Source organism: Argentina anserina, chromosome 3, assembly GCF_933775445.1.
Source record: "Argentina anserina chromosome 3, drPotAnse1.1, whole genome shotgun sequence".
Taxonomy (NCBI): Eukaryota; Viridiplantae; Streptophyta; class Magnoliopsida; order Rosales; family Rosaceae; genus Argentina; species Argentina anserina.
Genome location: NC_065874.1, coordinates 14,510,488 through 14,622,639, shown reverse-complemented (window position 1 = coordinate 14,622,639; position 112,152 = coordinate 14,510,488). Strand labels below are relative to the sequence as shown.

Below are 112,152 nucleotides of genomic sequence, written 5' to 3'. Positions count from 1 at the left end.
TTCGTGACTGACATCTCTAACGCTATTGGTAACAGAGTGGTAGGGCGTATGATACGTCCATAAAGTGGTAATACAATTATTGAATTGAGATTCACATTTTGTCGACGTGACATTCCAAACTTGTTTTGGTTCGGCTATAGACAATTGATGTTACGCATTGTTCTTGGCTGAGCAAGAAATATAAGGTGATGGAGAAATCTCAATGTGGTGATATGAATTAATTATTTGCTAGATGAGCATTTAAATAAGAACGCTGATCTTTCAGGATTAAATTATTTTGGTGTTGGGGATTGGAACTTCACAATGCCACAGGTCCAAATGAGACGCAATGGCGGTGAAGTGACTCTATTGAAGGTAAGGTATGAAATGACCTTAGCTTAGTGGTGTTTTGATGAATTTTTCGTGACAAGCACCTTCCAACCGGTAAAGAAATGGTTGAGAATCAGATTTTCTTTTCAAGTGCAAGTGGTGTTAGTATTCGAGACTTAGATGCTCTTTTTCCCTCTATGCATCAAATTATTATTGTTGGATAAGGAGATGTTGACTCAAGTGTTCAACAAGGGATAAATTTTACGATAAGAGAGTGATCAATTATATTGCTGCTTGCATAGGAGTTATTTTGGCCGAATGCGTTGGCCATGAGAGTCATGATAAAAGTAAAGAAACAACTGTTAGAGTGGTAGTGCGGCAACAATCTTGGGTTAGTCTGGAGGAGATGGTGGACCCAATATCAGGATTCAGTTGTTGAATTGTTTACTGAATTTATTGTATTACGACTGTGGGAAAAATCAATACGATAGATGATGCCACTGGGGCGTTGTGTGGGACCATGTGTCATACATTTGAGGTATGCATGAACCAAGGGGTATGGTATATCTCAGTTGTGGTTGTGTTTATTTTGCACTGTAATTCCACCTAATTTTCATGTTCCACTATCGGGAGATAAATATTTTCTTTACCTGTCCTGCGACTTGAAGCAGGTAGTTGTAACTTCTTTTCCGACGGTAAGCTTTGGTGAAGGTGGTAGGATGCGTGATGCATCTCTCTTGTGGTGGTAGTAGAATTTTCTACAGCCTTTTGCGTATATTAGTCGATTCTCTGGTGAACTGTTTGAGAGTAATTCTTAATCCAAGGTGGTGTTCTGTGGTGGTTGTGAACTCAATGAGTTAAGATTTCTTTATCGTGTTGCCGATACAAATATGGTACTTGAGTGGGTATCATGCACGACAACTTTTTATGGTTATAATAAGATGATCATGAAAGGGGATTATTTTGTTGATTGGAAGGAATGGTAGGTTCGTTATTCTAACGATGATTTGTGGTGAAGTCATGAAGGTATTGTCTTGATAAAGCACGTTTATTTGAAAACCACTATGTGTGATGTAAGTAGTAGGCATGTGTTAATCATTGATTTGACTCATGTTAGATGTTGAGAGTTTTGACCATGCTTAGTGGTATGAGCTAACTCATGACGTGAGGATAGTCTGTCAAATCGCAAGAGAGTGGTGAACTAGACAAAAGAGGGCGTAGACGCCTCCATGTTGAAAACATCATTATGTTTCGGGAGGATGATTATATTTTGAGTAGCTCACATGCGACTATTATTGTTAGGAGATGTGACAGATTGTCTGATGGAGGAAGTTTGAGGTAACGGAAGATAGGTTGAGAGCTTGTATGCTGGATTTTAAGGTAGATGTGAAATCATTTGAGATTGATTGAGTTCGCCTACAACGACAGTTACCATTCCAGCATCGGCATGGTACCCTATGAGGCACTTAAGGTAGACCATGTCGATCACCTATCTGTTGGGCCAAAGTTGGGTGTAGTGAGATTTGACAAGAAAGAAAAGTTGGCAGAGGTATGTTGGGCCTTTGAGATTCTCGAGAAGGTGGGAAAACTAGCCTTACCTACTAGCATGTCGGACGTTAACAATGTCTTCTACATTTCCATGTTTAGGAAGTTTGATCCTGATGTGTCGCATATGTGATTGATCATAACACCATTGAGGTAAAGGAAAATACCACTTTTGTTTTGAGCCGGTTTGTATTTTGAATAGATCCACAAAGAAGTTTTGGAGGAAGGAAGTGGAGCTAGTCAAGGTATTGTAGAGCCATCATGATGAAGGTGATGCATCATGGAAGCTAGGGTCGGATATGAAGACGAGATACCCACAGTTGTTTATTGAGTGAACTTGAATTTCGGGACGAAATTCCTTTTAAGGGGGGTAGAATGTAATAACCCGAATTTTTAGAAACTAAATATCGAGTATTTTCAAAGTGTTAAACTTGTGAAATTAATTCAAGACGACAATTGGAGGTTTGCGACATTTCGAAACGAAAACGGAAACGTTCTCAGATCGTTTAATTAGAAAACGTAACGTTACCGCAACGTATAGATCGACTTTTATTCCGTCGCTCGGTTGCGAAAACTTCCTTCACGAAAGTCGTAGAACTCATCGATACGAGTTCGTGGACACGTCACACGTTCGAATCGGACGTCGGACGCGAAAGTTATTAACGTCGGAAGTTCGTTTCCGATTTTGGAAATAGTATAAAAGGAAGGAAAAGAGATTAAAAATCAGATTTTTCTAAAAATCAGCTCGGGTTACTGTTCACCCGAGCTCGGTACTGTTCACCCGACCCAAAAAACTTCTCCGGCCGATTTCTCCACCATCCGACGTCGCCTCGTGTTGTGTCACCTATCAAACTGACGGGCTCGACGAGCTCCATCTTTTGGGCTATGCCTTGCACTCCGGCGACAACCACACACGGTGTAGCAACCGCCGGAAGTTACTGCTGTGGCGGCGCCGCCTCCTCCGGCCACCATGGCTCGAGATTCTTGGGGGGTTTTGCTTGTCTCAGTCCCAGCAACATTCCCACAAAAGGAATCGAGCCAAATCGAAGTGTAAGTACCCGAATCAAAATTTCAATTTCTAGGGTTTGTGAATAGTGCCGAATATATGTTCTTCGGTGTTTGGACTGTTTAGGCTCGGATTTAGAACTTTGTGTCAACTAGGAAGTTGTTGGAAATGTTGTTTAGGTTGTGCTGGTGAAATTTGGTGATGATTGGTGGCGGTCGGTGAACAGTAACGCCGCATGAATAGTGACTGTGAATAGTACCGGTGAATAGTACCGTCGCATGAATAGTAAACTGTAACAGAAATTTGAACAGTGACATGGTAAACAGTAACTGTGAACAGTGTTTAGGTAAAACAGTAACTTTGAACAGTGGTTTGTAGAAAACAATGATTAGTAACATGAACAGTGTTCCCGTGAACAATGTTTTATGAACAACACTTAGCTGTGCTGAACTCGTTACCTGATATTTTAAGTATCATTTTCTAAGCATTTATCGTGCTATTAGGTGACTGACGAAACGAGTGAGGAAATTACTTTCAGGGTCGTGGAAGTTGCACGCAGGAAAAAAGGTGAGTAAAATCTCACTTATTTACGAATCTACCCTTGCGGTGATTCCAAGATTTTTGCAAGAGTTTTTAATATTGAATTACGACACGTATACAATATAGTGGATTACGTATATATCGTATAAATGGTAATAAGTACATATATATATAGTTTGCTATATTATATACTGTTATGAATTCATTGGAATTGGTCATTTCGAATGACGAGAATTAAATGTTGAGCATGTGATGTGATTTTGTACAATATGAGGTGTGATTATTGTACGTGGTTTTAACATGAGTTTGTTAAAATGTTTTGTCTTCGGACGAGTTTTGTCTTCGGACGAGTTTTTGTCTTCGGACGTGTTTATGAAATATGACATGTATACGATATAATGGATTATATATATATTGTATAAATGGTAAATATGTACATATATATATAGTTTGCTATATAATATACTGTTATGATTTTATCGTGATTTATGTCATTTCGATGACGAGATTTAAATATCGAGCATGTGATTTTGATTTGTACAATATGATGTGAGATTATTGTACGTGATTTTAACATTGAGTTTGTTAAAATGTTGATTTGTCTTCGGACATGATTTTTGGTACAATATGATGTGAGATTATTGTACGTGATTTTAACATTGAGATTGTTAAATTGTTGATTTGTCTTCGGACATGATTTTTGGTACAATATGACGTGAGATTATAGTACGTGATTTTTAACATTGAGATTGTTAAAATGTTGATTTGTCTTCGGACGTGATTGGTACAATATGATGTGAGATTATTGTATGTGTGTGGCAAGTCGGAACCTAGCCTTTGGCCGGGCGAAAGTTACGATACAGTTAGAGCTCTAGTATGTCTGCCTTAGTACTGCATGTGAGGTAACGGGTGGTTATCTTCTCATGGGTACTCAGATTGTTTTGGATGTTGGGTAGCGGGTGGCTATCCAATATCGGCGGTGTATTACGAGAGGGGTAACAGATGTGTACCAGCGTTCTTGGTACCCGTATTATAAATGCATTTGGGTAACCAGAAGGGTTACTTAATTTCTCATGAGCGCTTCTTTTTCTTTGGAACAACCAGATGGGCCGTCCACTGACTCATGAGTGCATTTATATTTGTTTGATTTGTGGATTTTCGTATATATTGATATGCGAGTTATATATTTTCATTTTACTCATACGAGCTGTAAAGCTTACCGGGTCTGTGTTTACAATCCCGGTGCACCAATTCGATGGTGTAGTGGATAACTCCGCAGGTGTGGATTAGCGGGAATTGACGGACCGCTCAGAGGACTTGAAGTTATTTATCTCCAGCTTGCGTGAGGATTTGGTGTGACTATCTTGTGAGGATTATACATTTCCAATTGATATAATGTTGAATTATATGTTTGGTTTGTAATAATTGGTTTTCTGAGTTGTATTGAGAACTCAGTGATGATCCGCTGTGCACGTTAAATGATTTCGATTTCATTGAGATTGTTTTGGTGTTCTAACGACTTTGAAATTTTGAGTTTTTAGGCTTGAAATTTTAGGGTCGTTACACTGATCATAAAGCTAAGAATGCATTGTTCATTGCTTTATCTGAACATGAGCGCAGGAAGATACAACATTGCACAACAGCAAAAGAAGCTTGGGATAAGCTGTGTACACTTCATGAAGGAAATGAGAAAGTCAAAGAACAAAAGCTTCAAATGCTTGTCTCAGAATTTGAGGAACTACGTATGGGTGAGAATGAAACCATTGATGAATTTTATGCTAGATTAATTTTTATCTTTGGCTCCTCTCTCAGCTTAGGGAAGGAAATTGTGGAAAGCGATCTCGTAAAAAAAGTTTTGAGGTCACTACCGAGGAAGTTCAGGGAAAAGAAAACAGCCATTCAAGAATGTCAAAATCTGAACACTTACTCCATTGATGAGCTCATAGGTAATCTAAAAACGTTTGAGCATGAACTTGAACCTGTGAAAAGTACTAAAGATATTGCTTTACAAGTTTCTAAAAATTTTGATCAAGAAAAAGAAATTTCTGAGTTGTCTTTACTCACCAAAGAGTTTAAGAAACTGTTAAAAAATAAGAATCTTGCTTCTAGTGGTCATTCTTCTAATTCCAAAAGAAACATGGGTGGAAACACTCAAGAAAAAACTGGAAAAACTTCTTCTCATAAAAATTCTTCTTATAAACCTAAGTGTTATGACTGTGGTGGTTTATGCCATATTGCTGTTGATTGTGGTAACAGAAAAGATAGGTCAAATGATAACAGTGAGAAGAAAGCTTTAACAGCTACTTGGAGTGACTCTGAAGATGAGGATAATAACTGCTGAGGGAAAATTTTGGCTTAATTTCTTCTCTCAACTTTGACACTAATGAGGATTTTTATGAGGATGATCAGATTTTTGACCCCTTGGATGATGATCATTCAGAAAGTGATGTTGATGGTGAGGTTGAAGATATTGATGAAATAAAGTCAGATGCAGAAGACAAGTACATAAGAATGTACTTATCTGCTAAACAAATGGTCAGAGACAACAAGGTTCTTAATCATGAAAATGGAGAGCTACAAAGGCATGGAAGAACTAAGTCAAATCGCATTGATATGTTGTTGAAAGAGAAGTAGAAGGTTTTGGATGAGATTGCTTATCTGAGAAAAATCAACTCCCAGGAAGACTGGTATAAAGAGAGGGAGGAATTCAAAGATCAAATCAAGCTGTTAAAAGGTGAAATTTATAAACAGTCTGTGTGGATCAAGGAGTCATGTGGAGAAAACGCAAGACTGCAAAGAAAACTCATTCAAACACATGAGCTGTTTAAAAAATTTGATCTCAGCTCTCATATTGCTTCAAAACTTCAGAATTCTGGGAGGCTCTTCAAAGAGACTACTGGTTTGGGATATACGGGAGAAGGATCCTCAAACACCAAGTTTGTCAAAGGTTATTGTTATGATGATGAGTTGAAATCCAGTTTCTCAGTATCAACTCCTTGTGTTATGAGTCAGGTAAAACAAGTACAGTATACTCCTACTATAACCATGTTTGAACATAATGTCAAAAAGAATCTTACTTTTGTTGAAAAAGAAGAAAGAATGGTTGCAGATATTGAAAATTAAAAAAAGATATGAAAAGTCATTTATCTTTGATTCAAGAATTATCTGACAAGGTTGCAAAATTAAGTGTGCAGGAAAAATCTTTCAAACAAGTTAGAAATTGGGTCAAAAAATCTGGGGGAACTGATCAACAAGATGATTCTATATGCTTGATGGCAACTGTAAAAATTGATCCTAATGAAACTCACATTGAAGCTACATGTCTTGTGGCATTGACTGCTTTGTCAGCAAGGAAACAAGATGTGTGGTATATTGATAGTGGGTGCTCATGGCACATGTGTGGCAACAAAGAGTGGTTTACTGAACTAAATGCCGAAGGAATCACTGGCTCAGTCACTTTTGGTGACGCAAGAAAGGCAAAAATTATTGGCAAAGGCACTGTAAAATCTCCTGATCTTCCAAAACTTAAAAATGTTTTATTTGTTGAGGGTCTTTCTACTAATTTAATTAGTGTAAGTCAGTTGACAGATGAACACGATTATGTGTGGTTTAATAGGAAGAAATGTTTGGTCATTGATGATCAAGGGAAGTTTGTTATGGGAGGTAAACGTTCTACTGATATTTCTAAAATTGATATGCAGAATTGTTTCCGAGTGAGTTCAGTGGATGAAACATTTGACCTGTGGCATCGAAGACTTGGTCATGTCAATTTTCAGGATCTGTTGAAATTGTCTAATCAAAACCTTGTAAGGGGATTGCCTAAGCTTAATGGGAGAACAGACAAAGTGTGTCTAGATTGCAAAACTGGTAAGCAAACAAAGGCTTCACATAAAGTTGTGAACTCCACTGCTACTACTAAGTGTCTGGAACTTCTTTACATGGATCTCATGGGTCCATCTCAATATATCAGTTTGTCTGGTAAGTTCTATGTTCTTGTTGTAGTTGATGATTTTTCTAGGTTCACCTGGGTTGATTTTTTGACTACTAAAGGAGAAACTTTTGATGCTTTTCATGGTCTCAGTAAGCGTTTGTCAAAAGAAAAACAATATCAAAATTTGAGTATTTCAAGAATCAGGTCTGACAATGGGACTGAGTTTAGAAACTCAGCTTTTCATAAATTCTACCTTGATAATGGTATTACTCATGAATTCTCTGCTCCAATAACTCCTCAACAAAATGGTATTGTTGAAAGAAAGAACAGGTCTTTGCTTGATATGGGGAGGGTGTTTCTTCACACTGCTGGTGTTAGTGAAAGGTTTTGGGCTGAGGCACTTAACACAGCTTGCTATGTCATCAATCGTGTACATCTCAGGTCAGGTACTAATGACACTCCATATCAGGTATGGAAAGGTAAGAAACCAAGTGTAAAATATTTTCATGTCTTTGGCAGTCCTTGTGCAATATTGAAAGATTATGAAAACATTACAAAATTTGAGTCCAAAACTGATCCAAGTATTTTCATCGGGTATGCTACTGATAGTATGGCATACAGAATTTATAACAAAATTCTCAAACGAGTTGTGGTTACTATTAACGTTGAAATTGATGATTCTCCTGTGTTACAGACTCCAGCCATATCATATTCCTCATCAGGGACACAAGGTGATAATGTCTCCTCTGTAATAGAAGAACAAGATGAGAATTTGAATCCTTCCAAGTCTACAAGGCCAGGTTACAAACAGGTCAGCAAGGATCATGATTCTTCAGACATCATTGGACATCTCTCAGATGGGATTCAAACACGACGGTCGAACCGTGCAGATGATCAGTCTGATTGGACCAGTTCAGCAGGCATTGACAAAGCTCTTGTGTGTTTTGTGGACTCTCATACCCAAGAAACTAATGAAATTGAATGGTATGGATTTGTTTCCTTAATGGAACCAAAAAACATCAAAGAAGCTCTTACAGATGCTGACTGGATCATGGCTATGCAAGAAGAATTGGATCAGTTTGAGAAAAATAAAGTTTGGACATTGGTTCCTCGACCATCTGACAGCAATGTAGTGGGTACTAAGTGGATTTTTCGGAACAAAACTGATGAACATGGCACTGTTGTACGAAATAAAGCTAGATTGGTGGCTCAGGGTTACTCTTAAGTCGAAGGCCTTGATTATGATGAAACTTTTGCTCCAGTTGCAAGATTGGAATCAGTAAGACTTCTCATGGCTATTGTTTCTCATAAACATTTCAAACTATATCAGATGGATGTTAAAACTGCTTTTGTAAATGGTTTTCTTGATAAAGAGGTTTATGTGGAGCAACCTAAAGGTTTTCTTGATCCTTTTTATCCTGATCATGTTTTCAAGTTGCAGAAAGCTCTATATGGTTTGAAACAAGCTCCTAGAGCTTGGTATGAAAGACTATCTACTCATCTAGTAAGCCAGGGATACACAAGAGGGTCTATTGACAAGACTTTGTTTGTCAAAAATTCTGGCACAGATTTCATAATTGCTCAAGTTTATGTTGATGACATAGTCTTTGGCTCTACTTCTCAAAAACTTGTCACTGAATTCTCTAATGTTATGTCTAGTCCGTTTGAGATGAGTAATTTTGGAGAATTAACCTATTTTCTTGGTCTTCAGGTTAAACAGCTTTCCACTGGCATGTTTTTATGTCAATCTAAATATGCAGGCAATCTAGTGAAGAAAATCGGCATGACAAACAAAAAGGTGGTAAGCACTCCTATGAGTACCTCAGTGAAACTCACTGAAGACAAAGATGGCAAATCTGTTGAGCAATCGCTTTACAGAAGCATGATTGGCAGCTTGCTCTATCTCACTGCTAGCACACCGGACATCTCTTTTAGTGTAGGAGTGTGTGCTCGTTTTCAAGCAAATCCCAAAGAGTCTCATCTTGAGGCTGTTAAAATAATAATTTGCTATGTTGATGGAACACTTGATTGTGGTATTTTTTATCATCATGATTCCAATGTAGAAATTGCAGGGTACTCAGATGCTGATTGGAGAGGTAGTTTGAAGGATGGAAATAGTACTTCTGGAGGTTGTTTCTTTCTTGGCACCAATCGTGTTGCATGGCACAGCAAGAAATAGAATTGCATCTCTTTGTCCACTGCCGTGTCTGAATATGTTGCTGCTGGTAGTTGTTGTACTCAAATAGTGTGGATGAAACAAATGTTAATGGACTATGGTTTTTCTCAAGGTACACTCACCATTTTCTGTGACAATACCAGTGCAATCAACATTGCTAAGAATCTTGTACAACACTCCAGAACAAAACACATTGATCTCAGGTATCATTATATCCGAGATTTAGTTGAACGTCATATTCTTGAATTGTGTTTTGTCAATACTGAGAATCAGCTAGCAGACATCTTCACTAAACCACTGGACACTATTAGATTTGAGTGGTTATGAAATGCTCTTGGCATCTGTTATGAACCATGACTCTCTTCTTTCAACTTGCATCTCATTTCTTATCATTGCATTAGGTCTGAGATGTTTCTAGCACTGCTAGGGTTGTTTGGTTGGTCTTGCTAATTATGTGCCTATAGTCCTGGTCCTCTGTGCACATATTTGTTGTCTCAGCAGTATCAGATTTTGCACTTCACACCTTTCTTAGTGGTGGCTTTCTATCAACCATTGTGTTCTCTGTGATTTCTTGGTGTAATAAGGAGGGTATGCACAAGTGTTTGAGTGCTTTAAAAAAAAGGTCTCTTGGTGGCTGTAAATCCATGGTTAATTTTTTTAACCTTACAAACAGAAGATATGGATTATAAAAAGGTGCTTGCTTGTAATAAAGGGGGAGTCTTGGCAGCCTATGGCTAAGCCAGATCCCTATCTTACTTCACTAGCCACCTTCATCTTTGCTATGGAGGACAACATGCGTCGTTATGCAAATCGAATGGAGGACAAACTTGATACTGTGACTGAGGAGATGAAACGCTTGAAGAGGGTGGCTTACAATCACTTTCTTATTCCTCCTGGTGTTAAATTGTGTGTGCCACTCACTCCGGCTGAAATCCAAGCTCGCAACATTGTTGCCGCCCCTATTCCAATTGTCACAATTGATCATTCTCAACATGGCAATCCATGGGAACCTCAGTCGTATGATGGTGCCGCTTCTGAGGACAATCCGGGATGGAAGGCTTGGCCTTGAGTCATTTCAATCCAACAGGGGGAGAGAAAGAAGAAGCTAGTATTTTTTGTTTTGTTTTAGTTTGATGAACAATTATTTGTTTGCTTTATTAAAACCTTTGGTTTGCATCTGTGCTTATGCACTTGAGTGTTTAATTCTTGAAACTATGTTATTTGTTTTTGTCTGTTATGATGATTGTCTTTCGACCTAAAATTCTTTTGATGTGTTAGGAGAATTTAGACATGATGGAAACTGATCTTTATCATCCTAGTTCATCTTTAGTCTTGTTGCATTGAGATGGCTGTGTTCAGCAAAACTGCAGGTTTCTTGGTCTTCTTTCTGTGTTGGATGGAAATGTCACATAGGGGGAGATTGAAGGTATGTGACATTTCCTAGCTGCACTAAGCAACGTGTTCTAAAGAAGGAAAAAACATTCATCAAGGCTTCTTGCATCAGCAAAGACAAAATCTTGGAGTTGACATATCTTTAGTAAATGTATCTTTATTATGACTTATTGTCTGCGTAAAGAGTTGCTGAAATGTTGTACTTGGATTGATCTTATACTTTATTAAGGAAATTATATTTTGCTTATATTATGCAGTTGACTGTATAACTTTAGGAAAAATATAATTACTTGTTTAAGGCTATTAACTTTTCCTGATTTATTGTTATCTGTCAAGAGGGTTTGTAGGATTAAATTGATTCGTTTCGATTTATTGATTTGCTGATTGCATGCTGGTGTTGATCAGTATAAAAGGATAAGGTTATGCTCATGATACGCACTTCCGCACTCTGTAAGAAATAGACATATTGTGCTATCACTGTCATCTGTGTGTTATTGTGCAGGTGCTAGTGAGAAAAGCATAATACATTGGAGTCTATACTGTGTGAGAGTTGGAGAAGAAACATCAAGTTGAGTGAGAAGTTGTAGCTAGCTGTGTGAGAGTTAGCTGATACAAACTGTGTGAGAGTTTGTTAGAATAGGCTGAGTGAGAGCTTATTTGTGAAAACTGAGTGAGAGTTTTTTTTTTTAAACTTGATTGTGTGAGAATCAAGTAGCTAGAACTGTGTGAGAGTTCTAAAATACATGTTTGACTGAGTGAGAGTTAGACTATTGTATTTGTTTTTTTATTGAATAAGGAAATTCAATCACAGTGCTTTTTTCTTCAAATTGAGGTTTTTGCACTGTGATCTGTTGCTCATTATCTCTATCTGTTATCTTCATATATCTATGTACCGTACTAATGATTTTTGAGTAATCGATCATACTTGGGGATTGATTGTGCCAGTTGGGTTCTGTAGTGATAACATCTTTGATCTAAACTGGGCCTCATCAACGGGCTGGGTCTGGCCATGAGTAGCGGCCCAGGGCCTTAGTAAATTTAGATAAGTGACAGGCCGGGCCGGGTCTGGTATTTTCACAAATATGAAGATCCAAACCCGTCTATCTAAAGCGAGCATTACGGGTTTTTATGAGCCGGGCCTAGCGGGCTTGTATTAGAAAAAAAACAAATTACTTTTATCTAATGGTTTAAAACAATGAAATAATTCTTAGAGCACATTCCAAAAAAAAAGTCACCAATAAATTATAGTTTCGAAATATTATCAATTGACACCAGTAGATGTGATCGATATATATATTTAGGGATCATGTAAAAATTTCATCCGTTTTAGACATGGTTTGATTGTCCTTACCTATGGTCAACTAAAAAACATGTGTTTTGACATATTAAAACTCCATTAACCGGGGCTTTACCAAATGGGTTTCCTCAGTACAACCGTGCACAATCGGTGAAAAAGATTAGGAGATTTCAAATATGCAAGCGGCTTTCGGCATTCGCATCTTTGTAATGGGTTCTCCTTTAGGGCATACTAGTGGTGTGTTTGGTTTACCGGAAATTCTGACGGTCAAACTAAGTCCGAATTGGATGAAGTTTTTACATGATCACTAAATATATATACCGATCACATCGGCTGGTGTCGATCGATCTCAAAAATTTTTCTTCAGATAGTCGCTTCATAATGCGATAGTTTTATTCTAAACCTAATATAAAGGTTATGAAACATTAGTGGACACTTCAGCGATCAAGAACTCTAATTCGAAATATGGTTGATCGACACAAGCAGATGTGATCGGTATATATATTTAGAGATCCTGTAAAAATTTCGTTCGGTTTAGACATGGTTTGACCGTCTGTACCTACGGTCAATAAAAAAAGAAGATGTTTTGACATATTAAAACCCTCATTGACTGGGGCTTTGCCGAATGTGTTTCCTTGGTGCGACTGTGCATGATCGTTGACAAAAATTAGGTGATTTCATATATGCAAACTGGTTTCGGCTTTCGCATCTTGTTTTTTTTCTTGGTAATGAGTCATCTCTTGGCGCATATTAGTGGTGTTTTCGATTTACCGAAAATTCCGACGGTCAGACGAGATCCGAATTGGATGAAATTTTTACAGGGTCACTAAATATATATACCGATCATATCGGCTATTGTCGATTGATACCGATAAGTTTCCTTCATATAGTCGTTTCATAATGCGATAATTTTATTTTAAACCTAATAGAATATGTATGTATACTATTTTATTACTTGGGGGGCTTTTATAGGCTAGGCCTTACGACTTTTACGGGCCAGGCCTTGCGGGTTTTTGGCAGGCCACGTAAAAGCCTATCGGGCTTGCGGGCCTCTGTGGGCTTATCGGATCCGCGAGCTAAATGATGAGGCCTTTTAAATTATCATGTTACGACTCGAATCTTTTTGCCTTTTTCCCATGTTGAGAGACGTACCAAGTGTAGCGACTCTAAAAGTTGACTTGTCGATGCATACGTTTTTTGGAAAAACTTCATTCACTAAATTTGTAGGGCTCGTCGATACGAATTTGTGAACATGCGTCGACTCGAATCTTCCAAAGGATTTAACCCAAATCATTTTGTGCTAGGAGAATCGAAGAAAATAAATTCTAGGGTTTAAATTGGGGCTTTTCGGTTTTTGTTAAATTGAAGTGTTTAGACTCAGATTGTGGTGAACTAGAAAGTTGTTGGGAATGTCATTTATATTGTGGTGGTGAAATTTGGTGGTCATTGGTGGTGGTCGAAATACGGCCGGTCGGCCACCACTTCCGGGGGCGCTAGGGGTTGTTGCTGCCATGCTGGAGTTGTTTTCGACGGCTTTTTGAGTCGTTTGATGGATGTAGGTGGTGTTGGATTTTGTATAGAATTTTTGGATGAGTTTTGAGGTGGAATACGCGATTAATTGTTCGAATTAATCGTAAAAAGATGAGATCTCAATCATTAGAATTAAGCACTCTCGGTTTTATGATCCTAAAATATTTTGGGGAGTATATGGAAGTCGTTGGTGAAGTTGGAGAATTTTCGGTTGATATTTTAGAATTATAGAATTTAATTCTAAATGTGTCCTTTTACACAGTGCGGAGAGGATACTCGCTCTGAGGAGAGCTCGGAGCACCGGCAGGGATAAATAAACTGTGAATGGACATTTATTTTTAAATATATGCATGCATGACAATTGAGTTATTTATTCTCTTAGAATTATATTTTATTTTATGAATATTTATTTGAAAATGGGATCTCCATGAGATTGTGAAATAATTTTAGTAGTTCTTTCAGAAATGAGATTTATGGGAATTTACGATTTATTAATAAATTACCGAAAATGAGATTTTTGGAAAAGTATATAATTCTAATTATTATTTTTATTTTATTTTATTTTTATTCCTTTATTTTGTGACATGTGAGACATGTTGGGATATATATATATATATATATATATATATTCTATTTTGTTATAAACGGTTGGAAATCGTATGTGGTATTATTTTTGGTCATCTAAATGAGTTGAACTACGAGCGGCTTGATCCATTGTCAACAAGATACGTATGTAGTCTGACCAAGGTTTGGGTGTAGCCACCATTATTTAATTAAATATCGGTTAATTTTTCCTATGTTGATAATTGATATATTGGGGGTTTCTTTAATATTGGTTGCTACGTGTTTGTATCGATTGATGGTAGATATGATTTTTGAATACTTGTATTGGTTTTGGGGTTATAGTTGCATATTCATGTTAGGGTTGTGATATGAATTGACTCGAACGGTATATTAGTTATTTATTTGTTCTCGAGTAAGTCCTATCAACTCGGTCATTCGATTGGAATAAAGGAGGTATAGCAAGCCTTATCAACTTGGATGTTCCATTAGAATCAACGAGGTATAGACAATATATATATTTATTGTTGAATATAGGCCTTTTGAAAGATGATGATATGGTGATGATATGATATGATGATGATGATGATGATGATGCTAGCACTGTATATGTATATTCCACCTTATGGTGTCGGTGGATATCCCGAGTAGTGCACCCAATCCCTTTTCGCCTGGGAGGCGATGTGGTATGTCGGCAATGCCATGAAAGCCCGTTACCCTCTCCGTTAGCGCGAGGTGACGGTCAGGAGTTTGGGAGTACACATTTATTTTACCCGAAAGGGTATGTTAACGAGAGCTAGCAGAGTATTATGCAATCCTTTTCCGCCTAGGAGACGATGTGATATTCAGAAATATCACGAAAGCCCAATAATGGGAGTATGAGAACAATTTTGAGTTACCCGGGAGGGGGCATAGTGTATGACATATATGACATGATCACTTTACTAAGGCCAGCGGGGCTAGTTCATTTTCTATTATTGATATTTATTTTAGACTAGCAAAGACTAGTCGATATGTGTGAGATATGTTGTTGATTATTTTCGTGAGAATTAGATTCTAAGAAATTATTAAGATACTTTCATTGTTCGAGTAACTATTTGAGGGAATTTTATTTTACGGGTTGACTAATGACCCTTGTAGTCTTATAGTGGGTTGAGCGGTTGTGGTTTAAGACGAGCTAGGAGCTCTAGGGGTCCGATGATATTAAATAACGATTAATGAGTAATGATTATTGCATATTTTGTAAGGTACTCTGTGTTGTAGTTTGAATTGTATTTATGAGATGTGATTGTGGAGTTTGGAAATTTTGAGGAGCATGGTGGTTGTAGGTGTTGAGGTTGGATTTGTAATATTGGGAGTATCGTTTTGTGCAAGTATGGTTGGCTAATTTTAGGGGAGACTGTGCCGAAATTTTTGGTATGTCTCATTTGATAGTGGTCTCCACACTAGGGGTGGCACTTAAGACCGAAAAACCGAAAACCTAACCGAAAAAACCGGACCGAAACTGAAAAAAACCGAACCGAACACAAGAAAAACTGAACCAAACCGAATTAATTGGTTGGGTTTCAGTTTGGGCACATAAGAAACCGAACCGAAAAACTGAATTATTTATAAAATAATGTCATTTTACGTTTATCATACTGAATATTTGTTTTGATTACTGTGATTTTAGGTTTATATTATATATAATTATATGTTTCTCTTTTATAGTGTTATATATGTATATATAATCATCTATGTTTATATGTATGCCCATATATGTATGTTTCAAATAAGTTTGCTAAAACAAACACATATATATATACAAGCGGATGTGTAATTATTAAATCCGCCTCAATATGAAGCAACTATATGAAGGAAACTTCTCGAGATCGATCGACACCAGTCGATATGATTGATATGTATATATAGTCACCTTGTAAAAATTTCATCCAATTCCGACCTCATTTAACCGTCGAAATTTCCGGTAAACCGAAAACATTACTAATATGTCATAAGGGAAGACACATTACCAAAATGCGAATGAGAAAAGTTGTTTATATATTTGAAATCACATAATTTTGTCATCGATCGTGTGTGGTCGAAACAAGGAAACTCATTTGGCAAAGCCCCGGTTAATTGGGGTTTTATTATGTGAAAACGCATGTTTTTTGGTTGACCGTTGGTACGGACGGTCAAACCATGTTCAAAACGGACGAAATTTTTACAGGTTTCCTAAATATATATACCGATCACATATACTAGTGTCGATCGACCATATTTCAAACTGGAGTTGTCGATCGCCGAAGTGTTCACTAATGTATCATAACCTTTATATTAGGGTTATAATAAAACTATCACATTATGAAACGACTATATGAATGAAACTTATCGGAATTGATCGACACCATCCGATGTGATCAGTATATATATTTAGTGACCATTTTTAAATTTCATCCAATTCGGACCTCGTTTGATTGTCGGAATTTCCGCTAAACCAAAAACAACACTAGGGTATATTAAGAGAGGACCCATTACTAAGATGCAAATGAGAAAAGTTGTTTACATATTTAAAATTACATTATTTTTTTCATCGATTGTGCGTGGTCGAAACAAAGAAACTCATTTTGCAAAGTCCCGGTCAATGGGGTTTTATTATGTGAAAACGCATATTTTTTTGTTAATCGTTAGTATGGACGGTCAAACTATGTTCAAAATGGATGAAATTTTTACATGGTCTCTAAATATATATGTTGATCACATCTATTAGTGTCGATCGACAATATTTTGAAACTAGAATTTTTTAAAAATAAAAAAAATTTCAAAAAAAAAACCGAAAAAACCGAACCGAACCGAACCGTTCGGTTCGATTTTCAATTTGCCATATTAAAAAACCGTGAATCAAACCGAACCGAAGTTCAATTTCAGTTTGGTTTACGATTTGACCCCAAAACCGAACCGTTTAAACCAAATGCCACCCCTACTCCGCACGATCTGCCTCAATATTATGATAAATTTTGGGGCGGATCATGTCATATTACGTCACATTCTTCAAATGAGCTATTAGTTGGCTGGAATAATTAAGATTAGCTTCATATGTTCGCATGAATTCATTTTCACTATGAACTGTAAATATTTATATAAAAATAGGATAAAGTCTTTTCAATCTTTGCTATTAGCCTTTCTACTACATACCGATATCGATGTAAGTACGTGCAGGGTAGTAATCTACATTACAAATTCACGATCATCACATATGGCATGATACATCATCCATATACTGTAATGTGTTCCATATTGTACATTTGGACTACATGTTTCTATGTAGGACTCTAATATAAGATACGCGTATTGTCCTTACGTAAGTGATGAGCTTCTTTGGCCCACAATATTCCATGGTCACTAATTTTTGTTGAATCTACTGAAACTTCAAAGATTAGACATAAATCGAGGCCTAAAAAAATCAAATTAAGAAAGACGTAATAAAACCCTTATTTAGTGTTTGGATGAGGAAGTTATAAAATTATTAGGAGTTTATAAATATTGACATTTTAAAATTCATTAATCTGAAAATTCGTTAATTACGAACACAGTATATTTATGTGAAATTTAAAGTTTGTGATAGATTAAGAAAGTTTGAAATAAATCAAAGAGATGAAATATAAAGAGAGTATTTTTAAAAAAAAATAATAATTGAACAGTGGAAAATAATTTGCAAATGACATCTATTTTATGGAGAATTTAAGCAACGATTTCATTCTTTTTATTTTCCACATAAATTTAGAATTCCAATTTATAGTTACTAAATAAGAAAATTATCTTTTAAAATTATAAAATCTTCATTTTTAATTAAATTCTTTTTTTTCCTCGTCCAAATACATAATTAGCGATCACATGCCATAATGCATGGACCATGTTCTTCCCGTCCATATACTCATGTAGTTGATTCTTGATTCTTCTTATTGGGCCCCGCCTTCCTCCACCGAACCTACAACCAAATCCAGTTAGTACGGTGTGCGTTCAATCAACGCGTCCAGCTTTGATCTCCACCGTCCGCGTGCGTAACTTACCTGTTTGGTTTACTAACTATGATTAGTTGAACGTGTGGTTCAGACCGTACCGACAACCGCCCTCAACGCCTATATATAAACACCCCTGGGAGCTCCGGAGATTTCTCAACCAAATATCGTTGTTCCTGTATCGAATCTAGCTTGTTCTTGGGGTAAGGTTTCTGAAAGCAAAGCCTTAGCCACGTTTTTGAATCCCCATTCTTCGATCGAGGTACGTTAACTTTTCAGTTTCCTCGCTCGTTTCCTTTCTCTCTAGCGAGCTAGCTCTTCTTCCTTAATTGTTTGCCATTCATGTAACTTGATGGATATCAATACGTATTTCTTTCTCTTTGGGGTATACGGTCGATTATGTACTGTTTCTCTTTGGCATGCATGCTATGTTTGATTCCCCTTCTACCTTCGATCAGAAATGTTATGTTCGATCTGTAAATTTGTAATGAACTAATGATCGTTGAATTTGGTCACCGGTTGAGAGATGAACAATCTGAACATTAATACGAGCTCTCTACGTTATGTACGTGGTATGAGTTTTGTAGTTTGTTTGTTAGGTGGTAGGCCGAAAAGTATGGAACGTCTGAAGGAATGAATAAGCTAGATGACTGGTCTAGGACTCTTGATTCATATTTTGTGTATCTGATTTTATGTGGTCTAAGCAAGTTTTTCTTGAATTGCTTCTTGGTTTTTGAGTTGTGATGTGAATGGTCTCCAGATATATAGAACAATATTCATCAATGATGCGGCTTTGGCATGGATGTGAAAAATAAATTGATGTAGGATAGGACTGTTTATTTGTTGGTTGTTCAGAAATGTTATCAATTATTGGGATTGTTGGTAGGTATATATATTGAGTGATTTGTGATTTTGTGGCAATTTTTCAGCTTCCTTTGTTACGTTTAGAGATCCATCAAGCAAAGAACATATATATGGTTGAATTAGACGTTGTGATTCCAAGTGCTTTTGATCCATTTGCGGAAGCAAGAGACGCAGATGCCCCCGGGACCAAGGATTATGTGCATATCCGCGTGCAGCAAAGGAACGGTAAGAAGTGTCTGACAACTGTTCAGGGGCTGAAGAAGGACTTCAGCTACGAGAAGATACTCAAGGATCTCAAGAAAGAGTTCTGCTGCAACGGCAATGTGGTTCAGGATAAAGAACTCGGCAAGATAATCCAGCTACAAGGCGATCAGCGCAAGAACGTCCTCCAGTTTCTTGTTCAGGCAAGGATTGTTAAGAAGGAACAGATTAAAATTCATGGTTTTTAATCTATTCTTTGGGACTCGATCAGCTAGTTTGCTACTATTCCTGTACGTGTGGTGCTCCTAGTCCTTGATTTGTGAAGCTGCAGTGATACATATATTTATTTGTACGAATAACTGGATGGTTCGATCGTCTATAATAAACATGTATGTGGAATTTTACCAAATTTCATTAATTATGTGCCTGAGGCATCCTTTGGATGATAAATTGCTTCTCCCTCAATATCGTCTATAATATTCGATAATAATTAAGATGTTCAACACGATGCTGAAGAAGGAACAATTATGTAGAACAGAGATTACTTTAGGAAGGCCATAAACTCTCATCAACGAAATGACCAATCCAACTCTCCCAACTGGGTAACATAAATCAGGCAACAAGAACGTATGAGGCTTTACTGGTTAAACTGAATAATTAAAATGCCGAAAGAACAAGAGCCCCAGCCATAACCTGAAGGTATTCGGTGAAGTCACCGACTTGCCTTCATTGTCCCATGACATTACCATTTTAGACGACCGAACTCGGAGTGTAAAGATATTTCACCCATAAAAAACCTTCCTAGTAGAGGTGGCAAATGGGCCAAAAAACCCGAGCTCGTTATTTTAATGGGCCGGGCCGAGATATTTTAGTTATGAGTTCGGCCCAGCTCAAACCCGTTTTTAGTCTGGACACAATAAATTCATGAGCCGGTATGTTAGACATATAATTTTATATTATTTATATAAATATTTAAACAATTATCATTATTAGACTTGAATATTAGACTTTTTAAATTAAAATCTCTTGATTATTTATTTATTTTAATTACAATATTTCACAAATAAAATAAGGTATAAATGCCGATTTGCACCCTAAATTTGGCTGAAATTGTCAATTTGCACTCCGAATTTGCATTTGAGTCAATTTACCTCATAAACTTGGTAAAAATTGCCGATTTACACCCCGAACTTGTATTTGAGTCAATTTACCTCTTAAACTTGGTAAAAATTGCCGATTTGCACCCCATCCGTTAAATTTAACTGTTTCTATCCAATTTTGCGTCACATGTCATGCATTTAAGGGATAGTATTGTCATTATATATTTATTCATATTGAATAATGAAATAAATTAATAAAATTACTTAAGAGGAACACTTGCTACAATGTTTGTTTTTTCGAAACATATTATTGATTTATATATTTATTATTTTATGTGATATGGTATGTTAAAAGATATTAGAAAAAATATAAATAAATAAATACATTGAAAATTAAAAATAAATGTGTGTTCCGAGAGAATTACTATTCTACCATTGTGTGTGTCTTAGTCTTATTAGGTTTTCTATTAGAGATAAATTTGCATCTCTGTAATAGATTAGGACTCCGAATCCTACGGGATTGTGGTTATGTAATGCCTATATATTGGCCTCATTATCAATCAATAAACGGTTACGTTTTGTTCTATTACGTCGTTATTATTCTCGTTTTGTTCATCCTCCAACAATGTGTACATATAAAAATATATTTATACACAACACACTATATTTGAATGGGTGGGTATATTGAATATATAATTCAAAGTATGGTTAAGTAGGTAGAAAAAAAGATGTAAATAAATAATTTGATTAACAAAATAATCCTCATTTTAAAGAATATTTTTATTTGTTTTTAAGAAAAATATAAATAGAAAATGACAACATTACCCCTCATGTGCATGACATGTGACGCAAAATTGGATAAAACAGTTAAATTTAACGGATGTGGTGCAAATCGGCAATTTTTACCAAGTTTATGAGATAAATTGACTCATATACAAGTTCGGGGTGTAAATCGGCAATTTTTACCAAGTTTATGAGGTAAATTGACTCAAATGCAAGTTCATGGTGCAAATTGACAATTTCAACCAAGTTTGGGGTGCAAATCGGCATTTATGTCTTAAAATAATGAAGAAAACGTCATTATTTTGACATACCTAACGTTTTAGAAATAAGATTATGAAATATATTACACAATTTTGACCTACTTAAAATGAGTCAGGTCGGCCCGACCCGGCCCGTTTCCCACCTCTACTTCCTAGCTAGTGAGGGACGCTTATAACTATTTCGATCTCCTGTGTGTTCAAATAAACTTATTATCAAATTTTCATAATCACCTGAAGAATATGGCCAAGATCGAGGTCCCTAGACTGATCGTATTGGACGTGGTGGTGAATCCAATAATGCATATATTAAGGAAGTTACTTGGAAAAGATGTATTCCTCCCACGAACCTCCCAACGCTTTGTGATCATGGTTATCGCAGATATTCATTATATTTTGGCCGGCAGATTAGGAAGCAGAAATTGACAAATATATGTATACATAAACGTATAGACAAATTACATTTAACTTAATGAGCTACAGACTTACGGAGATGGAACGACACCCCAATTCTGAGGGCGGTTTCGATGTGTTTAGTTGGCTGTGGCTTGCGTTCAAGAAGCGCGGCTAGCAATATGGCTGGTAGAACCAATCAAGTACCCTCTTCTACTGCTGCTGGTTCTTCTCCTTCTTCTTCAGTCCCCTTTCCATACAAACACGACGAGTTTCTCAATTTTAGAGGTGAAGATACACGCTCTAATTTCACAAGCCATTTCACCCATTTGTACACAGCTTCGCGCAACAAAGGAATCAAGACCTTGATAGACGATGTGCTCAAAAGAGGAGAAGAAATATCTCGATCAGTTTTAAAAGCTATCAATGAGTCAAGGATGTCTGTCATCGTGTTCTCTGAAAACTATGCGGAATCACCATGGTGTTTGGATGAACTTGTTGAGATTCTTAGACGCAGAGAATCAAAAGGACAGATGGTTAGGCCAGTTTTCTACAAAGTGAAACCCTCTAATGTCCGACACCTGAGAGGTACTTTTGGTAAGGCACTTGCTCAACATGAACTCGAGTTTGAGCATGACAATATGATTGTGCGCCGATGGGGTGCAGCTCTTTCTGAAGCTGCCAATTTGTCCGGCTGGCCTTTCAAGGATCAACTTTCTTCATATATATATATATATATACGAGGGAAGAGGACGTCCACAGTGCGTGTGGACGTATATTGTTTTTGCCACGATTGGCCGCCGTTAATGGCCCTTCTCTTATCGAACACACTACATATACATCTGATAATATTTTTTGCCTTTTCAATTAGTTGCTTATTCATCAATATGCATATGCATGAAGCTACGTAAACACACTTGAATCGGAAGGTATGATGTGCTATATATATTGATCTAGTTCTAGAATGAGAATCTGAGAACAAATAACAATGCAATCATGTGTACAAATAAAATGTAATTTATTGATAATCAAGCGTGAGGTTACAATCTTTGTGAACTCCTCTAATTCTATCTCCGTATGTAACTTGGCTCAAGAGTTACGTGCACTTGATCTTGAGAATTTGAGTTTAGATTTGGATTTGATGAAGAACGAGTAATTTGATAGCTTAATGATTCTTCGTGGACTTGAGTTTAGATTTGGATTTGATGAAGAACGAGTAATTTGGTAGCTTGATGATTCTTCGTGGACTTGTGAGATTTCGAGATTTCTCGAGAGTGATCTTGCTCTCTCTTGTGTTGAAGTCAAAGTAGGGGTCCTTCTATTGAGCTCTATTACCCTTTTCATGCTCAAGTGATTTTCTCCTTTTTTCTCAAGTCTCTTTCCCTTCATGTTGGAAGTGGTATTTATAGTGTCAAGGCTTATATTTTATAGAATATTTTTTTAATGACACTAAAATAATAATATTTCTTTAATTGTATAATTAAATTAATATGTATTTTCTGATTAATTTAAAATTAGTTATTCTCATAATTAAATTAAATAGATTCAAATAATTGATTCAATTATAACCGTTAAGGAATATATTAATTTAATCAAATATCTAATTACCATTTCGAATCGTCAATAATATTCAATTTCCGATTTAAGTCGGAATCACGTAGCTTCGATTACGATCATCCATTTATGTGCTGACGCGAGTTTTATTCGGATCCGCACTAACTTTGTTGACTTTTGGGCCACGTGTGCAATTTTGTCGGTTTTTGTTCGATTTAATCATTTAATGAAGATGATTTACTTCATTAAATTTCATATGTCTACAAATGCCCCCACTTCAAGTCGTGATGCAGACATGTCGTCGTCACGTGCCGAAAGCACAGCTTGAAGTATGCACTTTAATTTAGAGAATTTGTGGAGCTAGCTTCCGAGGCTCCGCAAATTTTGTAGTAATCTTTCCTTATGACTTCTGGGATTTAGTTCGACACGAAGGGAAATTATTGACCTCTCCGTCGATTTATTTGATTTGGTATTGATTGGGTAGGTCACAATGCCCAAAAAAAATGTTTTCATCCCCTCTGCAATTGGTTCATGTTGAAGAATGGATCTTAGCATAATCTGATGTGATTGCTCAGTTTTACAGCTTGTTTACAGCTTAAGCATTTATTGATGATAATTGACGAAACTCTTCTCTAGCATTGATTGCTAAGTAGTTTTTGTTCTTTTCCTCTGTCTTCATTAACCAATGCAGCTGTCTCTTTTTACTTTGTACTACTTAGATGTTGACTAATGTCCAATATATATTAGTTTAGTTCATTAGATCATAGTCTGGTAAAGTTATATTTAATCTCTTGTAATCTTCTAGTTCAACACACATAAAAAACTCATTGCTGTTCATTTTTCATCTTCAACCTTAATTTCTTCAGTTCCCTCCTTCACCCTCTCTTCCATTTTGCGATCAATGAACCTTAGAATGGTTGATCGAGACTGCAAGGCTTTTCTGTAAGCTGTTACTGGTAAATTCAATGGAGCAGAAACCACACCCTTCATTAAAGTAACATACAACTTTTTAAGCTGCTCTGTCTCTGATTCTCCAGGATCCAAGCTCATGATGTGTTTGGCCATCAAATTGAAAGTGAACTGCAATAACTTTTTCATCAACCCAATTAACCCTTACCTTTTTCTCTTCAATTGCAAACATTCATTCATTAATTCAGAAAACTTTTTACTCACCATCTTAGCTTCAGAGCTGAAAACACTGAATTCTCATTCCAGCTTCCCAAAACTAGCAGAGTATGCTTCTGAACTTCTCTCAGCAAATGGGTTCTGAGTCTGGCATGGCTTAAGAAATTGAGGGATATTGTCCTCATATCTCTATGCATGTCACCCACTAAAACCAGCATAGACCAATTCCCAAGAATCCCTCCTATGCTTCTTGGGTAACTATATTCAAACAATCTGCCTTCATTTTGTAGTATGTATCTATTGAGCCATGCATCACCTGAAACCATAGTTGGCTCCCCAAACAAGCTGGACTTGTAAATTTTCCCATACTGGAGTTGACCCTCGGCCCACTGAAGGACTCGACGGTGCTGTTCAGGTTGCTGGAGGTCGGCCGACTGTCCTGGATCACATGGATCTTGGAGCAAATCGCGTCGTCGTTGAAATCGCTGCCGTTTGCAATGGTGACGGATATGAGAAGGGCGGCGAGATATTCGAGGACGGCGGCGAGGTAGACAGGGGCTCCTGCACCGACACACTCGGCGTACTTGCCGGATTTGAGGAAGCGAGCAATACGGCCGATGGGGAACTGGAGGCCGGCCTTGCTGCTGCGAGAGGTGGCCTTCTTGGCAGCACTTGAGACGAGAGATTTGCCTCTTCTGGCCATGGAGAGGTTTTTGAAGATTTGAAGAGAAAGAGAGTGAGGAAGTTTGGTGAGTTTTATTTGGCTTCTGTGAGAGACGGGTCTGAGATTTTTTTAAGAGTATTATGGTCTGATTTTAACCTTTTTATAATATTTTTTGTAGGATTTTGACAACTATTTGAGAGTCATGATCGATCTAGCCATTTGACTGCTTTCGAAACGCGTTGATTTCTGGCGGATTTGAAGAACGTAAACGACTTAATCTCTTGAGTGCTCTCATTTCATAGACTTGACAACACTCAATAAAAGCGGTTTAGGCTTTATGCATCACATTCACCACGGTGGCTTTCAAGAGTTTCAACAACGTAAAAGACCTAATCGCTTGACTGCTCTTAATTCATAGAATTGACATCACTCAATAAAAGCATTTTAGGCTTTACACATCACATTCAGCATGACGGTGTTGAAGATGAGCAACATGATGACACCACCAGCATTTCAAGGACGGGACGATCACTATCCTCGACGATGTTGAAGATGAGCAACATGACACCACCAGCATTTCTTTGTACGTCCAAGCAAAGACATCTTTGTACTCGAGCAACAAATCAAGACATTATTTTTCTTCTTCGGAACTTAAAGACACACTCACAAAAATAGGTCATGGGTCTTCTTATGTTCCCAAGTTAATCTCCTTAAGTTTGTCCATAATGGCTTGCCCCCTATCTTCAAGTTCTGGAGGAGCTTCATCTACTTCAATTTCAAAATCTTCATGATCGTCTTTTTCTACGGCATCTGCTTCCACCACCGTGATATGATAAGAGGTTTGGACAATGTTATCCTCATTGTCATTACCGGGGTTGTTATCTCCTTTTTGGCCAGTGAATATGATGGTATGTTGCTTCACTTTGAGTTGATATGTGGAATCCACTTCCAACACACAATGCCTCTTCATGCGTGACGGGATAAGACTTTGGATTTCTTCGCTCTCCGCTTAACTATAAGTCGTTTTCCTCTTGCTTATTTGTCGTTCCTTAGATGCTTGGATCCTTTCCAATGCAGGCTTTCGCGGAATGAGATTTGGCTCTTTCTTATTTTTGTTTGAATGTGACATCCTTTTGAATATGGAAGGCCGAGTGGTTGTACTACCGATGCGATTGAAGACTGAACCTCTACTCGCTGTCATGTTCACACAGTCAAAAACCGACACCCTTGTGATTGATCATTCAATACGTTCAGATGTTTCTCTTCGAGAACCTGGACGAATGCGATCAAACGACGAAATGCGAGGGTTTGACTGAACCTCTTGACTCTTCTATTCAATTACCTCGACACTGATATGTTGCACATTGGCTCGCTCTGCCATTCTTCTTCCTGAAATTCTGATTGGCTTGCTCGAAGTGAAACCGAGACCAGCTTGAGAAGAATTAACTGTGTCCCTTGCTCTCTTAACTTCTTTTGTGGCTCATTGAGCTCATGCGCCATCTTTACTGCAACTTGGTCGTCCTTTTTGCTTGATGAACCAAAGTCGTATACAACCTTTTCTAACAACTTGTATGCGTTAGGATCGAACCCTTCACTTGTTCTTTTGTTGGGTAGCAATCCATGTTCTGTCTTACCTTTAATTGGTTTGACAAACCCCTTTAGTGGCTGCTTTGTAGGATTTCAGTTGCTCATCTTTATTAATGGCAATGTTGACTCCTCCCTCAACAATTTCACATCATCCTCTTCTAATTTTCGTGGACACTCCTGTGACTTTGTCCCCACAAATGGAGACTCCCCATCCATTTGTCTAGACTTCGGAACATAGCGAAGGACCAGAAAGGCATGACTGGCTTTTCTTTCCGTAGACGCTGTTGCCGTTTCAGATGACACTTTTTGCGACACTTCACCATGAAGCTCAATGTCTTTTGATTTGGTATCATTCTCCATAACTTAAGCAGTTTTCCCCATAGAGGATACTCCAACCGGAAGGACTTTTTTCATTGATTCCTCATCTGTGTAGAATTTAGAATCCGCAAAGTATGATTCAGCTTCTGTGAATGGTTTGGTATCTCCTACCATGGTTTTCACACCTCCGCGATAGAACTTGAAGCATTGGTGTAAAGTGGATGACACGATGCCATTTTCATGTACCCATAGTCGTCCTAACAACAAGTTGTACGAGGTCTTCGCATTGATGACATGGAACAAGGTGTTTGATTTTAGCTCTCTGATATCCATGTCTAGTCTGATCATCCCTATCGCTCTTTGTCCTCCTTGGTTGAAACCTTGGATCATGAGATGAGTCCTTGATAACTCATCAATGTTGATGACGAGTTGAGACATGGTTGACTTGGGTATGATATTTACTGTTGACCCTCCGTCTATGAGCATGCGATTCAACTTCCGCTCTTGCATGTACCCTGTCACAAAAAGAGGCCGATTATGTGGCTTAGAGCCCAATTGAATGTCATCATTTGTGAAGTGAATGGCATCACAATATGCATCACACGCGCCACATTCCTTCATGCTTGTGAAGTGTTTTCCTACATCAATGAGCAACTCCACAAGTGCGCATCTCATTGATTTTGGCAATTGCATCAAGTCAGAGAGGCTAAGTTGGAAAGGTAGACTCTCCAATTGTTTCAAAAACACCTCATTTTTCTTTAACACTTGACTTGCACCTATTTCTCGTGCTTCCGACTTTTCATCTTCTTTGGATCTAACTTCACAACTTGTGGTCATTGAAGTGACCTTCGGTTGTTTTGTAGGCAATTGCTCTATTGGCAAGTTCTGGCGAAGAGTCTTCCACAAATATGGAACGACTTTCGTCTCCAAACATCCTTGTCCATTCTCCTCCTGTTGTGGAGGTGATTTCTTATGACTTGTTGGGAAATCAGTGAATTTGACATCATACATTTGCTAGTTCTTCTCCGGGTGACCAATATCCATCATTCATCATCGGTATTAGAGGTAACTTGGAGGATAGGCGTGAAAGTAGGACATTTTTTTAACTTCTTTGGTCTTCTTATGTTCGTGCGTCTCCTTTGTGAAATGGAACAGTGCTTTCATTGGGTGAAAAGGGAATGGAACTGGCTCGAACGACCCAAATGTTATGGTAGTGCAATTGGCTTCAGCAACGTCGTCAACGTCCAGCTCAATCTTCCCTTTCTTGGCGAGATTCATTATCAAATCCTTGAGAACAAAGCACTTCTCTATAAGGTGACCAATGAGGCGATGATATTTGCAATACTTCGGATCGTTGACACGATGCATTTCTTCTGGACGCTTGCACTCTGGAATATCTATTATCTTGTTTTCAAGCAGATCCTCTAACATGCCCGTCACATCAGAGTCTGAGAATGGGTACGTCTTTCGCTCCATATCCTTCAACGTGCGTTTACTCCTATCGTAGGTTCGAGGAGGTTCCACCTTATTGAACTCATTCTTATCCCACGTAGAGATCTTAACCGGTGCAGTATTGATGACCATTGATTCTTTGGAAGGCTTCTTCACAACCTTGTCAAATCTGCTTCCGAAGACTTTGTCTTTTCGTTGGTCAACCAGGAACTCATTCTTTCCCTTATGACTTGCCAAACATAGCTCCATGTCGTGGGCTCGAGTAGCCAACTCTTTGAAAGAACGGGGCTTGATTCCTTACAAATCAAAGTGCATGCCTTGGATGCACGTTTCAACAGCTGACACCTCTGATAGTCGGTCATTGCAATCAAGGCTAAGTAATCGCCATCTATTGATGTAGTCGACCACAGGTTCATCCTTCCATTGCTTCATGCTAGTTAGCTCCATCATGCTCATTATCCGCCTTGTACTATAGAATCGATTGAGGAACTCACGCTCCATCTGGTCGCAACTGTCAACATACTCCGGCTCTAGGTCTGTATACCACTCAAAGGCATTTCTCTTCAACGAGCGAACAAAATGCTTGACAAGGGGATCGCCTTCTGTCCCGCTGTTACTGCAAGTCTCCACAAAGTGGGCGACGTGTTGCTTTGGGTTTCCTTTACCTTCAAATTGTTGGAACTTTGGTGCCTGATACCCCAGCGGCATCCTTAAGTTGTCGATCCTTTTAGTGTAAGGTTTGGAGTAAGTGAGGGAGTCACGAGAAGGACCTCGATATTGAGCCCGAATTGAGTTGGTGATGATGTCCTGCAATTGTTGGAGTGACAAGGAACTAAGCGAGTCGTCAATGTTCTTAGACGTTTCTCCCTTTTCATTTACTTTGCTCCTGCCAGGTGACCCTTTGGTGGAGTTCTCATCATTGTGATCTTCCAACTTGCTATATAGCTCAGCGATTTACACGTCCTTTTATTCAACCGTTCAAGTGAGCTTTTCAACCATCTCCAACAGATTGGAAAGTTGCTCCTCGATTGTGGATGTCTCTGTCACCAAGACCTGCGAATTGTCAGAAGAGGACTCATGCGCCATAGTATGAAGGTTATCGCCATCTTCTTTGGGACTTCCATGGTATGATGATGTGCTCGATATGTCATCAGAGAAAATGTCCTCCAGGATAGGTGTAATAACCCGAATTTCGTTACTAATGTCTTATAATTTCATGAAGATTAATGAAATGATATTTTGGTTATATCCATATTCTACGTCTTTTAAATAACCCTCATTCGAATTAGAAAAATCGGTTTGAGAACCATTAAGTCGTTTTTCGATTTAATTCAGTTGACTCAAGAGTTGACTTTTGATCGGTCGCTCGTTTCCGAAAACTTCCTTCACAAAAATCGTAGAGCTCGTCAAAATGAGTTTGTAGACATGTGACACGTAGTAATAGGAAGTTGGAGGAGCGAGATTTTAATTATGGAAGTTGTTGTGGGAAGGGTAAAATGGGGAGAGGAAGTATTGGAAAATATCTATTTAGTTTCATCTTCTCCTTCTCTCTCTCCAGCCCGAGACTTTTCCATTTCTTTCTTTCCTCCTTTCTTTCTTCTGCTTCTTCCCACCGCTTCCCTCCTTTCCATTTCCAAAAAATCCATCTTCATCATCGAGCTCACCTTTCGGCTATGATTTCCTGTGTTGCTGGACTCCTTGTGACCGGGTAGCCTCTCTCTTCAACTGGGTAGTGGTGGTGTAACAACTTTGAAGCCCAGCTGCCACTGCAACACTTGGAGGAGTCAACAGAAACTTGCCACCGTCGTGTTAGGCGTCACCAGCAGGTTCTGGGCAAGGAGGTAGCTCCACCCGACAGTCCTAGCTACTTGGGCCACGCTGGAGCAAGCGGGAAGGAAGTTGAAGCTGGAACTTGGCTCCCCTGCAGCTGTTTCAGTGACTGAAAAGTCATAACTTCACTGCAGCAGCTCTCATATCCTTCCAACGTTTCTGTTAGGTGAGAACTCTATCCCAACACTTGAATTTACATTTGGAAAGTGTTGAGGTAGTTTGACTTAGGTTTGATCAGTTTGTTTGTGAGGTTGTTTTGTGTAGGTGTGAGGTTAATTTTTAGGATGTAAGAGTGTTTGGGTGTGTGTTTTTAAGGCTGGCAGCAGGGCTGCTGTGTTGTGGTAGAGGAAAGTTGAGTTAGTTGTTATCTTTGGTGATGTTTTGGTGGTTTCGAGAGTAAGGGGCTGTGTGTGTGTGTGTGTAGTGAAGTGTTGGGAAGTAGGTTGTGTTTTAGGACAATTGAGGGAGAGGGAGGCCGAGAGCTGTGTTGGAAGTGTGAAGTTGTTCCTTTGTGTTTTAAAGAGTGGCCGTGTCCTAGGGGCTGTTTTGGTAGAGTTAATTTTGTTGGACTCTACCACAACACAACAGCCCTGCTTTGGGACTGTTTTGGGCGATTGGTGTAGTGGTTTTGCGAGTTAGGATCTTATTGCTGTTTTGGGACAGTTGAGAGAAAGAGTGAGACAGAGAGAGTGGTGTTTGGGAAGTAAGAGGAGAAGAGGGTGAAGAGGTTGGAGTGGATGCCACTAGTGTGTGGCATGGGTGACCTTAGTAATTTCAGCATTCTTGCTGAAATTTATGAAGTGTTTATTATTTGGTTTGTTTTGGTTCCTTTTTTACTAAGGGGGGCTTTGTTTAACTTAGGTGCTTGAGTTGGAAACAAGTGTTCGACTTGTTGAGTTAGAAGTGGAAGCAAGCATTAAGGTGAGTAAACCTCACGTTGGTCTAGTTACCCTTGGTGGTAACTAGACGTGTGAACTTACATTTTATTAATTTTTACTTATTGTGTGATTGAATATAAATGTGTATATATTTGCTGATTTATATACGTATATCTAAATGGTAATATGATATGCATATATTTATCACTAAGTATATAAAGCTACTATATTTGTAAAATATAGTGTATTTTTAGTTGGTTTTCATTGAATTGTGGAGGATGGGACCGAGGGGGAATAAAATGTACCTCTCGGTAATTTGGAGGTTTTTGGATGAATTATTGTATAGTCGAAGTGCTTATATGTTGTGTGACCGGATGGGAAGAAAATGTACCTTCCGGCATTATTGTGTGGTGATTATTTTGTTGTTACCGGAATCTTCCGGTATGATTATTGCGTGTGTAGCTTTATGGGTTGTGGTGTTGTCTTTGTGGCGGTCTTATGAGGCAAAAGACTTTGTATGAGTTGTTCTGCCTTAGTGGCGGCCAGTTTGGCGAAAGAAAATGAATACATATGATTTAGCCTTAGCGACGGCCAAAGTGGCAAAATGTATTTCAATGTTTTGCCTGTGTGGCGGCCTTAGTGGCGTAGGCATATGTCAGAACCACTCCTTGGCCGGTTGTGGGGATGATCATCTAGAGCTCTAGTATTACTGCCAATCTTCTGGGTGCGACTTGAGGGTCGCATGAACCCTGAATGTTCATAAAGATTTTTTTGGGACCGTTATCTTTCTGAAATTTGGTCACCAATAATAGACACAACTTCCAACACATCTCCTGAAGAACTCATGATAATTCAAGAACTAGAAGATGACGAATTTAGTCGTCGAATTAGACTGACTACTAATCCAATTCCAGAAACGACAATTGCTGAGAGGGAGAAGAAAGAGGTCGGTTCCTCTTTTTAAACCATCAAGCATAGTAACCAACAAAAACCCAGAATACCAAATCCCTTAAATTTATTTAAGAATTTAGACTATAACCTGGACATGCAGAGCTCACCAAGATAATCATCTTGATTTTTGAGTTCAAGAATCGAGATCACCAACAACCACACAAAGATGACTGATATTGCAGATTCTTCCTAACTTTGATTCTCCTTCCCAAGACCCGTAATGGAAAATCATGACTATAGAAGTGTCTAATTGATGATACCAAGCCTTTCCCAACCGCTACGACATCGGAAAAGACAGAACGAGGGAAAAGTGCTCGAGCTCCACCAAGAACGCGATCCCGACCACTGGTTCGGTCTCCGTTCCCTCCTTTCCCTCAATCGGATCCCCTTTTCATGTATATCGTTTCCACCTCTTGAATCCAAGAGATGTGATTAAACGGTGAGATCTCAACGATCCAGATTACTCCAAGACCAAATTCTGATTTTTCTTTCCCAAGTTATTTCTTTATAATCCAAAACTTTGGAAAGACATGTATAACTCACAAATTTGTTTGTTACCAATATGCACCACGTACAAATATATTTCCAATCAATTTTACTTCATTCAAAATGCAAACAGTAACCATTACTTTACCCTTTAAATAACCAAGATATTACAAGTGGTAATATTGGTATGGCTTTGAAAGTTTATATCTTTGTTGGTTATGATACTTGGATTATTGATTCTGGTGCCTTCGATCATATGACTTATGATAAATCTTATTATATTACTGAGTTATCTCCTCCACTTGTGTCCTATGTCACTAATGCTAATGGTGAGGCTTTTTCTGTGTTAGGGAGATGGTCAGTTCGTATCACTCCTACTTTAGAACTTCATAATGTTATATTTGTACCTGATTTATCACATCACTTGTTATATGTCCCCCAGTTGAACATTGAGTCTCGATGTTTTATAACCTTTTTCCCCATGCATGTGATTTTTTAGGATCTTCTCACCAGAGAGATACTCGATCGAGGGGATTTGAGGGGTATATTATTTTACCTAGATCAGACATATGCAGAACATAAACCAAGAGCACAGCCACCCATCACTCTGACAGCAAGTTCTAATCAGCTAAGTGAAATTTGGTTGTGGTATCGTCGATTGAGACATTCATCTTTCCATGTTATGAAAAAAAAAATGCTTTCTTTATTTATTGGTGTGGATGAGTCATCTTTGCGTTGTGAAACATGTGTCATTGCTAGGAGTCATCGTTTTACCTATACTCTGAGCTTTTCAAAGAGTCATACTCCTTGTGAATTAATTCATTCTAATGTTTGGGGACCTTCCAATGAGCCTATAGTCACGGGTATGCGGTATTGTGTGTCATTTATTAATGATTGCACTAGGTCGTCATGGGTTGTTCTTCTTTAAACCAGTGATAAGGTTTTTCCTGTTTTTCAAGATTTTCACACTCATGTCCAAACACAGTATAATAGTACTATTAGGATTCTTCGTTCTAATAATGGGGGGGGTGAGTATGTCAGTCATGTTTTTCAACAGTTTTTGAAAGATCATGGGATTATTCACCAAACCACATGTCCACGAACACCAGAGCAAAATGGGGTGTTCGAAAGAAAAAAAAACCGTCATCTCTTTGATATGCTTGTTCCATTCTTTTTAGTACTCATATGCCTAAGTATATGTGGGGTGATGTTGTAGCAACTTCAGCCAATCTTATCAATCGTCTTCCATCTAGTGTCCTTTAGGGAAAAGTTCATCTTCAGGTTCTTGCATCTCATGTATCCATTGCCTCTTTTCGCAAAATACATGCCCGTATTTTTGGTTGTGTGGCTTTTGTTCATGTCCCTAAAAGTCATAGAAAGTCAAAGTTGGATTCCCAAGCGATCAAGTGTGTGTTTGTTGGATATGAAAGCCATCAGAAAGGTTATCATCCACCCACCAGAAAGTATTATGTCACTATGAATGTTACTTTCTTTGAGCACATGCGTTATTTTACCTCTTCTAATCCAGCCCTTCAGGTGAGAATATATTTTTTAAAGAGCTGTATCATGGCGAGTAGGAGAAATCTGAAAGAGTAATGTTGGAAATACTTTGAATCTAGTAGCAGAAACTCATTCTGAGGTGGAAACTTCAGATAATCAAGTACCAACAGTGGCATAAGCTCCACCAGATGTAGAAGGAGAACCAGGGTTGAGAAGGAGAACCAATAGTTGAGAGAGCAACTGCCCCTCCCGCCATCACTCATACCCCCGACCAACAACTTACTGGTGCAGAAGATCACACATCTAAGGTATGTCCATCCACTGGTACTAGTATTGAGTCTGATAATGGGCAATATGTGTTACCAAACAAATCTACTAGAGGTTAATCCCCTAAAAGATATGAACTTAGTTTACAGGCCAAATCAAAATATCTAGTAGCCAACTATATATCCTCTAGGAGATTATCAAAGTCATATGAATTATTTGTGAATCAAATATATGTTGTATCAGTACCTAATAAAGTGCATGATGCATTAGGGGGATCCAAAATGGAGGAAAGCAATGGAGGAAGAGATGGATGCATTGTAGAAAAATGATACTTGGGAACTTGTGCCTCCACCACATGGCAAGAAGGTCATAGGGTGTCATTGGGTATTCACTGTGAAGCATAATGCAGATGAATAAATAAGCATGTATAAAGCACGTCTTGTTGCAAAGGGGTTTAATCAGACATATGGTATTGATTATGATGAGACTTTTGCTTATGTTGCAAAGATGAACACTATCCGAGTTCTCCTTTCATTTGCTGCTAGTTTGAATTGGTCACTCCGACATTTTGATGTCAAGAATGCATTTCTTCATGGAGAGTTAGCTGAAGAGGTGTATATGAGTCTCCCTTCAAGGTACGTAACTACTTCTTGTGATTTTGTTTGCAAATTGAGAAAGTCTCTATATGGTCTCAAAAAGTCACCTTGTGCCTGGTTTGGGAGTTTCTCACAGTTTATGCAGAAGATTGGTTACAAATAGAGTAATTCAGATCATACCATGCTTCTTAAGCACTAGCAAGAGAATGTAGTGGCTTTGATTATATATGTTGATAATATGGTGATTACTGGCAATAATACTGTAGAGATGGATCGGCTACAGGGACAGTTGTCTTTTGAGTTTGAGATGAAGGACTTGGGTGATCTCAAGTATTTCTTAGGGATTAAGGTAGCAAGAGGGAGAGACGGGATCTACTTGTACCAGAGTAAGTACATACTTGATTTTTTGACAGAGATATGTATGTTAGATTGCACACCTATCGACACCCATATTGAGATAACCATCGTCTAGTAGAGTATCTAGACCAGACACTAACTGATCGAGCTTGTTATCAGAGGTTCGTTGGGCGCTTGATTTATTTGACCTATACTAGACCAAATATTGCTTATGCAGTGAGTATAGTGAACAAGTTCATGCATAATTCAAGTGAGAGTCATATGGATGTTGTTGTAAGAATTTTGAGGTACTTGAAGTCAGCTCCAGGGAGATGAGTAATGTTCTCTAAACACAACAACATTCTTAAGGTTAGTGGCTTTATAGATGCAGGCTGGGCTAGAAATATTACAGACATGAGGTCAACATCAGGTTACTTTACCTTTGTGGGAGGTAATTTGGTCACATAGATAAGTAAGAAGCATAAAATTGTGGCCAGATCGAGTGTTGAGGCTAAGTATAGAGGTATGACTCATGGAGTGTGTGAATTTTTGTGGTTGAGAAATCTACTATGTGATTTAGGTGTTAAGTTGAAAAATGCTATGTAATTGTATTGTGATAACAAAGCAGCAATTGATATATCACAAAATCCAGTATAACATGATCGTACTAAACATGTGAAAGTGGATTGTCATTTCATAAAAGCAAGATTATTAGCTTCATTTTTGTCCACATTGAAAAGTAGTTTGCAGATATACTCACTAAATGAGTTTCTAAGAAAGCGTTTTATGACTCACTTAGCAAATTTGACATGATTGATATGTATGCGTCAACTTGAGAAGGAGTATCAGCGTGAGTCATAGAATGTAATATAGGGATGTACATCATGCAGTTAGTACTTTCCTATTCAATATATGGTAGTACATAAGATTGTAGTACAATGAGGTTGTAGTACAATATAAACTCTATATGTAGCCTCTAGTGTGAGATGGATAAATATCAGAAAATTCATTCTCTAAATCTTGTCATACTTAGATATTGTAAGTAAGGGAGGTCTAGGTGTGGTTGCTCGAGATTCAAACGGACGTTTTGTGGCGGCAAAATGCCTTACTGTTGAATCGGAGGACGATGCGGTGGCAATGGCAGCACTAGAGGCTCTGTGCCTAGCTAAGGAACTTGGTTGGCCGCGGGTGACTCCGTACGTGTTGTGACTTGTGAATGCTCTACAAACGTATACAACTTCTGATGATTCTGACACTTCATTTCCTCCTCGTCCTCCTCCTCATTTGGTCAGATCATCGGTGAGATTCAATACATGTCACGCAGCTTTCACCAGTCCACATTTTCTGTTGTTCACCAGATGGCTAATATTGCTGCTGAGGTTCTTGCCACACATGGTTTATCAAACCCCGAAGACAAACATTGGCTTGATAAACCCCCTACTTTTATCGAGAGCTCTTTGTCGATTGACAAGTGCAATTCTTGCTATAGCCGTTGAGAATCTCGCAACACATTACACATGCTTTGTCAAACCCCAAAGACAAACATCGCTAGTTAAACCAACCTTGCTTTCATCGACTGCTGTTTGCATATTGAAAGATCTACTTCCTTATCTGGAAAATGGCCATCAACAGACTTGTTTCGTTTATAACGAAATATTGAAAATTAAGAATGATCCTTCATGTACTGCCAATTACGCTCCATCTTCAATTAGTATCATCTCGTGGAAGATTGAATGTTCTTTTACTTATAAGTGCATTCCCTAAGATTCCTGAAGGTTTAGGAGTCTTGAGCATCCAGGCTGATGGAAGTACCAAGCAGTGAAAGGACTGAAGGAAGACTTTAGCTACGAGAATTAAGAGTTCTGGTGCAACAGCGAAGTGACCAGCACAAAGAGCTCGGCCAATTTATTCAGCTCCAAGGCGATCAATGTGAGAACAGGCTTAAATTAGCTCTGTAATAGAACTCGAATATGATGATGCATAATGATGTCAAGGCATTGCTCTTGAATCTAGCAATGTTTCTCTTCGATTGGTATTTATCAGAGAGCAATAAGGCTCAAACTAGAAACAAATGAATCATATGCAAGCATCTTTTAGGACTGCTACGTTAAGAAAACACATGAAAGAAATGGAAGCGTTTACCAGAGAAAAACTTGCAAGCTAAAAAATTAGCCCTTTTTAATTATTCCTCAAAATACCAACGAACCAAGATGGAGTCAAAAATAAAGAAGATACAAACATGTAAGCTGATGACTTTGTGATGCACAACTGTCCCACTTGCAACTCAAAAGCAATGCGAAGTAAAATTTTATCATCACGGCAACTATCTATAACTGGTGGATTGTAATAAAAAAAAAAAAAAGCAAGCATCGCCTACTTGTATGGCTCAAAGTGCCTCTCAATCTAAGCATATAGCTCCTCAATTTACACATATATGCCTAGTGATGCAACTAAGAGTTAAAATAGCTTGCCCTGCTGTTGAGTTCCACTTCTCATCATTGTGGAGAACTCCTCGTAGTTGATTCTACCATCCTGTACGCCCAACAAAATCAAATACTAATCAGTATATGTCTATATGATAACACAAACAAATGAATGAATAATATGAATTGTTTGGAAAGAACCCGATCAGCTTACATTATCTGTATCTACTTCAGATATAATATCCCGAATTGTGGCTTCGTCACCCATTCCATACTCTTTCATAGCTTTTTCCAGCTCGTCTCTAGTAATGAACCTGTAAACAGGATAGAAGAATTAGCTAGTCAATTAATAGTCAGATACTTACGTCTGTCAAGCCGTATCTGATCATTTTGCAATGGAAATCTATCCCTCTATGTACTAGTGAAACTGAAACTAGTTCAGCTTGACTCTGTGCACCAAACTACTAGAGATGCATAGTTGTGCACATCAAATAGCATGCATTTATGTATGAGAATGTTAATTACTGTTTTGGATACAACAGACAATTCAGATTGACAAATGGATATAAGAAAACCCAGACCATAAGAGGAGAGTGAGATCAATGGTCTCACAAAATTGTTATTGCACGAGACAATAGAAACTTTCTGTCCTCGATATGAAGTTCAAATAATAGTTTTAACCCAAACAAAAAAAAGAGGAAGGTCGAAGAATTGTGGAATCTCTTGGATATTAGAAGAGCTTACCCACTGTTGTCCGTGTCAAAATATTGAAAGGCTTTATAAAGATGTTCGTCCCTTTCTAGCTTGTGTCTATGCATTGTGGCCGTAATGAATTCAATGTAGTCAATTGTTCCATTGCCATCTACATCAGCCTGAATGCAAATGACATAATATGACTTCGGTAGGAGGTGGCAGTGTGACAAAAGTTGGAGTATTTGGAATTCAATAATAGCTTACAGCTTCCATTAGCTGCTTGACTTCAGCCTCAGTCAGCTTAGAGCCAAGTCGAGCCAATCCTGACTTCAGTTCATCATAAGTGATGGTTCCACTCTTGTCAGTATCCATGTTTGCAAACATTGCCTTTAGCCCATGGATTTCTTCTTCAGAAAGATTTTCAGCAATAACCTATAGTATAATCAGATTCAAAATTTGTTAGTCAGATAACCAAATGATTCATTAGTAATTCAGATGCCTATGAACTAGATCATGGAAACAAAATCGAAATTACTCCACGAACGCGGCCGCTGGATAGACATACCTTTAATGCAAGTTTTTTGAGTTTGTTCATTGCTCTAAATTGCTTCATTCTCGAAAGCACTGCACTGTCAATAGGTTTGTCTGATGCTTCTTCTTTGATCCATGGGTGCTCTATGATAACATCCAAATACAACAATTCAGTTAGAAGAAGCGTGTACCCAACCTCTATTAAAAAAATAAAAATAAAAATAAAAGATTACCCAACATAAGAAATATTTTGAATACGGAAAGGAAATGATATTTGCAGGAACGACAATGTCTATCAGGACTAGTAAGAAGAGGAGCAAGGAGGTGCATTTATCAAAAAGATTGAACGAGCCAACACCAAGACAATACTCTACTATATCTTCACTTCTTGAAGATCCAGGTAAAATATGTTCTTACGTGATGATATGCCATGAATGAAATCTTAATGCAAAGTGCAAGGGAGAGCTAATTTTTTTCCCAGTACACGTGGAACCACCATTGATAACAAACTGTTAACATACATCAGAGATTACAATACGAGATAGCCAAGATGGACGATAACTGACCAAATAGGGTGTGTTAAACTGTCAGGTGTTCATATGCTGTAGTATAATTGGGTGACTAATTTGTATTTATCAGAACTAAAAACACCTTTAGTAATATACTTGGACCTTTCCTTATGAATTTGGTGGATCTGACACCTACATAGTTTCATATTTGATTGTGAAACCTCTCAGAAAGAACAAATCAATACTTATCTGCTAGTCATGCACAAGGGTATTTCTATATGAAAGGTCATTGCACGAAAGGAAAACTAAAAATAATTAAAACAATTGTGGATGCATGAGCTTTCCAGTACTTGGTCACAAATTCAGCTATTACTCGGAAGAATTATACCTAGAACTTGAGCTGAAGTAATTCGCTTTTTAGGGTCTTGTGTCAGCATCCTCTGGACCAGGTCCTTGGCGCTGTGTGATATTGACGGCCATGGTGCACTCTCAAAGTCGATCTCTCCTTCCAATATTGCATCAAATATTCCCTTCTCTGATTCTGAATCAGTCATTGCAAACTCTTAATCAAACTAAGTAAAAAGATATGGAACCTTAAAATAGGAATACATCATATCACATTTATCAACCAAAACTAGAAATGTGGTTTTACCAGCCCAAAATGGAGGTACTCCACTTAGTAAAATATATAGGATAACTCCTGCACTCCAGATATCTATTTCCTTGCCATATTTTCGCCGCAGTACTTCAGGAGCAACATAGTAAGCACTGCCAACTATATCACGATACACCTTTCCTGGCAATGGAAATACATAAATAACTAGTCGTTAACTAGAAGTACATGATTACGAATACATAAATCATGTAATGATAGGCCAATAGTTGTCAATTGTTAGACATTCTACATATAAAGGCAAGAAATTGCAATCCATTACGGATTCTACTCCATGGTAGTTAAGAGAAAAAAATTGAGGCAACGACCAGTTAAGAGTTGCCAATTAAAAGACAATTCAGTGATCCCAAGACATACATATTTCCATGGTGTTCTCTTATGGGATAACTATCAAATCCATGAAACTACAGAGTTTTATAAAAAGAGCAAACTGTATTCCACACTTGCAAAGTTTAAGTAACAAACTCAGCTCAACAAACAGTACAATATAAGTTCCAGATAAGGCTGCAAGCCTGCAACATTATTTGGCTTCAGTATCCAAACATCAAGCTCATAAGTTAAACAATCTTCGCTACCCTGCAATCTAAAGATGCTGCAACTAATACAACATCTAAATTGCATATTTTGACTCTTTCTTTCACCAATTTTCTTTCAGTGACATTAGTACTCTTCAATTGCCAGAAATGACGCGGGCCAAAATGGAAATATGACATTAGAAACTGTTTGGATTTATAAACTCTATGGAATACAATTCCAGTTTACCTCCCTGAAAGGTAAACTCAATATATGCCACTAATTTAAAGTGATAAATTCCATAGTGACCAGAAAGTATAACAATCGAGAAACCATCTGCCATTTGAATAGCCAGCTACACAATCCCCAGTCATCCTAAAGATTAGTAAAATTAAATTGGCTTGGTCTTCTGTCAAAGTTGATGATATCTTATGAGATCAAGCTAACTTGTGAATGGACCAGGCCATAGGTCTAGCATCAACCTATATTTAGCAAGACCTAGTTTTAGAGGAACAGAAAATGCACTAGTGTCCTAAATACTTTTCCTACAATATAAACCAATTAGTCTTCCTAGTCAAAAAAAGCCAAAAAGGCCAATTTAAACAAACAAAATAGCCCCGAAATCACCTTCTTCAATGAACACTGACAACCCGAAATCCGTAGCCTTGAGAAGGGCATTCTCATCCTTGCCAGACAGCAAGAAATTCTCAGGCTTGAGGTCTCTATGCATCACACCCATGAAATGACAGATATGCACAACACTCACAATTGACCTGCATATTGCAGAAGCTGCTCTCTCACTATAATGACCCTTTGCAATAATCCTATCAAAAAGCTCCCCACCTGCACAAAGCTCCATACAAACATGCACAGACTGCTTATCCTCATAAGACCCTTTAAACTCCACAATGTTAGGCTGCCCACTCAAATGCTGCATAATCTGAATCTCCCTCTTTATATCTTCCTTATCATTTTTAGTCACCAACTTCCTCTTTGAGATTGACTTACAAGCATATTTCCTCCCACTTGAATGCTCAGCACAAAGATAAGTAACCCCAAACTGCCCTCTACCCAACTCTTTTCCCAAGGTGTAGTGCAGCTTCACATCCTCATATGGCTTCCCTAGGATTGTGTCTGGTCTGTGAACTGGTTTGGGGTGTCTGGCAGGGACAGACGGCTTCCAAGCTGGTTGGGGTTCCTGATGGGCAGCCATGCCACGCTTCTCTGGTAACTGATGGTGTTGCTGAGCAGAGGCTTTTGGTTGGTGATGGGCAACTGGCTCATGGGGATTTTGGTAATGTGATCCAGCTCCTCCTCCTGATCTGTACCCATTGTGTTGTGGCTCTGGCTCTCTGCTTTTGCTTAGACACTTGCCCATTTGGCCTTATTCCCCGAAGAAAGACAAAATGGATTTGTATGCGAGCAAAGGTTGAATCTTTTCTGTAACCAAATATAAAAGATTGAATCTTTTCAAGGAAATGAGAAGACCCAAGTGGGGAATTCGCTCAATTGGTGAAGGATGAGCTGAAATAGACTGGATTTGAGAAAGAAAAAAAGGAAGAGACTTTGGATCAGAAATGATGAAATAATGAGGATTGGAGATAAGGGGTGAGAACCCAGATGAGGATCAGGGGAGAATATGCAGGGGATATGGTAAATATGGAAACTTGGGAAAAGGGTTTAATGGGAATGGATCAGAGTTTGTTGGGGCTTTTTGAAGGAGGAAAGTACCAAGTAGGGAGGAACACTAGGTCAACTGTTGTTATTTCAATCAATGGGAGGACTTGGTGAAAGTTTCAGTCTGGGATTCCTCAGAGGACTAATCAATGCCAATGAAGAGACAAAGACAGCAAGCAAGCCAGGGCTGGGCTAAGGGGAATCAAAGGTTGACTGGTTATTCAATCATATCTTGTATTTTCTTTCCTTATATACAAGTAATTTATAGAGGGCAGTCACAGAGAGATGATAGGCTGATATTTTGGCAGTGATGCAGATCTCTGTTATCTAGGATTTGTATCTGACACGTTTTTGGGTTTAATTTGTAGGGATCACAAACAATTAGGCCTAACTTTGTGCAGTGTCAGATTAATCTTTACAGCTAACTCACTAACTTCATTATCAATTATAAAAGCAATAACTAAGGATAGTATGTGATTTAGGCATCTATCTTCAGTATCGTGTCCTTGTTGTGTGGCTAATATTTAGAGTTCTTATTAAGAGTGATATTGCATTTGCAGCTGAGCATTCATAATAATAATTGAAACTCACAAATTCACAAAAGGAAAGGCCCTTTTGATAAAGTCACAAACTCCTTTTTTGTTTGGTTGACATACTGAAGATAGATATTTGGAAGTTTCAGATCCAGAAAAAGAGTACAATAGTGAGGACTTGGACACGCAGGTACATGGGAAAAGTGTCGTAGTTCCTAGACAAAGCTGGAAACATGAAAGGTGTCCAATCATGGGCCACCGTTAAAATCTGTTTAACAAACACTGGTAATGATCTGATCAGATCAGACCAATTAAACAAGACTCGTAATCGCAATTGCGGACCTTTGATTGCTTCTTGACACGCGGTTTGATTGGGATGATCTCCACAAGGTTAGAAGCAGTCTCCATATCATTGATACATAGTAAATACCGAGTAAAACAAGGTTGTCATGACCCATCAGTTTCGTTTTACTTAATTTACCAATAAGAGTTTCGAAACAAAAAATACTTCGTTATATATTACATATTCTGTTCTTCAAAACACATATTACACAAGTGTAAAATGAAATTGTTGAGCTTTATATATCATCTGTAATTTCATTAATTTGTTACTGGAAAGCAACAAACACTTGAGGTTGTTGTAGGGCTTGAAATATAAACGTGAGTGGCTGCTTTCTGATGTTGCTTTATTTCATCATCAATTCATCATTATGTTATCTTATTATATATAAATAACATCATACGGTGTGAATTGCATGTTATTTGTGCCTTATATATTTGGATATTTTTGGAGAAGGAATGATTTTGTCCTGGAATCTGAGTACAGCTGCAAATTGTATAATTTTGTTATCATGGATGTGTACCTAATTTAGTTAGGAAGGATATTCTGTGGTGCTCTTTGTTTGCAATTGTGTTCATCGTATCCCAAGCTACCTGGTTTGGCCGATTTCCTCCTGCAGTCCTGCTGCAATTCTGTCTGCGGTTGTGATCTTTCTGGGCTATTTCCGCATCTATTATAGTGTTTGTACGTTGGTGTTCTCTTAACGAAATGGTAATTCTTTTTGCCTAACAAAAAAGAAGTGTGTACCGAAGTTAAACATACGAATTTAAATGTTATACAAGTCCTCCGAAGAGTTGTTAATAACATTTAGGTAAAATTATCAAAATACACTTGGTTGAATTTGCATTTGAGTCAATTTACCTCCTGAACTTGATAAAAATTATCGATTTGCACCACATCCGTTAAATTTAACTGTTTCTATCCAATTTTGCGTCACATGTCATGCACATGAGGGGTAATATTATTATTTTTTATTTATATTTTTCTTAAAAACAAAATAAAAAATATTCTTTAAAATGAAGATTATTTTTTTAATCAAATTATTTATTTACATCTTTTTTTTTGCATACTTAACCCTACTTCGAATTATTTATTCAACATACCCACCCATTCAAATATAGTGTGAAGTGTATATATATATATATATATATATATTTATATGTACACATTTATTTTTAATTTTCTAGGTATTTATTTATATTTTTCTAATATCTTTTAACATATCATATCACGTAAAATAATAAATATATAAATTAATAACATATTTCGAAAAAATAAAAAAAACATAGAAGCAAGTGTTCCTCTTAAGTAATTTTATTATTTATTTCATTATTAAATTAAATATGAATAAATATATTATGTTATACTGTCTATCAAATGCATGACATGTGACTTAAAATTGGATGAAAAATATTAAATTTAATAGATTGAGTGCGAATCGGCAATTTTTAGTAAGTTTAGAAAGTAAATTGACTCAAATATAAGTTCGGGGTGCAAACTGACAATTATAACCAAATTTGAGGTGCAAATTGACATTTTTACCTAACATTTATAACGACAATCTTGATAATCTTGTGTATTGCTCAGATCAGCGCAGCCATCCTAACCTTTTGCTTTTCGTCTATTGATTATATCTAATTGCAAAAATTAAGAAGGGAAGCTTCATTCTCTTGAATCTCTTCAATATTGTACAACTTTACCAACTGATCCACTAAACAGCAATCATATATTAGGGACAAAAGCATCTGTTTTATTAATATTTATCAACTAATGGAGAGGGAATTCAACCTGGAATTCTGGCTGATTTCAACGAGGATGTACTTGCAAATGTACAGATTCTGTGCAACTTAAACCGTTATTTGCACGTTGCAAAAAAGAAACATTAAAAAAAACGAGCAATTTGATGACATTTTAGTTCCTACAAAGAAGATATTAGAGTTCATTCAATTTGATGACATAATACTTTTATACTGTATAATATATCCCATGATATATATGTGCCATAGGTGATTACTGTGAGTCAATGATTCTGGTGGACAGTATTAAGATCAGTAATTACAAGATTAACCAACCAAGACAGGTTCCAATCTCTAGCTGTGATGAGGTTGCCAATGCATGCTTCCTCAAGTTTTTGATTTTTCCACGAGAATAATCCGACCATTCCATTCAGTCTCATCTAGATCTCTGATCGCCGCATCAGCATTTTCATCACTATCCAAGGTCAAAAATCCAAATCCACGCGAATCTCCAGACCTTGCAAGAAAATTTAAGGTAAACCATCAAATTCAGAGAAAAATATAACTCGGTAGATGTTTCAATATCAAGTCATCATAGCTAAGCGAAATAGGTGTTTCACTATAATCCATGAAAACAAACCCACTGATTGCAGTTAAAAACAGCAGAATTACCTCTTGTCTCTAACAATACGAAGATCTTGTACCCGTCCATACCTAGAGAACTTCCTTTCCAAATCTCTCTCTGAAGTTACAAAGCTGAAACCTGCAACAAATAAATTTCTACCAGGTTTCCCTAATCCGGTTTTTCTATTAGAAGGTGGTGACCAAGGTGCCCTTCTAGAAGACCTGTGATGAGAATTATGATGTTCATGATGAGGGGATCTGTGCCTTGGAGATTGCCTTTGCCTACTGTAAATTGGATGAAGTATCAGGACAGCAGAACACATTAGATGTTATACATAATTCAATGGGGATAACCAATGATCCACCAGAATTATGAACTAAATGAAGTTTGAAAGTACTATCCCACTATCAAAAAATTTTGCAGATAAATTTTGTATCAAAAAAGCGGAAAACGCAATTGTCTCAAGTTTGTGAGGTCATCAGATAGACTAAAAGTGGGAGAGATTCACAGATAAACCAAATCTAACACTACCAAATAATTTTGCTGCCAGTCAACCTTGATGACAGACAAATGCCTCATAACAAAAGAAAGAGGGTATAGAGGTTAACCTTGTTGGTCCATGATGGTCTCTTGAATAAGGGGATCTTGGTCTATAATGGGCTCTTGAATAAGGGGACCTTGGTCCATGATACAATTTCGGATTCGGGGACCTTGATCGATTTCTATCACGATCATCTCTCTGGTAGGCATAAGAATCTCTAAGCCGAGTGGGGGAATGTCTATGCCGAGTGAGGGAACCTCTATGCCCAGGTGGTGAAACTCTATGTCGAATCAGTAAATGTCTACGCCGAGTGGATGAAACTCTGTGCTGACTGTGTGAAACTCTGTGCCGAGTGGGTGAACCTCTGTGCCGAGTGGGAGAATCTCTACGCCGAGAGGGTGATCGTGACTCTGACCTGTTCCTTTTCCGATGAACTGGAGACGAGTGATGGGACTTTAGGGATTCATTTCTAATGCCATGTGTAGAAGAAGTTGTCTTCCTCAATGGAGATAAATGGTCAAGGACAACTTCTGTATGCACATCAAACCTTTCAGGTGAAGAAATTCTCTCCCTATGAGATCGGGGTTCATATGATGGGTCTGGAAAACCTTGCTGAGAAGATCTTTGCTTATGGTCATGGAGAGAATGGAGCGGCAGTGGAGAACCTTCAGGTGAAACTGAAATTTGTATCCCAGTCATAGAAGATACTGATCCTCTGGCTGATCTTCCAAGAAACTGAAGGTCAGACTGGGGTACTCCTCGTAGTCTCTTCTCGCCTGGGGAGTCATCTTTGATAGGTTCAGTATCCAACCAGTGTGATTTGGGAGAAGATAATGACTGCTCTGTTTGCCGATCAGTAGCTTCCTTTTCTATTCCACAAATGGAAGACATAACTGAATCATCTTGTAACTTCTCTAAGCTGATAGTTCTAAATAAAGCAGAATCTCCAGCTCCCTGGTCCATACTTTCTGTCAGATGAGACTCCTGTGAATTGGGAGAATCTTCAGTTCCCATTTCATTCTCAAAAGTTTGCAACTGAGATTGAGAGGAGGTTTTAAAAGAATTACTGCCATGCAACTCTTCCATCTCACCTTGGTGATGACTTCTATCATTGTTTCTGGACTGATTCCTCTCTTGAAAATCAGGTTTTGCTTCTATAGCATTGTCATGATCATAATCAATGGGCACAGGAAAAGATTTTTCTGGAGATTCTAAAATTTGATCTCTGAAGTCTGCACATTGTGAGTGAGAAGTCTCTCGCTGATGTTGGTTGAGTTCCTCATAGGAATCATCCCTTCTACCCAAGCTTTTTTCATCCACAAAACCATGATCAACTTTATCAACTGCAAATTTTATGTCAGATTCTGTGGCCAGCATAGATTCATCATTTTCAAGACAATCATCCATATTTTCTATTGAGCTCACTTGTGAGACATTATCCATGCAATTTATTCAACCAAAACAAGTGACAACCCAACGCAGAACCATACAGACAACTGAATAATCATGTTAAAGTTCTACCACACTACACTATCATAGCCATAATTCCCATAAAGAATGCTTTTAATCTCTATGCAAGCAAATATGACTTTTATGAAATAAGTAATGCTTACAATTGGCGTGAACTGATGATAAGTGCACAACTTCAGTTCAAAAAATAAGAAAAGTTATTTCCATTATTCGTGAGTTTCACGCATATCTTTCACATGCATAATGTGCCAGAAATATTGGTTGCTCCAAACGATCGAACAACTAATCATGCTAATGACATTGATCTGCAACACATAACATTGATCATGCTAATGACATTGATCTGCAACACAACAAATTCAAGCCAAAAGTTCCTACAACTAAAAATCTACCAAAAAGCATTGGAACATGTTCTTTAGATCTTGCCTTTAGAACAATTGGAACATATTCAAACAGCAATAAAAGAACACAAGAAAATTCACACAAGCCGATGACTTCAGTCTTGATATGATATATCAATAATTCCGTTTTATGCTCCCAGAGAAATGGGTGAACAAACTTATTTGAGTTATTTCCCTTATTGTGTCTACAAGCCTACCCAGTAACAAGCAATACTTGCCAATCCAGCATATGGAGGACACTGAATGCACCTCCTCACTATCTCCATTGGCTCATATAACTTGTGTAATAGCTCAACTACCACTAAAGTCTCACAGAAATGACATCAAATCAAACACACATAAGCCTTTTGACCTCCAATGATTCTATAATATGACTTTGGGATGATACTATACACAACTCCTCAGTGAGATCATAATCTCCCCAGTAGCCACGCTTCATATCCGACACACCTTCCATAAGCATAACAATCCAGAAACAAATGCAATTCATAGAATTCCCCCCGGAAGACGAATCAATCTCAGTTACATCCACACGCCTAGTGCACACCTATTCGCCTAAAAACATACCCACATCGATCAAACTCCTCATAATTCTTCCAGAAGGTGAAAGTAGTCAAACCCCAAATCGTATACAAAACAACTTCTATGAGAACGCGACCAGGCCCAGAGAACACTCTGACCATATTACCAGCTGCAGTTTTGAACACTCTTTCGTAACAAATAAAAAATAGAAAATCAGAGCAATATATGCCATTCGGGACCCTAAAATGTAACTGAACGAAAAGCCTAAAGCTGATTTTCTTTTTTTGTTTCTGAATTTCACAATTGCTGGATCTATCCCCAAAATTGAAGAACTCTCATTCTTTACGCATGTAAATAAACCAAAGTTGAGACAACAAAAAAGATTGTGTGATTTCGCAAGAGAAACAGAGAGAGAGTACCTGTAATATTTGAGTGCATGTAAAATTTGGGTTGTGTGAAGAAATAGAGAGTCGGAGTGTGAGAAGGGATTGAGATTCTGGGTGATCAGAGAGAGAGATGAGAGAGTTGAAGTCGATGGAATAAGATCCCTATAAAACCTGATACTATGATCGAGTCCGTTCTGGGTTCACTGGAATATAGCCATATAGCCCAAAACAGAAGCCCGCCCCACCATCAGGATTGGCAGGTTGGGCCCCAACATACCATTTGGTTCGCAATTCTTTTTTCTGACTTTGTCAAATCAAGACGATATTTGCGTATGACAGTTTGATTTTAGGAGGAAGATAAATTAAAATATCTTTAAAAAATTGTTCAAATTGATTAGATTGAAATTTAATAACTCATATTTGTAATCTTAAATTCACTATGTATAGAGGGGAAGAAGATTAGAAAAGTTATACTTGAGCTTTTTGCAATCTTAAATTCACTAAATTTTGGTTTTATTATGTGGGTAAACATCTTTCCAGTCTGTTCAGTAAGATCATTTGTGTAGATTTTTGTTGATTATATTGAATAGTATTTTACTTTGCATCTATTTTGTTGGTTCATACCTTTCAGTTCTATTAAGTAGAAACTATTTTGTGGGGTTCTTTTGATTTAGATTGTATCGGTAGTTTAGTTCATTATCCTAATTGTTCTTTACGACCAAAATTAGACACCAAATTGGAAACTTCAAAGCATCTGAATGATTTGATTGTTTTGGTTAAGTGAATAATCAAAAATTCAAAATCACACCGATTTATATATTTTCTTATTATAATTATTTGACTCTTCATTGTCCTAGATTCTCTAATTTTTACATGTATGTTAGCTGTTACCTGTTAATTAAATTGAAAATTAGTCAAACTATATTTAAGGAGATGTGTTTTACTTTTATATCCAAAGGGTAAAAAAGTGAAATCAGAAAAATGAAAATTGATAATTATAGAAATAAAACCTAAAATGAAGTTTGATATATTTATTTTGGGTATAGATTAAAGAAAAATATGAGTACGGGTTTAATTTAAAAGGAATGTTCCAATAATGAGTTTTTATCTAATTTTCTCTTCTATCAGTTTGAGTTTTAGTAGTCCTTGATTACTGCATGACTTCTCATATAGGGAAACATGTTCTCCCTTCTTTCTCTTTTAATTAGTGCCAACCCTGAATCAATCATTAGTTGGCTTGAAAGAGAATTACTAAACTGAAATGAGACTTATTCACTAGAAAAAGACTTGACTAAGCATATTGTTTCATCAGACCTTCGTCTGGATCCTACCAAAGCATCTTCACATATGACTGTGAACTAATTGTTTTTTATTTGCTGGAAATGCCGGAAAAGATGAAGTACGGGTAAGACCATTTTTAGCACCTGAAGCAACAAATCAGTTTGAAAAAACAAAGAAGCATACATCGTTGAGTTTTGCGAGCACTACAAAAAAAGGGAGCAATATGTCACGTCCCTATTTTGGGAGTGTCGATCGTGGGCTACTGGTTGAAAGAACTTCATGCATATATGGGATTTGCTCCAAGATTCAATGTGTGGGAGATATATGGCTGCTCCTTCCGAGGGGTTCAAGCATGCCGACCCGGTTAAATTCGGAGAGCTTGTTGCTAGTCGAGGACTTAACGTCAAAGAGGCGAGTTGGCCGCCCTACACACAGGTAGGGGTCTGGAGCCGATCCCCTGATGAGCCCAAGGCAGGGCGAAACCAGTGTATTGCCGCGTTGGATAAGGCTGGCTCCATGGGGATGGAGCGCCGCATGGACCAAGTGTGGCAGCCGAATGGCTAGGTCCGTGACAAGTGGTATCAGAGCCACCTCAACATCGCTGTCGTTGTGTTCGCCAAGCGCTCATACGTGTCGCCGTGTCCCCAAGATACGGGGGACTCCGCGGGGGAGTCGAGTAGGCAGGGTCGCCTCCAGGGGGAGGACCGGACGAGAAGATCCGTGGCAATGTCCAGGACAAGAGAGATCCGGCGCGAAGTCATTGTTGGGTGGAAGATCTTTGGGAACTCCTTTTCGTCGCACTAGGCATCGCGGGCGCATAAGGGTTGCGCGGGCCGCAAGGGAGGATGCTGTGTACGAGGACGTACACCAAGTTTGGTGGGGGAGGATGTCACGTCCCTATTTTGGGAGTGTCGATCGTGGGCTACTGGTTGAAAGAACTTCATGCATATATGGGATTTGCTCCAAGATTCAATGTGTGGGAGATATATGGCTGCTCCTTCCGAGGGGTTCAAGCATGCCGACCCGGTTAAATTCGGAGAGCTTGTTGCTAGTCGAGGACTTAACGTCAAAGAGGCGAGTTGGCCGCCCTACACACAGGTAGGGGTCTGGAGCCGATCCCCTGATGAGCCCAAGGCAGGGCGAAACCAGTGTATTGCCGCGTTGGATAAGGCTGGATCCATGGGGATGGAGCGCCGCATGGACCAAGTGTGGCAGCCGAATGGCTAGGTCCGTGACAAATAGCTACGTCTTGGGCACAATTTCTATCGGATTCGTGGGATGTAGTTCTATTCTGCCCTGTAGAAACACTGCCCCCACCATAATGAAGTTTATATTGCCACATTTACTACAAAAGCGTGGGTATGTTATATACAATATTAATTTCTAAGTTTAAAGTGGGGTAATTCTTCCGACATCAACAAAATATAATTACATGATTTATAAATATTATCTTAAATAATTTAATTTTTTCACAAATTGTGAAGATTCGTGAGTAGGTTAAATACTACCTATTAAACTGAACTCAAATATAGATCAAGTCTATTTAACGCTCAACTCCTCAAGTCGGTTTAAACTGAATTGAAATATATTATACTAACTTTAAAATGGCTCTCTCTCTCTCTCTCTCTCTCTCTCTCTCTCCAAATTGAGAAACAATGCACGGAGGAATCTCATAATCGAGCGCCATTCTTCCATGTGAAATTGTAAGTTCCTCTGATTCTTTTTCCTTTTCTATTAGGCCATATCTTTTTTTTTCTGAAAAAGTTCCTAGTTTTAAATCAAAATTTGGTTCGACGGAAAGCGGGTGAGAAATGGGCTTCTTCATACGAGAAAGAATTTGATGTTCGACAGAGAACTAAAGAAATCAAGGTGCTTATTAGCTCACTTGGTCTTACGTTTTGGTGAGTGTTGGGATAATATGATCAATAAGAACTGTGTTAGTTGTTGTAATGCAAATTGGAACTGGGTTTTGTTTGCATAAGTAGGAGTTCTTATTTACTTAGTTTGCATCTATATAATCGCATCAAAGGGCTGCTTCTTAGTTACTATTTCCATATGAATGTGGTTATATAATGATGAACATAGAGTTGCGTTGATGTGCTTCGAGTAAGGAACTATTGACCACTGCAATCATGTTGGCGGATATATAGAAAAATGGGTCCAATTGGTAGGCACTGTAAATTTGATTATATGAATCCATATTCTACCGAAGAGGAATATGAACTATCAACTTTCATTTTTGTTGTTAAAATTGGAGGACACCAAATATGATTGCAATTAGTTGGTATTTAGTTTTTGAAATTTTGTATTTCTTCATTTCATATATTTCCTCAGTTGCTACATTGGAAAAAGACATGTACCACATAAATGAATTCTATTAGTTTAGACTGTTACAATAAAGCAAGAACTTGTTTTCAACGTTGAGTTTTGATCATATCAATCAAACACTGATTACATGTTATATAGTTATCAAAACTCATAGATGCTAGCACATAACTCTCAGTTTATTAGTTCTATCTGGGGAAAGCCTTAATTGTTTTGGTTATATGCTTCTCATACTTGCATAGTTTGTTTAAATTAACGTCATCATACAGATGTTATCGTCAGATTTTGTGTTGATAGTATAACATGCTAATCCTCTATCTAAATACACAGCCACTACTTTGACAAGCTGGCATCTTTTGGTCACAGTTTGCGCTCTTCACGTAGCATTATGGATGAAAATTTGAGCACATGTGATGAGAAAAATGGAATTTTAAATGGAACCTCTTTTGAACTTTTGAATCTCAGCTTGGGTTTTCAATTCAGTTGGTTTTTACCAGGTAAGTATCTAATATGTTTTCATGCTTCACTCAACTTATTCTCAATGTGATCCTTTTCACCTTTTAACCAAATGATATTAGTATTGCATGGTTTTTTTTTTGCTTCTAACTCTTACTTTTTTTATGTTAGATGACATAACTGGCAAGTATTCCTTACTGTCTTTTTGGAGACCCTTTCCTTTAAGAAGAAATTCAGTACGTACTTTTAGACTCCATTGCGTAGTGTGTGAAATTTAAAGTAGTATATGAGTTTTAAAACATATTTGCAAGAGTTTATGTTTTCTCTATTTTCATGTATCATTCTACATTGTTTTGGTGTACTAGGTAATCGATCTCAATTTGTTACAGTTGTATACAAGGGTTTGACACTCTTAAATCTTGTAGGCATGAAGACTTGTTTGATTTTGTAGCTGATTTTTGTTTAAAAATCAGTTGCTGCGAAGGGCCTTTATGCAAACAAAAAATCATCATGCATACTAACTACTCTGTTTACTCAAGTGAGACCTAGACAGGGAAAAGTTGTGGTGCTTGAGGCTCATTTCTGAGTACTCTTTTTTAATTTGTTTGTTGAGCAGTTTGTTTTATAGAAGTCAGTTGGAAGTACTATGATACTGATATCTTACAAGTAAAACGTAGATGATGTGAATCTTATAATTCAACTTACTGTCATATGATGAACAGAGGTTAGTATATGACTCTAGTTTCATTTGGATTTTAAAATGACAAAGTACTTTCTCTCATTTGCTAAATGCCTGAATGTGTAGTTGTCCTTTTTTTTTTAGTTAGGTGAGAATCATGGCAAACAGAAACTCTTATGAACCCTTTAGTGCTTTCATGTGCTCCATACTGTCGTGAGAAACTGTAAGTATTAGCTATTGTCACTTTGAAAGTAAAATAATTTTAGTATTTCTATTGTATTAATTTCTTGTTAATGTTAATATTAATGAGTGAATATATATGACAAAATGGAGAGTAATTATGTAATCCTCTTTTATAGTAGTTGTATGTGTATATCTGTTCATGCAAAGAAAATTGTATATATGTTATGGTGAAATTGATTGTGTTTTGTTATTACTTATTTTATCATACACTAGTACTGTTGATATTTATGTTTGCAGAGCTATTATGAACCTGTCGCCAAAGTACTTTGTAGATTAACTTGACAAGAATTGCTTTGCATGTATTACAGTATTAGATTACCGACTTCATTCCTTAAATATGAAATTTGAATTATTGATCTTGAATAACTTATTTTCAACTGTTATAATGCCAGGTGGGCTGTGTACTAGTCTACTAGACTGTTATTTTGGTCCCAAATTCTACACAGTTAGAACCATATGTATCGCAAAGAAGGATGTTGTATTGAAGTGTTTGAGGTAGTATTTTGTGACTTACAAATTTCTTTTACCTTGTAAGATGTAGACTTGCACTTGGGGCTAAGAATTAGATGTGTGGAGGCACAATGATATTGGCAAAGGTAGAAGAAGAAGACTCATGTAGTTGGTGCTTCCATTAATATTAGAGAAGTTCTCAGTTAATATTTGTAATTACCAATTGTCAAATGGGTTGTATGTAGAGATTGTACATTATTACTCGTTCACAGCTCAATTAAAGTACTAATTACCAAATATCAAATCAATAAATATATATTTTTAAAATTAGTTTTGTCATAGTCACGAAAGCAAAGCAATTGTGGGTATACATTATTATTATTAAATAGAGATTGGCACGATTGTTGTATAATCGTAAGGGTCATCAGTGGTAGGTCTCATGCCTGGCCCATGTGAGAAGATCCCACAAATGCCTTAGAAATGTGGCAATTTTAGCAATGGCCACGGCAGCAATCCCCAAATGATGCTGCACAGTGGGTAATAGCCATGGCCACAATAAAATGTGGGTATTGGGGTCAATGCCCACGAAACCAAGACGTGGGTTTTGAAAACATTTTTTGTAGTGGAGGTAGACAAGAAATGGTAGGACAAAAAATGGAGTAGTAGTGACTGTAGTGTTAATACCTGATCTCTCAGTGACATATGAAGTTAGATTATCAAGTATCTAATGTAAAGTAGTAAGAATCTCACATTTGAAAGTAAATAATGGAGCAACCAGAAAAGTTCCTATGTGGATAGCAAATTGGCTATTAAGCATAAATACTAACTAGAAAATGAGGCGAACATGAATCCACTGAAGATATGGAAGGATTAGCATTGCACCACAAGATCGGAAAAGAACATAAGAATTCAAACACAAAATACAGAACTTTAAATCTTTTGTTCTCCTTCAATTTATGGGGGGTTAATTCCTTACCCAAATACATTTGTCCTATCTTGATGTGTATAATCCTGCATAATCTCGAATGTTATAATTAAGTATCGGTACGTAGACCAAATGATATAATGCAAGCAAAAGTTCCTACATTCATTGAGGATGTGTATAAGTTGTCAAGCCTTCTTTCCCCTCCAAGGCTCCAAATTATGTCTATATGCCTCTAGCTTGCCTTGGCCTTCTTTGCTAGGGTCTTCAACTTAATTGGTGTTTGGTAGGTGCTTCTGACAATACCCTTTAATTCATCTTCAGATCCAAATTTGTCAACCAAAGTAATTTATTTCTCTTATCTGAAACAAAACTGATTAATACTAATCCTGGTGGGGTTGATTCTTGTTGGGGATAGCACATCAAGTTGTAAATGGAAATATCTCTGCATTCATTTTGGTGAAGGCATATATCAAAGCAAAAAATCAAGGGTAAGCAACCCAGTTGCTATATATCACTACGTATGTACTATGTCTGCCATTTACATTAAATATCATACTCTATCTACCATAAGCAATTATAGCAGCCCACAGCCCCGAACCTCTACCCCAGCACCTGGTTTTGCATACTCTGCTTCTTCTATTAGTTTAGCCTTCGTTTGTATTGGTGACTGCCATAAAGAATTTCCTATTTGCATTGATAGATGGATGCCAAACTTGTCCTTTTACAACCAGGAAAGAATTACCAAACATTAAAAGCCAGTTTAGCGGGGGACCTCGGCTTCAAGTAGCATTTGATGAACCAATCCAATCTGTATAGTACAATGAATTGAGCCTGCAACTTTAACATGTTACTGTAACTGGGTAACGCCCACGGTCCGGTCCTATTCTTTTCTTACAATAATTCGAATATTGAATGATGCAAGTTAAGAGTTGCATTAAACAAATGTCAACTAAGCTAGAAGTACTATTATGAATTGAAAGAGACAAATGGCTCGTGTCCCACATGTTATATATGTTCCCAAACAAAGAATCTAAACCCTAAACTCGGATAAGAGCTATCTAATTCATTCGAATGTTTCAACACATCTTGTTAAAAGTAATAAACAAGCTCTTATTTCTTAAAACAAGTATGAATATGAATTCTTAGCACGTACGTACATTTTGTTATGTGAGTATGATAATAACACGCTTTGGCTTTGTTTGTTTTCTTACTTTTCATCGTGAAAACACAAGTGAAACCCAAATTAAGAGGCGTTTAGTGGAATACCATAGTTAGCTAGTTAACTTCTTATATGTGCTAGCAACTTGCTTTATGCTTTACCAACACTGCAACACATGCTAATAAAACATAGTGGCATAAATGCTGTTGATTAAGAAATGACTACTAATTGTTGATTAGGCTAAGTGGGAGGTTTGGTAAGCAATTGTTTTCTTTCAATTCTTTATACCCAAAAAATTGAACGATTAAGAAAGGAAAAACATGCCTTATTTGTCCATCAATTATAGAGGGCTTGCTTGCTCTAGCATATTGTGTTGTCTCATTCCTACACTGCTTCGTCTCTAAAATAATATAAAACATGTAACTGGTGGCGCTTTATTGTTAGAGCCTTCATTTTCTCAAAGCTATCATTTTAAAACTGTGTGAGCATAATTTTTTTATTGTTCATATTGATAGTACTAAGATTGAAAGGAGAAATATATTATTTTGCAGTCAGATTGTCTTCTTCTTCTTTTTTGAAAGGGGTTGGGGAAGCCCCCAACTCAAAATTATTCAATTAAACGGAACATCACTATATAAATTCAAGCTCATCTTCTGGTTCCTTCACCAAGTCTCTACCTCTTTCTCGGTCACTCTGTTCCTACTCAACACTTAATCATGTATAGTTTGTGCGAGGAGTTATTTTCAGGCTTATTGGAGGGTGCATTGAGAGCTAAAGAGGTTGTTTCTCTGTGGGTTTTGGCTACACTTGAGGGTTTGGGAAGTGGAGCTCTGATTGGAGTTGCTAAGACAGTTCTTCTTGCTGGATTTACCTGCATTCTTGCAGTAGGTATGTGTATATGTTTTTTGAAGGTTTTCTTTGTGTAAATTGGGAAGTTTGTACTTGGTGATCACAAATTCACGATGTAATACTTAACAAATCATTTTGGTGTATTCCTCTGTTTTAAAAGATTGTTGATTTTGTAGGAGGAGCTGTGGTGGGAGCAGTTCATGGAGCCATGAAAGGCCAGACAACAGAAACTGGATTTTCTATCGGAGCCGGAGTAGGCGGTTTGACGGGGGCTATTGCTGCCATTCAGTTGATGGATTTGGTAGTTCATGGGCAGCCATTGTCTAAGGTAAATGGTTTTGTTTGAGAACATTTTGACAGTTATTGTCTAGTTCTTCTAGTTGAAGGTATATGAAGAAGCTCTCTTGAAGTTTCATTTGATCAACCATTACACAATCTTGAATTTCAAGCAATCTTTAATATAATCAGTATTTTGAGTTGTAATTGTATGCATGCAATGAATGGTGGTATGTAGTTGTCGTAGTCAACTAGTCATTATAATATATTGAGGTTCATCTTGATGTTGATATGTAGTATTTTACATGTTTTAGGTTGCTCTCCTAGGTGGGTTGGTAAATGGGAAGGTGTTTAGGGAGTGGGTGAGCTATGCTGTGCTAAAGGCCTATCATTGGCAAGTAAGCATCTCTCCTAGTCAACCAGCACATTATATCAATTTAAAGTGACAAAATCTGAAACTTGCTGGGCAGGTAAGCACGCTGGAGTCATACAGGGAGGTTTATGAACTCTATGACATCATTAGAGCACAGGGGTTATCCCCAGAATGCATTCAAAATATCCCTCAAACTATATTTTGTTCTGGCGATATCATCGATTCTTCGGAAGAGTTATGCTGCACCATTTGCTTACAGGTAGACAATGTCTCTTGCAACCTGGACTCGATTCGTGAAGCGGAAACTAAATCAAGTCGTGGTTTTTGCCGAGTGATTAAAACAACTAGAACTAATGATGAATCAAATTTGCAGGAATTGGAGGATGGAGAGTACACAAGAGAACTTCCCATCTGTAAACACTTGTTTCACTTGGCCTGCATAGACATATGGCTAAGGCGACAAGGCTCTTGCCCTATGTGTAGAGTACCCGTCGGCGACAACACAATGCTCTAATTTGGTCCCTGAAAGTCAGACAATTATTATGAGAGGAAGTAAATATATCTAGCAGTTATGTACACATGGGAGTGCTTTCTAAATGTACCTAACTACCTAAGTAGGAGTGTAAGACTTCAAGTTATCGTAGATATGTTTATTTTCAGAATGCTCAGCACATTATCCAACAGAGAGATTCAACCAGAAGTCGATCATAATAATTTGATAAGTCATCAACCTACAGAATGTAATCCGACAATCAAATCATTCTCATGAAAAAACAGTGAACTACTCCGAAATCACTGAATCATTCAAGATAAACACTATATCTTCATCTAAAATGTGATGATAATGGTGATGAACTAGAGAAAATTAGCTTAAAACCCGATTTCACGACGACATATCAGGTTAAGTTGCACAAAAGGGTTTCCAATATGTAGCAAATCGTACTATATTCTCCATTCGATTTAAGATCCACTTTGAACATGCGTTGCAATTGCTCAAGAATAATGGCTAATTCTTCATAGCCTAAACCTTTCTCAGTCTTCATTATGATTCTCAACCACCGGTTCATCCTTTCATCGAATGGTGGGTTAGTACGTAGTACTCGCAGGTCACAACTATCTCCTCAAAATCTGCTACTCCACTCCCCATTTTAACAAAAATCTCACAGCATCTTTCATTAGTACTCTGTCAATTGAGCTGCCTCTAATGAGGATTAATCATACCCCACTGCCGGCGGTGGAGTAGATATAAATGTGGTCTTCGGCTCTCCGGCAAGCACCCGTCGTCAACGTCAATAGGCAAGTCAAGCCTAGACCCATTGCGGTCCTAATCGGAGAATGGGGCGATAGCTACCACTGAAGTTTCTGGACGAGAATCGTGTTGGGTAAAATGTTTCAATTTCATTGAGAACATCCCTCACTGTCAATATTAGTTAGCGGAGTCTAATTGATACAAACATTGGTTTAAACTTTCAACTAGATAGTGACTTCGGTCCACATTACAGTCACTTCGTGCTTGACTTTGCAAGTCGTCTGGTCCAATGTGTTTTTGCCCAACTCGAGGTGCTACTCTCCGGAGTCCAGACAGTTGAGTTTTTCTGATGCGCTGAAGAAATTTTTTGAAACTCTCGAGCTACAAAAGTAGCTAACACACTATCAGAAGAAAAAAAAATTATATACGTACATATGAATCAATTAAATTAGGAGCCTTGGGCAAGGAAGGATGAGCCCTGAAACCCAATTCTACAGAAACATTTTCAAGTTGAGCTGTTCACCAATTGGGGAACCAATTCCAATGAAGGGAATCCAAAAGATGAAGCAGGTCGCAAATGCTATTCATGATGGAGAAACTAGGATTGACAACCAGACTCCAGCAACATTAGTATGTTGCTGTTAAGCTAAATGTAACAACATGGAACTTGTTCTGCTCATCACAAAATAACGTGTACTCTTATAGACAGATTCCTAAACTCTACAACGATGCTTGACTAAGTTAATTCTCACAGAATCAATCATCATCTAGCCATAGATCGAGTTTCTGAATCAGTTTGCTGCCCAACTTAAGCTGTGATGGCATCTTACAACCTAAAATAGAAGCCTAGAGGTTCATTTTAAGTTTGTAACACAGTTACGAGAATGCTCATCAAGAGCTCAAGCTATTGGAACACAAGTCTTTCTATGTGACACATCTGTGGACCACATAAATACAGGTGACCATATGACAAATATAACAAGCAATATGACTCATATGATAAGTAAAATACCATAAACTAAAAGGATAAGTTCAGTTTCCTGGACATCATCCCCAAGAACTGAGGCTTGCCTTTCTTATAGGCCTACCACAGAAAGTTTCAAAAGGGTACTTACTAGTTACTACACATAACATACCAAAAAACCACATTAGAGAGTTAAGCCTGTATTGCACAAAAAACCTAGAATTTCTGAAAGCCCTGCACAAAATGCACAAAATGCACATCATGTTCCGTTAGAGATCTATGAAGACCCAAATGTACCTTAAGTCAGGCTAGATACTTGAAAATACTGGAGTCTTCCTTGTCCCTCTCCAGGTACTCGCCGGCAATTAGATTTTCAATGCGCTTTTTAATTGCTTTGACATCCGGCCTGAATATGGGCTGCAGCATCTCAACACACTCCATGATTAATTTTTGATGACCCAAAACTTTTCGACTCTTCATTATCCTAACAAGTGCAGCATCAATAACATACTTCCGTTCTTTCTCAACATCTTCAGTAACCTTCTTCTTTTCATCAACCATTGGTGGGAGAGGAATCTTAATTTTCCTCATCCTGTCAGTAAACTTCGAGTTGAACACAAAGCTGTCCTCTGGCTTAACAGTCTTGGTATTTGGCTCCTTAACGAGAATCTTGTACTTGGCACATGACAGTGAAGTAAGCAATCTATCCACATCCTCATTGCTGAGATTTAGCTGAGTTGATATTTCTGAGAAGGTTAATCTATCAGAATGATTGAATAGAAGCAGCAGAGCTGCTTGATAGGTTGATACAACCAATTCAAGGGGTTTTGGTTCAAACTTCCCAACAAGGTTGCAAGTGCCCAATGAGTATATCCATGACAATTTACTGTCTTTCTTTTCTGAACTGAAGAATTGTTTGAACATTTCAACGCATTTGACCATCTCACCGGGAAGGTTAATAGCAGATGATTTGTAACTTGGCCAGCAACCAGTTCTAAGAACAGTGACTGAAAATGCGATACCAGGTTTAAAATTTAGGTTGGTTCCAAGATATTGTTCGAATTTAGTCTGCTTTTCCTTCACCATTGTCATATCTTGGATCTGCGAAAAAAAAAAAAAAACAGATTGCAGGTTTCAATTTTACATCTACTGAAATTGGAACATGCAAACAAAACAAGGGACAACAGTTCAACTCACCATTATTTCCATCCTTGAGGTGAGCCCTCCACCTTGCTGTTTCAGCTTGGTTAAAAAACTTTGCTCATGGTCTTCGCTGGCACTCCGATCAAATAGCAAGCGACGAGCAAGCTTTCTCCTACAGAATCCTGCTAAAAGGTCTTTCTCATCATAATAAGGAAGCAGCTTAGCAACCTTCTCAAGAGTTTCCTCAATAGCTTCATCACTCAACTTTTCACTACTCCCCTTCCTGAGTAAATTATCACAGTATCCAGCAAGTATTTCAGCACTTGAACTCCCAGCAACATATTTATTGCAAAAGACATCAAAGGCCTCCTTCAAAGCCTTATGAAATACCGAGTGGTTCATAAAGCAACTATTGGCATACGCCGAATACTTATCATGAAGCTCCAATATTCTCCTGACAAGGGTCAGTCCCACTTCGCCCCCACCTCCTCTCGAACCCTGCTCCCTACCCGCAGCATCTTCCGCCTGCTGAACCAAGGCCTTACCTTCATCCGTCACATATTGTCTAAACACATTCCCCATCCGCTCCAACCCCTGAGGTATATTACGGTAAAGCCTAAACATCCTACTCAAATCCTCCAACTTATCACCACAAAGTAAAGCACGACATCCAGAATCCTCCATATCAATCAGCTCCCTCGCACGAACCACCAGCAGCTCATGCTCCACGCTCTCCACCAGCCTCTCCTCGCTGCTCGAATGCATATAAACCGAAGCCCTCTCCTTCTCCTTCCTCAAACACTCCTCTGCCTTCACCATGTACCCGGGACTTGAGTCCTCCACAATCCAACTCGCCGCCTTGCGCGAGTAATACTCCCCGCTACTCGCCACCATCACCGCCTCGAAATCCTCCTCGTAAACCCCCATCTCCCCCATCCCAACCTCCACAAAAGCATCCACCACATTCTTCACCAGCCCCCTATCAATCTGCTCCCCCTCGCGCTCCCTATCAACAAGCATAACCAAACAACTCACCACATTCCTCTTCACCTTCTCGAAAACGCAATCCCGAAACACAACCAGCCCAACCACCCTCAGCTTCTTCAAACTCCTCGACGCCACGAACCACATATCAAGATAACTAAAGAAATGAGACATCCACCTCACCATGACCTTGTGATTCCCCCACCGCCGCACGAAATCCCTCAGCATAAACTCGCCGTGCTTCCCCGCAATCGCCGGCAGCACCGCCGCGGCGGCGTAGTCCTTCAACGACGCGCCGTACTTGTCGTAGAGCTGCTGCGAGTAATTGGGGGAGTTCTGAGTGCACATGTCGTAGATGGTGGAGTAGATGGCCATGTACTCGTCGGGACTGAAGTGACAACTGCCGCCGGTAGCTCCTTCGAGAATCTTCGTCAGCTTCGTGATCCCCTCCTGCAGAGAGCTCCATCCTTTATCGAAGTAGATGACTTTGCTTCCCATCACTGCAATTCAAATCGAAACCTAGAAATCGAAATTTTGAAGAAAAAGAAGAATAGAGATTTAGGGGAGTGGGTCGTACCTGAAACCATAAATCGCTTGCAGAAATCTGATTCTTGAACCTAAAACCCGCTTCGGTTCTTATATATCGCTATGTCGAAATTTACGGGATTTTAACTTTTTTAAGAGAATTTTTGTGCCACGTGGAGCGTATTTAGCGCGGACAAGCGGGGATTTAGTGGAAGTCCTGTGCCACATGGCGTGTCTTTAGGGCGCGGAAATTTCTCTACCCGCCTATTTTTCAAAAATTTATTTACCTGAAATATGAGTGTTGATATATTGTGTACTTACAGTAATATCCTTGATCATTTTTGGACCCGCCCATTGATGCAAGCAGTTTTTTGTAAGAGCCTCAGAGAACGACATCGTTTACTTTACTGGCAAGGACGTAAACTAATATGTTTTTCATGTTTAGAATTTAGACTTCGGAGTTTATGAATACTAGCAGTGCATCAAGTGTTATACGCCTGCGAAAAATCTCACTCGTGTGTGTGCGGGTTTTTTTCATAAAACAAACCTATTGAAGTTACTAAATGATGACTATCAAGTCAGAGCTGAAATAAATCTACAAATTTTTAACTAATTTAATGGTTATTAAGTAGAAGTTTAACAATTGCACACACCCAAACAAAAACCAATTGAATTCCATTAGGAAGATTAAGCAAACACATAGGCTTAGCAAACAGAAGAATTCCCATTTCCTCCCCCTGCTTCAAAAGCCAACCTTCACCCATCATTAAAGAAATTTAATAAGAAGACATGAACAATGAACATGGAAAATCTCTCTAGCCTGATTCTAATAAGAATTCAAACAAAATCATTTGAAATCTAGATTGAATACACCCTCCTAAAACTAAATTGAAAAGCTTTTTATTTGGTTTATTGTTTACAGGTTAATTTGCATATTTACTCGTTTACCCATGTTTTATTTAATATTGTTTTACAATATTATTTCAAAAGGAGGGGCAATATAGGTAAGGAATGCTTGACAGTTCCATAATTAGAGATTCCATATGGCATATTTAGAGATTCCATAGCAGTCTAATAATAGCATATTGTCTTGGTCGAAGTTTCATAGCAGTTCTACAACAGTCATAATAGCACTCTAAACTCTACAAAACCAAGCAATCAGATGTAAAACGAGGGTTGTAAGTAGGATAAAGAATGTCGAGCCTTGTCGCGGGGGTTTATAACTAAGCAGGGCATTAAAGTGATTCGAGCGTGAGAAACTTGCCTCCTAAATCCTAATGAGGTGCAGTTGTTTTGGGTTTGTAAGTTACACTAAGCACGCCCTTAAGCCATTTGGTTAGAAGAGCACCCGGCCTACTTGATAAGAGTGGGCAGCAACCATCTTCTTCACAACTATGATAAATAATTTACAATATTAAAAACGTCAAGTACATATTTTCGTAATACGATTGATTTCTTGAGCGAAGCTCTGAGACGATCATTTTGTCACGGATTAATGTGAAGTTCGTTGATCTTACATGGTTCAGAGTTGCATAAACAAGAGAATAATAATAATACTATCATGCACGATTGCACGTACACCTGATGAAGGAACGCAATTCCTAAGTCTTAGATTTTTGCTGTTGCTGTCATGTGACTATTGCCAACAGCAATATATTTTTGGCTTCGAATTCAATTACATGCAGTAAAAAAACTAAAATATATTAAAGTTAAATATGACTGAATAGCCAACGTACAAGAAAGAATAGCCATGCATGATCAATGTAGGTGATAATTCAAAGGTTATTGGAAAAGCAATTAAAGAATTCTGCTGGCTGAAATTAAAATATAAATTGACTGAATGTAACAGAAGAACAAAGAAACATAAAGTACTAGCTGATAGAGTAAAACTCATGCGAGATATTTAAATGTGTTGGGGATCTCCGAATCCCTCTCAAGGAATTCACGGGTGATGAGATCCTCAATACGCCTCTTGATTGTTTTGACGTCCGGCTTGAACATGCGCTGCAGCAGCTCAATGCACTCGGTGAGCAGTTGTTGATGTCCCAGTACTTTTCGACTCTTCATAATCCTCACCAGTGCAGCATCAATCGAGTACTTGCGCTCTTTGTCAACATCTTCAGTCACCTTCTTTCTTTCATCCTGAAGCGGTGGCACAGGGACCTTGATTCTCCTCATTTTATCGGTGAACTTGGAGTTGAACGTGAAAGTGTCACTCGCGGAGATCGTCTTTGTGTTAGAGCCTAACAGAAGGATCTTGTACTTGCCACACGAAAGTGAATGAAGGATTCTGATCACTTCATCGTTGGGAAGATTTAAATGAGTCACTATCTCTGAGAAGCTTAGTGTCTCCGAGGTGTTGAAAAGCAGCAGGAGAGCACCCTGGTGGGTTGAAACAATTAACTCAATAGGTTTTGGCTCAAAGTTACCCTTAACAGAGCAATTACCCAATGTATAGATCCATGTAAGTTTTCTGCTCTTATGTTTTTCAGCATAATATTTCCAAAACTCTTCTACACACTTAGCCATCTCTTCAGGAAGGTGAAGATCAGAGGTTTTGTAGGTTGGCCAATTACCGGTAGTTAGAACAGTGGTTGAGAATTCCAGGGTTAGATTTGCATTATTCAAACACAAGTACTCTTTGAAATTCTTCTGATCATCCTTAGAAAGGGTAATATCGTTGACCGCTCCCTCCATCTTAGAGGTGAACTGTGCACCGGATTGTTGCTTCAGCTTTGTTAGAAACATTCTCTCATTATCAAGATTGTCGGTATCACCACGAAGCAGCCTACGGGCAAGTTTCTTCCTGCAGAATTCAGCGAAAAGATCCTTGTCACTGATATACGCAAGCAATGTAACAACCTTGTCAAGTGTTTCTTCCATGGCCTCTTCACTTTCGCGATCGCCCTTCTTCTTGAAGATAATATCACAGAATGTAGAAAGCAATTCCGCACTCGAGTACCCCGCCATTGATTTATTACAGAACACCTCAAAAGCCTCTTTCAAGGCCTTGTGGAAGAGCGAGTGGTTCTGGAAGCAGTTAAGTACATATCCCATGTACTTATCATGTAGCTCAATTACTTTCTTGATAAATACTAGTCCCGGATCACCAGCTTCAGCACTAGGCTTGTTGCCACTTGAGGCTGCCGTCGCTTCTTCGGCTTGTTGCAGCAAGGCTGTGCCCTCATTAGTAACATGCTTCTTAAACATAGCAGCAACAGGTACCAACCCTTCAGAAACTTTACTGTAAAGCCTGAACATTCTAGACAAATCATCCTCCTTATCGTTTCGAAGCAAGGTCCAGCATCCAGAGTCCTCTTTATCAAGCAGCTGTGCACCTGGAACAACCAACAACTCCTTCTGCACTCTCTCCACCAGCTTTTGCTCGCTGTTCGAATGAAGGTAATTCAAAACTCTCTCCTTCTCCTTCCTCAAGGTCTCCTCGGCCTTCACCATGTACTCGGGGCAAGAATCCTCCACAATCCAAACCGAGGCTTTTCGAGAGTAGTACTCCACAGAATCATCAACCATGTGTTTTTCGAAATCCTCCTCGTAATTCTGCATACCTCCCATTCCAATCTCCACGTACATATCGACCACATTCTTCATCAGCGCTTTGTCAATCTGCTCTCCTTCACGTTCTCTCATAATAAGTGCTAGCAAAGCGTCCTTCGCCTTGGCATGCATCTTCAAATAAACATGATTCTTAAACTCGTTCTCTCCGGCAAGCTTGAGTGAATCAAGGGTCCGCCGAACTATGTAGTAACGGTCGAGATAGTGACAGAATCTCGAGAGCCACCGGACCATGACTTTGTGATTGGACCATCTTTGAACAAGCTCACGCAGCATGAACTCGTCGTGCTTTTCTGTCAGAGAAGGCAACACCGTGGAGTCGATGTATTCTTCAAAGAGCTTTTTGTATTCATCATAGATCTTTTCAGAGTAGTCGTTAGGGGGCTTTTGGGTGCACATGTTGTAGATAATAGAGTAAAGCTCCATGTATTCTTCTGAGGTGAACTTTCTCGGTAGTCCTTCGAGAATTTCTTTCAGCTTGGTGTACCCCTTCAGCAAAATTTCCCATCCTTCATGAAACGCTATGGGCGTCTGCATCGTTTGAATCTTTGCCGATAGAAAAACCACGACGAAATTCTTTGCTTGAGAATTCAGATTGTGAAGAATCACAACGCAGGGCACCCTCTTATATATGACTCGTCTCATTTCACTTTTGGACTAGGATTTACGATACCAAATGGGTTTAGGCTTCTGTGTGATTCACGGAATCCCTTTGTGGGGCGTTTTTGTTTTTTTTCTTTCAGGAAGAGGAAGGTTAGCTAGTTGGAATAGGACAAGGAGAATCCAATTTGTATTGTAGTAGAAACATATGAAGATGTAGAAATGGGATTTTTTTTTCATGGAGGATGTATTTAATCAATGAATAATAGGATTCTTTCATAATTCTCTCTCACGTACTACAGCTAGATTTTGGTTCTTTACATGGTTTCATATCATTGTCCCAACTCCCAATCACAACTATGAAGAAAGTTTTCCACATTGTGTCTGTTGAATTTGTTTCTTACGGTCAACCATTAATCTAATCAAATAGATCAATTTAACAAAATGGCTCTTTACGCAGGAAAATATCAAGAGTCGAGACCAACCTGTGGATACTGCAAACTTGCACACAATACACATAACTAAGAGTAATACGTAATTTGATGCCAAATCTGTCACCGAAGATTAGAAAGACTGCTAGATATGTTTAAGTAACCTATTCATAGTTCCTGCTATATCTTCACTGACTTCTAAACTTCTACATGCAATCTAGTGAACTTTTTATTTTTTGCAGACAACCATATTGCTACAACAATCGGTGGCGATACATGGAATTTTAAAATAGAAGGCACACATCACTGTGGACGTGATTGTCTTCGGACGTGATTTGTCTTCGGACGTGATTTGTCCGAATTTGTCTTCGGACGCGATTTGTCTTCGGACGTGTTTTGTCTTCGGACGTGTTTTGTGATTTTCGTATATATTGATATGCGAGTTATATTTTTATTTTACTCATACGAGCTGTAAAGCTTACCGGGTTTGTGTTTACAATCCCGGTGCACCAATTCGATGGTGTAGTGGATAACTCCGCAGGTGCGGATTAGCGGGAATTGACGGACCGCTCAGAGGACTTGAAGTTATTTATTTCCAGCTTGTGGTGAGGAATTTGTGTGATTTTCTTGTGAGGTTTTGTGAGGATTATACATTTCCATTTGTTATAATGTCGAATTATAATTTGGTTTGTAATAATCGGTTTGACTAAGTTGTATTTTGAACTCAGCAATGATCCGCTGTGACATTTTAATGATTTCGATTCATTAAGATTGTTTTAGTATTTTTCATGACTTCGAAATTTGAGTTTCATACTCGAAATTTTAGGGTCGTGACAGTAATCGTTAATAGGAGCACTTTGTGCGACGTTCTTAACATATTTTTACCTCCATTTGTACTTTGCTGAGCTCTTGTTATTGTAGTATTGAGTCATTTAGTCAAGTTAGGAGTCTATGGTGCGTTGGTTGCATTTTGGTGCTAAAATAGGCTGAAAATATAGAAATTGTCGAGAGTCCTATTTAGAGTAGGATTCTCCGTTGAACTAGGAAACCTAGTTGAATTAGGAGTCTTCATTATTCGACGTTTTTGTAATAATTGTGATATGTTAAGAATCCTATTTGCATTGAGAGTCCTTTTTGGGCTAGGACACATACCAATTGGGAAAATCGTATTTGAACCGAAACTCTTATTCCGTAACTTTCTTAATTGAACTTTCATATTCTAGTAACTTACTTGTTTGAGCCAGTTACCTGTTGTGAAATAAAAACTTTCTTAATCTAAATGAGCTTATTTATTTCATAATGTATCTTTTTAAGACAACAATTGTCTAAATTATGACAAGTTTATCTTAATGTATTATCTTTTCTTTATTCATTTCTTTTCTTATTTTCATGTTTTAAAGAAGAGATCATGTAGCCAGAATTAAGGAGTCCTATTTCGTGCTACCCTTAGAGATAATCAAGAAGAATTAAATGAAGAATCACGACATGAAGGAGTCATTGAAGGATAATGCACAGCTGAAACAAATGAAAGGAAATGAAGGAGCAGCCGTGAGAAAGAAAAGAAGAAGTAAGAGATAAAGGTGGAAACTAATTAAATTGAAAAGAGGAGAGAAAGAAGGAGGAAGCCGTGCACATTGAAGAGATAAGCCGTAGGTTTCAAATGTGAGATAAGAAAGTCCAAGTCATACAACAAATAAATGAGAAGAAAAATCTAAGAAAATTGCAGCTTTAATTCAAGGAAGAGAACATATGGCACAAGAGAGAAGAGAGGAATGAGCCATGCTACCCATGTAGCAAATGAAGAAAGAGGGAGTCAAAAAAGATTGCAGCCAATGAGATAAGAGAGAGAGCTGCCTCCCTAATTTAGAAGAAAAAATTCGTGCAAAACAAATCAGGATTAAATGAGGAAAAAATATGTAATTAAAGTTCAATCCTTATCAGAATCTGAATTCTGTCAGTGCATGTCATCTACATTTGACGGACTCCCCAAGACAACTCACGATGAGTCAGATAACGTGTGATATATGGATAGGAAAGCTATGAAAGTCTAGTTTCCAATGCAATTGAAATCACCTTAATACCTATTTTCTAGCGAGAGTTATAATGAAAATAATGCATGAATGTCAGATCTGCCGAATTGCGAAAATCTAGAAAATCTAAACCAATTTGGTTTCAACTTTGTGGCCAGCCTCCATAAGGTTTTTCCTCTATATATAACACCTCATTCCCACAGAAAAATGATCACATCTCATACACAAAGCCTAGCCGGACCTCTGCCAAAATATTTTGAGAAAATTCAAGCCACAAGCATTATCCATCACCACCACAAACCGCATCACATATTCCCTTCCTCCATAACTGATTCCACCACTCTTCGACGAATCCTCCAATGTTCTTAAAGTGTGATTCATCCATAGATTGTATTTCAGTTTCTAGTTCTATAGTATATATGATTTGTATTAAAGGATTCTTGGATTTATTTTCAGTTTTATAAGTGAAGAACATGATTTCAGATTTACTTGGTTTTATGTTTCGATTATATAAACTCTTGTTTATGATTTGATTTCGTGTATTATGGTTAAGGACAATAGAATTTCGATATGTCTTTAGGATTTATTTTGATTAAATCCTTGAACTCGTGCATCTAAATCAAGGCTTGAGGCTGTCACGACCATGGCTATCATTGGGTTGCGATTTCATATACCAAAGTAGTCTTTGATCGAGTTATACGCTTCGTTGTCTCCATCATTGCTACGTACTTAGGGTAGTTATAGTTATAGGAATTTTCATGCTTAAATATGATGAGTGACGTCATGCATATTCACATGTCTTCAATTCGGTTTATTGTGATTCTTTGTGTTTAACTTTTACGCTTCGTGTTGTTAGACTTTTTAGCATATATTTAGGATTAGACGCTTCATTAATTCTAAATAATTGTGAAGTCTTAACGATTAGATGAACCGCTTCGGGTTCTAATTAGAATTGAAATTGAGATGGACTTAGAGTATATCCAATCTACTTGCCGCCCCCTAGTCATTGTGTGCGTGTCTTACATAATCTTGAGTAAATCTAGTGCTTAGTGATGTATTGAGTTGTAGATCAATTGTATATAATTAATTTAGGATTTTCTTTTAAGTAGTAGTTAAACAATCAATCTAAAAACCCTCATATTTCATTAATATGATGAGTGTTGAGTTCTCTTCAATTCCTCGGACTGAACGATCATTGATTATCATATACTAACGATGACATTTTGCATGGTTTATTATAGACGTCTTAGAACGCTCTATCAATTTTGGCGCTGTTGCCGGGGAATTGAGAAAATCTCAATTTTTGAAGTGTTAATTTTGTAATATATTGTGATTTGTGTAATTGTATATCTGTAAAAATAAATTCATGTGAACGGTACAGTGAACAGTAAATCGGTAAAAATAATAGTTTACTTTGCTTGTTTTCTTTTTGTAAAGTGTAAAAAATACTTGTAAATTGTAAAAAAAAAAACAATTGTAGTCTAGATAAGTTTAGAATGTCTAGATTTGGCATGCTTCAAAGATGGATTCTCGTGTGTGATATTTATATTTCGCACATGACATATCAACATTTAGGTCTAGGTAGAGCATCATATTTACAACAACTCACATTTAGCATAGATCTGATTGACTGTCTTGAAGTCTTTCAATCTGCCAACCTGCATTAACAGTAACTGATTATCACTGCATTACTAGTTTGTAGACATAAGATTTGAGCAAAGAGACAAAGAAGTCATACAAAATAGTTGTTTTAACTACAGATGAATAATCGGCACCACTCGCTTTCAATATTTCTCCCATATTCTTGAGAACCTTCAACAATTTATAAACCCAAATTTTAATTTAAACAGCCTACCTTGTACAGCTATTAACTGAATTGAGTGAAGTCTCGTGTGAAAATAACAAAACACAAGTTAAGCTGGTAGTTTATCTTCGGGGAAAGGTTTTGAATAACATTAATGCAAGCCTTTCTTGCTCTTTGAAGCGTAACAATTACCACAGTAATGTTCTGTAGAGATCTTAATAATTAAGTGTGTTCACTTGTAAACTTGGCTTGGTACTTACTTTTTGAATCAAGGGTTAAGTATACTATATCAATCATTCAAGGTTACACTTAACAGAAAATCAACTAATCAAATTTTTTGGGTATCTTAACTCCAATGCTGCTGGAAATTGACTTACAGTATTATCTTATATAGATGCTATATTAGGATCAACAATAAGTAATCCAACAACTGAGAAATTCTAAAACAGGATGTTTACTACTTTCCTCCGGTGCTCATTCACTTCACGACTACGAGGTTAAGATATCTGGTCTATAAGATTTAGATTTCACCATAAAAAGTAACACAGTTTCATTATAGCAAAAAGTACAACCAAGGCAATTCGAATAACAATCCCATATCAACATTCCTGCTCCGTCTGACCTTCAACATCATCAGAGACAAAGTTTCCGGTCTACATTTCAGACATAATTTTATCATACATCAACTACTGATAGCTTCCAACTGGTGACAAAAACATAACTTGGAAGAAAACAAACCTCGGGAATCAGACCAAGACAACCAGACACATAGAGGACATTGTTAGCTTTGATTGCCTGCGAATAGGGTCCCAATGCCGCAAGAGCCTTATCCATTTTCACAGCCTCCTTGATTCCTAAAACCCAAATCAAACAAAAACTACCCACAATTCAAATTCGTACGCAAATTAAAATTCCTACAACAAAATCTGATTCGAAATCGAGAATCAGACATGTATAAACAACACAACACAACCAAACACAAACAATCTGTCTCGGCTGATTTTCTAACTCAAAGAACCAAACACAACAAAAAAGACATAAGTAATGATCAAACCCTTACGAGTGTCGGTGGAGATTGCCAAGCAAGAAAAGCGGGAGGAAGGCGAGGACCGCCACAAGCCGGAGCCGGCCAGCGAGGCACAACCGACGCCGACTGCTATATATATGTATTGTGTGCAAGTTTGCATCTCGACTCTTGATATTGTTTTGCGGAAAGAGCAATTAGTTAAATTGATCTATTTGATTAACGAAATTGACCGCAAGAAACAAATATTTCAACAGACACAATGAGGGATAATTTCATTCATAGTTGTGATTGGGAGTTGGGACACTGATATGAAACCATGTAAAGAACCAAAAGCTAGTTGTAGACTTGTAGTACGTGAGAGAGAATTATGAAGGAATCATATTATTCATTGATGGAATACATCCTCCATGAAAAAAAATCCCATTTCTACAAATCTACAATACATATGAATCCTACTACAATACAAATTGTACTATCCTAATCAGGTTCCTACTAGCTAACCTTCTTCTTCCTGAATTAGGGTAGCTAACCTTCTTCTTCCTACTGTTCCTAGCAGCATTAAAGTTTGATTTATTTTGTATCAGTTTGAAAATTGTCTTGAATAATACAATTAGCAGTAGTGATATCAAATTCACAAAAGATCTATGTAACGCAAGTACTTGTACAATTGTACTTTGTGAATTGTGTGAGCACCGAGAGGCATTCATGCTTTTAACAAATGAGCGTTAACAACCTTATATATGCACAACATTTTATAATTTACATATACGTATATCTCTACTATTATAAAGCGGGCATAAAAAATTTCACCAAATTGTGAACTTCCGAGTACGCCTACTTATTACTTCCACTGACAACCAAACTATTAGGGGTGTTATAGTAGAAACTTAAATAAATAAATTTAAAAATATTAATTTTTTCATATTTTTACCACTAATGTTTTCATGTAAATAACTACAAACTTTTTACGTGAGTGGTTTCTAGTGTTAATTAGAATGGAATGCATATAATTATACTAGTCTCGTACCCGTGCGATATACATGATTTTATAACACATGTTTTGTCGTTTGCAGCGTTTAATTTTAAGTTTAAAATGCAATGTTGTTATATAATTTTATTTATCACGAAGGGTAGTTTTGAAAAAAAAAACACAATTAATGTTTTTACGTAATTGTTCTTATGCCTATGTGTGAGAGTAAACCTACAAAGGAACATATTTAGAAGTTCATAATTTGGTGGTAATTTGGTGCTGGCTTTTGATAAGAGCACTTTGTGCGACGTTCTTAACATGTTTTTACCTCAATTTGTACTTTGCTTAGCCCTTATTGTTGTACTATTGAGTCATTGAGTCGTAGTAAGAGTCTTGAGCGGTATTGGATGCATTTTTGTGTTTACATGAGTTAAAACGCATAATTAGTTTAGAGTCCTAGTTTGATTAGGAATCCTTGTTAGGTTTTGAAACTAATTATCTCTTACTTATGATTTTATTTTCTTATTTTCAGATTGGATTGAAGAGATAATTAAAGAAAAAAAGATGGAGCCAAGTCATGCAACAATTAAATAGAAGATGATCATTAAAGGCATAAAACATGGCATGTTTTAGGGATTAAAGCATGGCATGTTTTAGGGAATAAAACTTTCCATGATTTAAGAGATTAAAGCATGACATTATTATAGGAAGAAAGAAGTAATTTCAAACCCTCCATCTTTCCTCTATATATACATGGCTTCATCTCTCAAATAAAATCACTTCTCATTAGCATTCAAGAGCCAAAACTCTACCGAAACACCACCATAAATTTACCTCACAAATTAGCCAAGCCGTCCACCCCAAAACTATCATCATTTCCACCGAGTTTCAGTATTGAAGACACACCTCCAAGGTTCCTACAACGTGTGATTCTCGCAACTCATCTCCATGGCTTCGTCTATTTATATTAATCTACAATTCTTTGTCTATGTGGATTGTAAGTTGTTATTTATGTGGAAATATTGGTTTTGTATTTGTTTTAGAATTTTCAGATTGTTTTATTGGATTTTTGGATCTTTGCCGAATTGATGGTTTTCTATAATTAATGAGTTTGTATTTCTATTGTTGTGTTATAATCATCTTTCTCATACTTTTAGATAATTTTCAGATATGTGCATATGAATTTAGTGCTTGGATGCATTCCCTAAGATTGTGTTTGAGTGCTAGATTCATCAACCATATTGACACAAATCGAATCATGCCCTAAGTAGGTTCGATTTGTGTTGATTAAAAGTGGTAAAAATTCTGGAAATTTACATGTGAAACCATGGTGGGTGACGGCATACATGAAACATGTCTCCAACAAAGATTTAATGCTTAAATGTAATCTTGTTTGATTTATACTCTAAGTGTTATTGAATTCGATTGCATGCAAATTTAGATTAGGCCATAAGTCAATCTAAATGTTAATTGAAATTTTGCACGATTAGATGATCCCCTAAGGCTCTAATTGTATTGGTGTCTAAAAAGTATATAATTGGTTGAATTAGAATGCATGATAGGTTCGAACTTGTAATTATGTGGTGTAATGGTAAATTTGGTTTAAGTTTGTTAAAGAGAAGTCGATCATGTAAATAATAATTTAGATTTTATTTTAGTAGTTAATAATCAATCTTAAACCCCCCATTATTTGTTAACACTAAAAGTTTAGAGTTCTCTTCAATTCCCCGGACTGAACGATCTCTGCTTATTCTATACTAACGATGATGTTTTACAGGGTTTATTATAGACGTTTTAACAAAACGCTCTATCACCTTTATTTTTTTATATTTCACGACGAGGAACCATATTCAAATATGGGGGCCCCTAGTCTCATGGGGCTCTTACGAGCGCGAGCAGTGACAGTCTACAATCGGAACATCAGGGTATCCCCAGCCCGAAAGGTAATTCCTCCGGCATGTGACTAATCCGTGATGAGGCCCATGTGAAATGATTTCAACCCAGGCCATTACAACATGGGCGCCCTGGCCACAGTAATACCTCCAGTGGCCCAACACGACTGAGCTTTGCGCTATAATAGGCCTATCAGACACACTGGAGTGTGTAATGCATCTGTCAACGATCGAACCACTGACCAATACCACATTTAAACCCTAGTTAAGAGTTGACGCGGTCAGAAATTAGATGCTGGTTTTATAGTAGTAGAGATAAATGACAAAGTTTACGGAGGTGAAGTCACGGCAGCCGTTCGAAGACAGGTGTTGCCATCAGAGTGGGAGACAAAGGCAAGGAAACAACTTAGTGTGTGACGGCGTCAAATTCCTCACTCTTTGGCCGTTATATAAATATAAATGAGAGAAGTTTGCTGCCTCATTCGATTTGGAATCTCTCAAGTTCTGGGTTCCTCTCTCTCTCTCTTTCAAATTTGAATTTCAAATTTTGGGTTTCTGTTGCAACGAGAGAGAGAGAGAGAGAGAGAGAGAGAGAGAGAGAGAGAGAGATGCATTCAGCTTTGCCATCGCAAGGTCAGTTTTGCTATCTATTTCTCTATTCTTCAATTACTTTTGTTTCGGTTTCAATCGTCTTTACAATTTTTAGTTCAATCGGTTCATTTCGATCTAGGTTTTTTTTTTGTTTTTGTTCTAATTCAATTTCAGATGTATACGTTGTGTTGGGTTTCGGATTTTCCCTTTGATTATTAATTCGTAGGGATTCGACCCTTCGATTTTTGCCTCATTTATTTAGTGGGTTTGATTAAAGATCCAATTTTTATGCATGAAATTCCGAATTTCAATTACTGTTGCTTCCTCTTTTATTGGGGTTGAGGAACCATTTTTGAGTTTGTGAATTTCACGATGACCCAGTCGGAATTTGAGGGTTTTCATCTTTAATCATTCCCATAATTTGTTGAGAGAGTTTGTTTTTCCAGAGCTGTGTGCTTTGAGAAGACTAGTCTTAATTGGTCCCTCGGAAAGATTGCCCTCGTGAGATTTAATGTTGGTCTCAAGTGATTGTTGCCCAACTTGAGAACCAACAAAGCAAATCATTGGCTGCTTATATTGTTGCCTTGACGGTTTTCAAACTAAGATTGTTGCCTTCCGATTATGTTAACTATGATTGTTGCCTTGTCCGATTCTGTTAATTACATGTTGGTCAAGTGATTGTTGCCCCACTTGAGATTTCAACAAAGCAAATCATTGACTGCTCAAGTTGTTGCCTTTATCGGGTTTTAACTTACATTGTTGCCCTTTCCAATAATGTTAACTAAGATTGTTGCCTTGTCCGATTATGTTAGTAAGCTTGTTGCCTTGTCGGATTGTATTAACAAGATTGTTTCGAGTTAAGTGATTTTTCCTGGCTTGAGGTGCCAATAAAGAGTTTATTGAGCTGGTATTGGAATATGTAATGTGGGAACCGATAAAGATGTCAGTGACAGATTCATTGAATTGGTGCAAGAAAGTGTATATGCTGGAGAGTATATATTGGTGTTGAATTAAAAGAAAGGCAGCATATACACTTTCTTGGGGTCATTGGCATTTCATTAAAATTGGTGCAGGGAAGTTTATATGTTGGAGAACATATATGTTAATAAACTTGGCTACTGAATAAATAGAAAGGCAGAAATGATGATCATACTATGTAGGAGATTGAATATATCTTCTGGTTAAGGTGGATGCTCTACCTATAAGATCTTGTCCGGGTTGGTTATTAAAAGGAAGAGGGGTATCAAGAGTCTTACGTTGTACTTGCAAGAATAGGAAAGCCAACTGGTAAGTCTTATGATACATTAACTTTGATACAGTCAGTCAAATTACTACTATTGTGGTTTCAATCATCTGCCAACCACATGGTAGATTCAATTTAATACAGTCAGTTACTACCATTGTGGTTTCAATCATCTGCCAACCACTTTGTGAGTTTCTTTGCTCCTATGACTGCTCAAAAGACTAGAAATGTGGTACTAGCTTTTACTCAGTATGCAGCAGAATGTCAAATTGACCGCTTTTGTTGTATTGCATCTGTTGCTTTAACGGTTTTTAAACTAAGATTGTTGCCTTCCGATTATGTTGGTCTCAAGTGATTGTTGCCCAACTTGATATTCCAACGAAGCAAGTCATTGACTGCTTAAATTCCTTTATCGGTTTTTTAATTAAGATGGTTGCCTTATCGGTTTTTAATTAAGATGGTTGCCTTATCGGTTTTAAATTAAGATTGTTGCCTTGTCCAATTATGATAGTAAGCTTGTTGCCTTGTTGGATTGTATTAAAAAATTTGTTGCGAGTTAAGTGATTTTTCCTGACTTGAGGTGCCAACAAAGAGTTTATTAAGCTGGTATTGGAATAGGTAATGTGGGAACAGATAAAAATATCAGTGACATATTCATTGAATTGGTGCAAGAAAGTCTATAGGCTGGAGAGTATATCTTGGCTACAGATATAAAAGAAAGACAGATATATTCGTTTTTGGTTTAATTTAATTTCAGATATAATCGTTGCTTTGGGTTCGGGATTTGCCCTTTGATTATCAATCAGTGGGGATTAGATCTGGGTTGGTTATCAAAGGGAAAAGGGGTATTAAGTTATCTTGCATTGTACTTCCAAGAATTGGCTTTACTGGTAAGTCTTATATGATAAATTGACTTTGATACAGTCAGTCACATTACTACTATTGTGCCTTCAATCATCTGCCAACCACTTTATGAGTTTGTTTGCTCCTAAGACTACAAAAAAGACTAGAAATGTGGTACTAGCTCTTACTCTAGTATCTAGCAAGATGCCAAAGTCTTTGCTTTCACCAATAAAGAAACTTTTATGGCATCTGCTGGGCTGTGACCTATAAAATTGAAGGACTGGTTTATACCAAAATGTAGTAGCTACGATTCGGATAGAAATGATATACCCTATCAAAACCTACAGTAGCCCATTGATGCAATGAGTCATTTCAAGGGAAATGTATCTTAGTATTAATGTTGTCTCACTTGTCTGCCATCTCTGAGGCTGATGAGTTTAAAATCGGTGAAAATTGAGTGTCTCTTACTGCTTGGTGCACAAATGTTTATCTTGCTTTGTCCTCACTCTTCGGCTTTCTTTACTCTTTACACTTTTAAATTGTCAAACATAAATAATACTCAAAGGGAGAACTGCATCTGATTCTAGCTGAGTATATGTTGCTTTGTGTAATGGATATCATCTCTTCTATGTATGCTGACATGCATATGGAAATACCAAATTTGACACTGACAAGGACGAAAGCCATTGCAATGATGTGTCTATTTTGAATGGATAATAGTCTTGATTGGTCATTTGGAAAGGTTTCCCTGAGTAACGCATTCTGCAAACATGTTGATCTCAAGTTTCCTTTTCGGTTTAAATTATTTTGTTGCCACTCAAGTGACTTTGTGCAGCTTGAGGGGTACACACAGAACAAATTGAGCCAGAATTTCATTGAAAATTTGAGCTGCATACCTTGAAAGAAAACACCATTGAAGCCCCTGCAAGCAACTCAACGGTAATCTTTTTTCAACTCTAAAATCTTAGTATAATTGGTTTAAGTTCTGTAGCTATGGAGTTTCAGTTAAAGGAACAAATTATTGGTGATATGAGTATGCTAAGGACTGTTTAATACAGATCTTATTAAATTGAGATTGTTAATTGATGGGAGCAAGGTAATATTGCAACTTGCCGAAAAATTTAACACGAACCTGATCACGATTATCATCATGCCTTTGTTTAACATTTAGTGTATTAGAGACAGTTGTGAGTGCAATTCTCAGTAGTTATTCAAATTGAATTAGAGTTTGACTGTGGTAGTAAGAGCCTAAGAGCTGATATTATATCAGACATGATTAAGTTAATGTTGTTTACAACTACAAAAATAAGGTATTGTGCGTTATTATTATTAATTTTAATTAAAGCACACACAAACCCTTGTACTTGGCGTGCACACTTGAAGCTATATCAATAGATTCAATACTTTAAATATTGATGTAGACAATATTGTTATTGACTGACATTGTCTTGTAGTGATATTTATTTTAAATGTTATGGTCATACTTGTTCTGTAATGTGAGATCTAATAGAAATTTTATATTAAAACACCACAATAGCCTTTATATCTTTTTTTTTATTTATCAAAATAGCCTTTATATCTTGAATGAAATGTTCTCAGCATCTCCTTCTATTATACCATTTATGGCATGTAAATATGCACTATTTTTTACTTGTATTGTATTTTGAGGCTGATGGCTCTATTAAGATAGTTTATATGTGAATTCTCTTTAAATTTGTTTTCATCACTTAATGGTCTAAAGAATATTTGTGCTTCTATAATACTATCATTCGTTTGCTCTTGGTGCTCATTATATAAACATACAGAATTTAATCATACACAAGTGTTGTTTATGTGGCAACCTTTTGTTAAAATTTTTAATACTCTGTGAGTACCCTAAAGTTCTTTACTGACATACTTTTTTATATATGCCAACAGTTGAAGCTTAGTCAGCTGGACTGATGGGGATATGTTGGGTTCCTCTCTCTCTCTCTCTCTCTCTCTCTCTCTCCCCCTTATTCAATTTTGAATTTCAAAGTTTGGGTTGCCTTTGCCAACACAGAGAGATTTATTGGTTTAGCTTCGCCTTAGCTTCACCACCACTAGGTAAATTATTCTTTATTTATGTACTATTTTTCTGTTCTTCAATTACTTTTGATTCGGCTTTAGTTGTCTTTATCAATCTATTCATATTGATCTAGGGTTTGATCCTGTTTTCGTTTATAATTCAATTTCAGGGTTTTTGATCTATTATATTCAGACCCTTCGATCTTGCCTCTCTTAAATTAACTGGGCACTATGACAGACAGTTTTATGCATGAAAATCACAATTCAAACACTGGCGCTCCCTCTTTTTTTGGGGTTGAGGAACCATTTTTGACTGTGTTTCATGCTGTCCCGGCCGAAATTTGTTGTCACATAGCTGTGAGCTTTTAAACACTAGTCCCAATTGGTCCCTCGGAAAGACTGCCTTATGAGATTTACGTGTTCGTCTTAACTGATTGTTGCCTAACTTGAGATTCCAACAAAACAAATCAGGGACTGCTCAAATTGTTGCCTTAGCGATATTTCAAGTAAGATTGTAGCCCTGTCCAATTATATATGTTGAACAAATTGTTGCCTTGTCGGATCTTATTAATCAGATTGTTACTATTCAAGTGATTTGCCTGGCTTGAGGTGTCAACAAAGAACTTAGATTCTTCCCTTTGAAATAGGTGATTTGGGAACGGATAAAGATTTAAATGACATATTCTTGAATTGGTCAAAGGAAGTCTATATGCTGGAGATATCTATTAGTTAACTTGGCAACATAATAAAAAGAAGACAGAATTCAGGATCCTATTATGTAGGAGGTTCAATACTTCATCTGGTTTAGGTGGATGTTCGACCTATCAGATGTTGTCTAGGTTGGTTATCAAAGGGAAGAGGGTATTTAGAGATCTTCCATTGAACTTGCAATAAATGGAAAGCCAATTGGTAAGTCTTTTGGTGGATTGACTTTGATACAGTCAGTCACATTACTACAATTGTGGTTTCAATCATCTGCTCATTACTCTGAGTTTGTTTGCTCCTATGACTGAACAAAAAACTAAAAATTTGAGCTGTTACTTTAGTATCCAGCAAAATGCCAAATTGAGTGTTATCACCAATAAAGAAACTTGTATTGCATTTTCTGGGCTGTGACCTATTACATTGAATGACTGGTTTATACCAACATGTAGTAGTTATAATTCGGTTATAGATGAAGTATCCTATCAAGCCTACAGTATCCCATCGATGTAATGAGTATTATAGTAGTTCTGTCAAGGGAAATGCCAAATTTGGTACTGAGGGGGATGAAAGTCATTGCAAGGATGTGTCTATTTCAATGGATGGTATAGTCTTGATTGGTCATTTTGAAAGTTTTTCCTGAGGTTTAAAGCATTCTGCAGACTTGTTGATCTCTAGTGATTTTGCGTATCTTGAGGTTCTAACAAAACAAGTGGTTGACTGCTCAAATTGTTGCCTTATTGGTGTTTTAACTATGATTATTGTTGCCTTGTCCAATTATGTTAAGATTGTTGCCTTGTCGGACTGTGATAAGATTGTCCAAGTGATTTTTCTTGGCTTGAATTGGTGCAATTGAGATCATATCATCTATGTAATGCTAAATATGCATCTAAAAAAAAACCAAATTCAGAACTGACGTGGACGAAAGACATTGTAAGGATGTCTCTAATCCAAAGTGATAACTGGTCTCGATTGGTCATATGAAAAATGTTTCCCTGAGACTAAAAGTATCCTGCAAACATGTTGATCTCAAGTGATTTTGCTCAACATGAGGTTCCAACAAACCAGTCATTGACTGCGCAGATTGGTGCCTTCTTGGTTTATGTTAGTAAAATTGTTGGTATTTTGATCCTTTGACATACCGACGTTATTTCAATCTCGCCAATTGATTCCAGTTTACAGTCTGTGACTTTTAATTTTGCGTTGTTTGCTACTCATTGTATTCTATGCTAGCCGCTGTAATAATTTTACAAGTTCTCTTTAGTAATTTCATGATACTATTCCAGATTCACATCATTGCCCTTGGTGTACGTCTAGTCGGCGACTTCGGTAAGCTGCTCTCTTACTAATAAACTTTGGTGATGGTATCATTTCTAGGGCTGGTAGATTTGATGGCATTAAGAAGTGGGTTATAGAAATGCTGTGACTTTTATGTTATAGGACTATTGATGTAGACAAAATTCACATTGACTGACATTGTCCTGTGGTGTTGTTTAACTTAATGCTCTCATTGTGGTTGATTTATCCCCCTTGATTTTTATACTTTGTACTTAGCCTTCTGATTGTGGTCAATAGTATCTTATATTAGAACAACACATCAACTTTAATAACTTGAATAAAATGTTCGCAGGTTCTTTCTTCTATATCTTTCCTGGTTGTTTTTTCTTGTGGTGTTGATATCTTTGCAAATGAAGCCAAAGGAACTGTCCTAATTCTTACTGGTAAGCTCTTGTTGAAGAATGGGTTCATTCTGGTTGTAGTGCTCTCTCTCTCTCTCTCTCTCTCTCTCTATATATATATATATATATATATCTTTCTGTTTATAAGTATACATATATATATTATGTATATAGTATAGGTTTTGACCTGCCTGTACTGGGCAGGGATTGAGGAATCCATTTTGCCTATCTGGATCTCTGTAATTTATTAGGTTGTTTATAGTTGACTTGTCATTTCAAATGGCTATAATTCATGTTCTTTGGCATCTTTTAGCAGAAAATCATGAAAAAAAGAAAAAAAATGAAGAGACTGAAATAATCTAGAAATTATGTGTGCGCACGCATACACACACATATATGTACATGTATCCTGATAGGACTATGTCGGTGTTGAAAACTTGGGTGTATCTTTGTTTTGAACCAACTGTATTGGATGCAGGAATCCCTTTTGGCCATCTGGTTTTGTAATACTAGCATTGCATGCAAAATGGCTTAAGTTCATGCTTTTTGGCAGAAAATTATTCCAGCCAAAAAAAATTGGAGGCTAAGATGATCTTGAGAAAAAAAAAAGGACCTCATCAAGACAGTTGCAAATGGGTGTCAAACTATTTGAACATACAAGAAATTTGCCATATTACAGATTTACAGGTGCTATTTATGTGGCTATTTTTTTCTTAAATTTTTAATACTCTGCAAGCACATTGAGTGCTTACTGAGCTTAGCCAACTTGACACATACATTCTACTCTTCATTAAGGAAAAAACTGGTCTTAGAATATGTTTTATTCCCAAATAGTTGCCTATATATTTACTTTTCCGGTATTCTTTTCGGTCTTGTTCTTTAAGTGCTTTATCATGTAGGTTGCTTCGGACTGTTGATAGTATATAAGATGACCGTGAAAGGGCAATTTATAACGGAGTACACACGTACAAGGTAACTTATCTGCAGATCATATGGAGATTTATAAGTTCTGGAGCTGGTTTTGTTTTACCTCTCCAAATTTCTTAGAATAATGTTCTTTAGAACTTTTAAAAAGTGTAATAAGGTGTCAATAAGCTTTGACTAGTATTACATGTTCAGAGCTTAGCTTTCCACTATCAGGCATTGTGGAAGAATAGCTCATATTGTCCTTGGAGATGCGGCTACTGAATTGAATTAGCTAGAAGGGCGAAGGAATTCTTCTTGAAGGAAATATGGTAAATCGTCTCTTCCTGGAACTCGTGTGTGTGTGTATATATATATATATATATATATATATATATATATATATATAATGGTTATCAGGTGTGGACATCCGCGCAACTACAGCGCGGATAGTATCGGTTCTGCTCCCCTCTCCCGGCGCTACTATCTAAGCTAGCCAAAGCTCCAGTGCTGGCCTACAACAGCCGGAATCTGTAAAATTTCAGAAATTTCACTGAAACTTGCAGATTCTAGAATTTACAAATTCCGGCCGTCCTGGGCCGGCGCAATTAATTGAGGGACATTGGGACAAGAATCCTTCACAGATAGAAATCATCAAGGTTCCCTTATACTGCTAAAAATAATGTCGAAGATAATATAGATTATTAGATATACTCAGCCGAGTTACAGCTTCGGTTGTGAAAATGCATCCTTTTGAAGTTGCAAGATAAGCCGATTAGTGCAACTTTTAATTTAAACTAAGTTATTTTTGGTTAAAAGACACATTCCGGTTGGAATGTAAGTGATATCCTTTTCTAAAAAATTCCAAAATTTCTGTTTGTTACAAAGTAAATGTGGCAAGGTTGCCAATTGATCCCTTAATACTAAAAGTACTAAACTGAGGGAATCCGTTATTATAAAGCAGTGAGTCTGAAGGGAGTAGTGCCAATTGGTCTGTTGGAAAGGTTGCCTTTGATATTATAAGCATTTCAGTGATAAGTTGGTCTCAAGTGATTTTGCTCAACTTGGAGTTTCCAATGGACTAGTCCTGACTTGCTCCATATGCTGCCTTGTCGGATTATGTTTATTACTTTGTTGCATTTTCAGATTGTGTTAACAAGATAATTGGCACTCAAGTGAAAATCCAAGATACTTGCAAAGCCCTAAACCTAAATTCTCTTTTGGTATAACTCTAAACTCTAAGACAAGTCCGGGTTGGAATTTGAGTGATTTCCTTTATTTATCAGTTCCACAACTTCTTATTGGTACAAATTAACAATTGTAGCGAGATAGCCAATTGAAACCCTAGCTTTTGAAGTTAAGGGTACTCACTTAAAATAATTTATCTCTATTCCTATAAAGCGAGCATGAGAGTACCACCAACTTATAAACTGAAAGATTTATTTTTCTGCCATCAGTTTCTTATAAACAAACATAAGGGTTGTAAGGTAAAAGTCAAAATAAAAAAAGAACTTAAAAGAGATAATTGTGGAAACGAAGCATGGGTAGTGTGTAGAGAGTAATTATGATCAAAATTAACTTCCATGAAAATATTCATGGGTAAAAGCTAGTTATTTTAAAGCTCTTGATATTTAATGCATGTTTAGCAGTAAAGTTGGTCTCGAGTGATCTTTCCCCAACTTGAGGTTCTAATGGACTGGTGAGTGATTGCTCAGATTATTGCCTTGTCGGATTGTATTAACAAGATTGTTGTCAGATGTCACCCAAGTGATTTTCCCCAGCCAGAGGTGTCAACAAAGAGCGATCAATCCTTTGGGATAGGTGACTTTGGAACACATAATTTTCGGTCAATGACATGTAAGTTTCATAAAAAGAATTAAATGATTTTGCTTGCATTTAATTGAATTAGTGCAAGGAAGTCTTATTTGTTGGAGAAATATATTAGTTGGTTACTTAACTTGGCCAGAAAATGAAATAAATTTTTGCAGAAGGAATTCGTCATCATACTATGGATATTCTATATCTCATTGAATGAATGTCAGTTGGATGTTCTACGTTTGAGATGTTGTCCAAATTGGTCACTTATTTGAGGGGTATGAAATATAACTTTGTACTTGGAAGAAAAGAAAAAAGCCAAGCCAATTTGGGTGTGTTTGGTAGTGTTTATTGACTTTGGTGATTATAAGCTAAGCCGCATGTTGCGTTTGGTAACTCAGCTTCTCGTCCGCGGCTTTCAGAAGTAATGGCTTTTTTCGTCCAAAAGACGAAGCTGCCTCACCCCTCCTTTTGGAAGCAAAAGCGCTGAAGTTACTGTGGCGCTACTTACTGTAGTTTAATGAAATTTTGAGAATACCGGTTTTTTATCCTCACTTCGTCAAATCAATTACACACTTGCCACAAACCCTTCTCGTCAATTACAGGCAAAGGAGTTGCTTCTCATCACAGATGCACAATTTCTCCATTTGACGCCGCCTCACCCCTCGCGTCAGTACGATTCTTGGATCGTAATCGAAGACAAGCAAGGGTGCCTAGGAAAATTCTCTGCAGGGTAAGTTCTTTTCTATTTCAGTTTCAAATTTCTTTGAATCTGATGAATATTTGAGATCAATTTGTTCTGGGTTTGTGTGGTAGAGTTTGTGATTTGTAATATATTGGGTGCTTAGTGCTTTTTATGTTGATACATTCTAAAATTTACAATTCTATTGTCAAGAGTAAAATTGTTGGCATTTGATTTAATCAAAACTTAGTTGTAAAGATAGTAAGTTTGGGGTTTTTTCCTAATGGATTGCTGCTCTGATTTAGCTCTGGTTCTTATGATTAAGTAAAGATGTAACCTTTATCTGTTGCCATTGAAATTTTTTCTAAGTTTCCCTCAATTGTTTATATATAATGAGCTCTGTGTGTGTTCATTGCTATGTAAATGGAATTGAGAGAGTATCAAGATATGTGATTTTCAGTTAAGAGAAACATAGATGGTAGGTATCGAGGTATGCTAATAATTAGCTAGCTTCTAAGTTTTGAGCCATTACCATTATAATCGTATGTAGACAATTCCCCAGAATTTGTTCTTTGTTTCTGAGAAGAGACTAATATGATTTTAGCTGTGAAATGGTTGTTTTGTATAGATAATTCACTGTGAAGTAGAAGTAATAGCTGTAGGTGTATTAAACTACTGCTGAACGCAAAGCTGCAACTATCAAAAACTCATAACATATTCTATTGACAAAGTGATCATATTTGAATAATATGGTGTCCACCATTTCTGTTGGTTTATTGCTGGTACTTTATCAAAGACAATTTTATACATCTACTTCTGCCTGATTTTACAAATGTAGAATAATTAGCAGTTTAGCACTGGCATAGAAAAAGTTGGAAGGGAAAAATGTTGGTACTTTAAACTAGAATACAAGACACTCTTGATTATGGGTGTCCTTAATGTCTAAATCATGTTATAAAGTGTCATGTTTGTTGGGCTGAATTTGAAGTTAATTTGGATTTTTGTTTTAATGGTTTCACTTTTTGCAGGCAGCAGTACTAAAAGGAGAGAAAACCACTGTGATTATAGATTATATGCTCAAGGTACCCACTACTCCTGTAACTCAACTTAGTATTTGCCTGCATGTAAAGATACAAATAACTTTTGCTCAACAATCATAAGCAACCTACCTGCAACCAAGAGAAGGGTTCAAATGCTGCCCGCGATGCCCCTCCTGCTGCTAAGAGATCTCCCAACAAAACATTTGCCAGTAAGATTCCAAACAAAGGTATGTATTGTATCCTCTTCAAACTTTTGCTGCTCTACATCTGAATTATGTTAGTTGGTATATATTCTTACTAGTCAAGTGCATTAGCAGGTGAAAGAACGCCTCTAGATTCCATAAATATTTCTCTATTCCTATATTTGCTACTATTAAATCAATTGTAATCTTGTCCTTATGGTATGTATGCTTAACAAACTGTACAGGTCATCTCATGAAGATAAAGATGGTAATGAGAGGGCTAATCAAGTCATGTCAGAATATTCTTTAACTGTGACATAAGTAATATTAGAGAAGGGCACCAGCGCACAAGGTAATGAATCACTTGAATTGTTTCTGTCTGCTAAAGAAGCAAATCTCCTTTGGTAGAGTTTCCACACTGTTAGAGATTATTATATAATTATATATATTGAAGCAATTCTGGGTTGTTGCAAGACCTGATTCTATGACAACATTGAAGAGAAATGTACTGAGATAAACTGAATGGTTTGTTGAAATGACTAATAGACTGACTAATAATCTTTTGACCATATTAATATTCCACGACCATGTTTAGAAGCTATAACCAGCCTTGGTTTAGCCTTAACATCTCAAAGTTCCTTAGGATTAAGTTTCCTGTTAGTATCATATCCCCTGGTTGTAGTAGTCAGGGGCTCATGGCTTACTAGGCTAATGGTTTGAATTTGTTAACTATTTAAATATGTAACTCAAAAGTATAATTCAAATATCATAATTCATCATGTTTGTGTAGATGGTGGTATTCAAGATGCAACATTGGCTTCTCATTTATTAGAATGATTGAACATCTTTTATTCCTTTATTTGTATAAACATTTATCGATGTACAATCTTTGTCAATGGACTTCTCAGTTGTCTATGTGGTCGTGGAAACATAATTTATTAATGCTAAACGTCTTAGTTCATCTCAAATTCACTTCCCCATGAGTCTTAGCAAATCATGGCATGTGAGTCTCAGATTTTTTTTATCTTTCCGGCATAATTGTCACGCTAACCAATATCGCTAACCAATATTTTTTCGAAATGTCAAAAATATAGTTTAATATTTTTGTATTCAACAACACGTCGTCACGAACGCGTGAGCGTTTGCACGATAATTTTCCGACACTCAGTTGATTTCCTACAAGTTTATGCAACTAACGACTTTTAAAATCGTAATTTTAGAAAATGTCTTTCCCAAGATTTAATCTTAGCCCTTTATTTTCATCATGCAATTAGGGCCGTTGGTTTTCCTTTAAAGGGAAAGCCCAACCTTTGCCTCAACCTAAAAACCATCTCCTCTCTCTCTCTCTCTCTCTCTCTCTCTCCACAGAGACTCACAGCTGTTGTCACCTTCTTCGTTGCGTAACCACCATTTTCTTCCTCTCGACGAGCTCTTCAAGACCCAGTCTTTTCATGTTGAATTCGAGCGAGTTCTGACGAGTTTGAGTTTTGAAGCAGTGTGGTCCACCATTGAATCCGGCGACTCCGTGGAGCTCCTCTTGGTAAAATCTTCTCCTCTCCTCATTTCCTAGCTAATCTGATAGTTTAAATGGGGACTGGAACCTTAAGTCTTGACATTTCCTCTTTTCTTGTCACCGACGAGTTCTTGAAATTCTAGCGACAATGTTCGTCGTTTATTAAGACGAGTGGATGCTTCTTGGATTGTGTTGGGGCTTGGAGTGACTACAAAGACGTATGGGAGGTGGTTGCAACGCCGTAGTAGCTCGGATCAGAGGTGTTGTAGTTCGGAGGCGACGAGATCGAGTTCGGGACTTCGTAGAGGTATCAAACGAGCTCCAATCTCCTTGATTTCGGTGTTGTTGTGATCGTTTCTTGTTTCGATTCGTTTGGTATGGTTGCATATTAAATTAGGAGTGTTAGAAACCAGATCTTTGGCCGGAATTGCATATCGGAGGTGAAGGGTAAAAACCATGTTTTATCGTTTCTAAGCTAACCATTTTATTGTTTTATTGCTCATGTGAAATGACCTTTCTACTCTCGTTGGTTTTCAATAATTATGGTCTTGCCCCTAGTAGTAAATAAGAAGAAAAGTTAATGTTTTACCTAAATAGTAATTAATTTAATTTTACTTAAATCTCATTTCAACATTTTTACCTTTAAGGTTATCAATTTAAATCGGATTAAAGAAAATTAGTAACCTTTCGCTAAAACGTAATTTTAGTTTTATGGTTAAACCTTAAACTCGATTTATGCCCGAATTGGAAATTGAGAAACTCTTAAGCGTCACATGTCGGAATAATAAATTTAAGATTTCCAATTATCGATCATTCGCATCTTAAATCTAAGATACAAATATCTATAAAATAAATTCACACTCACCTTTAGAAAAATCAACCGATCATCTCGAGACCTCGACTCGGGTAGTCAAACTAGTCAAATCGACGATCAATTACTAAATCGACTAAAAACGTCGTGACCCTTACTTATCCCTTTTTGTTATTTGTTTAGCTATGAGACTTTCTTGCGGGACGTGATTCTACGTGGCGCGTGACTTGGGGCGCGGACTTCGACACTGCTATATCAGGTAGGGTGAGCCGGTACTTTCGAGTTAGTAGTTTTCTATATATAAAATGTATATGCTATACGTCTTTATCGCATGTTGCATTCATTGACACTTTACTTCGGTCATATTGTCTCCAGACTGACCCTTTTATTTTATGCTGATTATAAGTCGGTGATTCCGTGTACTGATGTCTGGCACCGCATGTTTTATTATTATATGGTGAATCCCGCGTCCTGATGTCCAGGCACCATCACGGTGATTCCGTTGTCTTGATGTTCGGCACTGTGTGACTTATTACTACGTTTGGGTTGTCTCACCCGGATCGGGTTAGTGAGGACGAGTGCTCACCTCTACTTTTCAGGTACCTAGCAGTCGGTTCGCGAGGACTTGGATTAGATGCTAGTGGTGTTGCATCGCTCGTGGTTCACTTTCGATACCGAGGAGCCAGCTTCCGGTGTAACTTCTTATTTACCCGATCTCCGTTTCTACTTCAACAATTGCACGACGCGTACTCTGTTACTTTTCATTTCAGTCGTGTGGTTGTTTCCTTTGGCCCGTATTTATTATGATGACGCACTTTTCTCATGTCATACTTGAACTTTCATTTTATTTGCGACCTTCTGCTTATTCGTATATATTTCGTAAATATATTGAGCTTCATTTGTTTTTAACCCAAATTTACCATTATTTACTTATCCTCATAGCCTCGTAGTCGTAAGTTTGCGCTATCGATGCGTATGATCCTGTATCGATTTGTACTAACTTAGAACTATGGCGATTACTGCTGCATTTCGGGACCGGAAGTGGTCCTGGGGCATGACACGGCCGGTAAATTAGTATTAATCATGTCATAATTTTCCCAACATTGTCTCATAATAAAATCAAAAGAAAATATCTTAAAAGTCCAAATTGGTCATTTTATAAAAAAAAATTATAAGTCAGTTTGAGTTTACCAAACCATTGTCACGGTTTCTGCTACAAACATCCACTTATAAAAGCCAGTTTACCAAACACTTATCTACTTTTATTTATCAGCCATTTATTCTCATAAATGAGCATAAACCAACTTTTTTAATAAGCTTAGCTGCACCAAACACATCCTTTGTAAGTCTGACAACGGATTCTCTTTTGTTACAGTAAGTAAGGTCACTATTATTGTGGTTTCATAGTATTCACCAATCATTTGGTGAGATTCATGAATCCTAAAAGTGCACAAAGTACTAGAATGTTGGTACTACTTCGGAGGTTGAACTCAAATGAAATTTTTAATGCCAAGGCTTTTTAGATTAAGTAAAATGCCAAACTGATTGTTTTTGTTGATAAAGAAATATGCATTGCATCTGCTGATAGTTGAATATTACACTAAGATAGCTTTCATGGAGTTGCATCTCATACTCAATTTGTAGGAAAAGAGTAAGGTTGAACATTGGTAAGAAGTCAGTTACCTAGTAGTGGGGGTTGTCCACTACACCTCTAATAAAGGTACGTGTGTCATGTGTCATGTATCTTAGGGAAGTTGGGGATGACAACTTTCATGTTAGTTTGTAGGTATTAATAATTAGTAGTCTTGAGCATGAGACTTTAGGGCTAGACAAACCATCGTAAAGATCCATGTTAGGTTTTAGATTGTATTTGAATTCATAAATGAGAAAAGGGACACTAGTTCCACAAAACCGAGTTTGCATGTGATTGCTTGTTAACCCCCACACACAATTGGAAACCGGGAAACACTTGTGTGTAGAGAGACTTGTGAGTTGGGACATAATCACTCATAAGGATAGATCATAGATATTCCGCTGCGTAGAACAAAGGGTCCGTACAAGGATTCAAGCCTACACCATCGAATACAAGGTGTAGTGCAAGGAGGCTGGCTGAGATTGATCATCCTAGTGCCATTATAGGTAGAAGGTAGGCGAGAAAAATTAGCTTGCGCATGGTTAGCATATGAAGCACATGATACTTGTGACACCCACCATAGAGGCATATTCGAAGGCTATAGTTGGGTTGTGCATGCAATATTACCAATATGTCAACTACAACAACAAGCCTTTGGTCCCTATCTCCATCATTGTTTCCCCGGTTCCTTTTACATAGTGGTGACTAGATCTGATTGTGGAATTGCCGACCGCATTGGGAAATATGTCATCCTCGCGGTCGACTATCACACTAAGTGGATTGAGGCCAACACCATGGCCAAAAGTACCACATAAATGGTGATAAGTTTCATGTGGCGTTTCATCTACTGCCGCTTTGGCATTCTCCAGGCATTTATCACGAATAATGGTCTGCAGTTTGACAATGACAAGTTCCGCCAGTTTGACCGGGAAAACGGCACCGTCGTCTTATATACTTCCCCGACTCATCCCCAAACCAACGGTCAGGTAGAAGCCATCAACCAACTCATCAAGTGAAACTTGAAGAAGTGGCTGGACTCAGCCACAGGTTTGTGGGCCAAGAAACTCTCTAAGGTCTTATAGGCACTCCAAACCATTTTCACGGAGGCAACCGGGCAATCCCATTTCTCATAGCCTTCGGAACAGAAGCGGTGATTCTAATAGAGATAGAGGTTTCAACAGAGCGAGTTGCCGCTTACGACCCGGATACAAATACAGCTGGCCTCCAACTTAACATGGATATGCTTGAGGAACGCCGGGAGAGGGCACATCTCTGGAATATAAACAGCAAACAACGCATTGCCTGACACTATAACAAAAAAGTGCTGCTGCGAAACTTTGCCACGTAAGATTGGGTCATGAAAATGATCATCCCCAAACCATTGGGACTCAAGCCCAAATGGGAAGGCCTTCACCAAATTATCAATTGTGTCGGGCCGACCACATTATGCCTCCGGGACACTGATGGTCGCGATCTTCCCCATCTGTGGAACGCTCAACACCTCCATCTGTTCCCCAAATAAACATGCTTAGTCTGTTATTCACCAAGTTTATTTTCTCACATGTGATCACCATTATACTATTTGTCCTATGAACTTAGTCAATTATTAGCATTATAAACGACGTTGTCCGCCAAATTTGATTTCGCCAAACTTATCACCAAGTTCATTAATTTCCCTGGTCCGGGATAACTACACTCTCAATATCCATTTAATCAATCACTATTTGGAATGCAACAATTGGACTAAGGTAAAGCAACAACAATTCCAACATAAACAAACAGATTGTTCATTGAATTAACCGGTCAAATCGGAATTGGTTTACATATTGCAAAAATAAAAAAAACAAGTATCGCCCGGACTACTGCTCCTTGCCCTGGCCTAATCCGACTCCTCGCCCCTTCGACATTTTTACACTCATGGGCGGGCCCGCAAGTCTCGCTCCAGTTGCTGCAGGGGTGGTGACACCAGGGTCTGCGGTCGACCATGGCCTTGCCGCCCACAATAATTCAGTCCTGAGAGCCAGACACTGATTCTTGGGGAGTAGAAACCGGGGGATCACGGCTGGACCCGAAGTCGTACCTAACGCCCGGTCCTGAGATTTCTTTCTCCGCTCCTCCTCCGCCCGGACTACCGCCTCATTAAGAGAGAGCTGACCTTTGGCTGCAACAACAAAACCCAGCTCCACCTCGACTCGGAAGAACTCCTCCTGGCCGAAGGCCACTCCTAGACTGAAGGCCAGTTACTTAGCCAGCTCAAATTCAGGGGTTTCCCAGTAGGCCGCCACGATATCGTCCCTCTCCGCTTTCAGCCTAGCAACAAATTTCTTCTCTCGGGATTCCATTTGAGCTGAAAAAATCTTGCCGCTCATCCCCTAACCGGGTCTTCAACGCTCCATCTGCGACAGCCTCAAAGTGGGTCTTCATTCTCTCCAACTTATCATCATAGTCTTTCCCCAATTTGGCTATGTCCGCCTTGTTCTTCTATGTCAGCTATGTCTCCTTCTTCTTCACTTAGTTGTCTGCCCGCTTCCGCACAAAGGCCTCTGATTTCCTCAATTTTTTCGTTGTCCGCCCCAGTGCTGCCATCTCCTTCTCCTTATTCTCCTGCTCCTCTCCCAAGCGTGCCACCTCCGAGTCATTGGAAGTTAGAGACTCTCGCCCTTTCCGGATTACATCTCGCAACTCCTCCACCGCCCCTTCCGCCTCCGCGATCCGGATGGAGGCTGCCGCCCTCTGGTCCTCCATCACTATGAGGGTCTGGGCCAGCTGCTAATTTGCCTTGATGTACTCGGCGACAATCTTCTCCTTCTCAGTCACCACTTTCTCAAAGTGGACGAGGAGGTCTTCTCGAGCGCCATACATTTTAGTTGCGGCCTACAACCACAGTTGGTTAAACAACATCTAAAATTATGAACAAAGCATAAGGGATAAGTACCTGTAGAGTTGGCCCTTAGCACCTGTAGCGCATATCCTCTACCATCCAAAGTATGTGAGGCTCTAATTCCCCTAATCCCGGACAACCCCGCTGTCAGATCAGCTTGAGTCTCCCCGCTTGTAGAGTGCGAGCTCTTTTTGGATTTCTTGTGACCCCTCTCCGTCGCAACCTCGTCCCGATATCTCTTCATCCCCCCTCCCCCCCCCCCCCCCCCGCCGCCTTAAAGACACTGTACCAATCTCCAATTCAATCAACTCCTGCAGCAGACGCAGCTCTAACACATTAGACGCGAGATATGCTACTTGTGTTGCTTGTTCCGCCCGAACAACTACACTGCCCCGTGCGCAACCTCTGGACCTTGCTCCAGAGTAGCTTCCCCTCCTCTTGCCGCAATCCAACCTACGACACATCCTCCTCGTCCTCCGGCACATCCTCCACATGCATCTCTTCACCCCGTCCTCTCTCCTCCCCTTCCAGTTCCACCACCACCTTCTCATCTTCCTCCTCGATAACCGGGGCCTCTAGTGGCTCTTGGTTGGGGGTAACTCCCTAGTAAGTGGCCACCTCGGCCGAGAGTACACCATACTCCTCCTGGGGAAGCAGAATTCAGAAGAACCCGCCTCATCCAATTCTTTCAACGGTGGTGCAATCCCATTCTCGATCGTGAGATCAATGTCCTCATCCGAGACATTATCGTACATTCTTGGTTTCTTTCTTATGGCATCGCGCCCTCTATCAGAGCCACTGCAAAAGAAACTCTTGGTAACTTGGGTCCAACCTTGAAAAACAACGAATAACAACTGACAACAACCTACTTGGCATCACCCCCTCCGGTAGTGTTCATACACTGCGAAGCCACACAACCGGTATGAACTCCGAGCGGCAGCGGGAAACGCTCAGATACACCTCGACAACTGCTTCTCTATCAATGGCATAAGGCGGGTCGCCACGGGCACTACAATAGCCAACAAGCAGCGGTCAAATAACAAACAAAAAACATCTTATATCCGAGGAAGTGCACCGTAAAATCTTACCAATAGATTGAAAATTTCCTGCGATTTTGAAACAGGTGTTTCCTCTTGCCATGAACCCTCCATGTCAAACACCCGGTCTTGCCAGTGATCCAAGGTATAGCTTGGGTAATCATTCATGAGAGGCGAGTACTTCCGCATCTGCGGGATCAACTTCACGTAGCCCACGCTCCCCGCCTTATCAATGTATTTGAGCATCCAACACGACATAAACTCCTGCCAGCACGGCACCTGTTGCCTCAACGTCTTGAACATCACCCCAGTCCCGAGTAGTTGCCTCCACATGTTTGGCGTGACTTGCCCCGGTGCCATAATCAGACACGACAACATGTACTGAACGAAATTAGGCAACGGGAATGTAAGTCCGCACGCCATGGCAAACTCTAACGTGCAACATGACCCCAGCGCCGGGTCATGAGCCATCTCGTCCTCCGCCAACGGGCACAAGATTATCTCCTCCGGCACTTTGAACAGAGTCTGGATCGCCGCACGCCCTGGGAGAATAGATAACTTGGTCACCCAAGTAGTACTGATCCGCCACCCAGCTTGCCTTGGCTTCCGTATCTCGTCTCTCCCCTATATCTTATATAAGCTGCACCAAAAGCCCCAAAAGGTTATTTACTGACCCCGCATCACTTAGCAGGGACAAACTCCCCGAAACACCCCCCCCCCAAAGTAACAGCCTGGTCCGGGGTGCTCAAATCCTGGATAGTCGAAGTCGAAACATCGACTTCCATATTGCAAACACCCCGGATGGCTTTTCCATTTGCTACAAACCCACCCCAACACAAATAGTCAGTCCAAAACTACCAACTCTGGCTCGGACAAAATTACAAACCCAAAAAGGGATCGGAAAATACCTTTTTGTAGTCAGAATTGGAGAACTCTGTCGATTCAGGTGGTTGCAAACGCCTAAATCCTCAAACTCTGAACAAACTCCAATGGGTTTCTCTCTCTCTTCTTTTAGCCAGAAAACACAAATACGCAACTATGAGCAGTCTCCTTCTCCACTTTATATACAAACCAAACTATTCCGAGCCATGAATTCAAACAGCCCTGACTCGCTCGATGAACGCCACGTGCCCCACTAACTTTCGACCTCTCGATTTCACAAACCCACGCGCTGAACGTGTGCACATCCCCCCTATTAATCGTATTGTTTCCACGCCCACTCAGTTCCCCATACTGATAATTATGAGTGATAACGTCACTAGTGCCTCAGTTCACCTGGCTCCACCATTCTGTCCCTTGCAATAAATACAAGACAACCGTGACAAGCTGGCAACTTGTCGCAGCATGCCTCAGATATTTTTGCTCTAGACGTTTCTTGGTTGGGGACTTTGGGGACTCGCCAAGTTACTCCGGATCCATGGATGCTCCAACTGCTATTCAGCCTTCAGGCCTAGCACTGATCACTAGCCAATTTGCTCCGGATCCATGGATGCTCTGACTGCTAGACAACCTCGAGGCCTAGCATATCTCCTAGGTCACCAACCAATTTGCTCTGGATCTATGGATGCTTTGATTGCTAGTCAATCTCCGGGTTTCGCACTAATATCCTAGGTCACTAGCCAATTTGCTCCGGATCCATGGATGCTCCGACTACTAGCCAGCCTCCGGGCCTAGTACTGAGATCCTAGATCACTCGCTAATTTTCTCTGGATCCATGGATGCTCCGACTGCTAGCCAACCTTCGAGCCTAGCACTGAGATCCTAGGTCACTCCAACTTGGGAATTCGTTGGCAATGGAAATTTAAACTCCCCACCCAAGAAATCGCCTTGACCGGGGACTTATTAACACCTCCCCTGAACATGGTAATTGCCTGCTGGATTCTCCCTTTTTCCGACCGCCTGGCTTGCAGGGCACTGAGCACGGCGGGGCACTGAGCTGGCAGGGCAGGCCATGCCACCACTAGCTCGGGCGCCGTTTTCGGCGCCGCCAAAGTAGCTCGCCAAAGTAGTACAAACATATTGTATGAGCACTCTCCCATATCGGGAAATGGAAGCAACACTCCCCCAACGCGCCTATAAAGACAGCTAGAAACCTCCCCTTAAAGGGTAACGTATCCTTAAGTCTTTATCTCACAAGCTTAAGTCTTTCCATGGATCCTAACTTAAGTTTTAGAGAGTCATAGGCCGGTGCACCGTTGGTCCTTGATTTTAACCCCGGATTTGTACAGGTTAATCGGACCAGGAAGATACAAGCTGCGTAAACAAAACCCCCGGATTTTGTACTCGCAATAGAGTCAAACTTCCATGTACGAAAGGGAGACCTATGCTGCTAGATCAAAACCCTAAACAGCCATATAGCAGCGCATACTAGAATTTGCAATTAATTATCACTTCCCTAATCAAAACATTTCAACCCCCTAAAAAAAACATTTCAAAAAGGCAAAAGCTCAACCTCTTGCACGCGACAAATTCAATTACGTTGTAAATCGAACTCAACGTACGAAAGAGACTGGTTATATATCGTGTTCATTATACTGTTCTTGGTCTCACTTGTCTCAACCTCTTGCACAAAAATTCAATTGCGTTGTAAGTCGAACTCAACGCACGAAAGAGACTGGTTATCATGTTGATTATATTGTTCTTGGTCTCACTTATCTCAACCTCTTGCACACAAATTCAATTACGTTGTAAGTCGAACTCAACACGCTGGTTTAAGTCATAAAAACGTGTACAAATTAAGTTCTTCCTTAGGCTTCATATTGGGTGGCTTTTACATCGACTTTGACCTCCAAGATTTGAGTTCCAAACTTGCTTTCGGAATGTGTTTACTATCAGTATGAGCAATCGTGAGTGTGATCGTCCTCATTTTGTAGTTATTAGGAGAATGTTTCCACATGTTCTTTTCTCATTTTATGACTCCAACTTCCGGTTCAATCCTAGTGACGTAACATGTATGTACACCATACATAGTAACTCAGTAAGCATCGCAATAGCATTTAATCTGAAGGAAGGCCAAAAGGATGTGATTCTAAATATGGCAGGGCGGAGTTTCAGTCGTTTGACTCTAAAGGATGTGACTCCAAAAGGGTTGCCTCTGAGAGTCCAAGCATTCTGTAAACATGTTGATCTCGAGTTGCTTTTCCCAACTTGATGTTCCACAGAACAAGTCAGTGAGTTTGTGTAGTTTTTTTTTTCGATATAATGAGTTTGTGTAGCTTGAGGTGTCAATAAATAACTCATTTAGAAGGTATTTCGATCCTTTGGGACACCGAATTTATCCCATTGATACTAACTCTCAATCTGTAATATGTTAAGAAGTTGCAATGTTGGTACCGGCCCCTGTAACTTAATAAGAAGTTTTCTTGATCCTACAGTTCATACTCCTGTTCCGCATCATTCTCCTTGATTTCTAGTAGGGGACTTCAAAGATTTATAACTTTTGCTGATAAAAATATAGTGATCCTATGGCTGGTAGATATCATGGATGCACCATAATACTTGTAATGTTTATTCGTATGAGACAAGGCATATTCATGCATGGTGATGCCTTGGTAACAACAGCTACCATGTCTGAGTAAATATTTTGGTACCTACATAAAAGGGACATGGGAAACATAAGCATCGATCCTAAAAATTAGTTTCACAAAAATTTCAGTGAGGGAGAAGAAAAAAGACAGAGGATTAGCCCATTTTGATCTTGATCTAGTATTCTAGTTACATTTGATTAAAGTACGGCTGTGATAGCATTTTAAAATTAATGGTATAATTAAGTGAAGGAACATGATTGTTAGCCTTAATCATATATGTCAAGTCTAGTTACATAGACACATCATGTCATTTCTAAATTTATGCAATATCATTGTTAAGTAGAAAGACCATCAAATCTTTTCCAAATATAATTGTTTTTTTTAATATCAAAAAACCATATTGTATTCTATATATTTGAGTTCTATTTTTTCCTTAATATATTTTTCTCAAATATTTGTTCTTCAATTTGTTTTTTCTTTGATTACCAAAAAACCAAAAAAACTCCTAAAAAAAGATGGTTAAAAAATATATATTTTTAATGCATATTTGCTTTGCATATTTGAATACATATGAATATGCACATATATATATATAAGGGCCCTATATATTATCAACAAAATATATAATTTGCACTAAATATATTGTGTGATTCTAACAAAATTCATATTGAAATCGTAATTTATTTATGAAAAAGTTTATTTCCTTGCACAGTTACACTAACTAGTAAATTGAAGAAAGTCAAAAGATCTAAATATACTAAGATATTAATTAAATTCATGAGATCCTTGAAACTAAAGAGATAAGAAATTATCATTAAGTAATTACATTTAATTGAGAGAAAAACGAAGTCAAATGTAAAGAACAAATTATAACCATTAGATATTTTCAAAATAAATAATAACCATTAGATTTGAAATGATTTAATGGTCTTTTTACTTAATTATGATGTTGCATAGTTTTGGAAATAATATAATGTGTCTATGTGACTAAACTTGACACATAGAATTAAGACATTTAAGGCCTAAATTTATGAGATCTGCTTTTAAATGAACCTCGAACACATCTCATAGTCGTATTGTAATTATGTTAAAGATGTAATTAATCTCGGATATTAAAGGTGTAATTAGGAGAACCTCGGAGACATAATATTAAAGGTGCTACAAGACCAAATAGTGTTGGACCAAATAGTGTTGGACGTCTCTTTTGCCATGTACCCTTGCAATTTGTTGTCATTCAAGTACAACCATCGATTCATATTGTACCGAATTTTGTGATATATCAATTGTTGTCTTATTGTCAAAGTAAATTCATGACTTGCTTAGGGCAATAAATTACGAGCGCTCACAAATTTCATGAGTCATCCCTCAATACTCTGCTTCAACACTAGATCTTGTTACCACCGGTTTTCCCTCAAATTTCATGAGTCATCCCTCAATACTCTGCTTGGTTTTTTTGACTTCCCCAAGTAACCGGTTTTCCTCCTACAAATGTGAAGCACCCTGAAGTAGACTTCAGTCAGTAATACAGCCAGCCATCAGTAATCGCTTTCGACCTCCGACAAGCAACCTGTAGAATTAGCCGTCTGAGCGCGAGCACCTGAAACCGGGAAGAGCTGACACTACTGTAGGATTTGGGGAGGTCATGGATAACGATTTGGGTGAGAGACTGATTGGAGAGAAATCCATGGGAAGCCGAAGATGGAGGAAACTCTATTCCCGGGTCAAGAACCGCAGCCCAAGCTTTCGCTTGTTGCGTCACGATGAAGAAGCAGCAGTAGCTATTCGCAGAGCTGACCAGGTTGAGTTTTGTTCTCTCAATTCTCTCAATTTGATCTGGAATATATATTTTTGGTAGCTTTCGGACGTTGTTTGTGTCTTTCATTATCGATCCTATTGCTTCAGCAGCATTACACGCATGGAGGACAAAAGTTCAAGCTTTTCATTGTTAGAAATGAACATGGATGTAGTTGTTGAATACATATGCACAAATTGTTAAACTCAGTTACGGTTTGGTCTTGTGGCATAAATCTTTCTTTCTAGTAGTGATTTTGACTCACAACTGACTCGTTGTAGCCTATTAGTTGTTATTCGATCAAAAAATTGTTACACACATGTAGGTATTTATGCAAAAATTCCTATAATGTATGTATGCATACTTTCAACAGTTAATCTGATAGGTATCCACGTATGGGGCTTACATCTTCCGAATCTTGAATATTGTAGGAATTCCGCATTGCAATCTTGGTCTCACAAGCTGCATTCCAATTTATCAGTGGTGAGCAATTTACAGGAACTAAGATTAACACAAGGAACCAATTTTTCTTTTTAATTTTCTGGAGCAAATGTTGCAGGAATTTTGGTCATTGTTGTGCTTGTGTTGCAGGAATAAATGGTTTGCATCAAGATGATCCTGTTCTAACAGAGAGAACAGAGGAAGCCATCTATGTTAACCGCAGGTATTACTGTCACCAGTGTCGTGAACTGGTCTCTGCCACTGTGGATTTCAATGTGGCATGCCCTCTTTGCCAAGGCAACTTCATCGAAGAATGTGGTGGTGTTAGCTCAATGCACCTTCCCAAGCCATCGGAGGCACAGCCTTCTTCAACTGACTCTAATGGGCATGGCGTCATGGAATTTATTCCTTCCACTGATCAAATAGTCGTGGACATTGTCGAGAACAACAATGATTCAACACAAAACAGTTCGCCTGTACATAGCCGTGGTTCCCATGATTACAACAACTATGGCGAGACAAACCAGGCACTGGTAATGTCAAGCATAAATAATCCTCTTTCTTATACTTGTCTTGCAGGATTTTCTTAATGTTTTATGTGAATAATTTCTTCTATCAGGGGCATGATGATTCCAACCTCAGTTTGTCACCTTTGCTTAGTGTTGCATCCGAATCCTCTGGTCATGCGGTTACCAGCAATAGCGAACCAGGCCACGCAGTAAGGATTAGATAAAACTGAAAACCATTATTGAACCGTTATAATGCAACTTCTTTTTCACTGATTGCAGCATGCCTTTTTTTTTTTTTGAACTTCACAATTATATGAACAATCTTACAGTTCTTAGCTTCTTATCACTCATACTTTCAGGTCCTTAATATTTCAAATTCCAATACCGAGACGTTGATTCCTGTTTCCACAGTTGCAGTTGGCCTTGGGGCAAATGTTGGCCCTGGGACAAGGGTAATCATCAAAACCAAATACTATAATTGAACCTCTTCTTTTCATTTTAATGTTAAGTTGATCTTATTGTCAACTACTGGCTTCCATTTTGTAGATTCCTTCATCAGTCTGGATTTTTTCAGTCACTGGCTTCGGCTTTGAGGCTGTTTCAGCATTTTTTGATCAGGTGTCCACCCCACGGAAGCCTCATTATGCGTTATATGGTATGCTGTTGTCTATTGTAGCTGTACTTGTTTGCATCTTGGACCTCACTCTCAATGCCATGAAACAAAGAAGAATCACATCCGACGGTAACATAATATGGGGTATCTTACCTGAAATTTTTGGATTAGCTCTTGCGTGTATCCAGTGCATTAGCTCGACAGTGCAGTTTTCATTTCTCCACAGGCATGCTGCTAATCCTTGGAAAGTGTCCCTTGTGCCTTTCTTATTTTTCTTCGTCTTGTTTGCTTTCAAATACAGAAATGGAAGGAATTAGGGGTTAGAAACTTAGAAGTAGAATACGGATTCTGTTTTAATTAGATTGAACTAGAATATGTGTATATCAATTAGTTACTCATCCTTCTACAGGAAACATTGTTACTAATGCTTGGTCTTTACATACTGTATTTAAACTGGCTTCAAGTAAAGAACCTAAGTTATTACATTTCTTTTGGGATAGATGTATTAATCACCAAACTAGAGTTAAATATGGTAGGAACTATGCGTCTCGAGTAGAAATTTACTAGAGTAACTAGACTAGTATTCTATTTTAGCCGAGGTTGGAAAAAGCGCTAGGCGGTGTGCAAGTGGACAACCACCTCCTAGCGCCTAGACGGCTAGGCGGCCTCTTAGGCGGTTTCGAATTATTAAATATGTAAATTATTTTTATGATTAAAAATATATAATGATGCTTAATATTAATTTTGAAAATAATCTAAATTCACAATAAATTAAGTGCAAAGTCCATATAAAAATATTAAAATAAAAGATAAATTATAAAACAAATGCAATACTAAATCTCTAGGTTCTTTTAGTTTTTTTTAGTCAACTGATTTTTGACCGCCTAGGGCCGCCTAATTCGCAAAACGCCGAGGATGGCCGCCGAAGCAAACCGACCTCCTAGCGCTTAGGCAGCTGCTTTTTATAACATTGATTGTAGCTTTATCGTCCCAACTGGAGTCATTAGACCTCCTATAAAGAGGAACCTTGCATCGAAGAGAGACCTATGTTACTCGATCAGGATCCCTACCAAACTGGATTTCGACCTAATCAACTCAAAGCACTACATTGACCTCGCGTACTATACTTACCATGAGGCAGATGGGTTTTGGGGTCTTTGGGGGAGATCCTGTGGACTAGAGTTGCAAAAGCCATACTCCAAGAATGAACAGGAACATAAACAATTTTGCAGCAAAACTCTTTGTTTGAAGTTTGAACCATGCTGCGGTGACAACACTGGCATAAACAAGAGATTGTTTATGTGCTTTTGTTCTTCTTTTCTGACTAATCAGAAACTCCACCCGATCATCCCTGTAGGTATAAAGGCTGGGGTAAAGATCTGATGGGAAATGGATGAGTTGTGCAAGTTAAGGTCAACATGGTCATATATGTTACTCACTGAGCCGGAATTAGGTAATTTCTCAGGAAAATAGAACAAACGTGAACAACTTGAAGTAGAAATTTGAAATTACTTAACAGTGAAAAGAAGAACTAACATGTCTGTTATCTTACACAATAAGAAAAAAAATTAGCACGGGCAGGTTGCATTTGTCCAACATGTATGATAAATATATATCTTCCTTGTAGATTGTTCTGCCAACGAACGAGTACTACAAGTCTACAACCAATTCAATTACATGTTCTGAAGTGAAGCTTGTTTACGGCATGATGTGGAGGTAGCTGAACTATTTCATGTCCCCTGAAAATGCAGACTGAATGTAGTTAAATAGGTGTGACTTTATAGTGTCAGCCAAATCAGAGTATCATATTTGAGAAGTCAAAGGCAATGCATAGACGGGAGTAACAGATGAATTGTGAAGGATGCAATTCTGACTTCACGGATACAGAAAAACAAAAATCGCCAAAACCTACTTTTATTCTCAGGACCAGGAAAAAATGCAACTGTTCTTAGAGTCAGACAGTGTAGCTACAGTTAATGAGCAACAACCATGGCTGACTACACTATGGCATACTGAGGCCATTGGTTTCTGTCAAGCCTGGCTACATCAAAGTGCCAAGTACAATTTTACATTGAAATGCAGAATCTTTTCATAACGGACCTTTATGGCACATGTTGTAATTGCCACAGCTCAACTATGCAATTGGTTATATGGCAATCAACATAACTGAGTCATCAGTAACAATCCTTAATATGGAAATTAGAATATTAAGACATAATACATTTGGGATCAAAATAGTTACAATAGGTAGATGTCCAACAGTTAAGATTACCTGGAAAACAGATGACAGTGTACACCTGAATTTGAAGTAGCCATAAAAATTGTCGATAATCCAAGGCTTTGCCCCCATCTCCCAAATATGCACTTAGTTTCACGGCCATGCGCACTAAAATAATAAGAGTCAACTATTACCAGACTATCATGAACAGTTGAGGCAGATAATATTTCCCACCTATGCATGAACTAGTGCAAAAATTGGAGTTATGAATTCTCCATGAATGTGGGCGACAAAAAATTCCCACATATGAATAAACTAGTGCAAAAGCATTGTGATCTGGGTAGCACTAGGAAACCCAAAATATATGACAATGCAACCCAAGACACCAGCTAACCTTGAATCGAAGATCAGTTTTTCTCGGCGTCTGATGCCTGCAAAGGTTGTCACACATTGGGAAAGGGCCTGAAGTATTGAAAGAAATCTGGAAGTCCACTTATTTTGGAGCCCAAAGCAGCATTTTTACTTTTCTCATACCCAGCAAAAAACTCAAATGCCCGGGCTTCTTCGGGGTGATGAGTCAAATTCATGGGCTGGTTGTGGGAAAGGACACTATCTTGAAACTCATTTCCACCCCAGTATTTTTGGGATCGTATTTTCAGCTGGCTCAGAGCTTCTTTGGTCTCATTGTACCCCTCCTCACTATAGGAAGAAATATGGCAGATTTTAGCACATTCTGCCATTAATTCACCATACCGCGTGATCTGCACAGACATATTACTAACCAAGCCAGAACTTGGTAATGTCCGCTTAACAGTGGCTTCTTTTGTCCACCTTTTATTCACCAGCGATTCTGGGAATGTTGTAAGCATCTCAAATTTCATGACGGCAAAAATGTGACAACATGGAATGCCATCAGATTCGAACAGTTTGCAAGAACACACAAATGTTGGGTTGCTTTCATCAGACTGGTACGACACAGTCCACATATGATCAGGCTTACCATATTGCATCAGCGAAATCAATGATGCACCTGTTTTTGGATGAACACCTCTCTGCCCAATAACAAAGTTGGACTCAAAATTAATCTGCTCTTGGATTAAAAGAAATATGTCACGGGTGAATTTTTTACTGATCTCCTCCTGCAAACAACGCATGTGGTTTCCACATACTGGGCTATAGTTCTGTGATCGGTAACCATCCTGTAGAACCCGATTTCTTATCCGCTCAATCGCTTTCTCCACCCGGGGCAACACCTCATACATGTTCATATAAAGGTCAATACCTTCTTCAAGATTTCTATGGATCTCCTCACATCGCTGGGTGCTGCAGATTGCTCCAAAAAAATGGTCTCGGAAAAAGGCCTCCCCCCACCTTTCACGTTTATGATACATATCAGTCACCCATTCATTGTGCTCCAGGCAGTTCAATGTCACAAAGTACTGCCAAGCCCTTGCCCATTCTTCAACAGTAAGACCAGCAAAAATCAGATAGTAAAAATGTCTCAGTGTATCCACATCTTTCAAATGCTGAAACCCATTTTTCCCCACATGCCATGCACAAAGTCGGTGTCTGGCCTCTGGTATAAACTTTGTTACCACATTGAATATTGCATCACTATTTATGATAACTGAAGTTGGTTTTTTCCCATGCATGGAGGTCAGAAAGCTTGTAATAACCCAATCATAAGTTTCCTCAGTTCCATCTACTAACAATGCACAACCAAAAAGGACTGTGGCTCTGTGGTTATTACACCCGACAAATACAGCCAAGGTCTTGCCATACATGTTGCATTTTTCACTGCTGTCAAAAATCAATACCTCACCAAAAGCATTGTAATCCATTAACGACTGCCCATCTCGCCAGAACAAATTTGCAAGCCTCCCCTCTTTATCAACACTGAATATGCAATAAAAATGGGGGTCCCCCATTGCCTTGAGATTCATCCAAGTTACCAATGATTGCACATCCCCATCCATCACAACTTCTTTCCTTTCACCCTGTGGTTTGTTGTATAACCGAACAAACTCATACCCTCTGACTGGGTGAACTAAGAACTCATAAGCATCGCATGTTCTCACTGAAACCTTCCTCGATGCATTAACCTGAGTAACATCATGCTTTCTGAGGTGCAAACTTTGAGACTGACGATGTGCAGCCAAAGCATGGTTGTGTTCAGTTATGAACTCTGAGGCATAGTACACCCCCCTTTTGGTACACAGCCTAACAGTAAAACTTGCTGGACAATTCATTCTTGTTGTTCGTCTGGTGTAAGTGCACTGCTTTTTGTGAGGGTTCTGCCCACTGATCACCATCAGTTCCTGTTGACAATGCTGACTATTGTCATGTTTCCCCTTTGACCCTTGCTGATGACTAATAGTATCTTTCCGGGCAGATTTTCGCTTACCTTCCTTTGAGCAAACCAACTTTCTTCTAATAACTTGTGTACCAGAACGGTTCTTGTCGAGCTTATACTTCCTTACACTAAACCCCTTGGCTAGGGAATAGTAAATATAGAAGTTGTCCACTTCCTCGATGCTATTAAACTCAACTCCCTTCAAATCCTCTAATGTCAAATCCTTATATAGCTTCCCTCTGTATCGTGTACAATCTTGCAATTCTGCCTCTTCTATCAAATTTGTGTACTCAATTTCCTCATCTGAATTGTCAGTATTGGATCCTTCTTCAGTGTTCAGATCCATGCCAGAATTGAAGTAGTTTCTTCAGTATCTTCCAGTCAGTATATTACAGGCCACTCTCCTACCTCTCAAACCTGGGAGATCAAAGCATGTGTTAAAATTTCGATATATATAAGTGATATAACAAAGTTCCTCTCACCAGACATACTTTCTAATACTACCGATACACTAATTAAAGTCCAACAATGTTATCATATTCTGCATCACAACAGAGCGGTCTGAACCAAGGAAATGGCCTTAGCTTCCTTGTTAAATACGGGTGTATGAATATACATGAATGACTTATGGATACCATACCTAGTAAACTTACCTTAATAACTACAGTAATATAATGGTGACACCAGTTCCTGGAAGGATACAGAAATAGGTACTCACCTGACTCTTAAAGTATATGTTGTGTTCTCCAAACCCTGTTAAGGGCATTACAACAGATTTTGTTGGCAGATTGATCTAATTGAGGACTCAAGTTCCATGATATCCTGGCAAAGGAAAGCAAACCTATTTCCAGATATCAAGCCATCCTTCATCTGTTTAGTCTCTCTAAACCTGAGAGGAAGAACAGAAGAAACAATTGTGGAATTAGAAACCCACCCAAAGGAAAGAGTTAACATATTAAGCAGTCCTGCAGTACAAATAATGAAATTAGATAGTCCCACCAAAATTACACAGGCTGTAATAATTTCCAACATGAGGATGTTGCCATAACAGGCATAAGTTAAACTTTACATATACTAATGGCCAACAAGGAACAGAATGATTAAAAAAATGGAACAGAAAATGAAATATGAAACAGTGAAGTAATTATGCAATTTTGATCGCACAAATGAACAATACAGTGTCTGAAAAGTCCACGTGTTATGATCACATCTCCGACCTCAACTATGCAAGCTACAAGTATGTATTTGTACACAAATAAAAATCCTAAGGTATAACTTAGGTGATGCAGACTCACAGTCTTAGCTGTCTTGATTCAAAAGAGAAACCAGAACCCATGTTGTCTAAATGACTGAAAGAATAAACTGCCATCATAACAGAAATAAGAAGGCCTATGTAACATTATTATGAAATAAAAAAAAACAAATAACTGCAATGGCCAACGTATACTAAGCGCTTAAATGTCAATCTTATGACACATCTCAGACCGCACTCAACTTCAACTCCTCAAGGTGAAAATACTGACAATTTCATTCCATTCTCCAAACAGAAAATCCAACATGCAGAACATAATTAACTTCCAGGGCATCCTATGTACGATCCAATCCCCGACTTAATCTAACAACATTGACTCACTATTTTCCTGGATTCCTTATTACTAAAACTTGAAATCAAACTCTCAAATGAGCAACATTCAAGAACCCGAATTCAACTGACAGAGCCATGTAAAACTATACACACAAAAATGTGCATAATATAGGAGCCACTCACATTATGTCCAAGCCACCAACAACATCAGTTTAAAGAATCTATTTTGATCAGCTTACTCAATACAATATGACCCAGAGTCCCCAAATCTTTGTTTCACCGACACAACCCAAAGCAAGAAGCACCCAGACCATTCAAACTCAATACACAAATCATGGTTCAGAGAATAACTCTATTCTCTGGAAACATATCAACTTCGAATAACCCAATAGACTGAATCAAAATTTAGAATTTGAAATTGAAAAGGTCTAGAGCATTAAAATGAAGATGAACGCAAAGATTATCAGAACATAGTTGCAGGAAGGAACCCATTGTTAAATAATCCAGGCAAGACACGACAGTAAGCTCAAGTTACCTTCTTGAAGATTACAGAAGACACAACTCAATCTCTGTCTCTTTCTCTTCCTTGTTTACTTTCTCTGTCCTTGTTTCTCGTCTTTTCGTTTTCCTTGCGCCCTCGCTATAAATGCAGTAAATCTACCCCTTCTTTAATTTTGTTTACTTTCTTAGCGAATCAGTTAAAAATAAAATTTAATTCCGATCAAAAAAATATTTTTAAAATTTAATTATAAAGGTATCTGAGTCTAGCGACATTGTCACACATTGGCGGGTGGGTATGAGTAAACTCATAAAATTTATTACATCATTTGAGTTGTTAATCCGACTGAAACAAATAACTTATTGTGAGTTAGGTATTCTTTGTTTCCTATGAATCACGAAGATGATTCATTTTTCGTAAATTTTATATGTTCTTCGATGTTTGTAATGATTTTATATTTCAATATTCTAAGAACAAAAAATAAAAATAAAATTTGTAAAGATTAAATCTTTTTAACTAGAAATTACATACATGCAAAAGAAAACAATCGATTAAACTGTTTTAAATTTCACCCTAACGTGATATATACAATCATGACATTATCTGATAAAGTGAGCGTGATACAAATGATACTTGTTTTGTAACTAATAGTCTCTATCCAGAGTGAAGGTTTATTATGAAGTTTCAGAGTGAAGTTCCAATTTTAGCACACTTTTCGGTCAAATTTTTTCACTATAAGCGATTCAATATTTAGATATGCTATTCAAGAACATCTCTACAAAATTTCATCTAATTCGGACATCGTTAAGGTATTGAAATTAGATTAAATCAATGAATGAATTAAAACTGTTCAACGTGAACCGTTCGTGTAAATCTCAATTTTGAAAGCTCAAATTATTGTCAAATTGGATGAAATTTTATAGAGATGATCTTGAATAGCATAACTAAATATTGAATCGCTTATGGTGAAAAAATTTGACCGAAAAGTGTGCCAAAATTGGAACTTCACTCTGAAACTTCAGAGTGAACCTTCACTCTGGATGGGGACTGTTGTAACTAAAACATATATACATACATAAAACTAACTTTCCAATCATTTTAATTTCCATCATCTTGTTGAAGATGCAAAAAAAAAAACACACATTTCAAACAAACTTAATTAAAACCATTATTGAATACTAAACCTAGGAAATAACAAACCTATTAGAACTAGAAATCTTATGAATGTGAGTCCCTCTCCGGAAAAGTTTAAAAAATAGTTCGAGAGGAACGTGCCTCACGGGCTTGAGAGGAAAAAATTTGTTTGCGTTTCTTGTCCGGCGGCAAGCCCATCGCCGTCGTCTGACAGGTCGGCCTTGTCGACCCCTCGTGGGTTGTGTGTCACCCTCCTCATTAGAAGTTAGATCGGGGTTGGTTGTCGGGAACAGGGAGATCGGGTCACTAATCGGGTTTTGGCTCTGGGCTCGCTGGATTTTTCGTCGGAGGGGAGCGATTATATGGGCGCGGTGGTGGTCGGGGGGTTGCAAATCTGGAAGCGTGCTTTGGGTCAGACGAGATCTGATCTGGGGGTGTGTTTTTGGATGAGGCAGACTGCATTTGGGCCTGTTTGAGGCGGCGCTCATCCTAGGAGCAGTAACAATGGAGCGTCGATGATGGTAATGGTCCGGCGACTGTGGGTAGACATTGTTGTGGGTGTTCCGACGGCGGCGGTTCCAGTTGAGTCGGGGCAGGTTCCTTCGGCGGCTGATGGTATTCTTGTGTCCTTGAAGAATGTTTAGGTCTAGGCCCTCCTTTTGGGGCCCAATATACGAGCACGTGAAATATCGTTAGAAATAAAAATGTGCCAATGAACATTTAAATAATGAAATAGGAAAAAGAAAAAGGAAAAGAAAATATAGTATGAATCCCAAAGGGCTATTGGGCTCGGCAAGCCATAGGCCCAAAAGGGTAGAGAAGACGAGAGTAGCTTCTCTTGAGCAAAAACTTTGCTTGTGAAGTTCGTGTTTCTTGCGTGATATGTGGGGGGAGCAATTTTGAATGCTTTGATGCGGGGACTTGCGGGGCAAAAAGATGTTTTTGCGGAGCAAATGCGGAGGAGACCCTGCGGGGCAGCGAGGCTGCGTGCAGGGGTTGCGGGCAGGAGGTTTGCCGTGGCTGCAGGGGTCGGCAAAGGCTGAAGGGTGTCTACAGTGGCGGCGAGAAGGAGCGGCGGGCAGGGGCTGCGTCGACGGAAAGATGCCGGAGGTCGGAGACGAAGGCGGCCGGCGGTGGAGAAAAAAAATTCTAGGGCTCTAAAAGTTCAGGGTTTTAGGGAAAAGTGCGTGATAACGTGTTTCATGATGAAAATAGTGTATTATTAAATGATATCGGGGGTCTATATATATAGGCATTACATCACGTGAATCCCGCAGGATTCGGAGTCCTAATTTATTACAGAGATGCGAATCTATCTCTAACGTGAAACCTAATAAGGCTAAAACACACAAGAGTAGAATAATAATTCTCCCGGAATATTTTCTTCTTTTTTAAATTTCGCTATGAAATTTTTTATCAGACATGGCTGGGTTTGATTTTTTTTGTTCGATGGGGGTTTGCTTCTCCTAGGTTTTAATGCAAGTACATACCATGAATGAAAACAATTAAAATCTAATTAAAAAATTCAATGATATGTGAGTATTATTATCATCAATGTTATATACCATTCACGATCTTGGATGATTACAAATAATCCTTAATTCCACTATGTTCTAGGAGAATTATTATTCTACCATCATGTGTGTCTTAGCCTTATTAGGTTTTCTATTAGAGATAGATTCGCATCTCCGTAATAGATTAGGACTCTGAATCCTACGAGATTATGGTTGTATAATGCCTATATATAGGCCCCATTATCGTCAATAAAGAGTGACGTTATGTTCCATTACGTCGTTATTATTCTCGTTTCGTTCTTCCTCAAACACGTTATCAGCACGTAATTCTAACCCTGAGTTCCTAGGTTTAGTGAGACGACCCGTCCCAAAAATTAACCTAATTATGCGTTAAAACCAAAATTAAAACCAGCAACCGAAATCTAATCTAATTTAATTGTGGCTGCACCCAAACCTTAGTTGGGTTGCCTACGTACCCTTTACAAGGGATCAAGCCATTTGTAGTTCAACTTAGTAAGATAAACACCATTTTGGTCGAGGAAATAAGCCGAGAATCCCATTTTCGACCAAGTCAACCACCAACACATCTAGTAAGTCCGATTAATTAATCCTTATATCCTATGACGAAAACAAGATCAATTCAACAGGTGGATTTTCACGATTTACAAACCCGATAACGCGTGTTTTCAACAAATCCTAACGATCCTTAACTTCATCAATCCAATCTCACAAGGTATTCACGAATTCCCTACACCGAGAGGGTTATTTTGAGCCCTACACTCGGTCGGATTCCGGCGCCAGGCGCCGTCGGAACAGTGGCGGCGGCGCCGGTACCCGCGACCTCCAATCATCATCAAATTTCATCAACACAATCTATACAACATTTCTAACAACTTTCTAGTTCACTACTAAGGCCAATTCGGAGTCTAAACCCATCAATCGAAATCAAATAGAAAAAATCCCAAATTATGAACCCTGGAATTTCATATCGTCGATCTCTTACCTCAAGGCGAATTGATTCGATTCCTTTGGAGGGTTTGCTATACGGCTCCTTACGCTTCTTTTGGGACCGATTTCGTGGCCTATGGTGACCGGAGGAGGGAGCAACGCCGACTAGGCCTCTCGGCTTCATGGTGTGGCGACGAGCTCCAGGCGACG

General features: G+C 38.2%; 10 protein-coding genes across 32 annotated transcripts; 4 read left to right on the top strand and 6 right to left on the bottom strand.

The window, feature by feature from the left end:
• Positions 1–18,448: 18,448 nt before the first annotated feature.
• Positions 18,449–19,768, top strand: LOC126786338 (protein translation factor SUI1 homolog). The gene is made up of 2 exons (XM_050512133.1): positions 18,449–18,547; positions 19,215–19,768. Exon 2 carries the CDS (start codon positions 19,260–19,262, stop codon positions 19,596–19,598), a length of 339 nt encoding a protein of 112 aa, XP_050368090.1. The 5' UTR covers positions 18,449–18,547; positions 19,215–19,259; the 3' UTR covers positions 19,599–19,768.
• A 17,813-nt stretch (positions 19,769–37,581) lies between these two features.
• On the bottom strand, positions 37,582–42,639 carry LOC126786328 (calcium-dependent protein kinase 2-like). Its single transcript, XM_050512117.1, has 8 exons — positions 41,397–42,639; positions 40,236–40,379; positions 39,972–40,124; positions 39,109–39,218; positions 38,808–38,975; positions 38,595–38,722; positions 38,065–38,164; positions 37,582–37,959 (listed from the first exon to the last, which is right to left on the bottom strand). Exons 1-8 carry the CDS (start codon positions 42,145–42,147, stop codon positions 37,885–37,887), a joined length of 1,629 nt encoding a protein of 542 aa, XP_050368074.1. The 5' UTR covers positions 42,148–42,639; the 3' UTR covers positions 37,582–37,884.
• A 2,474-nt stretch (positions 42,640–45,113) lies between these two features.
• LOC126786327 (uncharacterized) lies at positions 45,114–49,165 on the bottom strand. Of its 3 annotated transcripts, none has more exons than XM_050512115.1 (4): positions 49,034–49,165; positions 46,289–47,564; positions 45,728–45,964; positions 45,114–45,572 (listed from the first exon to the last, which is right to left on the bottom strand). In XM_050512115.1, the coding sequence occupies exons 1-4, from the start codon at positions 49,050–49,052 to the stop codon at positions 45,443–45,445; spliced, it is 1,662 nt and encodes a 553-aa protein (XP_050368072.1). In that variant the 5' UTR covers positions 49,053–49,165; the 3' UTR covers positions 45,114–45,442. The 3 variants fall into 3 exon arrangements, with proteins under 3 accessions (XP_050368072.1, XP_050368073.1, XP_050368071.1); XM_050512116.1 differs by lacking the exon at positions 49,034–49,165 and having other exon boundaries at positions 46,289–47,205; positions 47,313–47,406; XM_050512114.1 differs by lacking the exon at positions 49,034–49,165 and having other exon boundaries at positions 46,289–47,828.
• Positions 49,166–57,177: 8,012 nt separating this feature from the next.
• LOC126786331 (NEP1-interacting protein-like 1) lies at positions 57,178–58,684 on the top strand. The gene is made up of 5 exons (XM_050512124.1): positions 57,178–57,406; positions 57,544–57,695; positions 57,958–58,041; positions 58,114–58,275; positions 58,390–58,684. The coding sequence occupies exons 1-5, from the start codon at positions 57,235–57,237 to the stop codon at positions 58,528–58,530; spliced, it is 711 nt and encodes a 236-aa protein (XP_050368081.1). The 5' UTR covers positions 57,178–57,234; the 3' UTR covers positions 58,531–58,684.
• A 1,783-nt stretch (positions 58,685–60,467) lies between these two features.
• Positions 60,468–62,861, bottom strand: LOC126786326 (cullin-1-like). Its single transcript, XM_050512112.1, has 2 exons — positions 61,427–62,861; positions 60,468–61,330 (listed from the first exon to the last, which is right to left on the bottom strand). The coding sequence occupies exons 1-2, from the start codon at positions 62,852–62,854 to the stop codon at positions 60,533–60,535; spliced, it is 2,226 nt and encodes a 741-aa protein (XP_050368069.1). The 5' UTR covers positions 62,855–62,861; the 3' UTR covers positions 60,468–60,532.
• Positions 62,862–64,771: 1,910 nt separating this feature from the next.
• On the bottom strand, positions 64,772–66,991 carry LOC126787129 (cullin-1-like). The gene has a single exon (XM_050513058.1). The coding sequence runs from the start codon at positions 66,989–66,991 to the stop codon at positions 64,772–64,774; it is 2,220 nt and encodes a 739-aa protein (XP_050369015.1).
• A 4,119-nt stretch (positions 66,992–71,110) lies between these two features.
• LOC126787127 (reactive Intermediate Deaminase A, chloroplastic) lies at positions 71,111–72,506 on the bottom strand. The gene is given in 5 exon segments (XM_050513057.1): positions 71,111–71,165; positions 71,254–71,327; positions 71,910–71,972; positions 72,058–72,173; positions 72,380–72,506. Coding segments are annotated over 5 exon segments (435 nt in total).
• Positions 72,507–75,705: 3,199 nt separating this feature from the next.
• Positions 75,706–88,291, top strand: LOC126786813 (uncharacterized). 20 transcript variants are annotated; one of them, XM_050512751.1, is made up of 12 exons: positions 75,706–78,824; positions 79,803–79,970; positions 80,102–80,437; positions 81,920–81,962; positions 82,264–82,354; positions 82,791–82,999; positions 83,212–83,284; positions 84,972–85,072; positions 85,636–85,763; positions 86,741–86,794; positions 86,874–86,979; positions 87,180–87,595. In XM_050512751.1, exons 6-12 carry the CDS (start codon positions 82,945–82,947, stop codon positions 87,242–87,244), a joined length of 582 nt encoding a protein of 193 aa, XP_050368708.1. In that variant the 5' UTR covers positions 75,706–78,824; positions 79,803–79,970; positions 80,102–80,437; positions 81,920–81,962; positions 82,264–82,354; positions 82,791–82,944; the 3' UTR covers positions 87,245–87,595. The 20 variants fall into 20 exon arrangements, 18 of the variants coding, with proteins under 18 accessions (XP_050368708.1, XP_050368703.1, XP_050368704.1 ...); XM_050512746.1 differs by adding an exon at positions 88,209–88,291 and having other exon boundaries at positions 80,102–82,354; positions 87,180–87,286; XM_050512747.1 differs by adding an exon at positions 87,725–87,860 and having other exon boundaries at positions 80,102–82,354; positions 87,180–87,286.
• An 11,592-nt stretch (positions 88,292–99,883) lies between these two features.
• On the top strand, positions 99,884–102,169 carry LOC126788237 (uncharacterized). The gene is made up of 6 exons (XM_050514208.1): positions 99,884–100,134; positions 100,560–100,611; positions 100,720–101,102; positions 101,189–101,287; positions 101,438–101,530; positions 101,625–102,169. The coding sequence occupies exons 1-6, from the start codon at positions 99,979–99,981 to the stop codon at positions 102,006–102,008; spliced, it is 1,167 nt and encodes a 388-aa protein (XP_050370165.1). The 5' UTR covers positions 99,884–99,978; the 3' UTR covers positions 102,009–102,169.
• Positions 102,170–103,177: 1,008 nt separating this feature from the next.
• Positions 103,178–108,481, bottom strand: LOC126786607 (protein FAR1-RELATED SEQUENCE 5-like). 2 transcript variants are annotated; one of them, XM_050512463.1, is made up of 5 exons: positions 108,383–108,481; positions 106,981–107,151; positions 104,304–106,679; positions 103,964–104,154; positions 103,178–103,430 (listed from the first exon to the last, which is right to left on the bottom strand). In XM_050512463.1, the coding sequence occupies exon 3, from the start codon at positions 106,606–106,608 to the stop codon at positions 104,353–104,355; it is 2,256 nt and encodes a 751-aa protein (XP_050368420.1). In that variant the 5' UTR covers positions 106,609–106,679; positions 106,981–107,151; positions 108,383–108,481; the 3' UTR covers positions 103,178–103,430; positions 103,964–104,154; positions 104,304–104,352. The 2 variants fall into 2 exon arrangements, with proteins under 2 accessions (XP_050368420.1, XP_050368422.1); XM_050512465.1 differs by having other exon boundaries at positions 103,964–104,077.
• Between the last annotated feature and the right edge of the window lie 3,671 nt (positions 108,482–112,152).

What these genes read in the sequence shown, in the direction of transcription:
- LOC126788237 (XM_050514208.1), top strand. Translation starts at nt 99,979, where the DNA reads ATGGATAACGATTTGGGTGAGAGACTGATTGGAGAGAAATCCATGGGA. An exon ending in TGCATTCCAATTTATCAGTG is followed by an intron (nt 100,612 to 100,719) that starts GTGAGCAATTTA and finishes CTTGTGTTGCAG; the next exon opens with GAATAAATGGTTTGCATCAA. An exon ending in ATGTTGGCCCTGGGACAAGG is followed by an intron (nt 101,531 to 101,624) that starts GTAATCATCAAA and finishes TCCATTTTGTAG; the next exon opens with ATTCCTTCATCAGTCTGGAT.
- LOC126786326 (XM_050512112.1), bottom strand. Translation starts at nt 62,854, where the DNA reads ATGGGAAGCAAAGTCATCTACTTCGATAAAGGATGGAGCTCTCTGCAG. An exon ending in CCTCAAGGATGGAAATAATG is followed by an intron (nt 61,331 to 61,426) that starts GTGAGTTGAACT and finishes TTTTTTTCGCAG; the next exon opens with ATCCAAGATATGACAATGGT.
- LOC126786328 (XM_050512117.1), bottom strand. Translation starts at nt 42,147, where the DNA reads ATGGGCAAGTGTCTAAGCAAAAGCAGAGAGCCAGAGCCACAACACAAT. An exon ending in GTCAGTGTTCATTGAAGAAG is followed by an intron (nt 40,380 to 41,396) that starts GTGATTTCGGGG and finishes TTCCATTGCCAG; the next exon opens with GAAAGGTGTATCGTGATATA. An exon ending in TCAAGCAGCTAATGGAAGCT is followed by an intron (nt 38,723 to 38,807) that starts GTAAGCTATTAT and finishes ATTTGCATTCAG; the next exon opens with GCTGATGTAGATGGCAATGG.
- LOC126786813 (XM_050512746.1), top strand. Translation starts at nt 82,945, where the DNA reads ATGGGTGTCAAACTATTTGAACATACAAGAAATTTGCCATATTACAGA. An exon ending in TAATTTTCGGTCAATGACAT is followed by an intron (nt 85,073 to 85,635) that starts GTAAGTTTCATA and finishes CGTCAATTACAG; the next exon opens with GCAAAGGAGTTGCTTCTCAT. An exon ending in CAGTAAGATTCCAAACAAAG is followed by an intron (nt 86,980 to 87,179) that starts GTATGTATTGTA and finishes CAAACTGTACAG; the next exon opens with GTCATCTCATGAAGATAAAG.
- LOC126786327 (XM_050512114.1), bottom strand. Translation starts at nt 47,664, where the DNA reads ATGGATAATGTCTCACAAGTGAGCTCAATAGAAAATATGGATGATTGT. An exon ending in GACCATCATGGACCAACAAG is followed by an intron (nt 45,965 to 46,288) that starts GTTAACCTCTAT and finishes TCCAATTTACAG; the next exon opens with TAGGCAAAGGCAATCTCCAA. An exon ending in CGTATTGTTAGAGACAAGAG is followed by an intron (nt 45,573 to 45,727) that starts GTAATTCTGCTG and finishes TTTTCTTGCAAG; the next exon opens with GTCTGGAGATTCGCGTGGAT.
- LOC126787129 (XM_050513058.1), bottom strand. Translation starts at nt 66,991, where the DNA reads ATGCAGACGCCCATAGCGTTTCATGAAGGATGGGAAATTTTGCTGAAG.
- LOC126786607 (XM_050512463.1), bottom strand. Translation starts at nt 106,608, where the DNA reads ATGGATCTGAACACTGAAGAAGGATCCAATACTGACAATTCAGATGAG.
- LOC126786338 (XM_050512133.1), top strand. Translation starts at nt 19,260, where the DNA reads ATGGTTGAATTAGACGTTGTGATTCCAAGTGCTTTTGATCCATTTGCG.
- LOC126786331 (XM_050512124.1), top strand. Translation starts at nt 57,235, where the DNA reads ATGTATAGTTTGTGCGAGGAGTTATTTTCAGGCTTATTGGAGGGTGCA. An exon ending in TACCTGCATTCTTGCAGTAG is followed by an intron (nt 57,407 to 57,543) that starts GTATGTGTATAT and finishes TTGATTTTGTAG; the next exon opens with GAGGAGCTGTGGTGGGAGCA. An exon ending in ATGGGCAGCCATTGTCTAAG is followed by an intron (nt 57,696 to 57,957) that starts GTAAATGGTTTT and finishes TACATGTTTTAG; the next exon opens with GTTGCTCTCCTAGGTGGGTT.